The sequence below is a fragment of the Zingiber officinale genome, chromosome 1A, assembly GCF_018446385.1.
Source record: "Zingiber officinale cultivar Zhangliang chromosome 1A, Zo_v1.1, whole genome shotgun sequence".
Taxonomy (NCBI): Eukaryota; Viridiplantae; Streptophyta; class Magnoliopsida; order Zingiberales; family Zingiberaceae; genus Zingiber; species Zingiber officinale.
In genome coordinates this window covers 4,903,541-5,047,719 of record NC_055987.1, presented here as the reverse complement: position 1 = coordinate 5,047,719, position 144,179 = coordinate 4,903,541, and the positions used below count along the sequence as shown (strand labels likewise).

The 144,179-nt window shown below is 39.6% G+C and overlaps 6 protein-coding genes and 1 pseudogene across 11 annotated transcripts; 2 read left to right on the top strand and 5 right to left on the bottom strand.

Moving 5' to 3' along the window:
* Positions 1–21,594: 21,594 nt before the first annotated feature.
* On the bottom strand, positions 21,595–23,038 carry LOC122016284 (thioredoxin-like 1-2, chloroplastic). Its single transcript, XM_042573524.1, has 4 exons — positions 22,707–23,038; positions 22,397–22,573; positions 22,141–22,305; positions 21,595–22,033 (listed from the first exon to the last, which is right to left on the bottom strand). The coding sequence occupies exons 1-4, from the start codon at positions 22,908–22,910 to the stop codon at positions 21,791–21,793; spliced, it is 789 nt and encodes a 262-aa protein (XP_042429458.1). The 5' UTR covers positions 22,911–23,038; the 3' UTR covers positions 21,595–21,790.
* Positions 23,039–30,624: 7,586 nt separating this feature from the next.
* LOC122016273 (NAC domain-containing protein 67-like) lies at positions 30,625–31,950 on the bottom strand. The gene is made up of 3 exons (XM_042573513.1): positions 31,710–31,950; positions 31,344–31,630; positions 30,625–31,264 (listed from the first exon to the last, which is right to left on the bottom strand). The coding sequence occupies exons 1-3, from the start codon at positions 31,894–31,896 to the stop codon at positions 30,893–30,895; spliced, it is 846 nt and encodes a 281-aa protein (XP_042429447.1). The 5' UTR covers positions 31,897–31,950; the 3' UTR covers positions 30,625–30,892.
* A 1,944-nt stretch (positions 31,951–33,894) lies between these two features.
* Positions 33,895–35,853, top strand: LOC121999211 (L-ascorbate oxidase homolog). The gene is made up of 3 exons (XM_042553920.1): positions 33,895–34,154; positions 34,237–35,352; positions 35,444–35,853. Exons 1-3 carry the CDS (start codon positions 33,895–33,897, stop codon positions 35,739–35,741), a joined length of 1,674 nt encoding a protein of 557 aa, XP_042409854.1. The 3' UTR covers positions 35,742–35,853.
* A 191-nt stretch (positions 35,854–36,044) lies between these two features.
* On the bottom strand, positions 36,045–39,032 carry LOC122016257 (cytochrome P450 714B3-like). Of its 2 annotated transcripts, XM_042573503.1 has the most exons (6): positions 38,803–39,032; positions 38,285–38,695; positions 37,499–37,725; positions 37,173–37,420; positions 36,729–37,092; positions 36,045–36,668 (listed from the first exon to the last, which is right to left on the bottom strand). In XM_042573503.1, the coding sequence occupies exons 2-6, from the start codon at positions 38,586–38,588 to the stop codon at positions 36,204–36,206; spliced, it is 1,608 nt and encodes a 535-aa protein (XP_042429437.1). In that variant the 5' UTR covers positions 38,589–38,695; positions 38,803–39,032; the 3' UTR covers positions 36,045–36,203. The 2 variants fall into 2 exon arrangements, with proteins under 2 accessions (XP_042429437.1, XP_042429429.1); XM_042573495.1 differs by lacking the exon at positions 38,803–39,032 and having other exon boundaries at positions 38,285–38,796.
* Positions 39,033–49,706: 10,674 nt separating this feature from the next.
* LOC122016222 (probable LRR receptor-like serine/threonine-protein kinase At1g06840) lies at positions 49,707–90,726 on the bottom strand. Of its 5 annotated transcripts, none has more exons than XM_042573478.1 (21): positions 90,372–90,726; positions 89,577–89,763; positions 89,076–89,226; positions 83,053–83,124; positions 82,812–82,883; positions 81,862–82,005; positions 81,712–81,783; positions 81,506–81,577; positions 79,956–80,030; positions 77,655–77,723; positions 77,459–77,527; positions 77,274–77,345; positions 77,015–77,101; positions 76,825–76,893; positions 74,572–75,050; positions 61,338–61,493; positions 59,149–59,432; positions 58,260–58,311; positions 52,077–52,327; positions 51,132–51,266; positions 49,707–50,247 (listed from the first exon to the last, which is right to left on the bottom strand). In XM_042573478.1, the coding sequence occupies exons 2-21, from the start codon at positions 89,671–89,673 to the stop codon at positions 49,903–49,905; spliced, it is 2,823 nt and encodes a 940-aa protein (XP_042429412.1). In that variant the 5' UTR covers positions 89,674–89,763; positions 90,372–90,726; the 3' UTR covers positions 49,707–49,902. The 5 variants fall into 5 exon arrangements, with proteins under 5 accessions (XP_042429412.1, XP_042429406.1, XP_042429392.1 ...); XM_042573472.1 differs by having other exon boundaries at positions 89,577–89,781; positions 90,461–90,726; XM_042573458.1 differs by having other exon boundaries at positions 90,461–90,726.
* Positions 90,727–97,208: 6,482 nt separating this feature from the next.
* Positions 97,209–97,902, top strand: LOC121996084 (annotated as a pseudogene).
* Positions 97,903–127,395: 29,493 nt separating this feature from the next.
* LOC122016214 (trans-cinnamate 4-monooxygenase-like) lies at positions 127,396–129,351 on the bottom strand. Its single transcript, XM_042573449.1, has 4 exons — positions 128,892–129,351; positions 128,451–128,812; positions 128,233–128,363; positions 127,396–128,152 (listed from the first exon to the last, which is right to left on the bottom strand). The coding sequence occupies exons 1-4, from the start codon at positions 129,312–129,314 to the stop codon at positions 127,557–127,559; spliced, it is 1,512 nt and encodes a 503-aa protein (XP_042429383.1). The 5' UTR covers positions 129,315–129,351; the 3' UTR covers positions 127,396–127,556.
* Positions 129,352–144,179: the final 14,828 nt, after the last annotated feature.

Genomic DNA, 144,179 nt, shown 5'->3' with positions numbered 1-144,179 from the left:
TTGCATATCACGAGGATACTGTACACATCTTAAAAATATCATGATGCCTTGAGATGTAATCTGATCCGTTCGATTGGCAGGGGGCACGCGATAGAAAAATTTAGGGACAGAAGATTTGAACTACCGAAATAAGACCAACTCTAACGCATTTCTTTTTACACAATTTTAATATAAAAAGAATTCTAAATACTCTTCAAAGTAAAATTAAAATTTGCACCATTTTAATGCAAGTGAACAAATGGTGTTGCACTGTTCACTTGCACCAAAATGATGCAAGTGCCTTTTTTTTAATATAATATATTATAATATTAAATTTATATTTAAAATATTCTTAAATATTATAAATTAATATTATTTAATTTGAATTTATTATGTAAATTTTTTATATTATAAATTTATATTAGTTATTACTTAAATAAATAATATTTAAAAATTAATTATTATGTACCATAAAATTATTGATTTTAATAGTAATTATTATCATAATTAAAATATTTAATAAATTAATATGTATGTTGAATAATAAATTATAAGATGGAAAAATAGAATATTCTAAGGAATATTTCTTTTAGGGTAGGAAATAGTGTGTATTGGTTGGAGTTGGAAAATTATTTGGTGCTAAAGTGACACCAAATTGGTGTTGAAAATGACACCAAAATGGATTTTGTGGTTGGAGATGGTCTAATGCACTTTTAATTTCCCCAACATTTAATGATGGCAAGCATTAAACTTTGGATATACGATGCTAATGGTATTTTTAGGGATGACAATGGGTAGGATTTAGATAGAATTTTATATTTTTTATATCTATCTTTATTTATTATATTTATAATTATTTTCATACTTATTAGGTATTTAACTTTTATACCCATTTTCATATCATCGGAGTTTCGAGTATTTATATCCTACCCATCATTATATTACTCCTTACCATTCTCGTTTTTTTTTAAAAAAAATTATTTCAATGTACTTGTCGGTTCTTCCTCGTCTCACATTCATTCGAGTGAATATTTCTCATAAAAAAGAAAATGAGATACGTATAAATGATCGAATAAAGAGACAAATTAAGTTTTTTTTTTCTAACACGAAAATCGGGCTAAAGTTATTTATATATATACTTGTCATAGGTGAGGTATGCATGAGAAAGGTAGAAATTGAGCAATCACAATGTCGTGAGTCACTGGTTCAATTCTCGTCTGGTTCATGTACGGAGGGAAGAGGGAGAGTAAGCTTCCTCGCTTCCAAACTCAAATGAATATCTGAGCCAATCATCAGCAGCATGCCCCGTAGTGTAGTGAGCAGAAGTAGGTGCCTCGGAGTGAGCTTTCTTATCGGGTATCGGATATCGGATAGTATGTGGGTAGAATTTTATTATATTCATCTTCATATCTATATACTAATATCCAAATATCCATTTACTATAATCAAGTATAAAAATTTTCTCCATATCCTTCTCTCTTTAGGTCAGATATCAATTACCTATAGGATGAGAAATGATATTCTTAAGGAAAATTCTTAAAGATAGACACATAAATGATGAGATCCACAAAAAGTGAAATGATGGATCCTATCATTTATGTGTCTATTCTTAAGAATTTTCCTTAAGAATTTTCCTTATGGGTATCATAGCTCCCTATAGGATTAGGGTAAAATTATCATTCTTTTATATTCTAATTGGTCAGGTAGACAATTATTGAAGGATTTTTTTTCTCTATTTTTGGGGCATACAATCTGTAACAGGGAAAAATATATTTAATAAATTATGTTTTATGCTAATTCGTCTAAATCAATTCCCTGTTATCTTTTTTTTTTTAATAAAATCACGCCTCCGTCAGCATTTTGATTTCAATATCAGATAAATTTGAAACAATTTTTTTATTTCACACTTCATTTGTAAATCAGCTTTGAGCCAACGTTAAAGTATATATATTTTATTTAAAAATATACACTAAAAATCTATGGCAATTTATCAAATTACGTACCTAGACCTCTTAATTGATTAAAAAACGTATACTACTTTGGTATTTATCAAAAGACGTACTTTTTCAAATGCACTTCTCTTTTTATTCTTCTGACAAATCAAACTTTTTTTTATCGTTTTTCTTTTCTCCCTCTTCTCTTTCCTATCTCCTCTTTTATCAACGATATTTAAAATTTAGTTAATTTTTTTATAACATTTTAATACATTTAGAGAAGCTAAAATAAACTATTAGTTTCGGTCAAAACCCACTGATAGATCTAGAGAGCTTCGATTGCACCCATTTCAATTTTTATGGATTTCTGGTGTTGCAAGGAGTTCAAATATGTTATCCATTGTTTATTTTGACTTTTAGAAGGTGTTAAAATACAAGAAAAAAGAATCAACAAAAAAAATTTCATATCGGGCCCACATTGAGCCTGATATGAATCATATCAGGCACACGTTGGGCCTAATATGAATCATATCAGATTACACTCATTTCAGTTCCTGTGAATTCCTGATGTTGCAAGGAGTTCAAATATGTTATCCATTGTTTATTTTGACTTTTAGAATATGTTAAAATATAAGAAGAAAGAATCAGTAAAAAGACTCCACGTTAGGCCTGATATGAATCATATCAGGCTCACGTTGGGCCTGATATGATTCCATATCAGGCCCAATGTGGATCTCACTCTATTAGGAATGCTCAATTGTTTTAGAAACTCTTCATTTCCAATGTATCATTTTATTTTGACTTAAATCTCAGTTCATGATGTATATCTTTGTTGGGGGTTTGAAAAATTACGCACATTGGAAAAGCCTTAACTGCTGAATACCTCTTCAAATATGCTGGATTGGATATTGAAAAGTAATGATTTTTGTAATTCCTCTGCCTTTTGCTTGGTATCTTTTTCCATTTAAATAATTGACACACTTTTCTTTCAGTTTTCAGAATTTGGAGTGGTGTCTCTTTGTCCTTTTCCCTTATTTCTCGTAAGTGATCTCATTTTCTGGATTAATTTTCTTTTACAAAGAAAGAAGAAATAAGTGAGTCATGACTTATTTGCAGTTACATGCTAGTAGAAGAATTAGGTCTATCTGGTATTGTGTCAATTCTATTTATTGGAATTATACGTATCTTCTCTTTTTTCAATAACTATACTATGCTATTTGTTCTAAGTGTTTGCATATGTATTTCTTACATGTAATGAAGCATTATACATTCTCTAATTTATCAGAGAACTCTCAACGTTTTGCTACTGCCTTTTTCCCCTTGATTTCATCACTAGCTGAAACACTTATATAGGAGGATATGTATTGATGCCCTTATCTATTTTTCTACTTAGAGCAATCATAAACACATCCATTATGAAATGAAGAGTTTCTAAAACAGTTGAGCATTCCTAATAGAGTGAGATCCACATTGGGTCTGATATGGAATCATATCAGGCCCACGTTGGGCCTAATATGAATTATATCAGGCCTAACGTGGAGCCTTTTTGCTGATTCTTTCTTCTTATATTTTAACACCTTCTAAAAGTCAAAATAAATAATGGATAACAAATTTGAACTCCTTGTAACATCAGGAATCCACAGGAATTGAAATGGGTGTAATCTGAGGTCTCTAGGTCCATCAGTGGATTTCGATCAAAACCCACTGATGAACCTAGAGAGCTCCGATTGCACCCATTTCAGTTTCTATGGATTCCTGGTGGGCCTGATATGAAATTTTTTTGCTGATTCTTTTTTCTTATATTTTAACACCTTCTAAAAGTCAAAATAAATAATAGATAGCATATTTGAACTCCTTGCAACACCAGGAATCCATAGAAACTGAAATAGATGCAATCGGAGCTCTCTAGGTCCATTAGTGGATTTTGACCGAAATCCACTGATAGATCTAGAGATCTCAGATTATACCGATTTCAGTTCCTGTGGATTACTGATGTTGCAAGGAGTTTAAATTTATTATTCATAGTTTATTTTAGCTTCTCTAAATGTATTAAAATATTATCAAAAAATTAACTAAATTTTAAATGTCGTTGATAAAAGAGGAGATAGGAAAAAAAAGAGGGAGAAAAGAAAAACGACAAAAAAAAATGATTTGTCAGAAGGATAAAAAGGGAAGTGTACTTGAAAAAATATGTCCTTTGATAAATACCAAAGTAACATACGTCTTTTGATCAATTAAGATATATAGGTGCGTGATTTGATAAATTACTGAAAAATCTATATATTGGTAGTTCGTTACTTAATAAATACAACAACAATCAAGCCTTTTCCCACTAGGTGGGGTCGGCTGTATGAATCCTTTTACGCCATTGAGCTCTATCTCCTATTATATCATCATCTATATTTAAATAAATTTTATCTTGTTTTATTGTTGCTAACCAAGTCTTTTTTGGTCTTCCTCTTCCTCGTTTGATATGCATGTTTAACATAGTTTCACATCGCCTAACTGGAGCATTTATTGGTCGTCTAAGTACATGTCCGTACCATCTTAAACGTGTCTCTCAGAGTTTGTCCTCAATAGATGCAACTCCGACTTTCTCTCTAATGCTCTCATTCCTTATTTTGTCCATCTTCGTATGTCCACACATCCACCTTAACATCCTCATCTCTGCAACTCTCATCTTATGCTCATGTGCTCGAGTCATAACCCAACATTCAGCTCCATATAACATAGCAGGTCTAACAACGGTTTTATAGAACTTACCTTTAAGTTTAAGAGGTACTTTACGGTCACATAAAACACCCGACGCTCCCCTCCATTTCACCCATCCTGCTTGTATTCTATGTAAGACGTCTCTCTCAATTCCTCCATCATTTTGTAAAAATGATCCTAAATATTTAAATCTCTTGGTTCCGGGTAACTCGTCCTCTCCTACCTTAACAATTGTTTCATTACTTCTAATATTGCTAAATTTAAATTCCATATATTCTGTCTTTAATATACTAAGCATAAAACCTTTCTCTTCTAGTGTTTCCCTCCAAGATTCTAGCTTAGCATTTACTCCTTCACGTGTCTCATCTACCAAAATAATATCATCTGCAAACAACATACACCACGGTTGATCCTGTCCGAAAGCTGAATCAACGGACGCTGGGCACGTGGCGCTCTCCGAGTCGCTAACGTGGGTCTCCGACCGGTCGTACGGTCCTCCGGCGAACCTGCAAGGAAGTCGGGCCGGGAAGGGGTTCCCAGCGACGACCCTCCGACGCTCAAGTCAGGCAAAGCTCAACAAGAAAGTGGCTCCAAGAATCGTAGAATGCATCCCTCTGGCGAAAGATGAGGGCCTTTATATAGGGCTCTGGAGAAGCGGGTGCACACATACCAGGGTGTACACGTGTCCTCAGCCCATACCCCAGTAAAGGCCTGTCAGTGAGCTTAACTGACCCCATACTGCCACAGTCCAAGCACGTCTTCGATGGGACAGTGGAACCCCCTGTCGTAAGATTTGGAGTATGGCCTAAACGTAGAACATGTCGCTGTCAGAAAAAGATGTCCCTTGTCTTTTTCCCCTTGCTCCCGGCCGGGCGTCCGGCCGGCCAACCTCTACCTTACGTCCGGTCGGACACCTATAGCGGTCTACTTGGGAGATTCTCGGTAATGTGCTTTGTGGGGACTGTTAGCAGTATGCTACCTCATGTCTTCAGCCGAGCGTGCCCTCCGCTCAGCCCTACGATCCTGTACCATGAGCGTCGGGGCCCAGCTTCCTGCTGGGGCGCCTTTTGCCATCAGTTAGACATCGGTCGGCCGGTCGGGCGTTCGACCCACCCATCTCCGGTCGGCCACCTGGCCCTTTGACTTCCACGTGGCGTTGACTCCCCAGAACGGGGGTCCCCTGTTCTTACCACCGGATCACTTGTCTCCCCTTCAAGTCTAGTCGAAGGAGGCGATTAGTCCGACTGACTGGACTGCGAGTCTAGCCGGGCGGCGCCTTCGTGCCATTATCCTCCGCTCGGCCTACCGCAGGGATGGGCTTAAGGTTAGTCAACAGCCACATTCCTTGGACCTCCTCGTAATCTGCGCTAATCTTCGACATTAAGGCTGAGCATGCGCTTATTAAATGCTTCGAATGGCTGAATGCCACGTGGTGCACTGTCGTCATCGTACGGCGGCGGCGGCGTGGTGCTTTGATGGGATCGAAGCGGTTCGAAATGAACGGTGCGATGCGAGCTTTGATTCCCGTGACCTGGATCCAACGGTGGAGGCCGCCCGGCCTCCACCCTATAAAATCTTCGTTTTCTCCTCCGTCGCCTCACTCCTCTCTCGCGTGCCCCCGGTTATCCTTCGCGTTCTAGAGCTCCAGCGATCGTGTTCTCCTGCTTCCATCGATCCCTAGTGTTCTTCCTTCGATCCTCCTGTTTCTCGTAAGGTTCTCCTCCTTTCTTTCTTGTTTCCGGTGCTTTCTTTACATTTCCTTCCCCAGTTTTCACTTCCAGAGTACTCTTTTCTCTTGCTGTCGTCTTTATTCTGCCTTTTTGCCTTTTCGATTTCTTCTGCTCGGACCATGGCTAGTTCTTCTCATCCTGAAGACCAGTCGCTCGGCCCATGGTACACTACCATGCAATCACGATTCGATCAGCATGACTTTGATATTCTGACCGATAATTTTGAAATCCCCGATGATTTTGAACTTCTTTTAGTCGGTCTCTCCGCTCGGCCCCACAAGCCACCGCGCGGAGCTTTCTGTGTCTTCCGCGACCAGTTTACTGCCGATCTGCGTTTCCCTGTACATCCTTTCATTATAGATGTTTGTAACTTTTTCGATGTTCCGTTCGGCAGTTTGGTACCCAACACCTTTCGCCTTCTCTGTGGGGTTGTTGTTTTGTTCAAAATCCACAACATCCCCCTCCGACCGGACGTCTTTTTTTATTTCTATTATCCCAAGCAGTCCGAGCTGGGCACCTTCATGTTCCAAGCTCGACCCGGCCTAGTCTTCTTCAACAAACTGCCTTCTTCCAATAAACATTGGAAGGAGTATTTTTTCTATATTCGTATGCCCGATCAGGTCAATTTTCGGACCAAGTGGCAGGTCGACCTACCCCCCACTCCTGAGCTGAAGAAGTTCAAGACCCGACCAGACTACCTCCATGCTGCAAATATGCTAGCCGGTCTACGGCTCGACATCAATAAGCTTCTTCAGGAAGGAGTGATGTACATCTTCGGTCTGAGTCTCATATGGACTCCTCTTCCGAGCGGCTTCGGTAAGAATTTTACTTGGGCGTTTGGTTTGATTGCTAACTGATTTTTCTCCTTTCCTTTGCAGCGGACATCGTCATGGAGTCGGTAATGGCCGGCATTCTAAAGAGAAAGGCGGCGGCGCTCGAAGCCGCGGCAGCAAAGGAGATGGAGGCGCTAGGCATCCAGCCGGTCGGCTCGCATGAAGAAGAGAGCGAGACACATGCCGGGGAGTCGGCCGCTCAGGCTTCTCTCCCAGAGCCAGCGGCTGGGGCAACCCTCAACCAAGAGCCCTCTGCTCGGGGTGACGGCTCAGCTCCAGAAGAAGAGCAGCCTCACCCGAAAAGGCGCCGAGTGGAGACTCCCGTCCGCTCAGCCACGTCTGTTGTTCAACCCTCCGCCCGAACCACTGCAAGTGCTCGCAGAAAGGCTCCGGAGATCGAAGCCATTTCGTCCGATCGGACTCCTTCGGAATGGGACGAGCCGGCGGCCCCTATTGAAGCCGTGCCAGTCAGCTCCCTTCCGCCCGCTCCTCAACCAGCCCAGCGTTCGACCATTCGATCTCAGTTTTCGGCGTCGGCTTCTGATCCTCTTCCGACCGCCGGTCGGACGACCCCAGGTCATGGCCGCACGATACGAGTCACTCTTCATCTTCCGATTGAAGAGCTGCTACCAGAGGCCGACCAACCGACAGTGCCCGAGCATACCATCACTCTGAAGGGTCCATTAGCTGAGATGTGGGCCGATGCTCGGGCACGCGTCGCTCTGATCCCCCTCCGAAATTTGGCCAATAGCTATATGCAGCAGGCCACGGGGGTAAGTTTATTTTCTCCCAAGCTTTGTATGCATTCCTTCCGATCGTCCAATAACAGCCTCTTCTTTTGTCAGAGATGGGTGGAGGAGATTGCTGTCTCCAACCGCCTGGCCTTGGTAGATGAAGAACTAAGACAACTGAAGGCGGCAGTCGGTCCGTCCAGCTCTCAATGCCCTTCATATGCTGAGCTGCAAAAGGAGCTGAAGAAAGCTCAAGATCTGTTGGCGGCCGAGCAGAAGAAGACGGCCGATCAGGCCCACACCTTGGCCGAGTCCGAGCGACAGGTCAAGTCGCTAGACAAAAATAACCCTGGCCACCACTCGAAAAAACACGGCCATCTCCGATCTGGAGAAAAAGAATGTGGAGGCTCGGGGCTTAAAGCAGAAGGTAAAGGGGTTGATGGATCAGCTCGATGGCGAGAAAGCAGGCCGCTCGGCTGACGCACTGAAGCATATAGACGAGCTGAAAACTCTTCAGGAGTCCCTCGAAGCGTCTCAATTGGCCTTCAAAGAATACCAAGAGGCCGAGCCGAGTCGGGTAGCTGCCCTAAGACAAAGCTACATCCGCTCGCCCGAATTCTCGGAGAAAGTCTGCGAGCGGATGTACACAGCCTTCGACCTGGCTATGACCGCCACCACTACGTATCTGAAGTCTAAGGGTCTTCTTCCGGACTCTACTACTATTTCGGCCGGCGATCAAGTGGCGCTCCTGAACAACATTCCCAAAGACTTTTACGATTATATTGAGTAGGTGTTTTCATATGTAATTAGGCCGCTCGGCCAAAAATGATCCTTTTTTGTACTTAAGCCGCTCGGCTTAAAGTTTTATTTTTAATTCAATGCTTTCCTTTCGCGTACTTCGCCCCTTTGGCTAGCTAATATATGTGTTGTCCGCCCATCTATTATCACACCTCTAGCATCTGAAAGGGATTTTTACGAAGTATTTGGCGTGACCCTTCCGCTCGGCTAAATATGTAATATTCCGCTTTGATAGCAGAGATCGCTCGCTATATGCCGATGAAGTACCCTTGGGTTCTGAGCCGAGCGGAACGTAGAGACGATCGAATGATATTGACGGCGAGTTTCTTGGACACTCGCATCCTTTTTATTGGCCTTTTCCGCTCGGAGGGTTTATAGACACCGGCTCGTCTCTCGATATTTAACATCGGAGCTCGACGGTCTTCCGCTCGGAGGGTTTATAGACGTCGGCTCGTCTCTCGATATTTAACGTCGGAGCTCGACGGTCTTCCGCTCGGAGGGTTTATAGACGCCGGCTCGTCTCTCGATATTTAACGTCGGAGCTCGACAGTCTTCCGCTCGGAGGGTTTATAGACCCCAGCTCGTCTCTCGATATTTAACGTCGGAGCTCGACGGTCTTCCGCTCGGAGGGTTTATAGACCCCAGCTCGTCTCTCGATATTTAACGTCGGAGCTCGACGGTCTTCCGCTCGGAGGGTTTATATACGCCGGCTCGTCTCTCGATATTTAACGTCGGAGCTCGACGGTCTTCCGCCGGAAGGTTTGCCGGCTCGCCTCTCGATATTTAACGCCGGAGCTCGGCGGTCTTCCGCTCGGAGGTTTATAGACGCCGGCCCGTCTCTCGATATTTAACGCCGGAGCTCGGCGGTCTTCCGCTCGGAGGGTTTATAGACGCCGCTCGTCTCTCGATATTCAACGCCGGAGCTCGACGGTTTTCCGCTCGGAGGGTTTATAGACGCCCGGTCTCTCGATATTTAACGTCCGAGCTCGACGGTCTTCCGCTCGGAGGGTTTATAGACGCTGCCTCGTTTTTAACGTCGGAGCTCGACGGTCTTCCGCTCGGAGGGTTTATAGACGCCGGCTCGTCTCTCGATATTTAACGTCGGAGCTCGACGGTCTTCCGCTCGGAGGGTTTATAGACGCCGGCTCGTCTCTCGATATTTAACGTCTGAGCTCGACGGTCTTCCGCTCGGAGGGTTTATAGACGCCGGCTCGTCTCTCGATTTTTAACGTCGGAGCTCGACGGCCTTTAAGGCTAACTTGACACAGCCGTTCGGCGAAGCTATTGGCCATCCTTCAATTATTTTGGCTTCCTGCATTACAGGTACATGGGCAATCGAAACGTATACGAAATTACATCAGCGCACCTCTTACCCAGCTCAGTACGACTGCAGATGATTCGCGCTCCACGGCCGATCCAGCTGCCGCCCGTCTTCGTCTTCCAAATAATAAGCGCCCGAGCGGAGCTTTTCGATGATTTTGAAGGAGCCCGCCCAAGGAGCTTCTAGCTTGCCGACGTCGTCGACCGGCTTCACTTTCTTCCAGACAAGGTCGCCGACCTGGAATGATCTGGGGATGACGCGCTGGTTGTAGTTTTGCTTCATCTGTTGCCGGTACGCCATCAGCCAGACGGACGCCTTGGCTCGCTCCTCGTCAACCAAATCTAGCTCCATGTTCCTCCGCTCGGCGTTGCCATCATCATAATTCTGGATCCGGGCGGACTCGACGCCGACTTCAACAGGAATCACCGCTTCACCGCCGTACACTAGATGGAAAGGCGTGACGCCTGTTCCTTCCTTTGGGGTCGTTCGGATGGCCCACAGAACGCCCGACACTTCATCCACCCAACTTCCTCCCAGATGGTCGAGCCGAGCGTGCAAAATGCGAAGAATTTCCCGATTCGCTACTTCAGCTTGACAATTGCTTTGGGGGTACGCCACGGACGTGAAGTGCTGTTCGATGCCATAGCTTTTGCACCAGTCTTCGAGTAACTTTCCTGTGAATTGCCGCCCGTTGTCGGAAACAAGTCGGCGAGGGATGTCGAACCAGCAGATGATATGTTGCCAGATAAATTTCTTGACCATCTACTCGGTGATCTTGGCTAGCGGCTCGGCCTCCACCCACTTGGAAAAATAATCAACCACCACCAATAAAAATTTTCGCTGTCCGGTCACCATAGGAAACAGACCCACAATATCCATTCCCCATTGGTCGAACGGACAAGACACAGTAGCTGCCTTCATTTCTTCCGCCGGTCGGTGAGAGAAATTATGATACCTTTGACAAGAAAGGCACGTCGCGACGGTCTGAGCGGCGTCTGCTTGTAAAGTTGGTCAGAAGTATCCGGCCAGCAGGATTTTCTTAGCCAGTGATCGTCCGCCCGGATGCCCTCCGCAGGATCCCTAATGAACTTCTTGGAGGATGTACGCCGCGTCTTCCGAGCTCACGCATTTCAACAGTGGGCGAGAGAAAGCCTTCTTGTATAGTTGGTCTCCAATGAGCGTGAACCGATCGGCTCTCCTCCTTAGTAGCTGAGCCTCATCCCGATCGGACGGTGTAGCGCCCGAGCGGAGAAACTCCATGATGGGTGTCCGCCAGTCGCTCGGGAACGAGAAGCCTTCCATCCGGTAGACGTGCGCCATCAAAGCTACTTGTTCGACTTGCTGCTGGATGGCGACCGACGTTATTGAGCTTGCGAGTTTGGCTAACTCATCGGCCGCTTGGTTCTCCGCTCGGGGTATCTTCTGGATAATAACCTCTCTGAAGTCGGCCTTGAGTTTCTCGAAGGCTTGAGCGTAAAGCTTGAGCCGAGCGTTGTTGATTTCAAAGGAGCCTGAGAGTTGTTGGGCGACCAATTGGGAGTCTGAGTGTAGCGTCACCCGTCCAGCCCCTACATGCCGGGCAGCCTGTAAGCCGGCTATAAGGGCTTCATACTTTGCTTCATTATTCGTAGCTCTATAATCAAGCCGGACGGATAGATGCATCTTTTCTTCTTGGGGAGAAATCAACAATACACCAATACCGCTCCCGAGCCGAGTGGCCGATCCATCCACAAATATCTTCCACATGGCTTCGGGTTCTGGCCTTTGTACTTCGGTGACAAAATTCGCCAAGGACTGCGCCTTTATCGCCGACCGGGGTTGGTATTGGATGTCGAATTCGCTTAACTCCGTCGTCCATTTAATGAGCTATTTAATGCGCCATTTAATGCTTCGGGATTCAACATCACTCTTCCCAATGGGCTATTCGTCCGGACGATGATAGTATGAGCCAAGAAATAAGGACGGAGGCGCCGAGCGACGAGAACCAAAGCGAAAGCCAGTTTCTCGAGCCCAGTGTAGCGAGATTCAGCATTTTTTAAAATATGGCTCAGAAAATATACAGGCTCTTCTCCTCTCGCCCTTACTAGTGCCGAGCCGACGGCTTGCTCGGTTGAAGATAAGTAGATGCAAAGTGGCTCACCCATAGTTGGCTTGGCTAGTACCGGAAGAGAATTCAAATATGTCTTCAGATCTTCGAAAGCCTGATCGCATTCTTCGTCCCAGTGAAACTTGGTGGCTTTGCGCAAGATTTTGAAAAAAGGTAATGCCCGGTCGGCAGTCTTGGAGATGAATCTGGACAGAGCAGTTATCCGACCGGTCAAGCGCTGCACTTCCCTCAGATTTCTTGGGGGGTGGCATATCTTGTAGGGCTTTCACTTTGCTGGGATTTGCCTCGATGCCCCGCTCGGTCACTATGTAGCCCAAGAAACGCCCGCCCTTGGCTCCGAACAGACATTTCTGGGGGTTGAGCTTAACTCCATACCTCCTCAGCGTTCTGAAAGTCTCTTCCATGTCTCCAAAGAGATCGGCCGCTCGGACGGACTTGATGAGAATGTCGTCCACGTATACTTCCAAATTTCACCCGATCTGCTCTTTGAACACTTTGTTCATCAATCGCTGATAAGTGGCTCCCGCTTTCTTTAGTCCGAACGACATTACATTATAGCAATAGGTGTCGTTGGCCGTAACGAAGCTGACTTTTTCTGGGTCTTCTTGGGTGAGCGGCACTTGATGATAGCATTGATATGCGTCGAGCATGCATATCAACTCGCAGCCAGCTACGGAGTCCACCAGTTGATCGATCCGAGGCAGAGGATAAAAGTCTTTCGGGCAAGCTTTGTTGAGATCCCGAAAATCTATGCACACTCTCCACTTGTTGCCCGGCTTGGAGACTAATACTACGTTCGCCAGCCAGCTCGGGAACTGAACCTCGCGTATATGGCCGGCCTCCAAAAGCTTCTCAACTTCCGCCCGGATGATGGCATTCTGTTCAGCGCTGAAATCCCTTTTTCTCTGCTTTACCGGCCGAGCGTCCGGTCGGACATGTAGCTAGTGCTGCGCTGTGCTCGGTGAAATTCCGGGCAGCTCATGCGTCGACCAGACGAAGACATCACAGTTTCTCTGGAGGCATCTGATCACTTCCTGTTTCTGGCTTGCCTCCAGGTCGGACGCAACGAACGTTATGGCCTCCGATCGGGTCGGATGAATCTGCACTTCCTCTTTTTCTTCATAAACTAAAGAGGGAGATTTTTCAGTGATAGCGTTCACCTCGATCCGGGGCGTCTTCCGAGCGGCATTGTCTTCTGCTCGGACCATCTCGACGTAACATCGCCGAGCTGCCAGTTGATCTCCTCGTACTTCTCCCACTTTGTCCTCGACGGGGAACTTGATCTTCTGGTGGAAGGTAGAAACGACCGCTCGGAATTCACTGAGAGCTAGTCGCCCCAATATGACGTTGTATGCCGAAGGAGAGTCCGCCACGACGAAGTTTGCAGTACGCGTCCTTCTGAGCGGCTCCTCTTCCAGTGAAATAGCCAATCGGATTTGTCCGACCGGCTGAACTTCGTTGCCCGTAAACCCGTAAAGGGGGGTCGTCATGGGCAGCAGCTCGGCTCGATCAATTTGCAGTTGATCGAATGCCTTTTTGAATATGATATTAACCGAGCTTCCTGTGTCAATAAAAACGCGATGAATAGTATAATTAGCTATTACCGCTTTGATGAGAAGAGCGTCGTCGTGGGGGACTTCAACTCCTTCCAAGTCTCTGGGTCCGAAACTGATTTCGGGTCCGCTCGCCCGTTCCTGGCTGCAGCCGACCGCGTGGATCTGGAGCTGTCGAACGCTCGCCTTCCTTACTCAGTTAGAGTCGCCTCCGGTCGGCCCGCCAGCAATAATGTTGATCTCGCCTCAGGAAGTATTACTTATATTTTCTTCTTCCCGAGCGGACGGTCGGGGCCGCTCCCTAGACATCCGGAGATTCTCCCGCCTCGGAGATCGATGCCGCTCGGGAGTCTGTTGTTGTCGCCTATCAGCTACCATCCGATCGGCTTCATGAGGCCTCTGTCGCCTGTCAGCTGATGGCGATCGACGACCGCCACTCCTGGGAACGGGGTGGGCGATTAGAGGAAGATTCCGGCAATCCTTGGTGTTATGTTGTCCGTCCGGTGGAAGGAGCAGAACATTGGGGTCCATTTCTTCTTAGGCTTGGGTCGCGCGGCAGCTACCTCTTGCACGTGTGATGTAACGCCCACCCTTCTTACCCAACCAAAGGCGGCGCTACGATCTTATACTACTTACGTACATGCTTTAGTTATAACAGCGGAAGAATAAAAACTTTAAAGAATTTAATTTATTAAGCATAATATCACATATTCTGATTTATTCAAATGTGCATATATTGAACTTATAACTAAAAATATTAATTTGTCCGAATCGTTCTTGCCGAGCCACCACCACACACATCACTATCTGCTCCTCCTGCTGCTCCGTTGTACATCCATCTTTCTCTTTTATCTGCGGTACAAGGAAAGTAAACTATGAGCACTCATGGCTCAGTAAGTTCCTTTCCTACTCACTAAAACCGAGAATCATCGTATATCAAGAATGAATCAACATATCATCGTCTCAACTAATCATAACATAACATATCATTCTATTCAAACATATCATGCATATTTCTTATTCACATATCATTTCATAGAAGCATGAATATCATATCATAAAACAAATAAATCACAAGCATGAGACATACAAGGGCATCATATTCATATCATAATATCACATGACATTATATCATATCATCATATAATTCAAGCACATATGAATGTAGGCAATGCATCGTGAATTTGAAAACTTATACTTAATAGTACTTGAAATTAATATCATCATCATTTGGGATCCCGGTTTGTACCATATACTTAATGCGTAGGTCCAAGGTAGCAAGTCTTGAGCCCTACCATGCATACATACTAGGCCCGAGTCTTACTCCATCGACCTAGGGCACTCAAAGGCCCATTACTGACGAGGCCCGAGTCTTACTCCATCGACCCCGGCGCTTATGGAGCCCACCCTTGGTACAAACCATAAAAATAACTTATCATGCATAACTATCATATCATGTCCTTAACAATCTTTCATGCATTTATTCTTTTTCATTTCTTTTCATTATGTATAGCATTTTCTATGCTATCACATATCATAACATAACTTCATTTCTTTTCATTATGTATAGCATTTTCTATGCTATCACCTATCATAACATAACTTCATTTCTTTTCATTATGTATAACATTTTCTATGCTATAACACATCATGGCATATTTCATAATATAACTTCATTATGCATATCATTTCGTAACTAAAGCAATCATGCATTCTAACTTATTATCATATCATTTTCATACAGCATGGCATAGACATATTTAATTTTTGTTCTAGGGTTTCTAGGGCATCTATCCCTTCATGGCCGAACACATAATGATTCATTTAGGTCATACAAACATGTATCACATTCACACATTATCAAGTTTTCATAAGAAGTACTTTTAACCCCTTAGGTTTCATTTCCAAGGCCTCTAGGTCCTTTAAACCTTACTTGGCCGAAATTCATAGAATATAAACTTCCTTTAAGTGTCCTAAAGCATGGGAAACCTAAGTAATTTCATAGCAAGATTTACTAAGAACATCATACACAAGGTTGGATCATAAACAAGCTAGAACTCTTGTGATCTTACATGTCATAAATCATGTAACTAATTTTCTACATTCCAATTAAACATGAGAGCATTAATCATCTTTCATAACATAATATCACAGAGGTCATTGAGCATATTAGAATTTTGTTTAAGCTTCTCTAAACTATCACCTTACCTTGGCCGAAATATTAAGAGTAAGGTTCATGAGTTTCTTTCAACATACAAGTATACAACTCTTAAGAACTTTATATCATGTCATATAAGCATAGTTATTTTAAATTCAAGGTCCTCCTAACCCTAAATTCTTTCTTGGCCGAAACATGAGTGTGGGGTTCTTTTGGTTCCAATCAACTTCCAAGCAAGAAAACCATAGGAAGGTCCTTAGCATTTCATAGGGGAAAACTGGCACTAGTTTGGTTAGACAATAATTTTCCTAACCTATTTACAATATTTTTGATTGAAATTCTAGGGTTACATACACCTCTGATCATGCATCATATATGTATACAGACATAGGGGAAAACTTTCTTTCAAGGCATAGAAAAAGAATCCGAAAATCACATGAAAGCCTTGTACCGCAGGTGAGGGGAAGCTTACCTTCTTTGCTTAAGTTTCCTAGAGTTGAGAACTTGCTTGTGGACCTTTCTTCCTTGCTTGCTTTGCTCGGCACCAATGGAGGAAGAAGTGGCTAGGTCTTTTGGTGGAGAGGAGGAGGAAGAAGAGGAGGCTTCTTCCTCTTGTGTTGCTCGGCAACAAAAAGAAAGAAAGAAGGGGGAGAGTTGTTGCTCTCGGCAACAAGAGGAAAGAGGGAGGGAGAGTGCTCGGCACAAATGGAGGAGAGGAGGAGAGTGAGTTGAGGATGAAGCCCCCCCCTCCATGCCTATTTATACTAAAGTGAGGGGAGGAAAACTTGACTTGATTCATCCTCCTCATTTACTTCTCCTCTTAATGAGAAAGAATATGCTAGAGAAATGCTTCTTGAGTTTCTCTCTTTTCTTTCTCTTAATTTCTCTCCTTTCTTTTCTTTAATTATAATTCCCATCTCTCCTTTTACAATATTCACTCCTATCACACTTGGTTAACACATGCATGCATCCATAAGAGAACCAAGGATCAAATCCTTCTCCTAACATATTTTTGTACAAAATAATTCATGTATATGCATTATGCATAAATATTTCATACATGCATATATAATATCTCATATCGTTTTTGTTTACATTAATTCCTTGCATTATAAATCATGTATAGAACTTTATATTCTCAACTTTATCTTCTTTCATAAAGTTTTAATCATCTAAATCCTTCCCATCTTAATATTCAACTTTAGAATATTTACACCTTCTTTTCACTACCTTCAAACTCTCATTATCCTTACTTTCTTATCTAGGCTTTCTAGGGGTGTTACATGTGACCTAGCATGGGGGGAGCGGATTGCTTCGGCCCTCAGTCCTCTGGGTGGCTGATGAGCAGCGTGCGGCTTCCGCTCGGCAGGAGGAGTCCGCTCGGTTGGAGTTTCTTTTTTCCAAGCCGCTTGGGCTTCCTCCACATTAATGTATTCGTTGGCCCGGTGTAGCATGTGGTCGTAGTCCCGGGACGGCTTCCGAATGAGTGATCGGAAGAAATCCCCATCCACAAGGCCTTGTGTGAAGGCATTCATCATGGTCTCCAAGGTGGCCGTTGGAATATCCATGGTAACTCTGTTGAACCGCTGGATGTAGGCTCGGAGCGATTCGCGAGCTTCCTGTTTGATGGCAAACAGACTAACACTGATTTTTTGATAGCGCCGACTGCTTGCAAAATGGTGAAAGAAGGTCGTTCGGAAGTCTTTGAAACTTGAGATAGATCCGTCCGGCAGTCTCCGAAACCACCGTTGGGTCGATCCCGAGAGGATGGTAAGAAAAACCCGACACTTCACTACATCTGTATATTGGTGGAGAGTAGCCGTGTTATCGAACTTACCCAAATGATCATCCAGGTCGGTGGTTCCATTGTATTCACCGATCGCTGGGGGCACATAGTGCTTTGGCAGAGGGTCTTGTAGAATAGCCTCTGAGAATTGACGGTTGATCCGTTCGGGAGAGGCGTCCGCTCGGGGGGCTTTGCCTTTTCTACTGTCTCGTCTTGGTACTTCATCTGAGGATGATCCTCGATCACGATTAACTGCTGCGGCTTCAGGAGTGCGGAATAGAGCCCGATGGAATGGAACTGTGGCTGGGGGTGCTTCCGCTCGGCCACCAGATGTTAATGTTGCTTGCTGCTCAGGCCGCTCGGCTGGTGCCTTCTGTTTTTGTTCCACAAGCTTGGCGGCCCTCAACTCGATCAGAGCGTCGAGTTCCTCCGTGGAAAGCGTCACCGTGTGCTGTCGTCCAGCTTCGTCCATTGTTTTCGTTCGGATGTAGGAGCGTTCCCACAGACGACGCCAAATTGATCCTGTCCGAAAGCTGAATCAACGGACGCTGGGCACGTGGCGCTCTTCGAGTCGCTGATGTGGGTCTCCGACCGGTCGTACGGTCCTCCGACGAACCTGCAAGGAAGTCGGGCCGGGAAGGGGTTCCCGGCGACGACCCTCCGATGCTCAAGTCAGGCAAAGCTCAACAAGAAAGTGGCTCCAAGAATCGTAGAATGCATCCCTCTGGCGAAGGATGAGGGCCTTTATATAGGGCTCTGGAGAAGCGGGTGCACACATACCAGGGTGTACACGTGTCCTCAGCCCATACCCCAGTAAAGGCCTGTCAGTGAGCTTACCTAACCCCATACTGTCACAGTCCAAGCACGTCTTCGATGGGACAGTGGAACCCCCTGTCGTAAGATTTGGAGTATGGCCTAAACGTAGAACATGCCGCTGTCAAAAAAAGATGTCCCTTGTCTTTTTCCCCTTGCTCCCGGTCGGGCGTCAGGTCGGCTAGCCTCTACCTTACGTCCGGCCGGACACCTATAGCGGTCTACTTGGGAGATTCTCGATAATGTGCTTTGTGGGGACTGTTAGCAGTATGCTACCTCATGTCTTCGGCCGAGCGTGTCCTCCGCTTGGCCCTACGATCCTGTACTATGAGCGCCGGGGCCCAGCTTCCTGCTGGGGCACCTTTTGCCATCAGTTAGACATCGGTCGGCCGGTCGGGCGTTTGACCCACCCATCTCGGGTCGGTCACCTGGCCCTTTGACTTCCACGTGGCGTTGACTCCCCAGAATGGGGGTCCCCTGTTCTTACCGCCGGATCAACGGTACTGTGTCTTGAATGTGCGCAGTGAGTTCATCCATAATTAGTGTAAAAAGATAGGGACTTAGGGTTGATCCCTGATGTAACCCTATCTTTATTGGAAATGCTTCAATTACTCTGCCTGGAGTCTTTATTCTGGTCGTTACATCCTCATACATATCCTTAATTAGTTCAATATATGTTACGTTAACACCTCGCTTTTCTAAAATTCTCCATATAATTTCTCTTGGGACTCTTTCATAAATTTTTTCTAAGTCAATAAATACCATGTGTAGATCTTGTTTTTGCTCCCGATATTTTTTAATTAATTGTCTAAGGAGATGTATAGCTTCTATTGTCGACCTTCCAAGCATGAACCCAAATTGATTTTCTGTCGCTGTGGTCTCCTTCCTTAATCTTTTTTCTATTACTTTTTCCCAAAGTTTCATAGTATGACTTATTAGTTTAATACCCCTATAGTTTGCACAATTTTGTATGTCTCCCTTGTTCTTATATAAGGGAACTAGAGTACTTATCCTCCATTGATCAGACATTTTTTTCGTTTTCAATATCATGTTAAATAATTTTGTAAGTCATTCAATACCTTGTTTCCCTAAGCACTTCCATACCTCTATCGGAATATCATCTGGTCCAACGGCTTTTCCATTGTGCATCTCATTTAAAGTTTGCTTTACTTCTGAAGTTTGAATTCTACGATAAAAATTAAAATTTCTATGCTCATTTGACCTAATTAAATTACCTAAGTTAAGTTGATCACCTAAACCTTCATTAAAAAGTTGATGAAAATACCTCTTCCACCGCTCTTTTATTTCTCCATCATTTACTAATACCCTATTACATTCATCTTTAATACATTTTATTTGGCTAAGATCTCTTGTTTTCCTTTCTCTCACTTTAGCTATTCTATAAATATCTCTTTCCCCTTCTTTTGTATCCAATTTTTGATATAACCGTTCAAAAATTTTCATTTTTTGCTTCACTCACTATTTTCTTAGCTTCTTTCTTGGCTATTGTATATTTTTTTAAATTTTCCTCGTTCTTACAAATATATAATTTCTTATAAGCTATTCGTTTTTCCTTCACTTTCTCTTGTACTTTCTCATTCCACCACCAAGATTCTTTACTTAGTGGTGCATGTCTCTTTGACTCACCAAGTACACTCTTAGCTACTATTTTCAACTTAGATACCATCTTATCTCATGTTGTATTAGAGTCATCGTATATTTCACCTAATGTTTGTACTTCTACCTTCTCCTTAAATATATTTTGTTTCACATCCTTTAACTTCCACCACTTAATTCTAGGAATTGTATATATTTTCTTTCTATTAATACTATGTTTGAGGCGTATATCCAACACTACTACCCTATGTTGGGTAGTTAAGCTTTCTTCTGGGATGACTTTGCAATCTTTATAAATCTTTCTATCCTTCTTCCTAACCATAAGAAAGTCAATTTGCGATTTATTATTCCCACTTTTGAATGTGACTAAGTGTTCTGCTCTTTTCTTTAAAAATGTATTAGCTAATATGAGGTCATATGCTATCGCAAAATCTAATATAGTTTTCCCTTCCTCATTCCTCGTTCCAAACTCATAACTTCCATGTACTCTCTCATATTCCTCATTTTTCACTCCAACATGCTCATTTAGATCACCTCCTATTAAAATCATTTCATTTGGTGAAATATTTTGTAATATTTCATCTAAGTCCTCCCAAAACCTTGATTTGGTAGCTTTATCTAATCTCACTTGTGGTGCATATACGTTAATTATGTTCATAGTTTCTTTCGCCACTATTATCTTAAGGGTTATAATTCTATCCCCTTTTCTAACTACTCCTACAACTTCATCTTTCAACAAATTATCTACAATGATACCCACTCCATTTTTTGCTTTACTCTTTCCAGTGTACCATAACTTAAAACCGGAGTTCTTTATCATCTTTGCCTTCTCGCCTATCCATTTTGTCTCTTGTACACACAAAATATTAATTTTTCTCCTAATCATCATATCTACTACCTCCATTGATTTACCTGTGAGAGTTCCTATATTCCATGTTCCAAATCTTAGATTATTAATTTTCCTATCATATTTATTCTTATCTAACCTATGGTGTGAAAACTTTTACCTATTTAACACTACACACAAGTTCTCATGGAGATATAACGATCCTTACTGAGACGTTACAGTCGAACCCTGTAACACGAACTCTTGCATATTTATCACTACACCCTAGTTCTGGAGATGTAGCGATCCTTGCCAAGACGTTACAATTGGACCCTGCAACGCATTCCTTCCGGAGAACAACCTAACATTAGCATAATAATTTAATAAATTCATTCATTAAATATTTGTCATAATTTGACGCTGACTGACAACCTAACGCAATTTCTCTCCTTTATCCAAGCTTAAGACCGACCATGATCGATCATGATGGGCAGAGTTCGTTACTTAATAAATACGCGAAAAAAAAAAAATCCGACCATGACTGAGGTTAACCTTCACGTCCACCTACGCGTGGCGGTGACGCCTCTCTGGACGCATAGAGGAGTAGAGCTATGTTCGGCTGGATCTTATCCATAGCATTTGGATCTACAATTTCGTGGTATATAACATTTTGGCAATTGGCAGAAGATCACTGTAGACATTTGAAGGGCTCTCAACGGAGGAAGAATAGCCCTCCTTACGGATTACTCATCGTCGACACGATCGATACACACGTCTGCAGGCCTCTGAAACCAAAAAAAAAAACACCCAGCCTGCACAAATACCTAACTTTAAGAACACCATCTATTTACAAGGAGAGTGTAATGGATCATGAGATAGGCATACAACAGCCTCATCTCGCAGCCATAGCCAGAGTCTTGTTCTCAGTTTCCCGAGTGAGTAGAGGCACAGGGAGAGTTGTCGGAGCTATCTCTGCAATTTCTTTAGGGAGCAGAACAGGTTTCTTAGGGTAGTCAAAGGTGAGATCTCTGTTTGCCGCCAAAGCCAAGAGTTCTTCCTCCTCCAGCCCCCTGGCTGGCCCAAGGCTACACCTGTCTGTGGTGTGCTTGGACAAAGCATCTTTGAACTTCTTGATCTGTTTTAAACCAGGAAAAAAGGTGGTTTACAACATGCCATCGGACGCCATATTCATCCACAACAACAGGAAGGAAGGAAGGAAAGGTTTCATTGCTAGGCTCTTACAGTTGCATTGGTGCAGCTGAAGCTACAGAGGCGGCCTTGCGCTCCTCTGTAGAATCTAAAGAAGGGGAGTACATGGACGTGCAAACTGTAGCACATGGACTTGTGTTGCTCGTAGTTTATTTGGAAGAATAAGACATCAGGATTCAACTCGGCGATCTGACAAATCTGCAAACAAACAAGATGATCGATGAGAAATTCAAGTGAATGATTACTCTCTGGTAAAAATTTGGGAATTTCTTAAGATGAAATGGAATACCTTTGGATGGAGGGCTCTACAGCCTCCACAACCAGGAGAAAAGAAATCCACGACAACAAGCTGATCGCCGGCGTTCAGTAAAGAACAGGAGAGATCCTCGGCCGACTCGATCTCCTTCATGTTGGGTTGGAGCCCCTTCTCCCACCATTTCATGGCCTTCTTGAAAGAAAGAGTCATCTGCAACCCAGGAAAAAGACCCTCTTTTACTTCAGAAGGGGGAAACCAGAACAATCTCCACCAAAATCGCCAAAGGCGATAACTTTATGCAAGAAAAGCACAAAAAATGGAAGATTTGGCCGGATTGGATCACCTTTGCAGAGCCGCCAGAACCGAGGTGCCCCTTCAAGGGCATCCCTCTTGGCGACCCGGCGACCAGACTCCCTCTATGGAACACGCCGTCCAATCTAAGAGAAGAAGATCGGCGGCGCAGGCCCGCAGGCGGAAGTCGAGAAGAACGGATGCCGCAATGCGAAAGGAGGTCCCTTTGAACCGACGAAGCTGCCGCCGCCGCCATGGCACCAAAGATCGTATCTTTCCGCTTCCCCTTCGAGATCAAATCACTGCGGATCCGCCGACGGGAGGGATTGGATAAAGGAGGAGAGGAGAGAAGGAGAGATGAGAAACGAGGAGACACAAAAGCGCATCTTTATCACGCTCCGCTAGAAATAGGATAACAGTTCCACTCCGTTTTTTAACGGCCGTTTAGTTGACTTCAGAACCGTTTTAGATCTGGACCGTCCATCTCGTCGATATCTTATGCGGATCGCGCTCTGGTAGCCACGTGGTTGTTAAAGACTGAGGCACGCTTACACTCGGCGTCCACTAGATGTTTTGGATAAGAAGCAAACCGAGGAGAAGATTGGACTGCGTGAATTATCTACCCAACTTGAAACCAAGATTCTCATGGGTGGACGGCTGTACGCACTCAGACAGGGTGGACAATATGGGACTCATAGAATGGCCGCATATTTTTAAATATTTGATACGATAAGTATGTGACGGATAAATTCTTATCCAATAAATTTACTAAATATAAACATTATCCGTACGTGACACAACATTAATCCGAAGTTATTGACATGTTTTGACATAATTAATTTAATAAACAAAAACAAAATGACATGGATAATAGAAGTAGATAAGATAATAAATCATGATATATTTCGGTCAATGTTATTATTACAATCATGTCTTCGTAGGGTTAAAAAAAAATTGCCAACAATAAGTTAAGTGCACAAGCCACATTAACCCATGAAAGTTTTCGGTGAATGAATAACTTAACCAAATGATTAAAAATGAATTGCACGTTGGTATGTTTGGTTCCATCTTTAAACGATAGAACTATTGACAGAGCTGTGCCTGCGATCGACGGGGCTGAAATCGCATACTAAAAAATTAACTTTTTTACTAGGATAAATAATAGTAAAATTCAATTTACAAATAACATATATACTAAATATATAAATAAACTAAAAAAATATATATTACATCAACAAAAGTTAAAAAATATTTAAAATAATTATATAAACACTATTCGTCGAATTCTTTCTTTCTCAATCGATAACATTGACAGCTCATTTAGTGTATCCTATAACATTGAGACCAATGCGGTGGTCGCAGACAGTAGCAATGCGACAAGTAGTAATCACCATGCAATTAGGTCGCAATTCACACAAGCGACTAAGGTAGCGTGCGACAACCCTGTGCTATGCAATTTGGCCACGCGAGCAAAGGCCAACCGCCAGCCATCGTCGAGTGAGATAGCCACTGCGAGAATTGACGCAATTAGGTCGCATAAACGATCCTTGTTGCAAGATTAGGTTACAATTAGTTTCACGTGTCAGAGCCGTGAGAATAGGTTTAACGGTCATTTAGGGTCTATGCCTCTCATTTTTTTAGTATAATTAAAAAAATTGAGTTCTTCATTGGATTGGGCCCTGAGGCGATTGCCTCTTTGGCCCATGAAAATTACGGCTATGATTATTGATAACTGCTAAATGAATTGATTGATGAAGAATCTATAATAGTTTTGACTAAAATGATTACATTAACTTGAATTTTAAAAATGGTCTATCTTATGTCATCTAGAGTCGGGGTGGATTTATATTAGGACCGGAGAGGCACGGCCTCCCTTAATTTTTTTAATAATATTAATACCATCTATAGATATTTTTTTAAAAAAAATTTAAATATGTATATTGTTTGATACCTTCGAAAATAAATACGTATAGTTGGTTCGATCATACATGTTTTTAACACCCAACTCGAATAGAATCCTTTGGATAACTAAACTTTAACTTTTTTTTTTTCCCTTCTTTTATTACTCACGTTTCAGCTCAATTACATTATGCATTCAATATTACTCACGTTTCAGCTCAATTACATTATGCATCTTTGAAGGTTGGGAGGAGACTATTATTATATAGTATATTTAATAATTATTTTTATTATTTAATATGAGACTCTCAAACCTACCATCTTAGATTCGCCCCGTCAAAAGTGTTTGTAAGCCCTAATGAGGCCGGTTAAAGAGGAGTAAATAACTCTGCAAATCAGATTAACACTTTCTTTTACTTTCTTTCTTTAGCAAAAATGAACAAAAGTTAGTTGAACAATAAAAACATAAATTGAAAAAAAAAAGAAATAATAAAATTTACTTAGTTACAATCAAAGAGATTATTAATCCAAAGCAGATGAACACGCACTATCAAACTCATTTGTTGAAGGTGAAATAGCCTCTTACAACATTTAAGAATAGAAAAAAAAATACAAAGTGTTGAAATAAAAGTACAATGTTCGTGGTCGAGTCTTGTCTTGTATGAAGAGGATCATGGCTCTATTTATAGCTCACTAGTCAAAATATAGTCGTTGATGGCGTGGCGGGTTCCGGGCGCCTATACTAGGTCCAGGCGCCTCCATTGTGGCATATTATCCGCTCTGCAACGACTCCACAACGACTTCGTGATAAGTCTCTTATCTATGCCCAGGTGCCTGAACTGATCGAGGCACCTAGAGTATTGCTAATGTAGACTCAAATTATATCCCCGCTGTAATGTCTCCAAAAGGATGCCTTTGCTGGCCCAAGCTGGTCTAGGTGCCCAAACTGGTCCGAGCACCTGGAGTCCGGGCACCTAGAGTCTAGGTGTCTGGATAAGTCAACTTTGTGTTGACTTGTCCGGTCGTTTGGGTGATTCTCCGGCTGTCCAGAGTTGAGCTCACATGAATGCAACTCCTACCTTTTCCTCGAGCAGACTTGCTCCTCGGCTTCTCGCCCCTCGAAAGTGACGCGTGCTTCCTTCTAGTCCATCGATGTACTCTTTCGCAACTTCTCATCCCTCGGATGTATCGAGCCCGTCCACTCACTTCCCGTGTCATCCTTCTCGTCCACTGCATCTTCTACTCAACTTCTTGTATTCTTAAGTCCCTACACACTTAGACATAAAGCATCAAATGATGTAGATCCTAACTTGACTTGATTGATCACATCAAAATCAACCTGAGATACTTATAATTTTTTCCTTTTTGACATGTATCAACCCAAATTAAATTAGGGTTAAACTAAATAATAAAATAGATAATATTGCAATTAAATAAGTAAAGAATTAAATCAATTCAATAACTCCTTCTAAACTAAACTCTATTTTTCTCCCTTTTTGAAAAAGAGGTTAGGAAAAAATAAAAAAATAGTCAGAAAAAATATTTAAAAAAAATTCTAGGGGGTTTGAATAAAATTGTCAATAAACTACTTTTTATCAAAATTAATTTTATAAAAGGCACTAATTTTATCAATTAATTCTCTATTTTGACAAAAATAAATTAAAAATTATTTTTATATTTTAAAAAAGCCAAAAGATTTTTGTCAAAGTCAAACTGTAGTAGTTAGATCTGGATAAAAATTTTTACCTACAGAATATTTACAATATAATAATAAATATTTTTAAACCGATAGCATTATTTTTAAAATTAATTATTAAAAAGTTTTGAAGTCCTAAAAATGTTGCTGATTTTTCTCATCATACAAAATACAACAATAACTTTGATCCGGTGGTAAGACCGGAGGGCCCTCATAAGGGAAAATCCAGCGACACGTGGAGGACGGCAGTCAAAGGGGGGTCAACCCCATGGACTCGAAGAGCAGGCGGGACATGCCGATCACCAGGCAATGACCCCCTATCCGAAGGGGCAACCATCTGACCGGGAGCCCATATTTCCATATGGCCGAGCGGATAATTCGCCCGGCCGCGATACAACGCACGACTGAAGGCCGAGCCGTTTGCCTGCTTGACCAGGGTCTCAGGCGATACGAGCCGAGCGGGCGGACGACCCTCAACCTTCTCGGACGGACGACCACCTATGCCGGACCAGAGACGAATGCTCTGCCCGAGCGGCTTGATGGTCGATCCGAGAAGAAGAGGTCAAAGAGTAAAGGACAGTGTGAACGTCATCTCAGTAACCCCTGTTGCTGACAACAGGCATGTTCGAAGACCAGACCATACTCAGTATGGTGCGATCGAATGTTCTGCTGTCTCATCAAGGAGACGCTCAGACTGTAGCGGTATGGAGTCAGACATGCTCTTCTGACAAGCCCATGCTGCGGTATGGGATATGACACATGTACACCTCGGTTTGTGTGCACCAAGTTCCCGTGGCTCTATATAAAGGTCATTAGACTTCACCGGAGGTATGCAATCAAGGATCCCTGGAGCCACTTTCTTACTGTTCATCTTTCTGACTTGAGCGTCGGAGGGTCGCCGCCAGGAACCCCTTTCCCGGGTCGACTTTTTTGCAGGTTCACCGGAAGTTTCCACAAGCGATCTAAGATCTACGTCAGCAACCGGAGAGTGCTACGTGCCCAGCGTCCATTGATTCAGCTTTCGGACATGATCAATTTGGCGCCATCTGTGGGAACGCTCCTGCATCCGATCGGAAGCAATGGACGAAGCTGAACGACAGCACACGGTGACGCTTTCCATGGAGGAACTCGACGCTCTGATCGAGTCGAGGGCCGCTAAGTTTTTGGAACAAAAACAGAAGGCGCAAGTCGAGCGGCCTGAACAGCAGGCAACATCAGCATCTGGTGGCCGAGCGGAAGCACCACCAGCCACAGTTCGATTCCATCGGGCTCTATTCCGCACTCCTGAAGCCGCAACAGTTAATCGTGATCGAGGATCATCTTCAGATAAAGTACCAAGACGAGACAGTAGAAAAGGCAAAGCCCCCCGAGTGGACGCCTCGCCCGAACGGATCAACCGTCAATTCTCATAGGCTATTCTACAAGACCCTCTGCCGAAGCACTATGTGCCCCCGGCGATCGGTGAATACAATGAAACCACCGACCCGGATGATCATTTGGGTAAGTTCGATAACACGGCCACTCTTCACCAATATACAGATGGAGTGAAGTGTCGGGTTTTTCTTACCACCCTCTCGGGATCGGCCCAACGGTAGTTTCGGAGATTGCCGGACGGATCTATCTCAAGTTTCAAAGACTTCCGAACGGCTTTCCTCCACCACTTTACAAGCAGTCGGCGCTATCAGAAGACTAGTGTCAGTCTGTTTGCCATCAAGCAAGAAGCCCTCGAATCGCTCCGAGCTTATATCCAGCGGTTCAACAGGGTGGCTATGGACATTCCAACGACCACCTCGGAAACCATGATGAATGCCTTCACACAAGGCTTGGTGGATGGCGACTTCTTCGGATCGCTCATTCGGAAACCGCCCCAAGACTACGACCATATGCTACACCGGGCCAACGAATACATCAACGTGGAGGAAGCCCAAGCAGCCCGAAGGAAGGATACGCGAGGTCCAGTGCCCGAGCTGGTTGGCGAACGTAGTGCTAGTCTCCAAGCCAGACGTCTTATGGGCCATCCGAACGCCTCCAAAGGAAGGAACCGACGTCACGCCTTTCCATCTGGTGTATGGCGGCGAAGCGGTTATTCCTGTCAAAGTCGGCGTAGAGTCCGTCCGGATCCAGAATTATGATGATGATAACGCCGAGCGGAGAAACACGGAGCTGGATTTGATCGAGGAAGAGCGAGCCAAGGCGTCCGTCCGGCTGATGGCGTACCGACAACGGATGAAACAAAACTACAACCGGCGCGTAATCCCCAGAGCATTCCAAGTTGGCGACCTTGTCTGGAAGAAAGTAAAGACGGTCGGCGATGTCGGAAAGCTGGAGGCTCCCTGGGCGGGCCCCTTCAAGGTCATCGAAAAGCTCCGCTCGGGCGCTTATTATTTGGAGGATGAAGATGGACGGCAGCTGGATCGACCATGGAGCGCAAATCATCTCCAGCCGTACCGAGCTGCATAAGAGGTGCGATAATGAAATTTTACATATACTTGGGTCGCCTATGTACTAGTGATCAGTTCTTTGAGTCTGACGTGTAGCTGAGTAACTGTTTCCCCCTTTTCAAGTTGGAGGTCACTGAGTTGGTTTTGAAGCAGATCTCTTTTTGCGAGTTTGACCTCCGAGGTTCCTTCATGTAACTCCAGGAACTTCTTGTGGCGATAGTCCGTTCAGCAGATGGAACTGAGAAAGCACCCAATTATTATTACGGGCAAATTACTTAGCAAAAAATACACAACGGATTGAAGATTTGGGGAATGAAGATGGAGGAAAATATTTTTTTCGAATATTTGTATCTTATTTTAAGTTTCCTCGGAATGGTCTCATGGCTAGTGCATAAAGTATTGACAACTTGAAGTCATATGCTAGTTAGTATTCTAAGATATAATAGTCATTTGTGACTTACCTCCTCCGAGGATGAGCATAATCACCTTAATTTTGTCAATTAGACTCTCCTTATAAAATAATTTGCTATTTATTAATCCGTCCAACTCAAATGGCTGAATATTATATATCTTTTATTAATCATCCACTAAGAAAAATTATTTAAATAATAAAATATTAATTCATTCACTTGACTAAATTTTATCCCAGTTCAGTCAATAAATCATACTTTTCCTAACCAGTTCAGTCAAAGTATTTAACACACATAAATCATAATTCACGCACGAGTCAACTTGATGAGTAAATTTAATCTGGGAACTAAATTCGTACACAACAATCTCCTTCCTTCACCCTTCACATTTGTAACCATCTGTTTTTTGCCAAACCTTTTTTATATCTAAAGTTTAGTGACATTAAATTATTATTTTTTCCTTTAATTGTCTTTTTACTTAAATAAACTTTATTTAAGTATACGTATAGGCTGACAAAAAAACATTATCTTTTAGAAAATAAATACCTTTCTTATAAATATAAAAGCAAAGTATCATTTTTAAATAAATTGCCTTATTATTATTTATTATATATAAGTTATATAAATAGAGAAGAGTGTAAAAAATAAAGAGGTTTTATTATGAGTTTCATATTGAAAATTTTATGATATATTAATTGATTTATATGCATTGAAAATATGAATAAATATATGGAGAGAGATTTTTTTTCATGCGTGGGTACACAAATGAGTATAAATATAAGGTCCGAATTATATTGAACCATGTTAACTCGTGTGCGGACATGATTTATCCGTGTCGAATGCTGGACCGGTTGGGATAAAATTTATCCAAGTATAATAACCAATATTTTGTAATGTAAATCTTTTTGCTGCTTGTGTAACAGATGCATTAAAGTAAGATTAATGCAGAAGCAAAACGACTAAGTGAAACGCTAACATTGTCGTTGAGGTTGCGATCATAGGTTTACACACACAGAAAAGCACCATAAACTCTTCACCTGTATTCTCTCTTCATCTGTCGTGCAACTCTTGCTCGGCGAAGTGCCCGTGATAGCAGTTGGGCACTATTCAGTTCGTGTATCATGGGAAACAGACGACCCGAGTAAACTTCGAAGTACTACCAGAGATGGGGCGAATCCGTTTCAAGGAAACTATGTTAATCGCAAGCCTCGGTCAACTCGCCCGGTCTCTTCGTCTGCACGATCGACATATTCGTCTACCCGGTCGACCTCTTCGCTCGGTCAACACCAGCTCACTCGGCCTGCCTGTTCTCCCAACCGACCTCTCACGACCTGTCTATTAGCCCGACTGATCTCTCGCTCGACCTGTCTGCTCGCTTGACCAGCCTCTCGTTCGGTCGACTCTCTATCTGACCGAACTTACTCGACTTTATTGTCGATCAATCAATCTATTACTTATCCACCCGGCTATTAACTCCGCTCGAACTTTACTACTTAACTCGAAGCTCGATCTATAACTCAATAATTAATAAAAATTAATCTCTATTGATAGTTTGAAATTATCAATTCAGATCATATCAACATATAGGTGAATTTAATTCATTTGAATTAAATTCAGTTAATATCTTGTAAATTTTTTATCCAACATATTTTGGTCAATAAACTATATAAAAAATAAGTTAAAAAAAAATATTCCTTTCCCCAGTGAAATAATACTGAATTCGCCGAGAAAGGTTTCTTCAGGTCATCTAATCTATCAAAGAACAGAGGGCCACTCTGTTCTTCCGCCGATCTCAAAATGAAGGCATACTCGATTTAAAATATGGAGAAAACACCGACGGGAAGTAGTCATCTTGGCTCCACACATCGATTGATTCGATTTCGGCGAACGGACTCTGCAAATCGTCGAGGTTGAAGTCTGTGAACCAGTCGCTCTCTTCCTTGTGCTTCTCGTCGTTCATTGTCTGATTGGGATAGAATCCACCTCTTTGGATTAGCTCGTCGAAATCGGCAGGATATCCTTCGTGGTCAATGTCGGATTCCGGCGTACGTAAGCTGTCGGCGATGGTCTCCGGCGACTCCGCCGCCTCTGTTTTCACTGGCGTCTTCTTCTTCTCCCAGCTGTTCTTCTTGTTGTATAACCGGCACAGCACCCAGTCGTCCAACTGCAACCAATTTTCGATTTCTAAGCAAGAAATCGAATCAAAATCTGATTTTTAAAGACGAAATTGTCATCGAACTTACTCTCAGGGTGCCTTTCTTGTTCGTCGCAGAGCGATTTGGGTTCGCGAGCCGGTACTCGTGCATGATCCAATCTGTCTTGACGCCTCTCGGCGGCTTGCCGTGGTAGAACACCAGCGCCTTCTTGATCGCGGCCGGCCGGCCGGTGTCCGGCACGACCACCGGCTTATCGGCGCCAGTCGCTTTCCAGTACCCGCTCCCGGCCGCCCGATTCGGCCGCAACCCGTTAGGGTACTTTCGGTCCCTCGGCGTGAAGAAGTACCACTCCCGCTGCCCGAACAACGCCTTCTCTGCTCATCCAATCAACACCAACCAATTCGGCGATCCAAATCGAAGAATTCAGCATCAAAATCGAGTTTTTCCGATTACCTGGAAGGTCCCACGGGTCGTACTTGTAGAGGTCGACCTCGGCGATGATCGGAACCGGCAGGCGCTGGCACGCCGCCTTCCGGCAGAGGTAGTGCTCGACGAGCTCTTCGTCGGTGGGGTGGAAGCGGAACCCCGGCGGAAGGTTGAGCTCCGCCTCCGCGTCTCTCCTCCTCTCAGCAACTCCCATTTGATCGCTTGTAATCTCACACCTTCAACTGAAAGCAGCTGAGAAGAGGGCGAATATAAAGAAGCATCGGCGACGCGACAACTGGAATACGAACAAATCCAGTGGCGGCGTCTGGAACGTGGAAGTAGAGGTCCGACGACAGGACACGCGGTGGGGCGTCACTCGTCAGGAAGCTTCGACGAGGAAGGTGAAAGCGGAGGGAGGTGGTCGCTAGACCGGTCTCCTTGGAGACCGCGGTCGGATTCTGTGGACGTGTCACTGTCGGATGACGTCACTGAGTACATAATCCTGGATGGTCCAATCGCAACACGTGGGCATCTGTCATCCGGAAGATTCCCGTCGTCCTGGCTCTCTAGAAGCCTCTCGGGGCGAACGCAGGCTCATTTGGCTTGGTCTATGTCGACCTGTTCTATATAAATTACTTGGGAAAATTTTAAAAATATTTAAATTTGATAAAATTATCAAATCAATTACGTCGTTTCATTTTTACCCCTCCGAATGCGAACATCTTTGGGAACAACTTTAATAACTTTAATCGGTTGTTATATTATATAATTAATTATATTTTTTTTTTTGAAAAATAATTTTAAAAAAAGTTTATGATAAAAAATTTATTACTCTAAATATAGTATATCAAAATAACATTTAAAGTCATGAATATAATAAAGAAATAGATGAATACTATGTTCCATATTATTATAACAACTCTAAATCTATCAATCGATTTATATAAAAATTAACTAATTGATATATAGAATTTGGAATAACATAAAATAAAATCGTTTAATTTTCTTGATTATATTCATATCAATCTGATAGTATTATGAATCATAAATTTTTAACATGAAATTAGTTAATTTTAATCAAATTTTAATGGTGACATGACCATAAACAATAATTTTAATGGACTAGCAATCGATTATATATATATATATATATATATATATATATATATATATATATATATATATATATATTCAGAATAACGAGACTGATATAGAAAATCTATTTTTGTCATTATGCTCTATTTTAATTAATTTTAACTGATAAAAATTGACTAATGAATTTAAAAATTTTAGAATGTCCTATATATTTGTTTATTTTTTTTAATTATATTTATATTTTTAAAATTATTTTCCTACATCATATTTAGACAATTTTATAAATATAAATTAAATTTTTTTTAGATATATTCATATTCAAAAAAATCATTACTCTTATAATATGTTAAATTGATATTTGACAGTATGGATATAATTAAAAGTACTAGATGAACACATGGGATTTGATTTCATGTCATTCCGAGCTTTCTAATTCATTAATCGATTTTGATCAAAATCAACTGATTGATCTAGAAAGGTTAAAATAATATGAAATTAGGTCATATATATTTTTCTCATTGTCCTAATTATATCTATACCTTTAAACATTAATTTAATATACTATATTGAGAGAAATACTTTTTAAAAATATAAATTAAATTTTATAATCAATTGCTATGGGTAGCAATCAATTGATTCCTCAAATTGATTCTCAGTGTAGCAATCGATTCTTAGGGGTAAAAAGGAGCGGGGTAAGTGATTGATAATTTTTAAATCAGGATACATCACGATATTTAGGAAACTTTGTTCAGTAATTTGCTAAACATATTTTCCATTAAGAAATTAAATCTACATTTCGGATCAAACATGAAACGGATCATTGATCTGACGGCTGAAATTGCCACAATCAATCGTAAGCGAGAAGAGGTCAACTCTGCCTATTACATTTCTATATTTAAACAATTTCAGATCAAGCACCGGAAGACGATAACGAGTCCGAGCGCGAAGCTCGGAAAAACGAGCGTACCGGAGCTCTCCTTTGAACGCCAACGGTCGCTCTTCCTCGTCGTCCTCCAAATTCGCTTCTTCCCTACCCCTCGCTTCACCTATAAACACATCCCTTCCTTCTTGTTCTCTTCGAACAGCACAGCGCGCTCACAGTACAACAAACATGAAGATGTCGTCGCCGGCGGCCACCGCACTCCTAGTCGCTTGTATTTGTCTTCTCGGCCTCTTCTCCCCGGCGGTGCGCGCCGAGGACCCTTATCTATTCTTCACATGGAAGGTCAGTTACGGCACCATGTCTCCCCTCGGCGTCCCACAGCAGGTCATCCTCATCAACGACCAGTTCCCAGGCCCCAACATCAATTCGACCACCAACAACAACATCGTCATCAACGTCTTCAATAACCTCGACGAGCCCCTCCTCTTCACATGGTCGATTTGAAAGTTTAACTGTGTTTCTAATTCATTATGATCGATCGATGTATTCATTAGTTTGTTTTGTTCGATGGATCAGGAATGGCATCCAGCACAGGAAGAATTCATGGCAAGATGGCATGCCGGGCACCAACTGTCCCATCCTTCCCGGCACAAACTACACCTATCACTATCAGATGAAGGACCAAATCGGGAGCTTCTTCTACTTTCCGTCCACCGGCATGCAGCGTGCCGTCGGCGGCTTCGGCGGCATCCGCGTCAACAGCCGCCTTCTCATCCCCGTACCCTTCGATGACCCCGCCGACGACTACACCGTCCTCATCGGCGACTGGTACACCAAGAGCCACAAGGCGCTGGCCAACACCCTCGACGCCGGCCAGAACATCGGCAACCCCAACGGCGTCCTCATCAACGGTAAGACCGGAAAGGACTCCTCCGGCAAGGATGACCCACCGCTGTTCATCATGGAGGCCGGCAAGACGTACCGGTACCGCATGTGCAACGTCGGTCTCAAGCTGGCGCTCAACTTCCGGATCCAGGGCCATGTCATGAAGCTGGTGGAGATGGACGGGTCGCACACGGTGCAGAACGTGTACGAGTCCCTCGACATTCACGTCGGCCAGTGCCTCTCTGTTCTCGTCACCGCCGATCAGCCCCCTCGCGACTACTACATGGCCACCTCCGCCCGCTTCACCAAGTACTCCAGAAACGCCACCGGAATCATCCGTTACGCCGGCTCCTCCACCCCACCGTCACAGGATCTGCCGCCGGCACCCGTCGGATGGGCCTGGTCTCTCAATCAGTGGCGCTCCTTCCGGTGGAACCTCACCGCCAGCGCCGCCCGCCCCAACCCCCAGGGCTCCTACCACTACGGCGGCATCAACATCACGCGCACCATCAAGCTCCTCAGCAACGTCGGGCTCGTCGACGGCAAGCGCCGCTACGCCCTCAACGGCGTGTCGCACGAGAACCCCGCCACTCCCCTCAAGCTCGCCCAGTACTTCGGCATCGCCGATAAGGTGTTCCAGTACAACATCATCTCCGACGATCCGGCGCCGGAGACGACCAACTCCATCAAGGTCGCGCCCAACGTCGTCAATTGCACTTTCAGAGACTACATCGAGATCATCCTCGAGAATCCGGAGAGGAGCATTCAGTGCTACCATTTGGACGGCTACTCCTTCTTCCCCCTCGGGTAATTGACTAAATCATCAATAAATCTCTGCAAAATTTGATTTTTTTTTCCAGTTCTAATTACTCTGTTTTCTTTTGGTGCTCTGCCACAGGATGGGACACGGGAAGTGGTCGCCGTCGAGCCGGGATACATACAACCTTCTTGACACGGTGAGCCGGCACACCATTCAGGTGTACCCGAGGTCATGGACGGCGATCGGCCTCACGTTCGACAACTCCGGGATGTGGAACATTCGGTCAGAAATGTGGGAGAGGCACTACCTCGGCCAGCAGCTCTACTTCAGCGTGCTGTGTTCGGCGAGGTCGCTGAGGGATGAGTACAGCCTGCCGGCAACCCAGATGCTCTGCGGTGAAGTGGTCGGCTTGCCCACGCCGCCACCTTATACCTAATCGCGACGTCACTAAAGTGCGGCGCGCATGCATGATTGATAAAATATGGAAGACGAAGCAAGGGATTCAAAAGGGAGACCAGAGTGTAGGATACTTGCCGTGAACCATGATGCATGCCACCATGATGATTTTCATTTCTTTTCAATTTGCTTTTAATATAATTAATTATTCTTTGTTTTTGAGTCAGTTGTTTCATGTAATTCTTTGATGCAATATTTGAACATTTAATGTGGAAATAAAACTTGATCCAAGCATATATATATATATATACATGATCAATTAATTCATCATTCAGTATGTTATTAGAACTAATTATAATATTTAATTTATTAATAATAAACATATATGAGTAAAGGATGCTCAAAAGCATAATTAAGTATTTTCACCAAAGTAAAAAATATAATAATTATGACACTAATCATTATTGCTAATCCAGGGTTTGTACCTTAATTCATATTCAAATTAGCTGGTAATCGAGTCGGCTTGCACTTGCTTGACCAGCAGCTTCACTCCGTGCTCCGGCTCCACGATCAGCCTCATGCAAGGCGAATGGCAGTACGCCGGCGAGAGATCGAAGTCGAACCGGAGCAGGAGAAGCGAGAGGACGACCTTGAGCTCGGCCATGGCGAAGTTTTGACCGAGGCAGGTGCGCGGCCCAGCGCCGAAGGGAAGGTAGGTGTGCGGGGGGCGGCAGCCGGCGGCGGCAGTGATGGAGGAGGAGGAGCCGCGGGCGAAGCGGTCGGGGTCGAAACGGTGGGGGTCGGGGCCCCAGATGGAGGCGTCATGGTGGAGAACGGTGACGGGCACGTAGATGTTGACGCCGGCCGGAATGCGGAGGCCGGCGAGGTCCACGTCCCTGAGCGCCTCCCGGGCCACGAACGCGCCGGGAGGGTACAGTCTCAGCGACTCCTGGATCACCATCGTCAACTGCAATTCAATTAATTTAATGTCAAACAGTGATTTGTCTAGTAATATTAATTTACTTACGATCTTCATCTTCTGAAGCGCATTCGAGTCCGGCGATCGGCCGCCGCAGACCTCCACTGCCTCGGCGCGAGCCCGAGCCTGCCACTCCGGGTGCAGCGCCAGAAGCATCAGACACCAACTGGCCGCCACCGCGGTCGTCTCGTGCCCGGCGAAGTATATGTTCTTGCAGTTGTCCACCACGAACCTATCGGAGCACTCCAGGCTCCCGCTCGCACTGCGCAGGATGGCCTGAAGAAGGTTCCTCTGAGTCGGCTGTTCTCCGCCGCTCTCCTCCTTGTCCTCCTCCTTCGCCGCTCTCAAGATCAGAGCGTTCACCTCCCTGTTCAGCCTCTGCACCTCACGCGCTCGCTTCGTCGGAATGCATCTGTCAGATTAATACTCTCTCACATCGCTCCACCGATATCGGAATCAAGTAACCTCGAAATCTAAAGATCAAACAGACACCTTAAGCCAGTGATTTCGGCAAAGAAATTCGGTCTCGCGACGGCGTTTTGCAGGGCTCTTAGTTTCTCAAAGATCTCCTTCCCTTTCGCGTAATTGCTCCCAAAACATGTCCTTGAGATCGCATCTGCAGAGTAGCGTCTCAAATGCTCGTCGATCTTTATTTCTGCGGTTCCTCCTGCGAGCTCGACTGTCTCTCTCCATGACGTCAGCAATGGAGTTGCAGAGTCCACCATCAAATCCACCATCCCCTGTTGTGGCCAGACAATATAAATGAATACATCATGAACGAGGAAAGAACTGATTCAGAAATAGATATATATATATACCTTGACTTTGTCAGAGAAGAACTCCGGAGCAATGATCTTTCTTTGGTGAGACCAAGACTCGCCATTGGATTTGAGAATGCCTTGGCCGAACAGAGGCTCGTGGGTCTTCTTCAAGTAACTGGCCTTTCCCAAATCTGAGGAAGAACAGAGGCTGATCTCCTTCACCACGTCAGGGTGACTCACATGTAACGCGACCACATTGCCCATCGAATATAAAAACACCGGGCCTGCATGGTTATTCAACTTCACATCAATAGTTTTGTTGTTTTCTTGAATTAAATACCTACATATCCTTTTCAATGTATCCCAAGAATCTCTCCCTTCTTCCTTCCTTCCTCATCCCTTTTCTACAAATAAAATCACATGGTTGTCAGGACATCCTTGTATACCTTACTTTATCCATCCCTTATCGGCTACCGTGATTTACTTTCCTCATGATAACTTAGAAGTGCTGGGAGATTTCGACTTTTGCAGCCTTTGTGCAAACAAACTCCTCCAATCACGTATTGCTCGACTCCAAAGACAGAAAGAAATTAAGGCAGCTAAGCCATCATGTGTGGTCCTATTTTTGAACTACGTACGATCGGCTTCTTCCACAAAGAAGAAACCTAATTGGATATGAGAATCTAACAAAATGCCTCTCTCACTATTTGTATGATCTTTTCTCTCTCTCTCCACATCATCGGCTTCTCTCTAGCTCCGTTCTTGGCCAAACACGCTATGCATGCACAAACAGTACTCTGCAGTTGGAGAAGAGAATGACAGAATAAAGTAATCACTTCATACCGTAAATTTTCCTCCAGTGTTCGAAGTAAGGAAACACCAGAGGAGTATAGTCATGCTCGATTTCAGTAGTTTCTTCCCCTCCTCGGCCTCTCCTCCGTTTCATCTCCGCGACGAGCCTCTTCATCTCGAGCGAGTTCCCGAAGGGGAACGAAGGAGGCGGCCCAGCCACGCCCTGCTGCCTCAGCCTCCGGCGGACGGTCTGCGGTCGGAACCAGGACCTGTAGTAGAAGTAGAAGGCTAAGCTGCAAGCTCCGGCCATGCACAGGGCGAGCAAGAACTGCAGTACTGGATCGCTGATCTCCATGATCTTAATTGCCGCCTGATATTTTCTTCTTCACTCAACGGGATGATGAAGATGAAGATGAAGATGATGATAATGATAAGATGGACTATGTATAGAGATAGCAATTTCTGCATGAGAACAGGAAAAGGAGGAGTCCGTCCATGTTAGATCATAGGACAAGGGGCTTATGAACGTCCCTTACAATATGAACGTCGATTAATGGAAAAGGTCCGACCTTAAAAACATGGATTCGGATAATAATTGTAAAGCAATATTGTAGCTGTTCCACTTTTTGTCATCTCTTCCGGCACTTGGTGGCGATGGACCACAGCGGCAGGACCATTGCTCTAGTACCATACGCGCGAGGACTCCTGCAGTGGGAGGCCTTTGTCTGCCCATTTGGTCAGAATGAGCAGACTAAGCTCTGATTAAGACTCGTTTTGTCAGGACGCAGGGGGGAATCTCGTGGGGGATCATGCTGTACCCATTAGCCATCTAATGAGACGAGCAAGTAGCACTTGGAGAGCAGAGAGACATAAATGGAGAGGAGCAGTACAGTGGAAGGGCTCTTCCATCAAACACTTGGTCTGCATTACAGATCACTCATTGTCCAACACTCGGGCACATGCGTTATTTACCTTCCTCAGCCATTGCTTTGCAGCTTGGAGTTGTCAGTGTCACAAACAGTTCGCGTTTAACCTTGCTCTCGACCAGAGTACACAAATTTTTCTTGTTGCTTTTGGTTCTCTGCCAAAAAAAAGCTGACTTGGGTGTTCGAATACGCCAAGCTTGGTTCGAGCTCTTGCTACTCCAACATGTGCCCTGCATTTACTTTTAACTTGGCTTGTATGAGTGTTTGATGATCGATGATACCACATTGATTGAAGTATCACAGATTGTGTTTGGAGATTACTAGTCTAATCTTTTCAACTAAGTCCCTTGATTTAAACAACAACAACAACAACAAATCAATTACAATTCAAAATTTATTTTAATATTCCTTAAACTTTTAAAGTGGTCTCTGATGCTTTCTATCTATTTCTCATGTCATTTCACTCAAATGAAAAGATCTTTTGTTTAAAATTTTATGTTCTGAATCATTTTAAAAGGAACCTTTCCTATCCTAGCACAATTGCTGCTCCTGTGGCATCCTTTCGGTGGATTGTATCATTGTTTTTCTTTTGTCATTGGCTTTGTGATTCTGATAGCAAGTCAACCATAGATGACTATTACAAACAGTGGTTCTACAACCGTAGCTGCCGTCGTGTGATAATTACACAGCATTTTGTTATAATGCTCCAAGTTATATCTAGCGGTGAATAAAAATTCGATAAAATCAAATTAATCAAATCGAACCGGCCGAATTTAAGAATTCGGTTCGATTAATTCAGTTTTCAATTTTTTTAAAAAATTCGGTTCGATTTTCGATGAATTCGATTTGATTTCAATTTTAAATTTTGTAATTCGACTAAATCGAATAAATTGATTAAACGGAAGAAAAATATTTATTAATTTATTTTTATTTAAAAATATAATAATAAAATAAAATCTCTTTTTTTTTATAATTAAAATCAAATAAAGTTTTAAAATTCGATTAATTCGGTAAAAACTGAATTAACCGATCTTTTATTGGTTTGGTCTGTTCGATTTTTGTAGAGAATTCGATCGGTTCGATTGGTTGAAAAAAATCGATTTATTCGATTTTCTATCTATTCGATTCGATTTTAACCGAATGCTCTGCCCTGACTCATATCCTTCAAAAATTGCACCTCCTTCGAAAATATTTTAGCTATTTTAATCCTGAAAAAAGGCTATTATCTCTATTCATTGATCCTACGATATTAGATCATTTATTCCCCATTTAAAATAATTAGCTATTTCCTGTAAAGAGCGAGCTATTCTGCCTATTTTGTTTATCATAAAGTGTGAATTAAATGCCCTCATTTCATTTATATGGAAAACAATTTATCCTTCATTCTTGTTATGGTCAAGACTTAAATACATGAATCAGAAATATTAATGATGTATTATACATCCAGTAAGCTAAGTGGCTATGCACATATATTTCTATACCAAGTTTCAAGAACATCTATTAACTACATCTCATATACTCACCAATTTGCCATCCTTTCCTTGTCAATGCACATCTTCTGGAGACCTTGTACAAATTCCTTTAATTGCTCATAATAAAGAGCTAGACAATACTATAAATATATAAGTAGGATCAATTCCCAAACCTGTAGAACATTGGAAGATGGTGTCTGTAAGGTAAGTTATACCTGAAACAATAACTTGTAGCTTAATCCTATCTCATGTTTTCCAGTATCCTTGTCTTGTAGCTTAATCTTCATCTAAATATTCATAATTTATGATGATTGGATTTCATTTTGATTGAAGGAGAAGGAAGCATGCTTTGGCTATTGAATCAGGGCAGAGAAGAAGTGCAAGGTTGATGGCCCTTGAAGAGCAAAAGAATGAAAAGATGGTGCATGCAATGGCATCAATGGATGCATTTTTACATCCTCCCTTTGATGAACATAATTCAAGAAAGAGAGGAAGAAAGAAGAATGACACAGAAGAAGATTATGAGGTTTTTTTTTCCTATTAGTTTATCCTGAAAAGAATAACAATTTTCTTATCCACATCTTGGCAACTTTTGAAAAAGAAGGAAAAAAAAAACAAGCATGTAAATGAAGTGGCTTTCATTTTGCAGGAAAAATTTGCACAAGAAGCTGATTTAAGCAACAATGGTAATTCCTTAAGCAGCGCATCTGCGATCCAAAGGCAGAATGACCAAATTATCGAGTACATTCTCGACATGCTGGAATTGTGAGTCAAACTAACACAAGATTATATTCTGATGAACATCTCGGCACTGTTAGCACTTTTTTAGGTTTGCATTCATTTACTGATAATTTGGTTTTGCTATCTATTTTTTTTTTCTGCAGAAAAGATAGGAAAGAATTGTTCTCCATGCCTGATGAGTTCCAGGTCTTTCATCTCTGAATTTAACTCCATTTATTTGGTTGTCGATTAATAGGGTTCTCTGTGCAGACTACTGATTACTCAGAGAGGGTGAGCAAGCCTGGTGATTTTGCAACACTTAGGCAAAAACACAGAGATGGGATGTACATGACTTTGGAGCAATTTGAGGTTGGTCTTGGAAACTTTTAATTCATTGTCTCCTACCAGACTGAGCATTCAGTTAAAATCGAATCGACCGAACCGAATAAATAAAAAATCGAATAAATTGATTTTTTTTTAACCAATCGAACCGATTGAATTCTCTATAAAAATCGAACCGACCAAACCGATAAAAGATCGGTTAATTCGGAATTAACCGAATTTTAAAACTTTATTTGATTTTAATTAAAAAAAAAAAAGATTTTATTTTATTTATTATATTTTTAAATAAAAATAAATTAATAAATATTTTTATTCGGTTTAATCGGTTTAATCGAATTATAAAATTTAAAATCGAAACCGAACCGAATTCATCAAAAACCGAACCGAATTTTAAAAAAAAAATTGAAAACCGAATTAACCGAACCAAATTCTTAAATTCGGTCGGTTCGATTTGGTTAATTTGGTTTTATCGAATTTTTACTCACCCTTAGTCTCCTAGCAATCCATCCAAGATTTTATGAGTCTACTTGAGTTCAATTCAACTGAATAATATTTCCATTTTTTGTTGATTAATCCACTGCAGACTGATGTCTATGTAGTATTCAACAAGGCAATCACTTCAAACTCGCCAGATTCTATACCGTATAGAGAGGTAACAAAACCTATATTATCTTTCTTCATACATGTCCGACAACAACAACAATCACCACCAAAAAGGGTGGGTCAGATTGTCTCGTGAAATAATTAATACCGGTATTGGTTATCCAGGCAATGTGCTTGCAAGAGCATGCAAAGCAGGTGTTCCAATCTCTCAGAAACAATCGCACATACGCTGAACTGGAACTTTCAACCTGGCACCAAAAATACTTCCCAAGCAAGAGGAGGGCCACGAGAAACGAACGCAACATTATTTCAAACCCAGGTTCTGATCCACAATCACGATCCAGCTCTGTTGCTGTCATCAAACCAACTGATTCTGCTGCATCCAATACCGCATCAGATAGCAGAAAACAAATTATGAATTGTAAGCAAGGGGTTTCAATCTGTCCTCAATCAAGACCTACTCCAAGAACTAGCAACAAAAAAGGTACAATTTAGTTTTTACACTTTTACAGAAATTGGAGAAATATTACTAGTAAATCTAAGCATTTACTGCTTTAACTAATCCATATATACCTGCCACCAAATATTCTAAACAGAGTCCCCATATTGTTCTAAGTCAAACACGGAGCAAAAAAGAAGCACATTTAAACGTCCCGGGCATGCTTCAGGTGAATCAACAGTTTCAATAGCCTTTGAGCAGCCAAAACAGCTTGCTTATGTAAGTCTCCACATCCACCAACAAATTTATTATTATTTTTCCTCATGCTTCATGAAGTATCTGTCTCATGGCACAAAAAATTGCAGACCAAAGTTTCACCAAGTTACCGAGAGAGCTTGCTCCACTACTTGAGCAACACGAGCCCAGAAGGAAAGATGATGGCTGCAAAACTGAAATTGTTGAGTTATATTAAGCATGTCAACACACAGTCATTGGCTTCAAGCTCCACCAACTGCAATTTCAATGGTGGATTCGCTGGGAATTCCAGTGCACCAAGTTTCAGCAAGAATGCAACAGAAGTTCCAAGTTTAGCTGGCATGGATTCGTCTTCTTCCTGCCATGGTGGTGCTGCTGCTGATGGTGAAGTACTGAAAAACCTTTCCTGTGAATTACAGACTGATGAGCTTCTCAGGGTGTTTTCTGAGATAGGTAAACCACAGTTCCTGGAAAGAGATAAAAATACTGAACCAAATAGCAAGGAAAAAGAAGGCTTTACCTTACCTTCAAAGGTAGGAGAGGTACAAAGTAAACCTGCTGCCACAAGTGACCCTAGTAGCAGTAGAAGAGTAAGCTTGTTGGCCGGCATAGCTCAGCAGCAGTTCTCAGAGCAGGAGCAGCACAAATGCTCTAATCCCCATTATGGCTTGTCTTTCTGGAAGTCAAAGCTTAATGAGTCAAATCAGGAAGCCTGTCCAAGATCATTGAGTAAATCTGGATCAACTTCTGGAGCTATGGGATTTAGTCAGTATGCAAACTCTGGCAGCAATCCATTCAAGCCAAACAATCCGAGCTTGTTTAGCAGAAGAAAGAACAACTGATCAATTGATCATATCGATGATACAAAAGCAGAAAGCGTGCAACGAGTGATAACATTTGAACTTGTGAACAAAAGAACAGTTAAAAGATCTGCTTTACCTAAAGTTGATATGTCATTCGCTAAAATACATCTATGAGGATTTTGCAGTTGTGAATGACTATAATCTAGAATATCATGCACAAACACCTTATAACGAATATTGTCATGTATGCATATAAATTAAAGACTTCATGCAAGCCTGCAACTAATTACAACCCTCTTTACCAAATATTTGAGGTAATGTTGTTAATGGGCATACCTGGCAAATACAGCTATGTGGCCGATCCAGCATCCGAAATCTGCTCAGTGCGAGCAGCAGCCGATACCTTGCTTCGGTGGGTACGCCACCATCAGAAACCAAATCAAAGCCAGAAAATTGCCAGGAAGATACTCGAGGAATACATGAAAAACAGTTTTACATGTGTTGACGGTTGGCTCACATCTAAACGAAGGTCAATATGAGGGACGTCATGATAGAAAAATCTAATAAGATTTTTCGTAATATAATTCTATTACAATTTTTCATAATATAATTTAGTTATAATTTTTCATAACATAATTCTATTATTGTTTTACTGGATCTAGGATTTAGGCACTATTTATAGGGATTATTGTAAACCTATTATATCATAAGAATGATTGAATGTGATTCTCTTATGTAAAGAAAATTTTAATAAAGCTTCAGCCATTTTATAGAATAGGCACACCGCTGAACCACGGTAACTCTTCTTCTTCCTCCTCCTCTTCTTCTTCCTCGTGTTTGCTCTTTCTTATGTGTCTTTGTCTCGTTACTCCGCTCGATCTCTTTCTCTCTTCCTTTTCTTCCGCATTAAAGGTTGAGAGATGTTGCCCCCCCTCTAAGCGCGACAATTGGTATCAGAGCTACAGGTTTTGATGGATTTCTTTAACATGTTGGAGACGTCTTTTGCGAAGTTTGATATGATGAAATTTGACGAAAGTGGGAATTTCATATTATGGTAGAGAAGGGTCAAGGATTTGTTGGTGCAACAAGGCATGATGAAGATGCTAGGAGAAAGGAAACCATAAAGCATGGAAAGATCGGATGAGACAAACTTTAGGCAAAGGCAGTGGCAACAATCAGACTTTATCTTACGGATGTTGTGATGTACCATGTCATGGACGAGAAGTCACCAGTGATAATTTAGCAAAAGCTAGAAAGTCGGTACATGTCAAAGTAATTAACAAATAAGTTATATCTTAAATAGAAATTATTCAAGCTGAAGATGATAGAGGGAATCGATCTGAGCCAATATATCAACGTATTCAACCAAATTGTGAGCGATTTGAAGCGAATTGATGTGAAGATTGAAGACAAAGACAAGACGTTGATGTTGCTAAATTCTCTACCTTCATCTCCTACGTACGAGAATTTGGTTACTACTTTAATATGGAGTAAAGAAACTATTAAATTGGAGGAGATAACAGGTGCATTGTTAGGTTTTCATCAAAGAAAGAAAACAAGCGATGAAGTTTCTCAGGGAAAAGAACTTGTGGTGAATAGTAACCAAGAGCGTGGTAGGAGCAAAACTCGGTATAGATTGGGCAACAACAACAAGTCTCGTTTTAAATTGAGAAGAAAGAAGGTGATCATGTGCTACAAGTGTGAAGGCAAAGGTCATATGAAGGGAGATTGTCCATAAATAAAAAAACTGTAGGATCGATGGCATGTGAAAGAGGGTGAATCATGTGTATTTAAAAACTTTTCTTTTGTTTTGAAATCGAGTACGAAGTGGAATTAAAAATAAACTAAGATGAGAAAAAAAAGGCATGATCGGTTTACTTGATTTGGAGCTTTCGGCGACTCCTACTCCAAGATCCAGATTCCTCGGACATATCAATGGATAATCCACTAAATTCTCTACCAATAAACTCCCGGTAGAGTAATCGAATACAAGAGTAGAGAAATAGAAAAGTGTAACAACCCTACACTTTTCTTTTGCAAGTATAAGAGATATGCAATAAATGAAATCATTACCAACACTTAGAAGAATGGAATTTGATTGAGCTCGTGTGTTAGTGTTGGTCTACCGACAGCAGTTGGACATCGTAGATTTATAGCACGACAGTAGCACAATGAAGTTGGAGTAACATAACAATCGTATGAGCTTGTATATAAGTTGTCTATAAGTGGTTGACCGAACTCTACTTTTAAAGAGTGTTGAGAGCGCCTCTAACCTCATCCAAGGTGTCGTCAACCTTATTTGAGGCACCTCTAACCTCAAATATGATCTCGTAAAGTTTAGCTTCTTATCGGCTCCGAAGTCCTAGGTCTTTATTTGCATGAGGGCGCCTCTGAGCGCTCCGAGGCGGCTCTAATGCTCTCTGAGGCACCTCTAATAGTCTCCGAGGCACCTTCAATGCACTTCAAGGCACCTTCCAACAACAAACCTCTATTCTCAAAGTTTCTCTGGGCACCTCCGCCCTATCCAGGGCGCCTTCATTCGAGCTCCAAAGCACCTCCCCGCAGCTTCGAGGCATCTCAAACACTGTTCATCCGAGGCTGATTTTTGCACTTTAACCTTGTAAAAAGGCATTAATACACAAAATAGAATATAAACTGCAAAACTGAGTTAGCATAGTTAAATAAAATAATTATTAATTAAATCTTGTCTTCCCAATATCATGATCTAGTCAAGATCTCAGTTTAGACGTCCAAAATGACTCTAAGCTGGATTACGCCTATAGTCCCACCGAGACTCGTCCTCACTAGATCACTCTCCTCCAATAACTCACCTTCACTTACCATTTGCAGTCACTTGACTTGCCAGATATCGAGTCACAACTTGTCTTATCTGGACTTTATGCTAGTTATCAGATCCTTAAACCTAATTAAGCTTCAGCCTAGTGTCAAGTCCTCTAGATCCGTCAATTCCTGCACACTTAGTAAAAATATTAAATCACACAGAATCTAACCTTACAAAAAGGCGTTAATACACAAAACAAAATATAACTTGCAAAACAGAGTTAACATAGTTAAATAAAATGATTATTAATTAAATCTTGTCTTCCCAAGACCATAATATAGTCAATATCTCAATTTAGACATCGAAAATGGCTCTAAGCCGGACCACGCCTATAGTCCTACCGAGACTTGTTCTCACTAGACCACTCTCCTCCAATAACTCACCTTCACTTACCATTTGCAGTCACTTGATTTGCCAGATATTGAGTCACAACTTGGCATATCTGGACTTTATGCAAATTATCAGGTCCTTAAACCTAATTAGGCTTCAGCCCGGTATCAACTCCTCTAGATTCGTCAATTCCTGTACACTTGGTAAAAATATCAAATCACACAGAATCTATCTTTAACCATTTATCGTTCATCAAAACCAAAGTTCAATTATTAGTGTCAACTGCACTAACAAAAACATATTGCAGAAAAAAAAGACAGTTTGGTAAAATCTGCAAAGTTAATTGAAAAAGAAAATTCAGAGAGCGATGATGCAGATATGTTATCAGTTATGCCGAGCTAATAGATGCATGGATCTTAGACTGCATGTTCATATCGCATGACTCCAAATAAGGAGTGATTTGATACCCATTGGGCAGTGAATTTTGGTTCAATGTTAATGGGAAATGATTTGTCCTACAAAGTCATCGGTATAGGGAACATCAGAAGCTAGAGACTAATGGCTTTGATGATTTTAGGTCAGAGCACATAGAACACAGCACTATAGCTGGTGACAGAATGAGACGTGTCATAAAAGTCACCCACCATATACAGATTCGAAGACTTGGTATTTTATGCACTTATCCGCTATCCTATATCTTTTCAAGGGGTAGTACATAGCTCTGAGAATGACAAGTGGATGGGTGCTATGACAAAGAAGATGGAGTTGCTGCATAAGAACCAAACGTGGGATCTAGTTGAACTTCTTAAGGAAAACGAACTATAGAGTGCAAGTGGGTTGTTGCGAAGAAGATGAGAGTGTTGACAAATTGAAAAGGCTATTGGTAAGGAATTTGACATGAAAGATTTGGGAGAGGTCAAAAAGATTCTTGGGATGAAAATTCACCGGGATAGAACTATAAGGAGATTATGATTTTCTCAATGTAACTATGTAGAGAAGGTGTTATATAGGTTCAACATAAAGAATGCATAGTCAATAAGCACACCCCCTGATGTATCATTTCAAGTTATCCAATACACAGTGCCCAAAGACGGATTAGGAGATCCAAGAGATATCAAAGGTTCCTTATGCTAGTGCAGTTGATTGTCTGATGTATGTCATGGTTTGCACGAGACCAAATTTGGCATAAGCAGTTATTATGGTGAGCAAGTTTCTCTCAAATCCTAGTTGACCACGTTGGAATGCAATAAAGTGGATTTTTATATACTTGAGAAATGCAACTGATTATGATATCATATTCAATAGATAACCGACAGATTCTTTAGTTGTTGGGTGCATAGATGTAGACTATGCAGGAGATTTAGATGACAAGAGATCTACTACAAGATATGGCAGAAGGATCTATTTGTTGGAAGTCTATGATACAATCTATCGTTGCATTGTCTACTACGTAGTCGGAGTATATGACAACAATTGAAACAGCGAAGAAAGCTTTATGACTTACAAGATTAGTCTGAAAACTGAACGTTCAACAAGGTAGAGTCAAGTTGTTATATGATAGTCAAAGTGTTATCTATTTCGCGAAGAATCATGTGTATCATACAAGAACCAAGCACATTAATGTGAGGTTTCATAAGATTAGAGGGTTGATTGCTTCCGAGGAAATTCAACTTAAAAAAGTTCACACTATAAATAATGCTACAGACATATTGATAAAGTCAATGACCGCAAAAAAGTTCAAGCATTGCTTGAACTTGATTCATATCTTTAGATGCTAAAGGAAGGAATCACAGACCTAGAGATTAAGTGAAATTTTGCTCAGATACTTGTGTTCTTCGAACGGGTAAATATTCGTCAAAATAGAAATTGTTGACAGGTGACTTATATCTAAATGAAGGTCAATGCAAGGGACGTCATGGAAAAAAATCTATTAAAATTTTTTCGTAATAAAATTCTATTATAATTTTTTATAACAGAATTCAGTATGATTTTTTTATAACATAATTTTGTTACGATTTTACCGAATTTAAAATTTAGACACTATTTATAAGGATCATTGTAAACTTATTGTATCATGAGAATCATTAGATGTGATTCTCTTATGTAAAGAGAATTATAATAAATCTTCAATCATTTTGTGGAGTAAGCACGCTCTTTTTTCTCTTCCTCATGTTTCTTGTGCATCTTTGTCTTGTTACATCGGACAATATCTTTCTCTCTTCCTCTCCTTCCACACAATGAAATTAAATTTTCTTAATTAGGTATAAATAGATACATTAACTTTATTTTCCTATTATATTAGCATTCATTTTACTTTTAATTTTATCTAAATAGATAAATAATACAAACCCTTTTGTGCTTATTTTAAATCAACCTGACACTTCATGAGTTTTCAATATACGAGGAATCATGAGTTACATATTAATTTCATAGTTTGATGGTGACAAAATGTAAATACGCTCACCCCCAACGGTCCCGTCAATTTATCTCAAAACTAACATGAATAGATAAATCACATGCGGCTACTAGTCTTTGGAATAGTGACCAATACATAAGAGAAATATTTACCTCGACTTTGCTGAGAATCGAACCCCGGATCTCATGGTGACAACACCTCATGCGCTAGCCACTAGATCCATCCGAAGGGACCACAGTTTGATTGTTTATGCAATTATATGAGGACATTATCATGAGTTACATTTTACATTTGCGACAGTCAAACTCCTATAGTCAAGCAAGCACAAGTCACAAGCCACAAAAATATACAGATGAAATCTACAGGTAATTCAAGCTAGCACAAGTCACAAAAATATACAGAGAATTTAGTTTGAAGAAGAAACTGTGGTTTCTTTACGAACAAACACTCTTGCAGACCAAAGGCACAATGACAATCTACACAAAATAGGGCATAGAACATAGACAACACAATGATACATATCAGCGAGGAGCAATGGTGGGGATGGCACCACTGATAAGGTTGCTTCCTGAGACATCAGATGACAGATAAGAATTCCTAGTATCCAAGGACGATGATGGTGGTACCGACTGCCCGATGGACTCTGTAGCAATTGATTCTGGCATTGTCGTATCAGCTTCAGGTGTCAGTCGCCATATTGCCTCGAGCTCCATCATCACCTCAGCCATGGAAGGCCTTGCATCTGTCTCATCTAGGACGCATCTGAGTGCCAATGATGCAAACTTTTCAATGCAATCAGATGGGCACGAACCCATTCGAGGGTCGACCATTTTAAAAATCATGCCAGATTGATGTGCCACTGTCACCTGGTTAAGGAACACAGAGAAAACACTGTAAGAAGAAAAAAAGCTGGTTTAACATTGCAACAAAGAAAATGGAACGTTGGTTTTCCAAATAGAAATTAACAAGTATTTGAAATAAAAGTGAATAAACGAGGATTGACATTTTTCACATACTTATACATATAATTTGATAGAAAAATAAATTAAGGGTGTAATTAGGAGGGAATTTAAACATAATACCCTAATTCAATTTTACTCAAATCCAGCATGACACTAAAGTTACGTTCATAAATTTAAGTCATGCTGGTGTGAGAGAACGTGTTGAGGGTGTTGAAGCAAGGTATCATAATTTCATGTTAAGTGAGGTGGTCCATAATGTGTTTAGATTTAACTAATATCCTCCAAAGTGGCTACATATTATGGGACAGAACTCCTTTTGCTTCAACAGTGTCATTGTCTAAATGATTCCTAATGTTTTTGTATCATTTGATGATGTCATTGTCAAAATGATTCCCAGTGTTTTTGTATCATTTGATGATTTAATAGTGTGACAATTTATTCTAACAAATTTAGTATTTTGAGAAGGTTTTAAACTATAGATTTATGCTTTAACAGTCTCCTCAATCCTCATGGTAAGTTATTCAAAGCTTCAATCCAACAAAACAGTAAGTTAAAGCCGAAGACACAAGGCCATTGCTTAAAAAGGCCCATGATGATAGACCAAAAAGGTAATAGGTGAGAATAGCTTTGGATTCAAGACTGGGGCGGGTTTAACATAAAATTCTAACATGATGCTTTCTCCGGATGTAATCAGTAAATTTAGCATACCATCATGAATAATGATAAGAAACAAACAAAGACATTTGAGAGAAAAAAAAAAAAAATCATGCGAGATAGTAAGCTATTACCTCTCGGACTATGTTTTTGCCATGAGAAATTGGTTGCAACCCTGTCAATATCTCTAAGAACACTACTCCAAGACTGTATACATCGCTTTTATCGGTCAACTTATGGGTCAGAAAATATTCTGGGTCAAGATAACCCTACAAGGAGATTTTGGGTCAAGAAAATTTCTACAAGAAAAACATATGATGTAATATCAGTTACCACGCAGCTAACAACGTCAACGTACACAATATCCAAGGTGAAAAACAATTACTGCATTATGCATTTATTCCAAATTAAATCAAATAGTTTTTGCTTTACATAGAGGCACTTCTAGCAGCACTATAGCTTGATGCACTGTCACTCTTTTTCCTGACCTTGAGTTGAAAAACCTTATTTGAGGATCTGCCGAAAGTAATTTTCAAATTTAAACTTTAATACTACAATTTTTTGCTTCAGTTACTAATATCAGCTCCTAACTGTAGTAAGAAAGGAAGATCATGATAGTTCTTTTTTCTGTTAGCACGGGTTTATAATACTAAGGTCCCTTCTGATATCAACAAAACATATTGCATCAACTAGGTAGACAATTATGTAAACATGAATATATCAAAATCTATGCCAGTAATAAAACACCAAAAAAAATGTTTTTATCTGACAAATAATGCTCACAATCTCAGAATTGGATCCTCAAAAAGATTAATCTATCTTTTGCAATGTGTTATATGCATCTTTTACATGTACCTAAGCAGAACAACCTTAAAAAATGGTTATAATTTAGCCGTGACTTCTATGAATTTTATCTAAAAATGTGCTGATTTGCTAAATTGATTCATAAAAATCATCATATACTTCTGGATTTGAAGTGTATTCGACAACTTTCCTACAGGGATAGAAAGTAATATCAATGTTCCAAGAAAATATATACAAAAAACGAAAAGAAGTTGAAAAAATTACACTATACTCACCGGTGTGCCCTTCACCACAGTGGACACGTGACCAGGTGCAGTACCTTCAGTCTCTGGGATTGGTGCAAGCCGTGATAATCCAAAATCAGCAACTTTTGCAGTAAACCTGGAGTCCAACAGGATGTTGCTGGCTTTTATATCTCGATGAAAGATAGGAGGATCAGCTTCAGTATGCAGATACAGTATGCCCCTTGCGGCACCCAATGCAATGCGTAACCTCATAAGAAAGCTTAAAGGCTCTTTAGATTTAGCTGTTACATAATACCAGTAAACAATTACGTTTTAGAAAATCCTGTTGACATAGAACTATGTTAAATTACTAAATAAAAGGAAACTTGCATTGTGTAGTACACATTATAAGTTAGAATATAGATTCTCCCTTAGTATGCAAAATTGCAAAGTGAAAGTTATCTGCTAGAACTTTCAAGAATGATGCCACAAGGTTCAGTAAATCTATAGGTATTGACAAATAACACAATAAACAAACACAAATAGTGAAGGAATTCCTAAATTTAACATAACATTATTTAGAACTACCACGATGTGACATTAGTTCACATTGTGCTTCATTATAACACCAAAAAATCCACAAATACATGGTAAATACTGTTGGTGCAATCGACCTAGGTTTGATTGGTACGATCATGGTTTTGATGTGTGTGTCAAAGAGTTTAAGTTAGACTTTCATATGTATTTGATGTGTATTTGAGTCATGCAAGACTTGGTAAAACACATGAGGAACTTGGTGCGGCCAAATTTGGGAAGCTCATCCAAGGGCTCGGATCTTGAGTCGGTGAAGGAGGGTGTGGAAGACATCCGAGAGACCATCGGACGAGGAGCGGAGTGAAGCCGAAGGAAACGGACTTCAAGACAACGTAAAGGATGACACGGAGAGGAGTCGTGGGCTTGGGTGCATCTGAGGGACGAAGACCGAGGAAGAGGGCTTCAAGGGCGACTCTGGAGAGGATGAGTATGAGTGTGTAGCGGGGACCAATCGACTGATGGAAGTTGATGGAATTTGCAGTCGACTATGTAGTCGACTGGAGCGCGCTCAGCCAGCATTGACCAATCGACTGGTACTTTTACCAGTCGACTGATAAGTGACCGTTTGGCAGAAACCCTGATTCTGTCAAGTAGCCCTCGTGTGTGTCCAATGGTTGCACCAGTCGACTAATGCCGAGATGAGTTGATATGATGATCAACTCTCTCCTCTTATTTATAGGTAGCTTTGGGGCATGAAGGAGGTGACTGATGCTTGTTGAACAACTCCTTAGTCATTGCTCAAAGCTTCCAAAGCCTATTCTCTTCCTCCCAAACCTAAACTTCATCTTGTAAAGAGGAAGAGATCTTTTGTGAGAGGTTTGCTCCACTGAGAAGGAGAAAGCTCTAGTCGGAGATTGCCGGGGACTGATCCACCGAAGGATCAAGGGTTTGTCCACCTCAAGGACACGCCGTGGAGATGGAGCAAGCAATCTCCGAACTACGTAAAGGAATCGTGTTAGCGTTTGTGTTCTTACGTATTGCTTTCATTGTTTTAGTTTCATTTCGTCTTGCGCAAACTAACCGTGTAGAGAAGAAAGTGAATTGGGGGTGACCTAGCTATTCAACCCCCCCCCCCCTTCTAGCCGGCCACTGATCCCCTACAAGTGGTATTAGAGCGAGGACGCCTTCAACGGACTAATCGCTGAGAAGAGAACTTTATCAAAATGGCCAGTTTAAGAATCCATCTACCCAAATTCGAAGGAGACTTCTCTTGGTGGAAGAAGAGAATGGAGGTATTCTTCGAAACCGATTATAATATTATGCTAATCATAGAAAATGGTTTTGAGATGCCTAGGGATCAAAATAATGAGTCAATCGAGAAAGTAAGATGGAGCAAGAAGCAAAGGGAAGAGCACGTAGCAAACTCAAGAGCAATGCACCATCTCTTAAATGTTCTTCCTCAACAAGAAGTAACTTGGATTGGGAACTACACAAGTGCCAAGGATTTGTGGGAAAAGCTCATAGAGCTTCATGAAGGCACATCGGAGGCAAAGTTAGCAAGAAGAGACCTTCTCCGAACTCAACTCAACAACATCAAACTTGAAAAAGGAGAAAAGGTATCTTCACTTCATGCTAAAATTAAAAAAAAATTAAGCGGACTAACAAGTGTATGTGAGAAACTCTCCAACCGGGACATTATGATGAAAGCTATCAATGCTTTCCCAAGAACCTCGACATGGAGCTCAATTGTAGACTCGTTCTACATTTCAAAGGATCTAGAGAAATCTTCTCTAGATGAATTCTTCTCAACAATGGAGCTCTATGAAACTCGGATTGAAGGATTAGATGGAGAAGCCAATAGATCAAAAGGAGTAGCCTTGTGGCAAACAAGGGAAAGGGGAAGAAGAAGAAATCTCCATCTCCACCATCATCCGACTCCGAAGAATCAAGCGCCTCGATGGATAGCGATCAAGGCATATATGGTAAGGAAGATGAGAAAAGCTTTTAAAACTTTTTCTACTAACAAGTCCCATGCTAGGAAAATTCAAGAAGCAAGAGTAGAACTAGGAAGGTCATTTGCTACAATTGCTAAGGAGGACACATGAGAGATGAATGCCCCCTCTTAAAGAAGAAAGAAGAAAAGAAGAAGGAAGAGAAGAAGTCAAAAGAAAAAGGGAAGAAGGTCAAAAACCTAAAAGCAACATGAGATGACCCATCTTCATCGGAGGAAGAAGAACACCATGTGTCCAATTTTGCTCTAATGGGAATTGATGATGTAGCCTCCACCTCATCCGAAAATGAAGAAGGAAAGAGCTCAAGTGAAGATGAAGAAGGGAGCTCAAGTGAAGAGGGAGGTCAAACTTCGGATTCGGACTTCTCGGTAAGTGAGGTACATAATCTTCCTCCCCATGTTTTAATTAAAATTATTTCAAGCACTAATGATGATTTGTTTAAGACAAAAAGAAAGAATAAATCTTTGAAAAATGATATTTGCATGCTTAAGGAAAAATTAGAATCCATGTCTATTAAGGATAATGATATGCATGTTTCTTCTACAAATTCAAATGATTCATGTTTAGAAGAAGAAAATAAGGTCTTAAGGGAAAAGGTAAAACACCTCACCAAAGCCCTTAGAAAATTTGAAATTGACTCAAATACCCTAAACATGATTATTCGGAGCCAAAGGGCAAGTTTCAACAAAAAGGGTTTAAGCTATAAGGAATCTAACAATGAAAAATCCTACCATTGTTTACTTGCTAGGGGACAATCCAAAACAAAGACCATAGATAGGAAATGGATCCCCAAGGAGTATTTGGTCAACCCAATTAAGAAGAACCTTTATTGGATACCAAAATCAATTCTCAAGGGTTAGAGGATTTTAGGTCAAGTTAACCATGGAAGTCATAGTTCCAAATGTCTTATGGTTGACTTGAAACCTTAAGGGGGAGCACTTAGCCTTGATAGAAATTCATGATAAAGAGGGCTAAGTAGAGGTTACCTTTATTTCGTCTCACAATGACTTGCATTATTTTCTAAACATAAATGTGAGATGATAGAATGATACTCATAATTCACTTATGCTTCTGGCATTTGATGAGTTATGAAATGTATCAAATTTTTAATAATCATAGATCAACTATGGGGAAAGCAAATGTTTAATTAATGGACATTTTACCCATAGATCATAGTTGGACATTTCAAATATTTTGAAAATAATTCTATGTTTTATTTACAGTAAATAGTTATTTTAAAACATATGAATTCAAAACTAGGGTTTAATTTGATACAAACTTGCATGTTTTCGAGATTTTTGAGATTTGGTCAAAATTTCAAAAACACTTTGACTTTTCATGAAAGCATATTTTTCCTAGTTAAAGGACATTAAAAGAAATATGTTTTCAAAATTTCATGATTTTTTGAATTTTCTAGAATTTTTTATACATTTCTAAAGTTGGCTTCAGAAGGCTAAAATTCATATTAGCTTCATGCCAGTCGACTGCAACAGTTATCAGTCGACTAGTAGCTGTTTTCCAACACTTTCAGAAGTCGATTTTGGATATTTTAAAGTTAACATTGATACCATAGTGTACTTGGAAGTTAGGTGCAATCTTTTTGATGGTGTCAAAGGGGGAGAAATGGGAAGGTTTAAGTTAGAAACCTTTATTTCTCTAAACTTGAAAATTGGGTGATAAAGCATATGTTAAGGGAGAGCTTGGTTTTATGCTTCATGTTTATACTATGCTTGTAATTTTCAAGTTGTTATTTGTGTCTAACTTAAACATATTGTCACACATAAAAAAGGAGGAGATTGTTGGTGCAATCGACCTAGGTTTGATCGGTACGATCATGGTTTTGATGTTTATGTCAAAGAGTTTAAGTTAGGCTTTCATATGTATTTAATGTGTGTTTGAGTCATGTAGGACTTAGTGAAACACATAAGGAACTTAGAGCGGCCAAGTTTGGGAAGCTCATCCAAGGGCTCGAATCCTTGAGTCGGTGAATGATGGTGTGGAAGACATCCGAGAGATCGCCAGACGAGGAGCAACGGAGTGAACCGAAAGAAGTGGACTTCAAGGCAATGTGAAGGATGACACGGAGAGGAGCCGTGGGCTCGAGTGTATCTGAGGGACGAAGGCCAAGGAAGAGGGCTTCAAGGGTGACTCCGAAGAGGATGAGTGTGAGTGTGTAACGGGACCAGTCGACTGATGAAAGTTGCAGTCAACTGGTCCAGTCGACTATACAATCGACTGGAAGAAAACAGAAGCATTTTGTTCGCTCAGCCAGCAGCAACCAGTCGACTGATATTTTTACCAATCGACTGGTAAGTAACCGTTGGCGACCGTTGGCGACCGTTGGCAGAAACCATGATTCTGCCAAGTAGCCGTTGGGTGTGTGTTGCATCAGTCGACTGATGAAAGTGCCAATCGATTGCTGCCGAGATGGAGTTGATATAATGATCAACTCTCTCCTCTTATTTATAGGTAGCTTTAGGGCATGAAGGAGGTAACTGATACTTGTTGAACAACTCCTTAGTCATTGCTCAAAAATTCCAAAGCCTATTCTCTTCCTCCCAAACTTAAACTTCATCTTGTAAAAAGGAAGAGATCTTTTGGGAGAGGTTTGCTCCATCGAGAAGGAGAAAGCTCTAGCCGGAGATTGCCGGGGACTGATCCACCGAAGGATCAAGGGTTCACCCATCTCAAGGACACGCCATGGAGTAGGAGCAAGCAATTTCCGAACCACGTAAAGGAATCGTGTTAGTGTTTGTGTTCTTACTTATTACTTTCATTGTTTTAGTTTCATTTCGTCTTGCGCAAACTAACCGTGTAGAGAAGAAAGTGAATGGGGGGTGACCTAGCTATCCACCCCCCCCCCCCCCCCCCCTCTAGCCGGCCACCGATCAAATACAACTCCTATTCTAGCAAAACACTTTATGATAAAGTGGTATGTGGAACCTTCCGTGCTGCTGATGAATGCTATCTTATATAAGAACTTTTCACATGATTTGGTGTGCCAACTGCCAAGTGAACAAAATGACAAGAGGTTTACTAGGGAAATCTACAATCATAATCTGGACCTAGGAAAGATCTGTCTTATCGTGTGTGAGGACAAATTGCCAAATTCACAATAAAGATGCACATGTCATTCATTGCCTATCCATTTTTGGAGGCTGGTATAGAATCACGGATGAACACTAAATATAGGGGAACAAAAAAGGTTAGTGAATTAAATATGCTAAAAGAGCAACTAGGCCCAATATTATCAAATTTCTAATAGAAAATTTGTTTAAAGCATTCTGACAGGCAAGCTGCTTAAAAAGAAACCATAAGAACAAGTGGGGAACTTTTGTCCACGGGCTAGTGACTTAACACCTGAGGTACTGCTTAGAGCAGAAGGAGACTAAATATTGAGTACTACTCTATAAGAAGGATTCACTTTTGAGCCCTAATAACTTTGTTCAAAAAGGCTAGCTACAGTCCATTTTTTTACAAAGAAAAAGTGGAGCACAGAATTCTGTGAAATCTCGTCCATCAGTATAGTAAGGTTGAATGAGGTACACAAATAGGTTGAATGAGGTACACATATTTGTGACCTACAAGATGGTCTGGACTAGTTTCTTAAATGGTAAAGAATAAACATGTTTGAATCGAAATTACTGCAAAAGCTGAGTAGCACCATTCCAGACAGATATTTACTTACCAGAGAGGTGATCGCGTAGAGTACCATTGGGCATGAACTCATACACTAGCATCTGCATGACAAAGACATACTAAATTAATGTTTTCAACAAATTATTAACACAACATGCAAATACTCAACAAGACCTGTGTACTTGGAATTCATATGAGAATCACATAACTTTGCAAATATTAATATTGCTCTACAAGATGAACCCTGTCATTGATTACTGGTTCATCTAAAACCATCCCAAGTACACTAGAATTTCAAAGTATGGTCCCAGACATGGACCATTGTCAAATAATTCGTACTAGTAAAAGGGATGGTGAAATTCAAGATTTTAAAGTTCAAACGTCTTGCATTTGGCTGACCATGAAAGCAGTTTCATTTATGAAAGCAGCGAAGGGCAAAGAACCCACCGAATCTTATTGATATACACAAAATCGATGTTAAATTTTGCAAAGATTTTGAATAGCAGTGAAGGAGAATTCCATCATGATTACTTCTAATCATATTTTACAAAGTTCAAGAAGAAGAAGAATGAATGGAATTTAAACCATGATAATAAGAACTGTGTGCATGATTCTTCTTTAATGCCATTGATATTTTAAAATAATTAATGAAGATGAAACAAACCATACTTGTCCACTTAACCTAAATGCCAAAGCTACTATCCTACTTAAGAAGTGTATGACTATCTTCCCCGTTTATGAGATTTATTATTAAGTTCTAGGTAGCTAGCTTCTGATTAATGGCAATCAGAAACGAAAGATTTGTACAGGAAGTGCATCAAATGTATGTAATATAACCATAGGGTTCATTAACTGAAATATTAACAATATCAACAAGTTCATGATGTAATGCCTTTTAGGAACAAACAAATTAAAGTACTTTATCTACAAAATCAAACCTGTTCATCTTCTTCGTCACAATAACCAATCAAAGATACCAAGTTTCTGTGATGCAATCTTGAGAGTAACTCTATCTCTGTGAAGAATTCTTTTGAACCCTGTAGAGAATCTTGTTGTGCGCGTTTTATGGCTACAACAGTTCCATCAACTAAAATGCCTTTGTAGACTTTTCCATATCCACCTTGTCCAACTTGAGTTGAAATATCAAATTTGTTTGTAGCTAGTTCCATTTCCTCAAAGCTAAAACCTTTTACTCCGGTTACCTTTATTGGAAGCCTTGACACTGTTGAAACAATGAAGTTAGGACATCAACATAATAAACATTGCTGCAAGTCGGTATTGGTCCTATCCTAATACACATGACATAAGTAAAAATGATTTGATGAGGAATTGTACAAGACGCAATTGGGGATATATCACCTTAAGTACAAAAACCAAACAAAAGGCATAGAAACTTGCAGAAACTATAAAATCTCTTTCTCAACACAAATCATAAATCAAACGTCATGAAACATGCTAGGCATATATATTCAAATTCATGGCGCTTCTATGAAGTGTTAAAGTTGAGTGTCTAACCAATGTTGAGCTATTAGGACAGATACTAATACTAACTTATATAATACTCTCCCTGATGTGTAACAGTGTAAGAAAGCAGACTGAACTGGACCAAATCCAATATATGGATTAATTCAACTCACAGATATGTTTATTTTTTAATGCAAACATAGATGTGATTTGTAGACAAGTCATGCTCTAATATCATGTCAAAGTTGGCAAGTGACCACTCTAGACTTTTGTACTTTGGACATGAAGTAATAATTGGAATTTGAAACAATATGTATAAATATCCATTTGCAACAAACCCGACTTCACCTAGTGAGATAAGGCTTGGTTTTGTTGGTTGTTGTATCCATTTGCAACAAACCAAGTTCAAGTTTGTTCTTGTCTTGAATTTTATGCGCATGCATAATGTATTCGCACAAATGTGCAAACTAGTAACCCGTCAAAGGAGAATAAAACTTGGCTTCTTCCATAATTATAGCCTCTTAAAGGAAAAGAAATCACGTATCAATTTCCCAAATGGTAACTTCCAAAGAAATCCATAATTCTACTTATGTGGCTGATACATCTGTAGCAAAATACATATTTTCCCAAAATAATAAAATTATTTGATTTCCCCTCTAAAGTATCCTGCTTTGCTAAAATCACAGTCCACTCTATAAAACCTAAATTATTTTCCAAATTAACTTGTCATGACTAGACAGTACCGATGATATACCATAGCCTAGCAATCAGGGACTGAGTATGATGAATAAGTTGAATGCCTAAGATATTATCAAACACTAATAAATTGAATCTATTACAACCAACAAGGAAACTGAAGTTAACTTTGCGCTCCAAATAAGTTGACTTTAGTGCAAGTGTGTTTTGAAGAGCGTCAGATTGTTTGACACTCTAGGAGGGAGATATATAATTTCACATTTCAAGGGTGATTATCCAAAAACATAAGGAAAGTGAAAAAGTTTTGATCAGTCTTTTGCATGGCTTCTTAGTTCTATACTCATTTGTAGCCTAGCTCAATTCAGCATTGATTGACCAATTTGTCAATAATACTGGATCTGATATGATTAATGTATTGCTTTAAAAAGAAAATTATTAAAAAGAAAATTACCAACACTTTCAGTTGTAATCATTGTTCTTGACATATATCTAAAACTAATATTGGAATTGCCATATCATGAGGCTTCAAACGAAATAATATCTTCATTTATAAAAAAGAATGAAAAAATCATACTAGTGAAACATTGCAACAATATTAAATTTTGCAATTTTGTTATGAAAATATAAATTCATTGTAGGCAAAGATTATTAAGCAACTACTATTACATTTAGAGCAGCAAGGAAAAGTTAATCAGATGGTAAGTGTCATCTCCATAGGAGTTCTTTAAATTCAAGAGCTCAAACAAACATAAGCAGTAGATAAATATCACATATGCTTCATAAAGATATTTCAATAAATTCAATCAACTGATTTTGTAGGAAAATAATTTGGTTCTTTTTATATATCTTTCTAATTTAAGAACTGTTCATGAAGCATACTTATCCACCAAAATTCATCTGATCACTAAATTCAATAGTGAATGGGAAGGCAACCGTAATACACTTCCAAATGTGTTTAAGAACTTACAAGACCGTTTCTTGGCAGTTCTCTGATATTTTGAGTGCCTTCTCATTATGAGAATTGTAATAATGGCAGAGAGAATAGATGCACCAGCAACTGCCCCTAATACAATGCCAACCACTGCACCTGTGCTTAAACTAGATGCTGAAGGCGTTGGTATAGCTACAGCAGATGAGACAAGTAACAATCTTTAGCTTCTATTCAAACACAAATGATTGATACAATATTAGAACAATAATGAAAGAAAAAACAAAATTATTGGCTTTGATTACAAATGGAAAACTATCTACAGTGCATGAACTGTCTATTTAAGCTAAGATATATAAGCATGCAACCCTTGTGAGTGTGGGGGTACTTGATATACCCCTTTCAACTCCAAATCTCCACTGTAGTTCCTAATTCAAAATACATGGCAATTAAGTCCATTGTGTTAAATTTTTTCCTTTATCAAAACAAAGAATTTTTTTTCATTTAATTTTGTTTCACTGATATAACATCATCACCTGGGATTATTAGGACTAAAGTGGATATATTGGGGTTACATGGCAATATTGTGATTTACCCTTCTATTTAACACAATAAGCAAGCAACGTTTATACTTCAAACTTCTACATGGTGACTAAATGATCGGCAATCAACTAGATAATTGCAGAAGGATTTCATTCACTAGAAAAAATTTCCCCCAACTTTTACAAAACAAGAATGCACAAACAATGTTAAACTAGAAGGCAATTTGTCCTTCAATTAACTTGTGGATTAACCATCAAGAGTGGTTTTCAGTAATGATGAGAACTGTTGCATGAGTAATGTAAAAAAGTGAGTACACAAATGAAATCACTTCTCTGCCTCTCCTCTACAATTTTTTTCAGTTTCTACATATTTATATATTGCTAATGGAATTGACCCCTCTGATTTCTACTTTTAAAAGCACAAAATTAAAGTGTTGAGAAGTTAGTGATGAGAAACAAAATTTAGCCTAATGATAGGCTTCAAGGAATCATAAGTGTGAATTTATTCACTATTATTATCTGTAATTATAGTTTCCTAAGATAAATTCTTAATTTGTATATAAATATGTCTAACTCTTCAATAAAGATTATCAATTCTTTTTATCTCAAATAACATAGTATCAAAGCAACTTTGAAATTAGGGATTCGAAATTGGGGTTCCATCTCCGCCTCTTCTACCTCTCACATACTTTCATCTCCGCGTTGCATCATTGCCTCACCGTCGCCCATGCGCACGCGCCTCCATCGACTAGCCACGACCTCACTGGCACTCTTTCCTTCTCTCCTCTGCCCACACACGAAGTCAACTGTTGCTCGTCACCACACCAATAGCTGCTACGCCTCCCCTTCCCCGAGGCACAACGCACGGGGCTGCTCCGACTCACCGCCGCACCCTACACCGGCTCTCCTTCCACGATATCATTGATTCAAATTCTGGCCATCGAGCAACCACCGCATCAGCCCTATCCCAGACAACCGCCACCACTCTCCCGATACGCATCATCAAAAGCATCACCGGCATCGCCCAATCTCGACCACCAACAATCCTTGCCACTAGTGATCCTCAATGCGAGTAACACCTAAGTGCATGTGGGTTTGTCTAGACTTGTTGGTTTGGATTCTTCTCTTATTTGACTTCCTTTGGGATTAAGTCTTATGGTTGAAAATAAGTCTTCTATTATGGCGGATGTGGTGCCTATGATGTCTAAAATCAAGGACTATAAGCTAAATGGTTAGAATTATTTGGATTGGAATAAGATTGTTCATCGTTATCTATGAAGTATTGACAAAGATGGTTATTCGACTGATAATCCTCCTTAGGATGATTCGAAGCAAACATGGCTTAGAGAGGATGCTCACTTGTTCCTTCAGATTCTAAATTGTATTTATAGTGAGGTAATTGGTTTAATTAATCACTATGAATTTGTTACAGAACTAATGGATTACTTGGAATTTTTGTACTATGGAAAAAAAATCTCTCCCGCATGTATGAGGTTTGCAAAGCCCTTTACTGTGTGGAAAAAAAGATAAGTCTCTGATCAATTATTTTATGACATTAAAGAAGACATATGAGGAGCTTAATATGTTATTGCCTTTTAGCCCTGATGTGAAGGTTCAACAACGCCAACGAGAGTAAATGGCTATCATGAGCTTCCTCGTTGGCCTATCTCCTAACTAAGTCTACTAAGTCAGGAGTTCTCTCTGGTTCTAAGGTCTCCTCTTTATAAGATGTATTTAGTCATGTTCTTCGTACAGAAAATGCTGCACCAGTTCCGCTTAGTGGTATTTTGGAGAGCCGCAATACTAATTATGTGCCTGGAAGATCAACTAGTCACAGTGGAAACAAAGGAGTTAGCTCACAAGACTTTAAAACTCGAACACCGAATTCGGGTGATATTATGTGCAATTACTGTCATAAGCTAGTCATACGAAGTTTGAGTGTAGAAAGTTTCAATATAAAAATCAGCAAAAAGACTTAGCCCATATTGCATCCACTAATGATGCCTCTGATAAATCGATTCTTATCTCTGCAAACGAATTTGCCAAGTTCTCAAAATATCAGGAATCACTCATGTTCTCAAAACACATGTCTTTTGTTCCTCATCCTCCAAATGGGTCATTGATTCTGGTGTGATAGATCATATGATAGGTAATTAATTCTATACTCTTTTCTACTTTTTCAATCCAAAGCTAACACTCCTATTGTTACTTTAGCTGATGGATCTCCATTTTGTGTTCGTGGGTCTGGCACTATCAATCCTACCCCTTTGCTTCCTTTGTCCTTTGTCTTATAGTTACCAAATTTATCCTTTAATTTGCTCTCTCTCAGTCAATTAACTTATAATCTTAACTATTGCATCTCATTTTTAACTGATCATTGCTTATTTCAGGATCTTTTAACGAAAAAGAATATTAGTAAAGAGTCTAGAGGCCTCTATATTCTTAACATACCGCTCCTAGATTGTTTTGCTTACTCGAGTCACTTCTCCTTTCGAGGCTCATTGTAGGTTAAGACATCCATCTCTCCCTTTGCTCAAAAAGCTTTGTCCACAATATAGTAAGGTGTCTTCATTAGATTGTAAGTCGTGTCAGTTTGCAAAATTACACCATCTTAATTAGAGTCTTACAGTAAATAAATGTGTCACTATTCCTTTTGAATTAGTTCATTATGATATTTGGGGTCCTTGTTCTATTTTGTCTAAACTTGGTTTTAAGCATTTTGTTACTTTTGTGAATGATTATTCTTGTGTAACTTGGTTATATTTTATGAAAAATTGTTCTGAGTTATTTTCTCTGTTTTATGCTTTTTGTGATGAGATTAAAACTCAGTTCAATGCGTCCATCCGTACTTTGAAAAGTGATAATGCCAAGAAATATACGTACAGTTTATTCCAATCTTTTATAAATCAAAATGGTCTGCTTCATGAAACCTCTTGTATTGATAATCCACCCCAAAATGGTGTGGCTAAACCTAAAAACATACATCTTCTTGAAACTGCAGGGGCACTTTTATTTCAAATGAATGTTCCCAAACCTTTATGTGCTGATGTAATGAGCATGTTTTCTCATTAACCGCATGTCATCCTCTGGTCTTTATGGTGATATCCTTATAAAATCTTTTTTTCTCAATAAGTCATTTCCTGTTAACCCTAGGATATTTAGTAGCATTTATTTTGTTCAGGATGTTCGTCTGGATGTTACTAAATTATTATATTTGATAGGTGTCCCAAAGTTGTTGTCATGTGACCAAAAAGATCATGGGTTCGAATCCTGGAAGCAGCCTCTTGCAAAAAGTAGGGTAAGACTGCGTAAAATGGATCCTTCCCTGAGACCCCGGATGGCGAAAGCTTCGTGCACCAAGCTGCCCTTGTTTTTTTAGTGTCCCAAAGGCAATCACCTTAGACGTTGTATTATTTATTTTATAAATAAAATTCACTATTTAAGTGTGCATTCTATATGTATATGATTCGATCTTAAACTTAATTAATGAAGTCCACTATATAATGCATAGCATGAGAGAATTTGTGATTGGATCACAATTAGGAGGTATCTCATCATGTGTAATTATGTACATATTGAAATCTTCCCTATTCGATGAATTGATAAACTGGACATCGTCAATTTTGTGAGACTAGCATATGTTATACTCCTTGATATAATCAAGCCGTTGATCACTCACTAGCCGAAAACAATGGGACGTTGAGAGTTAATATGTGGATGTTAATTATGATAACTAGTTCATTGGATATGACCTACTATGAGATTTCATATGGTTCTTTATATGCTAATGAAGATCTCATTACAGCTTGAGGTATTCAAGTCATCTTAGTATGAAGGCTTATACTTTGACATCTTAGCAAAACATCTCCTAGGAGGCTTAGGTCTGGGATGAATGGGTATAAGTTAATATGCTTGAAGATGTTTGAATAGCCTATAAAGGATCACCACTCTTATAAGGAGACGTATACCGTATAGCCTTTTGTCAAGATTGTTACTCATAAGTATTTGGCCAAAACAAACACGTCAAGAAGATGGTCTTCTTGGACATATGTTTTTAAGTAACTAGAATCCATAGGACAAGGAAATACTACTTGAGCTAGATATGGCGTAGTCAACATAGTAGAGAATGACACATAGACCATGTCCCGAACCAAGTGGGTATAAGATGCGTGAAAGGAACAGACGCACTGATAATTATAGTTGTTGAAGGGTTCAAAATTTGTTCTGGGATCAACTATGATTTTTCGGTCAATTGGGAGTCATGATATACTACTAGGTGTCATTCATGATCTATTCGTAATTAATAGTTAATTATGAATGACCAACATAACCATGAACCTATTGGATCACACGCACTACGAGTACATCCGAAAGACGTAAAACAAGTTTGAGAATAGGATTCTCAGATTGAGAGAGATTAAGTCTAGTAAGACCATACGAAGGGCAAATATGAAAACTATTTGTCGGGCAGGAAGCATGAGTGGGCCACGCCTCTTGTGGGCAAGTTGAATCCATTATGGTTAGTTATGAACCAAAATTGGTTTGGTTTTGAACCAAGCTTATTGCTAATATATCGGGTTGGCTTATAAGGTACGAGTTTGATCTTGCTTATCAAACCCTTATGGAGGTGTATAAAAACTCATCCATAGGAAAAAAATAATAAGAGTTGTTTTTAGGTTTTTATTTTTCCTCTCCCTCTCTTATTGTTATTGCCGACCAAAAGGGTGTCGCCGCCCCCTATTTGTGTCACCACCGCTGCCTCCTCCAACCCCTTCCAGCCATCTGCCGCCATAACTGCCGGCAATACCTTCTCAATCACCAAACCGTAGCCTAGGGACTATTGCATCTTCTTTTTGGTGCCGCCAGGTTGCAATTGTTGTCGGGCACCAAATCGACCCATGGGTTTTTCTCTCAGATAGTGTTGTCTCCTTCCTTTGGCTAGTACCAAAGTGGAGACACGACTTGTGGCTTACAAAGTCGTCTCGAAGGTATCTCGACATGGATATGAATAAAGACAAGTATTATGATGCTTGCTAGTTTGTGTCATTTTTGTTAAACATCATCCGAAGGGTATAATTCCTAAATGAAGTTTGTATCTACGGTCATGTCTTGCACATGTGCTCTTATGAATGTGTGATGTGTGTTGTAATAATTTAGAAATTTGTTTCGCTTCCGCTGTATGTTTTTTGAAAACATGTTTTGCACATGCATAAATTTGCACAAGAATCCCAACATAAATTAATTTCAAATCTTTAAAGTGTATTTTCCTTGGTTATTCTTGTCTTCAAAGGTTATAGGTGTTATTGTCCCAGTATTAGCAAATATCTTATCTCAATTGATGTTATCTTCATGGAAGACACCTTATTTTCCATCATCACCTATTCTGACTCATCAAAGGGAGGATGATGATTTATTGGTGTATTCTATCACATCCTTTGCACCCATCCCGAAACCGACTCATGTGAACCCTCTTATTATTCGAAGTCTACTCCAGGTGTCAACCTCTTAATTCATGTTCTGCACCTACTACTTCGTCATTAGATCCCACACTTAACAATGACTTTATTGTGTTACGCAAAGTAAATGTCAGTGTACTTATCCTACTTCTTCTTTTGTTTCTTATAACGGCTTGTCGTATTCCTCTTATTCTTTTATTGCTACACTTGACTCTATCGTCATTCCTAAAACTGTCTGTTAGACCATATTTTTTAAATAATAGAGGAGATGAATACTTTAGATGACAATGGCACTTGGGACTTGGTCAATCTACCTTCAGGAAAATGAGCTATTGGATGTAAATGGATATTCACAGTTAAAGTCAATGACCTATCGCCAAATTAAAAGTTGTCGCTAAAGGCTATGCTCAGACCTATGGTGCTATTGCAAAGTTGATATATATTCAATTGTTTATTTCAATGATCATTACTCATCATTGATCTTTACATCAACTTGATATTAAAAATGTTTTTCTTTATGGTGATCTTCAAGAGGAGGTGTATATGGAGTAACCTACTAGTTTTGTTGCTTGGGGGAGTCAGGGTGAGTTTGTTATCTTCGAAAATCTTTGTATGGTTTGAAACAGAGTCCTCATGCTTGGTTTGGAAAATTTAATCAGGTTATTGAAAATTTTGATATGATGAAAAGCAAGTCTATCAGACAGAAGATGGTATCATTCTGTTAGTTGTGTATGTGAATGATATTGTTATCAGTGGAAGTGATACTACGGGAATCTCTTCTCTTAAATCTTTTATTCATACTCAGTTTCATACGAAAGACTTGGGGTGCTATAGTATTTCTTTTGAAATTACGAGTAAAAAAGGTATATTTCTATCTCAGAGAAAATATGTCATCGACCTATTAACCAAGACAGGAAAATTGGGGACAAAGTCTTGTAGTGTGCTCGAATGACTCAAACCATGTACCTCACAAGAGATGGGGAACTATTTGAACATCCTAAGAGATATTGAAGATTGATTGGAAAGTTGAATTACTTTACTGTGACTCATCTAAATATTGCATATTCGGTTAGTGTTGTCAATCAATTTATGACATCTCCAACCATTCATCATTAGGTAGCGTTAGAACAAATTTTGTATTACTTGAAGGAAGCACTCGGACAAGGTATAGTATATGCAAATCATGGACACACTCATATTGAATGTTTTTCAATTGCAGATTAGGCAAGTTCCAAAATAGATAGAAGATCTACTTCAAATTATTGCTTCTTTCTTGGAGGAAAGTTAATCTCATGAAAAAGTAAGAAGCAAAGTCTTGTGTCACGATCGAGTGTAGTCAGAATATAGGGCTATGGCATAATCTGTGTATGAGATAATATGGATATATCAACTCTTGACTGAAGTAGGACTTAAAATTTCAGTACCCACAAAACTGTGGTGTGATCAGTGTTGTTAGAGGCGTGAAGCGCACCGAGGCGCAAAGGGCTCCTAGAGCCCTAGGCGCGCGCCTCTTGAACATGAGGTTGATTACTAAACTACTAAGTCACTCATATAATATGTCAAATAACTATTAATATTTCCATACATAAAAATATCAAATCACTAACCATAAGACTCATAATATGACAAGCAAAACAACACCACGATAAAATTAATAAAAGTTTCAAACTTTCAAGTTTCAACTTTCTAATCTAAACTAACAAAGTTGATCAAAACAAGCGTAATAAGTCAAATTAATCATCAAACTCAAGATCATCCTCGTTGTATTCTTCTTCTTCTTTATTTTCATCTTCATCTTCTTCAAATTCTTCTTCTTCTTCTTCTTCATCTATAAATCTTAAAGATCAGTGTCTCATGGAAGAAGATGTATTTCCCTTCTCGACTTGTTTTGGCCTAACACTTGAACTAGAGGCTATGGATACAATGTTTTTATTTAGGCTCTTCAGCTCCACTACTCCTAGCAACGACATCCCATGTCAAGTCATCACCTTCAAAAATCAACTCATCTTCATTATCACTTGCTCCATCCATTCTACCAATCAACCATTCCTTACTATCATCAATATTTGTCAAAGAGATGGGATCAATCTGATCACGTACATCATACTGAAGTTTTAAGGCACGATTGTATTTCACAAATACCAAATCATTTAAGCGCTGCTGAGCTAGACTATTCCTTTTTTTTTTATTGTGAATCTGCAAAATGTCAAAAATCACAAAAAGTATAATAAAATAGCAAATAATATTTTCTATTTATAAAAGTAACATGCTAATAGTATTATACATTTATATTTATTACATACCTGCTCAAATACACTCCAATTGCACTGACAACCGGAAGCACTACAAATAAGGCTAAGCACTTTAATAGCAAACTTTTGCAATTCTGGTGTATTTGCTTTGTAGTATTCCCATCATTCTATGGGAGATAATGTTCTTCTATGTCTAATTGTCACATCCCTCCCAAATAGCCCTTCTGTCTTTCAATATCTTTCAATATATAGAGAACCGGGTAGTGATTTTATCTTGCTCGGTAATGCTTGAAACCAATCTCTCCATAGTTCCAAACAAATCATTCACCACTTCTCCATATATATTTGAATCCGTATATGAATAAAAGTATTTTAGATTCAAATAATGTCCTGCAGCATACAAAGACCGATGAAGTTGGCATTCGTATCTCTTATCAATGATCTCAAACACTTCTTTGTATTTCTCTTCTTTCTCCTCAAAGGCCTTTATAATTATTTTTTTACCCTATCCATAGCCTCATAAATATAACTCATTGCAGGTTTTCTTTCGCCATCAACCAATCTCAAAACACGGACTAAAGGGTCATATATCATTAAAATATGCACAACACTACTCTAAAATCTAGGTGTCATGATGATTTTAGCTACCTTCTTCCCCACAGCTTCTTTTGCCCATTTAGGTGGCGTTTAGCTAAATGACTAGAATGACTATGGGTATGAGTTTGATAGTAAGGTGCAATGAGAATGAGAATAGAAATGAAATCCACCTAGTTATATGGGCTTAACTGATTCTGGAAATCATTCCCAAATTGTCATTCCCAAACCCACAATCCAAACACTATCTTTTACTATCATTCCATTCTCTCATTTCCAAACCCACCAACCAAACGCCACCTTACTCTCTGTCTAATCCTTTGAAATGAACATTCTTCTTAAATTTTGCTTATGTAAGTGCATCCTTTCAAGAGTGAGAAAAGCAGTAGCACATCTTGTGACACCCGCCTGACAAAGCTCTTTTTGTCTTGCAAATCGCCTCGACATATTTATCATGCCTAGGCAAACATAAATGTAGGCATTCACACTCATTGTCTCTTCAATGTTGTTTTAAAATTAGGCAATTTCCCAATATCTTCTAAGATCAAATCGACACAGGTTGCAGCACAAAGAGTCCAATATAAGTGTGGCCTTTTTGCTTCTAATAATTTTCCTACAAAAGAAGTTAGAAAACTAGATAAGTTTAACATATATAAGAAAAATCATAAGAAAGAATTAAATAGATTCTTACCGGCAAGCACATTGTTACTTGCACTATATGTAACAACTTAAACAACATTTGCTTCTCCTACACGCTCCACAAATCGATCAAGCAACTGAGATACTCCAGTCTTTGCATAATTAGAAGCATCAACTGATTCGATGAAAACTGAACCTTTAGGAGAATTCACTAAAAATTAATCAATGTCCTCTGCCTTTTGTCCGTCCACCCATCTGCCATCAAACTACAACCATATTTAACCCATTCTTTCACACGACTTAATGTAATCATTTGTCACACTAACAGTCTTTTTTAGAAAAGGAACTCACACCTCATGATAACTAGGTCCTTTTAAACCTACACCATATTGGTCAACCAAATTCAACATCCTTTTGAAGCTTGAATAGTTAACGGCATTAAAAGGAATTGCTGCATCATGCATCCACTCAATTATGGTCATACAAGTTTTTTCCCTCAATTCTTTCTTGTATACCTCATTTGTCGTAGTTTGCCTCTCTTTACCCTTTCTACTTTCAACATTTTTTTGCACATTAGGAGCAAAATACGTATCCATTGGACCTATTTGTCTGGCCTTTTCACATATTCACTGATCTAGAAATTGTAGGTGGTATAGCTTTAGCTCCAATATCATCCATATCAATATCATCACCAAGAGGGTCTACATCCTCAAAGTCCAATGTCACAAGTTTAGAAAGATTAATTTTCTCCATCTTTTTCTTCATAAAATTTTTAATTTCTCCACATACATGAGGCGGACACTTTTGCAAGTCGTAGTATTTCGAAACCCCCAAACAAAATGTTTTGCAAGATAGATACCCCATTTTGTAACTTTCTTGACAAAAATTACAAATCAAATCATTTTTGTTATCCAGATTAACTCTTTAAAAATAATTACATATCGGATCTTTTGATGCATATGTTGGAGCATCACTACTACCTTCCATGATAATTGAACAAGAAAATAGCCTGAAAATAAAAAATATGACAAAATCAACACTGTACAAGACAAAAAAATAGAAAAACAAAGGGAAAATGGAAAAACATGAAAAAAATATATATATTCGATCCCGCAGCGATCCAAGTAGAAACCTGGATCGATCTGGGTCCTGCCTGGATCGATCCAGGTAGAAATAGGCAGGAAACTTAGATCGATCCAAGTCTCGATCCTGCCTGGATCGATCCAAATGATCTAGACAGGCAAGAAACTTGGATCGATCCAATTCGATCCAGGCAGGACCTGGATCGATCCAGGACAAGCGCTAATCAACGAACGCTTTCCAGCATTCGCTGACAGCAGCAAGAGCACGTAAGAAGAAAAAGAAGAAGAAGAAAAGAAGAAGAGAAGAAGAAGAACAAAAGAGAAGATAAAGAAGAGAAGAAGAACATAAAAACAAAAAAAAAGAGGAAGAAACACATACCTGGGTACGGGTGTGACTCAGGCAACGATGGCGGTGGATGGAAATGCTCCGGGTAGGCTAGGGTTTAGGTGGCCGCGACTTCTTCTTGCATTCTTTTCTTCTTCCTTTACTTCGTGCCCTAATTCCAACCCGGGCTAAAGATTTTTTGGCAAAAGGTTAATAACGCGTTTTAAAAAACACTCGGGCTCCAAAGGCGTGCCTAAGCGCTCCCAGGTGCGCGCTTAAAGAACAGCGCCCGCCTCTTGGCGGAAAAGGCGTTTTTGGAATCGCCTCGCGCCTCAGGCATGCCTTTCACAACACAGGGTGTGATAACCAAGCTGGTCTTCATATTGCATTAAATCCTGTGTTTCATAAGCGAACTAAGCACACTGAAATTGATTGTCATTTTGTTTGTGAGAAAATTCAACAAAACTTGATTTCTACATGATATATGAAGTCTGTGGAATAATTAGGGGACATCTTCACGAAAGCTTTAAATGGGGTTTGGGTTGATTATCTTTGTAACAAGTCAGGTATGATTAATATCTATGTTCCAACTTAAGGGAAGTATTACTTGTATATATTAGTTACCATAATATCTGCATATATTAGTTACCATATTATCTGCATATATTAATTAATATATCTGTCAGTTAGTCTAATTATAATTTCCTAAGATAGATTCCTAGTTTGCATATAAATGTCTCCCTCTTCAATAAAAATTATCAATTCATTTTATCTAAAATAACAACTATCAAACTATTTGGTGCATCTTTCATCTAAATATTATGTGAATTTACAGGTACAAGGAAAAAAGATTTTTTTATTTCATCACTCTTACCGGTTATTAGGCACAAACATTAAGTTTCAATATGTACTAAATCATCTAAAAGTACCAACATAATGCCTGATAGGAGATTGGAACAACTGTTGTTTGTGATAAACAAGAATGTCTATGATGTGATCGTCAACTCCTTTTCAACAACAAAAATTACATGGGGAGATAAAATGGGTTGTTACTAAAGACAGTTACCTATAAAGAACTGGCAACTTCCTACGTCCAAGTATTATTGGGTGAATGTCTGTATTCTCGTTTTTCACCTTTTCCAAAAATAAAGAATAAGAAACAGATGACTTCATATTGTATGTCCTGTACTTAGTTTCCTAAGAATTGTCATACACGAGGCAGAAAACTTTGTTGTATTTTATTTGTTAAATTTGTTTTGATGATCACTTGGACCAAAAGTTTAGGCTATTAGCTCTCCAGTGTGTGCAGGGATCCAGGACAAACTATATTTCGTGCTAGGTGATTTTAAATGTTGTGAATTGTCACATTTCCAATGCAATAACTTTCAGAGTATGAAAAGAGAGAAGTATATCAGACATCAATCTAAAACTTCTATAGCTAAAATATTCTAAGACTAGGTCTACACTGAATCTGCAAATTCTGAAACTTGCTAACCCACATCACTCCCCAATGGTAAACTGATTTCAGTTCCAATTTACCAGGAGATATCTAGTAGGATTTGCTTATTTTGTTCTTTTTTTTAGACATCCACATCTGTCCTCTGGGAAGCCATCTGATCTTGTTAACTTTTTGTATGACCCTTCCACGTAAGGTATATTTTCACCATCAATCATCAAGCCATGTTTGTCTCAAATATTAGAGTTGGTTACATGAATCTTATCCCCATTGAACTTTATTCAAGGCTATAAGAGTAAAATTGAAATTAATTAAACCATTTTTCAATACACTGACTAAAATTTTCTAGAGTCTCCCTCTACCACCTCTTATACCCTTTTGAATATGTCCGCTCCATCTCAACTTATTTTATCTCATTTTATCATATATTAGAGTAACACCTAGTTGCTCTCCAATATCAATATTTTTATTTTAGCCTTTGCATTATAGTGAATCAACATATCTTAAAATTCCATCTCTCTACTACATGCTTTTTGAATTAGGTATATGATATAGCTAACTAAGATGTTTGAGAATGGTCAATTGCCCACTCCACAACTTCCCTCCTAAAGAAAAATCTGGTACACTAAACAACTTTTGGATTAAGAATGGCATCATGATGCAAGTGAAAACCAAAATTCTGAAAAACCAACCCAAACATTGATGGGTACTGCTCCAAAATTCTAATTTGAATATATCCTAGCTTCACTTTTATGCAACAATTTGTAAATTATAAGTTACTTTCTGGTGAAATAGAACATTACAACTTGCTACTTTGCTTCCAATCAAGAATATGAATTTACTTAAGTTAGAAGCGTATAGTTAGAATATGAATTATTTATTTAATAAAACCAACAATACAGTAAAATGTGTCTGCTCATGATATACCAGATCCATAGTATCCCATGTTGAAGTTAAGTAGTTCATATGGTCCAAAAAGATCAGAATCTGGAATAAGCCACCCGGTAAACATGCTTCTGATTCGCAGAACCTCACTTATGTTAAAGATAGAAATACTGTCAGGAAATAACGTCAATTGCATCCTGAATCTTGGACCTTCTTCCCGAACAACAGAGTCAATGTGAAGTTGATATATGGATAAGACTAGACCATTAGTTAAGTAGTCCTCAAAATCAACATAGTATGGTTGGAAATTTGAGAATCCTGGACTCTTGAGTCGATATTCAACATGAAGTGGGATAGCACAAAAACATGGATGACGAGCTGATGGATTATATTCATAATCCTCAGGACATGAATTACAACTCAGTGCCACAATTGAACTTTCATTGATCGGTATACTTTGAAGCTGACAGAATCGTCCTATCTGGAGTTGATTTTCATTGCATACAGGATTTCCATGTAACCTGAATAAAATAAGAGATTAAACATTAGCATTCTAGCAACTAATAAAAAAAGCTTAATAATAACTTTCACACTAAATAACCCATCAACTTACATATCAAAGCAAAATTAAAGTGTGAATTTTATATCTAAAGCTCCAATTCCTTGCAAATCTATAAAATTTAAACTTTGGAAAAGAAAAACTACATATTCGAACACTAAATTTGGGATCAATAATGACAGCTATGTTGGATTTGCATTTTTTTTTCAAATTCATTTTTTTTCAAAAACTATGAAAATCGATGCATCATAAAGGCATGAATGTGGCACCAAGATTACAATGTTAGAATAAAATTCTAGCTATATTTGGGTGCCGAAAATTGCATTCATGTAAAAAAATCTAACATGCAAAGCATGAATATCATTGTTACATATGGACTCTAGTTTAGTTATATTTACGCAAGAAACACCCTCCACCACTCAGAGTCACTTTCTTCTTTAGGGTGAGATTAGGAATTCCTTTCTTTTGCTACTTTAACCCTCTGCTTCTCTCTTTTTTTGCAATTTTCTTTTCTCTGATTTTTTTATGGCTACTTAAGAGTCATCAACTTCCTCTAGATTATATCTCATGTGGCTTCATCAACTCTCATTGTATCTGATCCTACAAACCCAAAACCTTCCGATACTCATAATGCTACATCTTTATTTTATCCTAATGTTTCAGCATGATGCTAATGGTGGTCATAGTTTTTTCCTCGTGGCATTCATTTTGGTCACATGAACCATCCTCCTAGGCTCTTTTGTGAGATTTAGAAAATCTCCACTGCTCAACTGCTCACCTTTTGTGTCAACCCTACTACAACTATCTTTCTAGTCATTTCTGCAGCAAAATATTAATTTTTATTTAGTCCAGAACAAGCTAGTGTTGTTAGCCCTATTGACACCATCGACAGTAGGTGCTAACTGGGAAGATTTTCCCATCCATGCACATGAAGTTTAGGTATACTATTAATCATGCCCCCTACTTTCCAAATAACAAAATCATGTACTTTTATGTCTCTCTCTCCACGCCCAAATACCCTTGGTTTGCTATTTTACCTCAAAAATGAGCCTTGGGTTTTTGCACTAAATTCTAGAATATAGAGAAATCAATGTATAAATTGAACTGAATGAATGGAGGTATAAACACTTTGTGATATGCAATAATAATTAAGGGTATAGTGTAGAGCAAAATGAGTTGCGGACCTATAAAATTACAATTTGGAATGAATTAAGGGAGTCTCACATGGAAATGGAGGAACAGTTGTATCATCTTTCTCCACTGGGACAACCGTAAACAGATTCTATGCACTTTTATGTATACTAACAAGGTTGTTTGTATGTGGCCAAGCATAGTTCAAGTAGAAAGAACTAAGGTTTCATTCCGTATCACCTGAACTATTGTCATTCAGCCAACACAGAGTTGTATCAAAAGAAGATCTGCTTCTTCTTTCACTTCCTCCTCCAACTAATCGGTGACAACTGGCACCGACCCATACAGATACATTGATCAATAAAGGAACTACTACAAAAACCTCAGTTAAGAATGATTATAAACCTTCAATAGTACTATTTGTTCTCCCAATGTCTTTTTGTTCATTCTATACTATGATATGATATGGCATACAATGATGCAATGAAAAGTATTATTAAACTCTAAAATACTCATGTGTTTATCATTGAACAATTTTGAACCATCCAAATTATTGGTAAATGGTATTACAATGACCAAAGTAGATAAAACCAGAAAAAACTTACAAAATTGTTACATTTGCAGGAGGGCGAAGAGTATCTGAAATGTTCGTGAGATTATTAAACTGAAAATCCCTGCAAAATAAGACAGGAAGGATCAGCCAAAGATAAAAACTTTTAACCTATTATAGTAATCAAATCATTGAATTCCAAAAAAGAGACCTAGAACGGTTAACAAAGATAAACCAGATCTTACAAAATTAGACTTCTATTTCCAGTAAGATTTATATTCTGCCAAATGGTGGATGGAACAGAACCACTCAGAGAATTATTCTCAAGAAGCCTGCAAAATAAGATCAAGCAAATAATATAATGTCTGCCACCACGCCACCACAACCATAAAGTAGTGAATATTGATGAATTAAAAATATGCCACTAAGCCAAAATCATATGAACAAAATTCACTAACCAAACTCTTTTTGACATGGAATAAAAATATAAAATCTCAATCTTACAGTCTTTGAAGATTAGGAAGACCTGAGAAGCTTGATGGAATTGATCCACTAAGATGATTGTATGACAGGTCACTGTATCAGAAACACAACAGTATGACTGTGTCATAGACACTAAAGAGTTGAAAACAAACTAACTTCAATTGATCAAAATTGAGATCAATAATTAAACTAAGAATTCTCCATACATGGTGGTTATATTGCCAGAAAGTCTATTAGTTGGAATAGTTCCATTGAGGTTGTTCCAGCTAAGATCTCTGAGAAATAAACAGCACAAATTTGTATGATTAATTAGCAAATAAATGTACAAAAAGCTTCTTAGAATTCAGAGATGACAATGTTTCAGGCCATTAGCAAGTGACAAAGGCAGATATAAAAACTTACAGATAACCAAGTCTCGGTATTGTGCTGAAATCAGGTACAGGTCCTTGCAAGCTACAATTCCTAAGACTCCTAATTTCCATTGTGAAATGAAACAAAGCTAAAATGTTAGATGAAGTGAAAATGTTAAACAGACAATGAGTAGTTATATTTCCAAATTTTTTTAATATTAATATACAAAAACAACTGGTGTGGGCTGTATGCTACTGTGCATCAAGAGTTTTTTCTGGAAGAACTAAAAAATTTGCAGCCCGGTACACAAAACTCCCGCCCATGTGGTATCGCAAGAAAGGGTCTATTGTACACGACCTTACCTACTTTGCAAGAGGCTCTTTTAGAAACTCGAACCCGTGACCTCCAAGTCACACGATAGCAACTTTACGGTTGCATCAAGGCTCCCCTTCAGTTTTTTCTATAAGGACTAAGGACTAAGGACTAAGGACTAAGACTAAAAATGACAATGGCAAGTTATATATCACAATCTCAACAAAAAATGCCATAGACTAAACTATAGGTTCAAAACTAGATAGGCAGATAGATTCGATAGCCAAATAGAGAGACACACACACTTGCTGATGAAAAATCAAGTTTAGCACACGTCTCTACAGATGTATTTGTCCTTGTAAAAGTTGAAAGCTTTGAAGTAAGTTATTCTAGTTAATACAATCCACTATCAGCATAAATTTTTTATTTGTCACCCATATTATTGCAAGTAAACATAAGACAGCTTTGATTTTCATAATAATGGGTATTTTATGTATCTAACATATTTAAATTATTTATAAAGATGAATTTATGATAATTGATAGCAATAGTAACCCAAACTTGAAATAGGCACCAAACTATCTTTTTGGCAAATTTTCACTAGAGTTCCACATACTTTCATCCATTTTCAACAGTGACAATCAAAGAAGTACCAACTGAAGTGCCCACATCATCTCCAGCCTCCACCATATCAATGTAATCATCCTAATCGACAACCATATTAGCAGCTTTGTTTATAATTTAAGTTAATGTGGATATGATATAGATAATAAGCAAGGAAACTAATACTCGCTGATGAGAAAATATAATGGATGAACCAAAATTGGAGTATAGTGATTTATTTGAAACCTAGCCATGATAGTTTAATTCGCACATGTAAATTACACCAATATTTACTCTCAGCATCAACTCCAAGTAACCTTTTCTGTACGCATGAAGGTATTTTATGTACTAGCAAACTGTAAATATATGAAGCATTAGTAAACTGAGTTAAATGGAAAAGATGTAAATATATTAAATTATATATGTTACAGTTTAATGGAAAATAAAAAATTGCCAAATTATAGTCGGACATATTTTGATGGTCCTTTGTTACTCCAATTAAGAAATTCTAAATTGGAGTAGCTTTTAAGTTTTTTAGTCACATCAGAAAAACTGCTAGCGGATGGGAATTGATTTTTACCAAAAAGGGAAACAAGCAACGAATGAAGCTTGTCAAACTGGAGTTCCTGTTGACATGACTGAGGATAAAGATTTTCTATTGCCAATGTAAATGATTCCAAATGGACTCTCTTTGTGAAAAAAAATGATATGATAAACTTGAAGGTCTATTGAATGTCTGAAATGTGAGGCACACAGTATTATTGAGCATAAACATAGAGCTTCTTCACATGTCAAAAGAATATTTTCTGGTGATTCTAGAGTCATTTTAATTTTTAGGGAGAAAAGAATATTTCTGATTCACTTGAATTTCGCATAGAGAATTTCTCTTAAAAATGAACCTCAAAAAAAATACCTCGGAGATGTATGTTGTCATTCTTAGTTTCAGCTAGCAGGTTACAAGTTTCCCTTTTAGGCTCAGCCCCTTTATTTACGAAGGCCACCAAGATTAGTAAACAAACAGACTATAGCTTGTTTAGTTTAGGTCTAGTCAGGCAATTGGTTTCTTGAAATTATGGTTATGTAGGTAAGCCTTCACCTTCAGAAAGGTTAAAAACCCAAGCGAGCTTATTTGTAAAGTTTATAGGTTCTACCTAGTCTCTGGTGTTTGATAGATTTCCAGAAATTTTCTTAATTTTATAAGGATTGTGAAGAACAAGAGAAGAAATATATGTAAATTTACTACATCAAATACAAAAACTTCTAAATTTTTCAGGAGACTCTTAGAAATGTATCCCATTAAATGATTCTCTCAACAGAAAAAAGAGCTTACTGAATTAAGGGCCAAATTCCCTTCTCACAAAATAATGCAGATTGTTAAATAAAATCTTAAATATGCTTTCAGACTTGCAATAAAAAGAAAGGGGGAAAAACACTTACAACTTTAAGAGCTTAGACATGTTGGTGTAAGAAGCTGGAATTGATGTCCCGTTGAAGTTATTATTATCCAGCTGACTGAGTCAAAAGAAAACAAATAAAGAGATTGCTTAAGAGATACTCAAATATTGTGTTATATAGTATTGAAAATCAAAACGAAGAAAGGTGTAAAATGTAAATAAGAATGTTGCTTGGTGTTGTTTGATACTTGTGTGCAAATCGATGATAAAAGACTTGTAAAAAGCAACATACTGGCATAGAAAAATTTATCAAATGGAATGCAATAAAGGCAGGTACAAGTTCTAAGAGTGTTCTCAAAATACTGTTTCCAAAAGGATTGATCTCTTTAAAGTATTTCATTGTACACATACAAGCACAGAAATTGAGTAAAATAAACAGAATCAACTAGTAGTGGATAAGAAAATACAGATCTACAGATAGAAAATACAAATTCAACTAGTATGGATAAGAGCTTATCAAATAGCGAAAAAATAATTCTCTGTCATTGGATTTATTGCCTCAGGAGCCCCATTTGGAAGGAACTTTTTCTGGGTTTGGGTTATATGATGTAATTATACTGTATAGTTAATCATATGTAATTAAATTGCGCAAAGAGACTAACCCTATTAACAGACTAGTTGAGAGCAGTACTACATTCTCATTTGACTTCTCTTCTGCTTATAGATGGCTACCTACATATGGAAGTAAGATAAAGCTAGCAAAAAATAGAAAGAATTGTTGGCCCTTAGCTCAAAGATACTCATCTTTCCAGTCTAGCTCAAGCTCTTTAGATGTTCAGTACTTTAGGAAAGCTCTCTCTTGTGAAAGAAGAATTAGTAGCATGTTATCAAACAGAATATTCAGCAGAAGCACCACCAAAAAGCATGTTCTCTCTTTTTTCTCTTTTGAATTAGTGAATGATTCTTCAATTCATATTCTAGGATGGAGCTATATGACACAAGAGTCCACCTCTGGATTTGCTAATGCATCATGTTGAAGATAGTGCAACACCTAATAAAGAAGTAAAATTCATCATGTAAGCTAGGTTCCATTCAGTTCTCACTCTTTCATGTCTACAGTTGAACGCTCGCTATAGTCAGTAAAGTGACGTAAACGGGAATCCCTACGACACAGCAGTAAGTCAACAAGAAAGACATAGCAATCACAAGCATTTCACGTTCTATGTGAAGAGGAAGTAAAGAGTAGCAAACTTCCTGAATGTGAAAGATCAGGATTGATTGGCATAAATTGAAGATTGGCATTTGTATTATACTTCCATTGTAATTTGTAATCTTTCAAATTACATTTTTCTTTTCACAGACCAGGGAAAAGGGGTGACAACTGTCAATAGCAATCACTACAAGAGAATTTTTCTAATTCAAGTCTAGGTGGTTTACATGTACATTTTACTGAAACCCACTATACTTCCATCTGCTGAAGTACAACAAGATTCAGTTTGTGGAGTGCAATTGCATAGAGAGAAAGATTAAGAAATGGCTAAAAAGCAAGCAAACTATGTCATTGTCCATTAATGCAAGTGAAATACTACTTACAGGATAAGCAGATTAGGGAGCCTAGAAAACTCTGGAGGAAGATGTCCTGTGAGATTGTTGTTGTCCAGCAAACTGCAATAAACTTCATTAGTGATGAGATGGAACATAGAAAACTACGAAAAAGGCATACGCTCACGTAAATATGCCAAATTGGAAATTATTGTAAAAATTTGAACTAATAATAGACAGCATTTACTGGAACTTACAAATGTACGAGGTTTGGTAAAATTGCCAATTCTGCAGGAATTTGTCCGCTTATTGAGTTGTTGTTCATATGGCTGAGGGAGATTAATCCGACATTAAGTGAAAGTACATTGCTAATGCAAATCAAATGGATAACATAATTTCCAACTCACAAATGTTTTGTTTTATTCAAGTTTGCAAATGATCTTGGTATTTCTCCTGATATAAAATTCTGATCTATTTGTATCCTATCTAGATTCAGCAGGTGACCAATCGTTTCAGGTAATGAACCAGATAATCTGTTACCATTCAAGAGCCTGCAGGAACAGAATAAATATGATATAAGATATCTTTAAATAATAAATATCATATTAAAAATGTCAAGCCAGGGCAGGTAAGATAAAATTTGGTCATAATAAAGATTATTAAAAAAAATAAGAAAACCAAAAAAGCTACCTCACCTTGACATATATCCACAAATAAGTGACTTTAGTTGTTAATTATGCCAAGATCTCGGAAAATGCAAATTTTATTGAAAGACCGTCAGCATAAGTCATTTTACTTTATGTGAATGCATACACAATCAAGATAATGCCAATATAAAATCAGTATCAACTTTGAACTGGTGAGACTGCACTTCAGTAAAATTGATTTTCATAAAAAACAAAAGGTACAGCTCTAGTAACACCGCCTTCATCCAACACACAAATTGAGTTAATTACCCAAGTAAATCCAACCCAATAAGTAATCAGATTAAAACACAAACAAATGCAGTTATGCCCTATGTCTACTCCTTACTTTGGTCATTAATATACTTCAGTAACTCTGATAGATATTCTCTTTCACTAGAAAACTTCCCAATAGTATTGAGTGTACATATATATCATGTAATTAAATTGATCCTATGAAAATGGGACTAAAAATATATACATCACCATCTGTAATCCCATATATTAATAACAAGCAATGAGAAGTAATTCTCACAGACCCAATGAAACAAGTCAAAAGAAAATTACAAAGATTAAATTAGAAATTCCTGGAAGCATCCTTTTGGAGAAGAAAACAAATTAGAACTCAGAAACATAACATAGTTATAATGTGTTTTGCTAGCTACTTGACTTACAGAAGTCTCAATGAAGTGATATTGCCAACTTCCGTAGGAATACTGCCACTTATGTTGTTCCACATAAAATCCCTATACAGATAAGTAGAAGATTTAGCAAGACCACACTGTACAGCTTTCTTCAAGATAAAAACATTTTGGCAATCCAGCATGAGTGCATGCAAATTATTCACCGCATATTTGGAGGCTAGAAGAACAATAAATATCTCTTTCTTAACATATAAGTTTAGTGTTGACTCACAATATTTCCATACGTGACAGAGCTCCAAGCTCAGGAGATAAGGTTCCAGACAGATTCATTCTAAGAAGCTGCCTGTAAGAGAAACAATTCAGTTAGAAAAGGCAAGTGATCACCTACAGGATATTAGTAAATATGTGTTACAAGTATCAGAGTAATAATTATAATACATTGTGTCTCTCTTAAATTGGTATTTAGGCAGCTACAATTAGTGTTAATTTCTTTTTCAATCCCCTTAAGAGAGACCACAAGATTGGTGTGACGGGGTTGCCTTCCCTTCCCAATCCAAATTCACACTTCTCCCTTCACCGTTCTTTTTCTCATGTGTTTTCTTCCAACAACAAGCTTAGACACCATGTTACAATTTATTAGCTAATCACTTATGTCAAACCCTCGAGTTGCTGGAAAAGGGACCAATTTATATTCATAAATTGGACCATTGCACTTGTCCATATTAAACTAATTGGTGTGGAGCATCCTAGCTTCAATAGAGATCAAGCCATTACACATTTTGGAAGATAGAAGGACAAGCACAAGGTACACTATTTAATACTTTTACTTGCTCCTCTCCTAGAAGCCCTTTTATAGCATGGCATCCTTCTCTCTACAATCACCATCGCCAGTCTCAAAGACATTGACATTGAAAAGTGCTACCTACATTATCACCCTTCTCCAACCTTCATATTGCAATCAACAGACAGCAAAAGCCTTCTACATCAGCTTTTCATTGATGCACCTGAAACAAAGCCTAACACAATTGTCGGGTCATTCATGAGTGTCATGATCAATTAAACTTCAATATCGACCTACACACATGAACCACAAATTCACATGTCACCCAGTTGCATGAGTTTCTACAAGAGACAATGAATTTGGATAATTCAAATAGATTAAAAAAAAAGTTGGATCATTCTAAAAAAAATCCTAGGTTTTGAACCAACACAAGTCCAAGTGGGGCTTTTGTCCAACAAACATTGATTAAAATTGTTGAAGCTAAGAGGCTCCTCACTCATTACTCTCACATAGACAAGTGAGGTAGTCAATTAGATTGATCTCTTTCTTGCTAAATGCTTAGCCAATAAACTTTATCAGAACAAAGAGGTCTAGAGTATGGATCCTAAAGCTTGAGCTTTTAGGGTAAGTGGTAAGTCAATCACCTTTGACAATGATAAAGGAGATCTGGGGTTCAAATCCTACATGTGTCAAATAGAAAAAAAAAAAAAAAACTTTGTATCTCTAAGTCATGAGGCATGAGGGGGCATATTCAAACTAATGGCTTGTTTACTCCGAAGGATGGATGGCAACAAATTGCATGGACTAAACGCAAACTTACCCAAGCCACCGCAAGCTCGTGGCTAAACTGTCATGAGTTATGGCCAAGCTACCAAAAGGTAACCCCCCAACCCCCCAACCCCCCCCCCCCTCATTTCCCTTTCTTTCCTTTCCTTCTCTATGAGCTTCCCTTTTTCTCAATCTTTCCTTTATTTTCCATTGTAGATTTTTTCCCTAAGGGTGATCAATCCATCTTCTATTAATCCTCTGGCGTAAACAAACCCTAAGAGGCTCCGCACCCATTGACCATTGATCGCACATAAACAAGTGTGATGGTCCGTTAGACAAAATTGGTTTCTTTCCTAAGAGCTCAAGCTTTTAGCATAAGTGCTTAGCCACCCTCTTGTTTCCCTTTTTTCTCCTTTACCTTCTCCATGAGTTTCCCTTTTTCCTAGGTCTTTCCTTTCTTTTCCACAGTACATTTTTTTCCCTATGGGTAATCAATTCATCTTCTATTCATCCTCCAAGGTAAATAGACAAACTCCACGACTATTAACATTCGATCTTGCATAAACAAGTGTAATGGGCCATTAGACAAAATGTTAGTACCTCAAGGTAGTTTTGATGTAATCAACCAAGTCAAATTAGGTCTTGTTGGTTTTTAACCCTGTGCCTAAGTGTGCAAGAACTTAGGAGCACAGAAAGTCGAGCAAAAAGCGCAGCTAGCGAGAAGGACAGCACAGGAGAGAGCCAACGGGCTTGGTGCATCCAAGGGATGAGGTGCTGCGGAAGAGTATACGGACGGACGAGAAGGAGGCGCGCGCGTTTCTAAGGGACGAGAAACCGGAGCGGAAGAATGCTCGAAGGGCAAAAGTTGGATTTGCGTAAGCCCTATTCCGGATGGCCGAGATCGCCCAAGCGAACAGAGGCGGAGCGGAAGATCCTGACCGATGCGAGCGGGACCAGAGCTGAAGACCCGAACCAAGGCGAGCGGAAACGGAATGGAAGACCGGGACCGAAAAATCAACAAAAGTTGATTTTTCGGTCCGGGGCGCCCCGAGCTAATCCGAGGCGCCTAGACTTGTCCGGAGGGCCCGGACCTGATCCGGGCGCCCGGACTTCGAACACCCGGAGCAGAAAATTAACCGGAACATGACGTGGCACGTTCCCTTGCGACAGAGATAAAAGTTTATCCCCTCCCAGGCGCCTGGAACCCTTCCAGGAGCCTCGACCAGGTATAGCCCTGGTCCAAATGGTTGAACAACACTTGAGAACACATGTAAACGATTTTTTTTGTCTAGCTCTATATTTTGAGTACTTCAACTACTGTAAGAGGCTTCTCTGCTTGAATGAGACATTAGTACGTTTTCAATTTCCTTGGATTAACAACCTTCCCGATTGTAACCAAGTAAACCTCGGCCTCTTCCTTCTTAATCAGTTTTCTTTATTCCTTTATATGCAAGTGTTAATGTTAATTAAGTTATAAGTCGAGAATGGTTTTTTTGTTTTTCATTGCATGGCTATAACAACTACTTGGTTCCCGATTGTAACCAAGTAAACCTCGCCTGGAATGGGTCTAAGCGCCTAGAGTTGACTTTATTCGATCCAAGCCCTCTGCTCCGGTGATGCTCGCCTCGGTCCACGTCTTCCGCTCCAGCTCCACTCGCTTGGGTGATTTCGATCATCCGGAATAGGGCTCACCCGAACCCAACTTCCTACCTTCTCGAGCAAGCTTCCGTTCCGGCTTCACGTCCCTCGGAATCACCGCGTGCTTCCTTCTTGTCCGCCAACGTACTCTTCCGCAGCTCTCCGTCCCTCGGACGCACTGAGCCCATCGGCTCTCTCCCGTGCCGACCTTCTCGCTAGCTGCATCTTTTGCTCCTCGAGCAAATCTTCCGCTCTGGCTTCTCGTCCCTCGGAAACACTACACGCTCCCTTCTCGTCCGTCGATGTACTCTTCCACTCGTCCCAGACACACCGAACCCGTTGGCTCTCTCCCGTGTCGTCCTTCTCGCTAGTTGCGTCTTTTGTTCGACATCCTGTGCTCCTAAGTTCCTGCACACTTAGACACAGGGTCAAGCACAACAGGACCTAACTTAACTTGTTTGATCACATCAAAACAACCTTGGGGTACCAACAGTAGGAACTTGTACTCGTTCCAAAATCATATTTAGGACTGTATTTCTGAACTTAGTGCTTTTAGAAAGAAAATTAAATATTTAAACTCTTTAAGAAGCTTTGTCTAGAAGTGGTTGATGCTCCAATAACCAAGAAGGCCTAGTACCTCACCACAGACTGGAAGTCAATTATTGAATTGAATGTTTAATTATGAAGCATTTAACTAATGCTTTAAAGTTTTGTTAGAAAAATTTATTCTAATCATTAAATTTTGTTTAAGTTTTTTTTAAAAAAAGGTTAATCTAAACAATCTTTTGAAATTTTCATGAACTAGTGAACAAAATGCAAATTTTTTAAAATTTTAAAGTTTTCATGAACTTTTTGTGAAATTTTTTTTTTCAACCCTTGCTAAAGTTTTTATTATTAAAGTTTTTTTAATCAAAATTTTTAGAACTTAACTTTTCTTTTTTTGTTTTGTTTTTCCCTTAGACTTTTTAGATCTTCTAAGTAATATGTCTAACATACTCCACTTTTAATGTGATCAAAAGGGGAAGTAGTAAAGATTAAGCCTAGGGGGAGGGTAGTACAATTTTAATTTTTAATTTTTGTACTTAATTTTTGTACTTACAAATTTTTTGCAAAAATTATAACTGTTATTTGTTTATGGTTTACCTTAACTTAACTTGGGTTTGAACATATCAAAAAAGGGGAGATTGTTAGTACCCCAAGGTAGTTTTGATGTGATCAACCAAGTCAGGTTAGGTTCTGTTGGTTTTTAACCCCGAGCAAAAGACGCAGCTAGCGAGGACGGCACGGGAGAGAGCCGACAGCCTCAGTGCGTCCGCAGGACGAAATGCTGTGGAAGAGTATTCGGGCGGACGAGAAGGAGGCGGGCGGCATTTTCAAGGGACGAGAAGCCGAAGCGGAAGAATGCTCGAAGGCCGGAAGTTGGTTTCGGGTGAGCCCTATTCTGAATGGCCGAGATCACCCAAGCGAGCGGAGCCAGAGCGGAAGATCCTGACCAATGCGAGCAGGACCGGAGCGGAAGACCCGGACCAAGGCGAGCGGAAAAGGAGCGCAAGACAGGGACCGAAAAATCAACAAAAGCTGATTTTTCGGTTCGGGGCGCCCCGAGCTGATTCGAGGCGCCCAAACCTGGTCCAAGCACCCGGAACCCTTCCGAGCGCCCGAAGCATAAAATTATCCGGAGCGCGACGTGGCGCATTCCGTTGCGACGAGGATAAAAGTTTATCCCCTCCTAGGCGTAGGCGTTTGGAACTCTTCCAGGCGCCTCGACCAGGGCTATAAATACAGCCCTGGTCCAAATGGTTGAACAACATTTGAGAACACTTGTAAACGATTTCTTTTGTCTAGCTTTGTATTTTGAGTACTTCAATTATGCCGCCCGAAGGAGACATTAGTGTGCTTTCAACTTTATTAGATTAACAGCCTTTCTGGTTGTAACCAAGTAAACCTCGGCCTCTTCCTTCTTAATCAGTTTTCTTTATTCCTTTATACGCAAGTGTTAATGTTAATTAAGTTATAAGTCGAGAAAGGTTTTTTTGTTTTTCATTGCAGGGCTATTCACCCCCTTTAGCCGGCCGCCACCGGTCCTAACACAATTGGTTGCCTATCTTATAGCTCGAGTTTTTAGTATAAGTGGTTGGCCAATCAATGCACTTCATCTTCTTCTCTCCGCTCTTTTGACCTAAAGTTGCAATGATGCAAGATTTTCTAATTCACAATTCAATTTATTGTGCATATGATCAAAGATAAGCAATTTTTCTCTCTTCCAATATCTCTTATCTTAGAGTCCATGTCAAACTTTTACTCCATTTTTGTTGACATCTTCTACCTCTCTTGGAGAAAATGATCAAGAACTTAATCTCTAGTAAAAATTGAGCCCTAATTTAGTTTTGTCTATAGATAGTTCTACCAATTTCCATAAAGTTTTACAAGATATGTTAGGTTCATGTCTTCTTCTCAAGTAGATGCCAAAACATCCCTCAATGTAGCGCATGATATTTTCTCCTTGTCTGTAACGTAATTTTAGATATTGAATCTCTCTTCTAATTAATTGCTTGTCAAAATGTGAATATTGGAATCCAATTCTATCCATTTTCTCAATTTGTCCAGTTTGAAAGAGAATTAAGGATGAAGATATTAATCAAGAGGAATGTCATCCTTTGAAGAACAAACCAACTTGAATCTTCATCAAATGTAGTTGTCTATTCTTTTGAAGATCGATACAGAAGAGGTAACATTATCAAGGTCTCTCGAGTTACAATTTGTCTTCATTTTTATTGAATGTGTTATTAGTTTTACATTTTGTTTTTCTATTTATGGCCTTTTCTAGTATGTGTAACAAATTGAAAATAATTTGTGCTCCAAATCAAGAGGGGATATTAGAGTTAGATATATGAATGATAGTAAGTTAGTATATACAGATTTTTACTCTCACAATAGATATTTAGTCGGTAAGAATTATGTTCACAGCAATATATGACTAGTGTCATAATGGTTCTTTCAATACAGTACAGTTACATCCATTGTTAATTCAGACTACCGAAAATGTAATTTAACTATAATAGTCTAAAAAGGAAGGATTTTAACAAAGAGAAAATCTGCAATCATACAGTTCTAGGACGTGTAGATATTCATCATCTAATGTAGAATTATGGCATATGACCCCTGTCCAATTTGATATGCATGGATCTCCATCATTCCAATTGTCAAGATGTCCCAGAGGATCAATCAAATTGCTCTTGATAGCTCCCAAAGCACTAACTGTGATAAAAATAAATAAGAAAAAAATATGAAAATCATATAAGGACTGGAGAATAATTTCATTGCCAAGAACAAATAACACATCATAGAATGGAGCATCTTAAATGGAAGAATAAAAGCTAATTATAACCAGAATTGTTTTGATTGCTAGTCCAGTTTCTCTCTCGCGTTCATAAGTAAGGAATACTTTCAGGTTAAACAAAAAAATGTATCCACTATAGTATCTTACACAGCAGTTCACCATATCCATATTATGGTACTACAAGCTAAAATCACTGAGGTACCGAAATAGACTCTATTTACTTAAGGAAATGAGAGTAAAGATGCAGAAAGCCAAGAGATGGATTTACCTTCTGATGGATCTGTTGTCTGTGCTTCTGCATACTGCATGTACTTAAAATACAGAGTAGACAATATAATCCCGTAAAAGAGAAGTTTAGCTGACATCTCAATGGCAATTCTTTATAGAATCTTCGAATTCCCAAGACGTCAGTTATTTTTTGCTAATCTCGCACCAAAAGGGCATCGTATATAATTCTGGCAGATAACAAGCAGCTGTTATTTGCATAGTCAAGTCAGTAAGAAACAATATTCAGACCAAGAAAAAGATAAAAACTTTATTATCATTAAAAAAATCTATTATTTAACATTAGTTTGCTGCTTGCATAAGAAAAACTGTTGTGCCTCAGATTCTGAACATAGAACTTAAAGATTGGTTAAAGCGATGAAAAAATTATAAGGAGTTTTAGCATCACAAACAACGTGTGAATGGATTATCTTCACAATCCACCCCCAAATAGACTGAGTATCAAGAATCACTTGATGTTTGGTTGGCTCACGCCTTAACTACCATCACTTGAACAATCATAACAGAAACGGAAATGAAATGAAAATAATAAAAAAAAAAATTCATGAAGAGCTGAGAAATCATGGTTAGTTGTCTTGAGAGATAGAGAGAAGCCTATAAACGCTCAAAATAAAACAGATGGCAATAATAATAATAATTAACGGAGATACATTTACAAATTCAGACACTTCCAGACATCCACAGAAAACAATGATGCTCAAATCGGCATACATACAAAGAAAAAAGAAAAAAAAACAAACAAACAAAAGGAAACTCGAGAACACGCAGTCAGAACAACCTTGGACATGTTATAACGGACCACTGTTTCCCGAGTAACATCTCAAAACCGAGAAGGAAGAAACGAACAAGAGATGGCTCAAAAATTACCAAACCGCACCACAAATAGGAGGAGGAACGGAGATCGCGCGGAGGCGAAAGCAGTAGGAAAGAAGGCGGAGAGTGTGCGCGATACGCCGTCGGACCAGGTCGAAGAGGGCAGCGAGAAAGTGGTTGTGCGGCAACATCTTCCTTCCTCCATCGTATTAAATTTCTTCCTATCACAACGCCGCTCGCTGTCGATCGAGAGATCGAGGTTGACTTCCCTGGCAGAGGGGGGTGAAAAGTGGGGGAAAGAAGATACCGAAGATGATGGCAGCGAGAATAAAATAAAATAAATCCAGTGGGTTTTTAAAAAATAAATAAGCAGGGATTTAGATTGCGAAATTACCAAAAAGGGTTCGGCCGTCGTGTAATCCTGACCGTCCAGGGAACGGGTGGGTATGATAATTAAGAGCAAGTTTGAATTAATAAAGGAATTAAACAAAGATATGCATTCCGAGTATTATTTGTTAAATGGGCGGTTATAACTTTCAAAAATAATTAAAATAATTATAATTATAATTTTATTAGATATAATTTTTTTAAAATTGACTTTAATAACCATCAAATTTTTATAAAATTCCAACTTAAAATAATGAAAAGGGCATTCTTGCTATTTCAGCGCTTTAAAATTTTGGGTGTTGACTGCGTTTTAGTATTCCGAAATCGCTTGGCCAGAAATTTGACTTGGACATTGCAACGTGGTTTTGACTTTGTTCTTCCTTGTGCTCATAAAATACCTATTTATAAGGTCATTTATATCACATCGATCAAGGGAAAATCCATAGAGAAAATTGAAATTAATTTTGTAGATTTTATATTGAAACTACTTTTCTACTAAACACAAGTGAGAAGTGATTCGGAAGGTTAAGAGCATTGGGAAGATATATTTAGATGCGTTGAATTTTGATTTGATTCCTAAATTAATATGGAGAAGAAAAAGAATATAGAGAAAGATATATTTGGACACATCAAATTTTGACCCTGATATTATGTGACAATACCTTATACCTTAATCACTTACTGTTTCAAAGAAATTTCTATTATTACATATAATAAAATCAATTATCAATAAACTGTTACACTAATTGAAAATGCTGAATAATTTTTGAAAAAAAATGATATTTATACCAAATTAGTCTCACTTGAATCTACACAACATGTATATCTCTTTTGTATAGTATAATTAACTTATTTGTTCATGATTAAGAGCATCCGTTTATAATATCTTTAAATTTTAAAATAAGTTATCCATTTTATTAAATTTAAATAATTATTTTTTACAATCTACTCTATTAAGTGGGGCGATGTGGATGCTCAAAGATAATTAAGTGGGGCCTTAATTTTGATTGCCCATTAACTCAGGTAGAGAAAAATAGGTGGGGTGGCTATTGATTAAGTACATGACAAGGAAAATCACATTAATTAATGTCGCATTAAACACAGATTATAATTAGATCAATAATTTAATTAGCAGCAGCCATGCTGAGATGTTGATCGATGAACAGTCGTGAGCTATTAATCATAAGCTCATAATTCAACCATAAAGTACTTAGTATGTCTATCAAATGTGAAATTATTTAATAAAGTCAAATTTCCATCAAATATGAGAAATATTTATGTTTATGGATGATTTAGGTAAGAGGCGTTAGCAAGAATGGGTCAATTCAACAGTAGGCTCTCAATTCAACAGTAGGTGAGAAACGTTTTGTGTTTTTCCCCTTTTTCCTATCCAAAAATTAAGGAGGTGTTTGGTTTAGGGGAATAGGAGTGGAGAATGAGAATGAGAATCATTGATTGTCATTGTTAATGTTTGGATTATAGGAATAGGAATGCAAATAAAGGAATGAATCTTTGAAATTGGGTAATAACTCATTCTCATGTACCTCCCCTTCAATGAGTCATTACCCTATTTTCATCAATCAAAATATTTTTTTATTCTAAAAATACCCTTGGCCTAAAACTAAAATTTTCTCCCTTAATACGAAATATCAAAATATATTTATTTATTTTTTCTTTCATATCACTTCTCTCTCCTTGTTCTCTCTTATCATATTTTCTCTCTCATCATTTTATCACACACTTTCTCTCTCCTTAATCTTTCCTATCACACTCTCTTTCCTCTTTTTTCTCATTACATTTTCTCTCTCATCATACTTTCTCTCTCCTCAATCTCTTCCATCGCACTCTCTTCCTTCTTTTTCTCTCATCATATTTTCTCTCTCATCATACTTTCTCTCTCCTCAATCTCCCTCATCACACTATCTTTTTTTTTTCTTATCACACTTTCGCTCTCATTACATTTTATCTTTCCTCAATCTCTCTTGTCACACTCCTTTTTTTTTCCTCAACGCACTTTCTCTCTCATCATACTTTTTCTCTCCTCAATCTCTCCCATCACACTCACTGCTCTCTTTTTTCCTCATCACACTTTATCTCTCATCATACTTTCTCTCTCCTCAATCTCTCTCATCACACTCTCTCCCCTCATTTTTCTCATTACATTTTCTCTCTTCATCCTCTTCCATCATACTTTCTCTCACATCATATTTTCTCTCTCATCTTCTCTCATCATGATCTCTCCTATCACACTCTCTTTTCTCATTTTCTCTCATCACACTTTCTCTCTCTTTATTCTTTCTCATCAGACTTTCTCCTTCATCATTCTCTTTCATCATATTTTTCTCTCACATTCATCTTTCTCACATCTAATTTTTCTCTTATTTTCCTTTAAGCGTAAAAAGGAAAATTTTGATTTATTCCGATAGAAAATATGTAACTAACTAAACATTGCTTTTAAGAGTGATATTCATGCTCATATTCATTCTCATTCCACAATACAATGATTCTCATTCCGATTCCTATTTCTAGGAAAGAATCAAACGGCTCCTATGGCTCCGGCTCACTTTTCAATGACCCGAACCGGCTCAAAGATTGGAATAGTCCAACGACAAAGATTAACTCCATTAACAAAGTTTCCCGACGCTCAGGTAAATCTTTGACGGATTGAATAAAATATATTAAAAAGGCGAAAGTATCTACGCGACGCAGCAGATGCCCAAAGATTCTTCGCAAATCTTCCCCATCAGATCTCAGCTATGCCATGTAGAAAGGTCAGCAGCTTGATCGACACAGATCTCCTTTTTTTTGTTTTTTCTTCGTTGACTTTCACCTCGTGCTTTCTACTTTTGACTATTTTCCGCTCCGTAATTCTCGTTCTCTTACGTCCAACTCCACAAATAATAAAAATATATTTTCCTTGACACTCAAGTAATCTTTGTTCGATTCAAAAAAATATATTAGAAAAAAAAACAAAAGAAAGAGTATTAACGTGATGCAGCAGATGATCAAAGATTGATCGCCAAGTCTCCCACGTCAGAAATCAGCTTTTCCAGCTGATGCAGACGCCACCACTGTCAGTGGCGTGGCCAGTATTATAGGAAGGACGATTGTTGATCCGGAGAAATGATTTTAAAAACTTTCAAATATCACAATTTAAAAAACTAAAAATTAAATTTAAATTAGAAAATTTTGAACGTAGCCATTGACTCTGATTTAACGATATGTCCATCTTTAAAATTTATCTATAACTAAAATCAAAAAATCATATATAATTTTACTTATAAATTATAAGTATTCCAATATACGATATCTTCATTCAAATCTAAATAATCATCTAATTATAAGGAAAAAGGAGAGAAAAAAATAAAAAAGAAAGATGAGCGAAAGGATGACGTGTCATATGGCATGACGAGGTTGTACATCATTAGAGAGAGCTTAAAAATATCCTAATTTGTTTTAAATCGATTGAATCAGTTTAAATCTTAAACTTAGTTCGATCATAATTTAACCAAATTAACGTTAAATCAATTCCAATTTAAACCAATATAATTTTTATCTCTGCACCTACCCATTGGATTTATTTAGAACTCGATCCAATTTTAATTTAACGACCTCACTTTATGTTCTACCATTTAATTCATACATTTATTATTAGAATTTTATTTTTAAAAATCAATACTTAACATTTCAAGTCACAATGTTTACTCGTAAAAGTGGTACCAATAGATAGCTAGATCATGAATTTTCTAAATATACAATCAATTTTAATTTTCTAACAACTAATAGTGATGAATGGACCGGTCAAATAACTAAGATAACATCTTAGTTTTTTTTTAATGTTAGGGGTGCAGTCGCACCCCAAGCTACTCCCATGGCTACGTCACCAACGACGGTCATTATCAAATCATTTTATCAATAGCTTGAGCAACACAAACACCTCTAATACGACAATTTATTTTAGCCCTGCCCTACGGGATAATGATTATAGTGAGTTATCAATCAAAGTTAAAATAGATCAAGCATGATCCAAAAATAATATAATATAGTTTAGATAAGACTCAAGTTCAATCAAATCGACTCAAATATCGGCATCTATCCTAGCTTAGCCCCAGGTCCCAATATCATCTCTTAGTCTCAGCTTCCAATCTCAACATCTACCCTTATTTAGCCCTAGATCCTAGCACTATCTTTCAGCCTCGGCTCTCAGTCCCAACATTAGCTTGAAGTCCTAGTACCTTCTCTCAGTCTTAGCTCCTAAGGCCGACTTATCTATCTCAGTCCTAGTCACCGACACCCTTTCTCAGCATCGGATCTTGTCATCTTCTCAGTCTCGGCCCCAGTCACCTATACTCTCTCTTAGCATTGAATCTCGACATCTTCTCAATCTTGGTCTTAGATCCTAACTTTATCTATTCTCAAAGTCACGCTCAAGATGGACTCTACATGAGCTCGCTGACAATGATTATGAACATGGAATCCTAAGAATTGGGAAGCGATTACTAGTTTATCAGATCTAGTATTCTAGATGTCCCCTACTGACACATGGCGCTGGATGAACAAGGAGACAATCTAATGCGCTATTGGATCTGATCTCCTTATCAACTTGTATGATGATAATATTTTGATTGACGTGAATATGTTTTAATTTTCTGACAACTATACATACACTTATGAATACTCGAGTTGGGTGTCCCCTCGGGGCGGTGCGATGGTTAAAACATGGGGTGTTGCCACATGAGGTCTTGGGGTCGAAACTCGGCGTGACCGAGCATGACCTCCTTCATGTCTTGGCCATTTGCACTAAAGGCTAGTAGCCACCCGTGATTTACCTCCTCCGTGTTGGCCTAGGGACGAGTTGGCGGGGGCGCTGGGGGCGAGCGAATCACCTTTTGTCACATGAATACTCGAGTTGGGAGCTTCCTTAATATTATCATCAGCCACGAATGAATACTCGAGTTGGGTTGGTAGTCCTCAGGGCATAGCATAGCTGGGGGCGCATAGTTTCGTGGTCGAGAGATCCAGGGTTCGATTCTTGGGGTGTCATTACTTGGGATTAGCATCCCGGCCATGCGCTTTCAATTGTGTACCTGCATTTGCTCCCTTCATATCCATCTGACCAACTTTAGGGGGTCGCTGATATAGCGGTTCCACATTTTTTTTTATGAATAGTCGAGTTGGGGGTCCCCAGGGCATAACACAGATAGGGGCACATGGTTTTGTGGCCGATAGGTCCAGGGTTTGATCCTTGGGGTGACATTACTTGAGGTTAACGCCCTAGTCATGCGCTTTCAACTGTGTATATGCATTTATCTCCCTCCATATCCATGTGACCGACTCCAGGGGGTCGTTGATGTGACGGTTCCATATTTTTTTTATGAATAGTCGAGTTGGGGGTCCCCAGGGCGTAACACAGCTGGGGCACATGGTTTCGTGGTCGAGAGGTTCAGGGTTTGATTTTCGGAGTGTCATTATCTGGGGTTAGCATCCCGACCATGCGCTTTCAGCTATGTACTTGCATTTACCTCCCTCCATATCCGTGGGACCGGCTCTAGAGGGATCGCTGATGTGACGGTTCCACATATTTTTATGAATAGTCGAGTTGGGCATATTATTGAGCATTTTTCTCCTTAATGAATAGCAGACCTAAGAATGTATTGGTTATCAAGATGGACCTTCATGTGCATTTTTCTAATTTACTTAAGGGGCCGGTGGTAAATTTTCGTGGGGCCAGGTCAGTCATTTCGGGTTCAACGTTATCTCACCAGATTAATCATTTTTTTCGGAGGTGTTGAGACAAATGAATCACCTTTTATCACCCCAAATAGTTGAGTTGGTTATCATAGGATAGATTTGTCAATAAATAAGAATTGATTCCAGAAGTCCGTGAAAACATCCTATTATATGATGACTTGTTTGATTTTCTAATTGATCTCTTATAGATGACTATAAGACCGACCATACGAGGCATCTGAGGTCAACGCATGGTCTGTTTAGAAAAAAAAACAAATGGAATGAAAAGTGATTCCCTCTTCTCTATTTTTGTTTTTTGTTTTTGTTTTTTTATTTTTAATATCACTTTGAGTAAATTCTAACTTGTGCCAGTGATCTAGGATTCATCTCTTGGCCCGTCTAATCCTATTTTGGAGCGTCCTTTCAAGACCTTCATCATTTGCATCAACGATCTCCGATCTCGTGTTGCCCATTCATGTTAATTGGCCATTTGGCCGGATTTTTTTTTTCTTTCTTCGTTGACTTTTCATCTCGCATTTTCTGCTTTTGAGTATTTTGTAAACTGCATCTCGATTCTTTTCTGTTGCTTTTACAGAAATTTCTAATCCGTAATAGTATTTAATTAGTCGAATTTGGAGTGTCGATGCGTCGAATATGAAAATTTTCGTCTAATTTCTTCGTGTTAATGACACCACGGAGCGCTTTCAGGCGCCTTGCGGCGCCGGCCACTGGCGTTCGCCGGACGAAGGTCGTGCGCGTCCATTGCATCGACGCCGACGCCACCGACTCGTCCTCCAGCGACGAGGAAGGCAGAGGCGCCCGACCCCTGGCTAAGCGGCACGTCCAGGAAATTCGCGTCGAGGTCGCCCGGCGGAGGAGCGGCCACGCTCGCCGGGGTCGGTTCCGAGGCGTTCGGCGGCAGCCCTAGGGGCGGCGGGCAGCGGAGATCCGCGATCCAGCACAGGGGAAGTGGCTCTGGCTGGGGACCTTCGACGCGGCCGAGGAGGCGGCCGTGGTCTACGACGCCGCCGCAATCCGCATGAAGGGCGCCGGAGCAGTGACCAACTTCCCCACGTCTGACAAGGCGGCGGCAGGTAACGATTGCAAACACGAGTCGGCCACTGGGGACGGCAACAGATACGGATATGACTGTAATTCATTCGTCTCCCTGAACCCCGTCCACGGATCGAGACGAAGTAGGGCGGACTCCGTTTGATTTCTTCGGCGACGCCGACGTCTTCGGGCTCAGCATCGAGCGTTTGCACTACGCGACTGAGTTATACTCGCCGAGTCTGCTGCGCAGGGAGGGGGACATCACCGAGTTGGCCGGGTCTGAGGCTGACGATTACCTGGTGGAACTCGGAGCCGTCAGCTTCTAGGATGAAATGTCGATATCCTGTCCCCGACGCAGCAAAAATTTTACAGATTCATTAAGAATTAATACAAAGGATGTCCACGTAAAAGAACAGGTGCTAAACCACGTATAAATATAGTGATATTAATATTTTTGGGTTTGCGAAATTCCCCCTTGTTTTTTTGTTTTTTCTTCGTTGACTTTTCATTCGTGATTTCTACTTTGACTATTTCTGCTCCGTAATTCTTGTTCTTCTACGTCCAACTCCATAAATAATAAAAATATATATTATCCTGGACACTCAAGTAAATCTTTGTTCGATTGAAAAAAAAATATCTAAAAAAAAAAGAAAATATCAATGTGATGCAGCAGATGACCAAAGATTGATCGCCAAATCTTCCTCAACAGGTATCCATCTGGTGCAGGCATCAACAGCTTGATCGACACAAATACTCAAGGTATGGCAGTTTCCTTCAGCCCCATATTTAGTGTAGCTCAATGTGGAGATCAATTATTGGGTAAAATTAATTTGGATTATATATGACCCATAGATGATCGAATATAACCCCAATGAGATTGGGGTCCGATCGGATCTGATCGAATTGAATGTTAACATCTATTCTCGCTTAGTCTCAAGTCTCGACATCATCTCTCAATCTCGACTCTCAATCCTAATATCTATCTTGGCTTAACTTTAGCTCCGAGCAATATATCTCAATCTTGGTTTTTAATCCTGACATCTATCGTGACTTAGTCCTAGGTTCTGACATCATCTCTCAGTTTCAGCTCTGGACATCGATATCATCTCTGTCTCGACTTCAATTATTGACACCCTCTCTCAACATTGGATTTTGACATTTTCTCAATCTCTATCTCAAATATGGACTTTATATATTCCACTTTTTTCACCCTCAAGACAGGTATATACCTTACATAGGCTCATTGATAATGACTATGAATATTCCAAAATACATGACATCCTAAGAATGAGAGAGCAGTTACAAGATTGGTCTCTTAAATGCCCATATTGGCACATGGCGCTAGATAAATGGGGAGACAACCAACGACTCTCGGATTTGGTTCTCTCATCGGCTCCTACAATGATGATATATCGGTCAACATGAAGATGCTCTCCTGACAACTATATGTAAGTACCATGAGTTAGTTTTGATGTGGTCAACCAAGTCAAGTTAGATCCTGTATGATTTTGATATCTTGTGTCTTAGTGTACAGAAAATTAAGAACACGAGAAGTCGAGCGAAAGACGTAGCAGACGAGAAGGATGGCATAGGAAGCTAGTCGACGAACTCGGTGCATCAAAGGACGAGATATTGTGGAAGAGCACACCAGTGAACGAGAAGGACGTGGACGACGTTTGAGGGATGAGAAGCCAGGGAGAAAGCTTGTTCGAGGAGAAGGTCAAAGTTGGGTTTGGGTGAGCTCAACTCCAGACAGCGGAAGTATCACCCAAAGAAGAGCGAAAAAGAATTAACCAACTTTGAAGGTTAACTAGTTGAGCCAGCTGGTGCCTAGTGGAAGGCGCCCTCAAGGTGATGAAAGGCGCCCTCGCGTCTTTTCATAGAAGACACCCTCAATCTTGTTGGAAGCACCTTCAGTAACCGTTAACCTCCCATTGGAAAGGATAAAACTGTCACATCCCGGGGGAGTCTCTGTCGAAAAAATTTTGGCAGCATCTCCCTTGTACCGGTGACAAACTGAAACATTACTACAAAGCCCTCGGAGCTACACAAACCTCGGCCAACACGACCGGAACAATAACAATAAAAATAACTAATAATCCACGCAGTTTATATTAACTCAGCCTCTAGTAGACACAACCACGCAGTTTATTTAAATAAAATCTACTCCACTAATATGACGAAAAACTTAAACCCACAACAAAATCCAACGCAGCGAAAAACAAAGACAGTAGACCAAATCTCGATATAAAAATTCTTGAGTACAACCACATATCATAAGTATGTAGGAACATAACAAGGAAACCAAAAGTCCAAAGATAGAAAATTGTCGCGACTCAGGGTGGGGATTAGCGACTGGAACCTCCTGATGGCTTCAACCTGAAATAGAAAATATATCAACGGGGTGAGTCCAACACTTAGTAGATACCAAGCTGACATGCATAGTAAGAAATAACCAATACTTACAATTATGCGTACAGTCTCCTGGAATAATAATAGAAAGTGCAAAATTGAAAGAAATGGAAGAAGTTGTACTCACTAGAACCTCCTATCAGAATAATAAGTTCGTCAGACCAAAAATATCATATCTCCTGTATGCATGTCAATCATATGCATCTACCAAATATGCAGCAAATAAAGTGTAGCAAACACGAGCAATAAATGCAATCCATGTATATGATGTAAATGACATGGTCACCCCTGCCGTTAGTGTTGGTGCGGGAAGCATCCGACGATCGAACCCAAGTTTTGATAATGGCAAAGGGATTCAAAGTTAAGATTACTTGTTTTCTAACATGCTTGAATGAGGTTTCAGGAAAGTCCTAACTGCGGTTAGGCAAATGGAAAATCCTAAGGGGTGGTAACCTTAGGTCCTAGGGGCGACAATCCTAGGAGGAGGAAAATCCTAAGGGGGGGTAATCTTAGGTCTTAGGGGGTAGTAACCCTAGGTGGAGGAAAACCCTAAGGGGCGGCAACCTTAGGTCCTAGGGGGTGGTAACCCTAGGTGGAGGAAAATCTTAAGGGGAGGCAACCTTAGGTCCTAGGGGGTGGTAACCCTATGTGGAGAAAAACCCTAGGGGACGGTAACCCTAGGTCCTAGGGGTGGTAACCCTAGGCAGAAAGTCCAGTCGGTCTGGAGGACCGGACTGACATCAAGTAACTCTGCTGAGTGGAGTAGGTGAGGGTGCGTTACCCGTAAAGGGTGTTGGAGCAATCCCAATTGTCCGCGGGACCATGTATTTTGGTGTTTGGGCAAAGGGTTTAAGTTAGGTTCACCCTTGTATTTGATATGTGTATTTGAGTTGTGCAGGTTTGCAGGATATACATGTGACTCAGGTTGATGGCTTTGGTTCCGGTGAAGGATGGAGCATCCGAGGGACCGTGGACAAGGCAGCGAGGACAAGGGCCGAGGGAAGCGACTTCGAGGCATACGCGAAGGATGACATTGGAGACGAGCCGCGGGCTTGAATGCATCCGAGGGACGAGAGCCAAAGGAAGTAGGATTGAAGGCAAGAGGTCAAAGCTGCAAATGAAGCGTCAAATGAGTCATAAGGGTGAGGGTACGAGTGCACGAGAGATTGTACTCGGAGTAAAATACTAGTTTTAGGGTTTTACTGTAGCAGTACTGTAGTGCTACTATAGCAGTACTGTAGCAGTCGACTGCATATTTTAGCAGTCGACTAGTGCAGTCGACTGAGGCAGTCGACTGGTGTAGTCGACAGAGGCAGTCGACTGGTGCAGTCGACTGAGGCAGTCGACTGGCAGCGAACAGAATGTCTCTGTTCGCTCGGTTAGTGTGAAATCGAGCCGTTGGGATGTAACGGTCGAATTTCCACAGAGGGCAGTCGACTGCATGTTTTAGCAGTCGACTGGTAGGCGGGGTTTTCCAATTCGTGGCCTATATAACCAAGCCTTGGAAGCTTGGTTGAGGTTGACGAAATAGAGGTGGTTAACCCCTATTAGTAGTCTACCAGTGCCCTACCTTCTCAAGAGTCCTTGGTAAGAGTTGTGGTGAGGTTTCTCCACCCACAAGGAGCTACGTGAGCTAGCCGGAGGTCTTCCGGGGAGTAATCCACCGACGGATAGGGATCATCCACCTTACGGACAACCGTGGAGTAGGAGCCTTATCTCCGAACCACGTAAATGATCGTGTAGCTTGGTTTGCATTCTTTCCTTTAGTATTTAGCTTTCTACTTGCTTTGTTTGCATTTTCGCTTGCGCACTAACGTTGTAGAAAGAAGCGAGTATTTGGGGGCGCCGTCTATCCAACCTCCCTTCAAGCCGACCACCGATCCCCCAACAAGTGGTATCAGAGCGAGGCCGCTCTCCATTGGACTAACCGCCAAGGAAGCAAAGATGACCGACTTAATTGAACCGGCAAAGCTTGAAGGTAGAGGCTTGTGGGACATCACGTATTGGATGATGAAGATGTTGGTTGCTACTTGGAAAACCTAGAGGTTCCACTGTACAAAAATTTTGTACAAAGGTCTGAACCTTTTCCTAGCTACCATGTGTTCTTTTAAATTAAATTTTGGATTGCCTGCGGAACTTAACACGTTTGATCCAAAACTTAATCTATTTGTTCTTTTAGGTTTTGACTTGGATCTCCTGCGGAACTTAACACGTTTGATCCAAATCACCTAAGTTATTAATTCTATTAAATATTAATTTCCAAAATTAGTTCCCAGTACTGACGTGGCGAGGCACATGACCTTCTTGGATATGGGAGCAACCACCACCGACTAGACAAACCTTTTAAGGAAAGCTAATATTTAATTTCCTAAAATAACTTTAGGTCAACCGAAAAGAACAATCAAATCACAAGGAAAAGAAAAACAAAAGAACACTATATCGAAAAACATATTCGAAATACTAGAATCGCATGCCTCTTGTATTTGGTATTATTTCCAAAAATAACTAGTATGATGCGGAAAGAAAAATTACTAGTTATACCTTTTAGAAAGACCTCTTGATCTTCTACCGTATTCCTCTTCTAACCTCGGACGTTGTGTGGGCAACGATCTTCCGAGATGAGAACCACCTAGCACCTTCTTCTTCCTTACAAGTTTCGGCCATCAAAACTTCTCCTAGGATGAAGAGGTTCGGCCACCACCACCATGCTCCAAGGGATGCTAGAAAAGAGGCTTCTTTTCTCTCCTTCTTAGTTCCGGCCACCAAAGTTATCTCCACCATGAGAAGGTTTCGGCCACACAAAGGAGAGGAGAGGAAAGAAAGGGCCAGCCACACCCAAGGAAGAAAAGAGAGAGAAAAATAATAGAGTTGTTCTCCTTGAAGCCTCCTCTACCCCCTCTTTTATAATCCTTGGTCTTGACAAATAAGGAAAATTTAATAAAAACTTTCTTAATTCTTTTGCCATTGAAAAGGAAAATTTATTTAATTAAAAACAATTTTTCTTTTCAATTTTGCAATGGTCGGCCACACCAAGAAATCTCCAAGCAAATAAAATTTTAAACACCAATTAAAACTTCCTTATTTGCTTCCGGAAATTTATAAAAATTTCTCAATAATTTTTATCCCTTCATGATTGGTTTATAAAAAGGAATTTTAATAAATTAAAATCTTTCTTTTAAACATATAGATAAAAAGAAAGTTATCTCTATAAATTAAAATCTCTTTTAATCTACAAATAAGGAAAGATATCAAATCTTTTCTTAATCTTTTATAGAAACTTATAAAAGAGAATATTTAATTTTAAACTCTCTTTTAAATCATGAACATGATTAAAAAGGAAAGTTTTCTTAAAATTTAAAATCCTCCTTTAATCAACAAATAAGGAAAGATTTCAAATTTTAAACTCTCTTTTAAACATGTAGATGATTTACAAATAAGGAAAGTTTTTACCAAAAATTAAAACCATCCTTTTAAACTACAAATAAGGAAAGAGATTAATCTCTTCTCTTAATCTTTTGTAGAAAGTTATAAAAGGAAATTTTTAATTTTTAAACTCTCTTTTAAAATTATGATATCCACATAAGAAATAATTTTAATAAAAATCCTTTTTAATATTCTAGTGGTCGGCCACCTAAGCTTGAGACCCAAGCTTTGGCCGGCCACCTACATGACTCATCCACTTGATCTTGGCCGATCCTAGCTTGGGTTCCAAGCTAGCTTGGCCGGCTCCATTGGATGGGTAAGAAGGTGGGTATGCGGTGGGTATAAATCTCTATATACTAGAGGCTACGATAGGGACCGAGAGGAGGAATTGGTTTTGGTCTCCCGATGAAATTAAGCATCCCGTGTTCGCCCCGAAGACACAACTTAATTTCATCAATAATAATTAATTCCACTAAAGAACTATTATTGAACTACCGCACCAATCCCAAATTACATTTTGGGCTCCTTCTTATTATGAGTGTGTTAGTCTCCCTGTGTTTAAGATAACAAATGTCCACTAATTAAGTAAGTTACTGACAACTCACTTAATTAATATCTAGCTCCAAGAGTAGTACCACTCAACTTCATCGTCATGTCGGACTAAGTCCACTTGCAGGGTTTAACATGACAATCCTTATAAGCTCCTCTTGGGGACATTCTCAACCTAGATTACTAGGACACAGTTTCCTTCTATAATCAACAACACACACTATAAGTGATATCATTTCCCAACTTATCGGGCTTATTGATTCATCGAACTAAATCTCACCCATTGATAAATTAAAGAAATAAATATCAAATATATGTGTTTGTTATTATATTAGGATTAAGAGCACACACTTCCATAATAACTGAGGTCTTTGTCCCTTTATAAAGTCAGTATAAAAGAAACGACCTCTAATGGTCCTACTCAATACACTCTTAGTGTACTAGTGTAATTATATAGTTAAGATAAACTAACACCTAATTACACTACGACCTTCCAATGGTTTGTTCCTTTCCATCATGGTCGTGAGCTACTGTTTATAATTTATAAGGTACTGATAACATGATCTTCTGTGTGTGACACCACACACCATGTTATCTACAATATAAATTAATTGAATAACTACATTTATCATAAATGTAGACATTTGACCAATGTGATTCTTATTTCTAGATAAATGTTTATACCAAAAGCTAGGCTTTTAGTATACACTCTAACAGAAGATGAAGGTCTTCTTCAGCACGGATTGGGACACCATGATGGTGGTCAAAGAGCCATTTGAAGTCCCTAAAGACAAGAAAGGGAAGAAGCTTCGATCACGACATTGGACGAAGGAGCAAACTACACTATCAAAGGTAAATGATAAGGTAATATCCATTTTGATTGATATTGTGCCTAATGACGTGATGAGCTGTGTAGGAAAATACGAGAATGCTCACGATTTGTGGAGCAAGATAAAGAAGGTTCAATGGGAAGAACCTTTGCCTACACAAGAAGAAGAAAAATTCGAAGAAACGGATGAAGAAGCTCGAGTAGAGAAGGAGCAACCGGAAGGTGACGAGCACTCAACATCCGAGGAGAAGAAGGATGAAGAAAGGACATCCACAAGTGTGGATGAGGAAGATGAGTCATCATCAACATCCTCAAGAATTGAAGAAGAATCCAAGACAAGTGAAGAGGATGAAGAAGAGGTCTTGGAAGTGGTCAACCTAGCAAGCACCTCCACCGAAGTGAAGTCAAAGGACCATATCACTTGCTTCGGGTGCAATGAGAAGGGGCACTACAAGAGTAAATGTCCTATGGGTAAGAAAAAGGTAGCTCCTAAAATCAATTCAATTCATTTTGAATCTAATTTGAGTTGTAGGAAGTGTAGGACCGTGATCGTTCGATAGAGGGGGGGTGAATATCGATTCGAAAACTCGAGTCTAAAAGTACGCAGTGGAAAAGTAAATGAACACAGTTGATTTTACTTCGTTCGGAGCCTGTGACGACTCCTACTCGAAGGCCCGTGGTCCTTGACCACTTTCGTTGGGCAATCACTAGCAATTCGAATATAATTACAAAAAGAGTACAAGAAATGCTAATGAAACAAAGTGATACCGACAAGGAAATTAACCAAAGAAGAAGGAGCACTTTGTCGGAGCTTTGTTAGCGTCATAGGAGCGTAGAGCAGCAGGGCAAGCAGTCGAAGAGTTCTCAGTTATATTTGAAGCTCCACCCCTTGGGCTTCTTTTATATGCTGCTCCAGGCGCCTGGATCCCTTCCGGGCGCCCTGGTGCGACGTGGCAAGTCCAGTCAGGATGCTCCACGTAGTGAGGTGACGTAGAGGATAAAAGTTGCCTCCGGGCGCCCGGATCCCCTCCGGGCGCCTGGACCACCTTTTTCCAAAGATTCCTTCTCCTGCAAAACAAGGTTAGTCCGAGGCAAAATATACCCTGCAACACAGATTGTTAGCACAATTTATAAAGTATGAATTAACAGAAAAAGTATGACTTAGATTCCGTCTTTCCGAGACCGGAATCTAGTCACGATCTCGACTTAGATTTCCGAAATGGATCTAAGTCGGATCGACGCCTAATGTTCCCTTCCCGGGAACGCGTCGTCACACCCTCGTGACTTACCTCACTTACTGCCGACGTCCGGCCGCCCTTCGACCTCTCGACCTTTCGCCACCATCCGGCCACCGTCGACCTAGCCGGACTTCTAAGCGTCCGGCCACCGTCGACCATTGACTTCTCGCCACCATCCGGCCACCGTCGACCTAGTCGACTTCTTACCGACATCCGGCCACCACGACTGCGGACTTCTCCTGCACACTCAATCAAAGTGTCAGACAACAACAAAACTAACTTAACCTATTTGTCATTCATCAAAACCTAGGTTAGACCGTTAGTGCTACCCGCACCAACAATCTCCCCCTTTTTGATGGAATGACAACCTGGTTAAGTTAGTGAAAAGACGCAAAAAATAGATAAAACAGGTACATGGTTTTTAAAGTTAGTTTTAGTGTTTTCAATTTGGTTTAGCCAATTTGGTTTAGCTAACTTAAGCATCTAACCCTCCCCCTTTGGCATTCAGTAAAAATAGGCAAGGGTAAACAAGCATAGTGTAGAGTTACTGTTAAGAAACAACTAATTTTGGAAAATATTTAAGTTTGATTCAAAATTCAAAGATACTAATAAAAGTACAATTTTAAAACCAAGTTAAAAAGATAGTCAAGTTGACTTGGGGGATTTAAGTTGAATTGAAAAAAGTATACGTTTAAAGTTAATCAAGTTTAAAGTTAATCTAGTTTTCAAATTTGATTTTTCAAAACAAAGCAAAAAAATTTTAATTTTTCAAAAACAAGTAAAGTTTTAGCCAAAATAAATTTGTTAAGGCTAATTTGATAAAAGCTAAGTTTTGGAAAGTTTAATTTTCAAGCATATGTTACAAAACTGAATAAGTTTAAGTTTGTAATGATTTTCAATTTTAAAATCAAGTTTAAAATTTTGGTGAGATTTTTAAACTTCTAATTTTTCAAACACTCAGTTAATTTTAACTTTTTGAAAACTAGTGTTCAAAAATAAGTTAGTTTTAAAATAGATGTACAAAAATATATAAAATTTTAATTAATTTCTCCCCCTGAACTTGACACTTTAAATTAAACAGCTGACTAACCAATTAGGTACTAACTAACTATCAGAAGATAGTAGCTTTCACTTGGTTAGTCAAATTAAGTTGACTATAAGCAGTCAGTGTTTGACTTGACTGATGAACTTAATCTGATTAATGTCTGATTTGTATTTAACGTCCAGACTTATGCCGATGCACTGAAATAAGCATCTTAAGTCCAGACAGTTGGCCTATGCATCTCACTCCTTTCTATGTTTGTCAAACACAAGCAAGGTAAACCTAAGGTGTTGGTGAGATGCTAAAAAACTAGTCCTATGGGTACATGCTTTCTAAGGATTCAAAACTAGTCTAAGGCCAAAACTGTTTTTGAAAATCTAAAAATGGAAAGTTTTGCAAACAAACAAGATTAACTTATAATTTGAAAATAATTATTTTTGAAAACAATTTTGAAAAATCCTAGTCTATTAAGCACATCCCTAATTTTCAACGTAAGTTGCTAAATTCACTTTCAGGGAGTGGTTTTGTGAAAATGTCAGCTAAATTTGATTTGGACTCAATGTATTTGAGTTCAATATCACCTTTAGTAACATGATCTCTGATAAAGTGGTGTCTAATTTCAATATGTTTGGTTCTTGAATGATGCACAGGGTTTTTGGTTAAGTTAATTGAACTTATATTGTCAATTAATACTTTTACATTTGTGATATTTAAGTTGAAATCTTTTAGAGTATGCATCATCCATAATAATTGTGCAACACATTCGCCTATAGCTATGTATTCTGACTCAGTTGTAGATAGAGCAACACAATGTTGCTTTCTACTAAACCAGCTAACAAGTGATGAGCCTAATAATTGGCATCCACCACTTGTGCTTTTGCGATCTAATTTACATCCAGCATAATCTGAGTCAGAATACCCTATTAGTTCAAAATTATTTGTCCTAGGATACCAAATTCCTACATTTGTTGTTCCCTTAAGATATCTAAAAATTATTTTAACTTGTGTCAAATGGGATTCCTTAGCACAAGTTTGGTATCTAGCACACATACTAACTGCAAATAAAATATCAGGTCGGCTTGCAGTTAAGTACAATAGGCTACCTATTGCACTCCTATAATATTTTAAATCAACTGGTTTTCCATTTGGGTCATTATCTAAGATTGTGTTTACTGCCATAGGTGTTTTTATTTCTTTTGTATTTTCCATTCCGAATTTTTTAAGTAATTCTTTAGTATATTTGTGTTGATAAATACAATTTCCTTCATTTGTTTGTTTGATTTGTAATCCTAAGAAATAAGTTAATTTTCCTACTAAGCTCATTTCAAATTCTTTTTCCATTAGATTAATAAATTCTTCTAAAAAAATCTGAATTTGTTGAACCAAATATTATATCATCTACATATATTTGTGCAATAAATATGTCTGTATTTAATGATTTAACAAACAAGGTTGGGTCAATTTGACCTTGGTTGAATCCTTTAGATATTAAGTAAGATGTTAGCCTTTCATACCATGCCCTGGGTGCTTGTTTAAGTCCATATAATGCTTTCTTTAACTTAAAAACATAATCAGGGTGTTCTAGACTTTCAAACCCAGGAGGCTGACCTACATAAACTTCTTCTTTAATTAGTCTATTAAGAAATGCAGACTTATCATCCATTTGGTATAGTTTGAATCCCTTATGGGCTGCATAACTTAGTAACATTCTAATGGATTCTAATCTAGCTACTGGGGCATAAGTCTCATCATAGTCAAGTCCTTCAACCTGACTAAACCCTTTGGCAACTAGCCTAGCCTTATTTCTAGTAATTTTCCCAGTTTCACTTAATTTGTTTCTGAATACCCATTTTGTTTCTATTATTTTCTTATTCTTAGGTGGTTGTACTAGGTCCCAAACTTCATTACGCTCAAATTGGGCTAGTTCTTCTTGCATAGCTATAATCCAGTCTGGTCTAGTAGGGATTCATCCACAGTTTTGGGTTCAATTTTTGAAATTAGAGAAATTTGACTTAGGTTTCTAAAGGATGATCTGGTTTGAACTCTCAAGTCTGGGTCACCAATTATTTGATCAGTTGGGTGATTTGGGTTAACTCTTATTGTTCTAGGGGGTTGACTCTCTTGATGTTGTTCCTCTTCTTCATAGTCTAGGGTTTGATTGGTTTCTTCAGAATTATTAATTTCAGTAGGTTGAAGTTGAGTTTGTCCTTGGGTTTCTTCAAATTTTACATTTGTGGTTTCCTCGATTTTTAGCGTAATTTTATTATATATTCTGTAACCCCTACTGTTTAGAGAATATCCTACAAAAATTCCATCTTCTATCTTAGAGGCGAATTTTCCTAAATGTTCTCTAGTATTTAGGATGAAGGCTGGACACCCAAATACTTTAAAATATTTTATGTTAGGTTGTTTGTTATAAAATATTTCAAAGAATGTTTTATTATGTCTTTTATTTAATGTTGTTCTATTTTGCACATAGCAGGCTGTGCTAACAGCTTCTGCCCAGAAATATTTAGGTAGGTTATATTCATTTAACATAGTTCTAGAGGCTTCTAGTAAGGTTCTATTTTTTCTTTCTACAATTCCATTTTGTTGGGGGGTTTTAGGACATGAGAATTCGTGATGGTAGCCATTTTCAAGACAGAATTTGTTAAAATTATGATTTTTAAATTCTCCTCCATTGTCACTCCTAATTCTTTTAATTTTAAGACCTTTTTCATTTTCAATTTGTTTGCAAAAGTTTGTAAAGATTTCAAAAGTTTCATCTTTATGTTTTAAGAATTTTACCCAAGTAAACCTAGAATAATCATCTATTATGACTAAACAGTATAAGTTTCCATTTATGGATTTGACTCCATGGGAGTCAAAAAGATCTAAGTGTAGAAGTTCTAATATTGAGTTGGTTTGTGGCTGATTTATTGGTTTGTGAGTGGATTTAGTTTGTTTACCTTGTTGACAAGCATTACATATGGTTGAATCTATGTTAGGTAATTTTGGTAAGCCTCTCACTATTCCATTTAATTTGCTTATATTTCTAAAGTTGGTGTGAGACATTCTTCTATGTCATAACCATGTTTCTTCTTTTTGTGTTAAATAACACTTAATGGAAGAAGTGGTTAAGTTGATGGCATAGATGTTGTCTTTTCTAAAACCTTTTAGGCTTATGGTAGGATTATCTAGATGTTTAATTAAACACTCTGTGGATAGAAATTTGACCTTATACCTAGTATCACATAATTGACTTATACTCAGAAGATTATATTTAAAATTTTCAACAAGTAAAACATTTGTAATTATAAAGTCTATTTTTAATTCAATATTACCTATACCAATTACCTTGAGTTTGTCGTTGTTTCCAAAGGCAACTGTTCCTAAGCTTTTGTAAGTGAGTTGAGTGAACTTTGTGTGATCTCCAGTCATATGTTTGGAGCAACCACTGTCCAAAATCCACTTGGTTTAAAATTTGAAGTTAATTTAAAGTTTTTATTTTTGAAATTATTTTAAGTTTAGTTTTAAGTTTTAAAATTAAAGTTTTGACATTAATTTTAAGTTTGAAATTAATTTTAAGTTTAAAATTTTGAAATTAATTTTAAGTTTAAAATTTTGAAATTAATTTTAAGTTTGAAATTAAAATTTTGAAATTTAATTTTTAAGTTTGAAATTAATTTTTAGGTTTTAAAATTTTGAAATTAATTTTAAGTTTAAAATTAAAATTTTGAAATTAATTTTAAGTTTAAAATTAAAATTTTGAAATTAATTTTTAAGTTTGAAATTAAAATTTTGAAATTAATTTTTAAGTTTAAAATTAAAATTTTGAAATTAATTTTTAAGTTTAAAATTAAAATTTTGAAATTAATTTTTAAGTTTGAAATTAAAATTTTGAAATTAATTTTTAAGTTTAAAATTAAAATTTTGAAATTAATTTTTAAGTTTGAAATTAATTTTTAAGTTTAAAATTTTGAAATTAATTTTTAAGGTTAAAATTAAAATTTAAGCCTTATTCATCTCACCCGATCTATATTATCAATCAGGGAATCCTATGATTTTGTGAGATGAAATTGGATTTTTAATTATGGAGTTTTGGTTTAACTTGTGTTAGATTCAGCTTTAGCTTTGGTTTCCACAAATAGGCAATCTTCGGATAAACTTCTAAGCTTGGTGAGTCACATGGACGTCATTAGAAGTAACCAACCTTTCGAGATTTTCCGAATAGTCCTATCAACGGAGCTTAGTACTAAATCTTGGTCTAACTGTTAGGATTCATTTAAGGGTAGCTTCGGTCAGTTCCACTTGGCCAAATGCACCAGATTGAAACCATATCTTTCTAGACATGCGATGCCCAAGTTTCCCTAACGTACTATCATCCAAAAACTTCACCAGTACCATGATTCAAGTTAAACTTGGTCTCTAATCCTAATTACCCTACCGGGTTAGTTTGTTTTAGGTTACCCTGTCGGGTAAGTTAGTTTTGGAGGTGTCAGCTATTCTGGAGCCTCCCCCTGAATTATTGGCCATTGATTTAAATTTTGGTTTTAGGTTTGTGTCGATTCCTTTTATAGTTATGGTTAACTTGGTGATAATTTTGTTGATTTTTAAAGTGTTTAGATTTTGAATTTGATTTAGGTTTGTATTTTGGATTTTGGTTTGGTTTATTCGATTTTATATAATGTATTTTTTCTTTAGGTATATAATATTGATTAAGTCCTATTTGCGTGGTTAAGCACGCTTTCGGAACCCAAGCTAGATTGGTTGATTTGTATTGGGTTATTAATGATTTGAAGGTTTTATTTGAATTCGACTTATATCCTAGTCCGGTTTTATTATAGCATGCTTTTTGATTATTTAGGATTAAGTCTAGATTTTTTGATCTTGTTGTGAATTTTTCTAACATTTCTTTTAAATTGTTAATCTCATTTTTTAATGATAAATTCTCCTTCTCAAGTGTTAGATCTTGAGTTGGATTTGAATTTTTGATTTGTTCCTTGAGGTTTTGATTTCCTCAAGAAGTGATTTGTTTTCATTTTCTATTTTAATTAATTTACTATTTAAACAGGAAATAATTCTAAAAAAAAATTGTTTAAATTAAAATATACCTCATTCGGGCCTTCGGAAACGAGTACGGACTCGTGGCTTGTTTCGGGTTCAGACCCGTCTTCATCTTCCGACTCGTCTTCTGTTTCAGCTTCGTGGGCCATCAGATGTTTCCGCTCTTCTTCCTCCGATTCGTCCGAGGAGTCATCCCACGTTGCTTTGAGTGCCTTCTTTTTGGTTGGCTTCGGTTTGTCGAACTTCAGTTTTGGGCATTCGTTCTTGTAGTGTCCCTTTTTATTGCAGCCGAAGCAAGTCACGTTCCTTTGTTCTGAGGGAGAACTGATCTTTTGAAGGTCCTTTTTGCTGAAGCTTCTTTTTCTCCTGGTGAACATTTTTCTTACCAAGTTCACCAGGTGTTCTTTGTCTTCGGAGTCTTAGTCGGAATCTTCTTCAAATTCAAGCTTGATTTTCTTTTCTTTGGAGGAACCTGCAAATAAAGTTATACCTTTCTCGGCTCCAGCATTAGTTTGTTCATGTAATTCTAATTCACAGAAAAGCTCGTCTAATTTTAACTTAGAAAGATTTTTAGAAATTTTGTAGGCATCTACGATTGATGCCCACAAACTATTACGTGGAAAAACATTTAATGCGTACCTTATTAAGTCTCTATTTTCCATTTGGTGGCCTATCACATGAAGCCCGTTGAGGATGTCCTTGATCCTCGCGTGGAGCTGATTCGTCGTTTCACCTTCCTGCATTTTTATATTAAGAATTTTATTCAAAAGCAGGTCTCGTTTTGTTACCTTGGCGTCGCTCGTTCCCTCGTGCAGCTCGATCAATTTGTCCCACAGCTCTTTAGCGTTTTTGTGTGGACCGACTCTGTTCAGTTCTTCTCTTGTTAATCCGCACTGTAGAGTGTTGATCACTTTATTTTCTGTTGACGCCTTTTTCTTCAAATCTGCTGTCCAGTTTTCAGGATCCAGTATATTCCCGGAGTTGTCCGCTGGAATTTTATAGGGTCTCGTAACGCTCATCCACTGGTCGAAGTCTGTTTTGAGGTAGACCTCCATGCGCTTCTTCCAGTACGGAAAATCGTCCCCGTTGAAGAGTGGAGGTCGTACTGTGCTGAATCCTTCTGTCTGAGACATTTTAGTCCTGCGCACAGAAGAAAGAAAAGAAAAACAAAAATCCCAAGACTTGGTCTTGGATTAGTAGTGCGGAAGAAAAAAAAATTATAGAAGTATCTAAATTGGTGTTGCACCAATTTAGATTTAATTGCAACGGGAAAAAATTCGTAAAACTGAAAACCGAAAAAAACTAATTTTTCACCCCTGTCTGATTGGTGGTTGCACCAAATCAGAGCGGTACCTGCTCTGATACCACTTATAGGACCGTGATCGTTCGATAGAGGGGGGGTGAATATCGATTCGAAAACTCGAGTGTAAAAGTACGCAGCGGAAAAGTAAATGAACACAGTTGATTTTACTTCGTTCGGAGCCTGTGATGACTCCTACTCGAAGACCCGTGGTCCTTGATCATTTTCGTTGGGCAATCACTAGCAATTCGAATATGATTACAAAAAGAGTACAAGAAATGCTAATGAAACAAAGTGATACCGATAAGGAAATTAACCAAAGAAGAAGGAGCACTTTGTCGGAGCTTTGTTAGCGTCGTAGGAGCGTAGAGCAGCAGGGTAAGCAGTCGAAGAGTTCTCAGTTATATTTGAAGCTCCACCCCTGGGGCTTCTTTTATATGCTGCTCCAGGCGCCTGGATCCCTTCCGGGCGCCCTGGTGCGACGTGGCAAGTCCAGTCAGGATGCTCCACGTAATGAGGCGACGCAGAGGATAAAAGTTGCCTCCGGGCGCCCGGACCACCTTTTTCCAGAGATTCCTTCTCCTGCAAAAAAAGGTTAGTCCGAGGCAAAATATACCCTGCAACACAGATTGTTAGCACAATTTATAAAGTATGAATTAACAGACCGGAATCTAGTCACGATCTCGACTTAGATTTCCGAAATGGATCTAAGCCGGATCGACGCCTAATGTTCCCTTCCCGGGAACGCGTCCTCGCAGTCACTCCCCTCCAGTGACTTACCTCACTTACCTGCCAGACGTCCGGTCAGCCCTTCGACCCGTCTGGACCTTTCGCCAGCTATCCAGTCAGCCCGTCGACCTAGCTGGACTTCTTGCCAAGCGTCCGGTCAGCCCGTCGACCCACTTGGACTTCTCGTCGACCTAGCTGGACTTCGTGCCAGACATCCGGTCAGCCCGTCGATCTGTCTGGACTTCTCCTGCACACTCGATCAAAGTGTCAGACAACAACAAAACTAACTTAACCGATTTGTCATTCATCAAAACCTAGGTTAGACCGTTAGTGCTACCCGCACCAACAGGAAGAAGAAGGAGAAAAAGCACATAGTGTGCTTCACGTGTGGTGAGCGGGGTCATTACCACACCAAATGCCCAAAGAAGAAAGAGATCAAAAAGTTGGCACATTTGAAGAAGGAGGAGAAGAAGTGGAGGAAGAATGGAGGCTCATGTCAAGGGGGAGCTCCAAAGGTAAAGGGTAAGGTAAACCCAAATTTAAATTTGAAATCAAATTTAAATTCCTTCATGCATGCTAGGAATAATTGTTATTATTTACCCATGCAAAATTTAGGATTTAGATATCATGATAAGAATAGGGTTAATGTAGATCAAAACCTTAGGAAATCAATGCATGATAAACAAAGAAATAGTAGATCTAAGGAGACTCAAGGCATTAATCCCAAGAAGGGGAGACACGTGTTTAGAAAGGGTAGGTCTAGGAATGTCCATGGTGGACATGTTGACTCTAGGTTTAGGAACTTAGAGAGGGAAAATCAAGCTTTGAAGGCAAAGCTTGATAAATTGGAGAAAACCCTAGAAAGATTCAATGTTGGATCTAAGGGTTCAGGTATGGTGTTGGGTAGCCAAAGACCCAACAATGATAGATCGGGTTTGGGATACCGATCTAGTGGCTCCAATGCTAAGGGAAAGTCTTATGCTAGGGTGGCATATGACTATGGCAAGGAGAAACCAATAAATGGCAAGGGAAAGCCATTTAAAGGTAAGGATAAATTAACCAAGGACAAAGTGTCAAGGTTAAGAAAGTTAGGTTTGTAGGTCAAGTGTCACCGGAGGTGAACCAATGTGACCTAGTCATTGTGGATGAGTCACCTAGGGAGGTGACTAAGGTTAAGGGCTCTGGGGGGAGTTCTAAGAGTCAAATTGGGACCCATGGCCAATGGATCTCAGGTGGGTTGTACTTGGGAGTCTAGAGGGGTCATGGGATGTGCCAAGTGGTTTGGAGACGGACTTGAGTCTCAAACCTAGGGTTTTGGCACAATTTAGTTTTGTTTCATGCTTAGAAATATGACATTGGGGTCATATAGCATGATAATTGATTTTGAATATATAGATGCCATATAAACCAATGCTAGAGATGCATTGTGGGTTAGTATGGGCAAATACATCAAGAGGAAGCCAAAACTAGGAATTTAGGTTAAGGTTAAATTGAACCATTTAGCTAGTTTTGAGTTTTGTGTCAATCTTGAAATTGGTGATAGATACATTTTTTAATGTATTTTTCTCAAGTATACATAGGTAAAATAGACCTCTCCACAAAATTTGAAAATTTTTGGATGTCTGTGGAATTATTGGTACATTTCTGAAATTGGGTCAGAAATGTTGAAAAAGGCTGAAAAACTGTGCCAGTCGACTGCTAGTTTTAGCAGTCGACTGCTAGAAGTTGCAGTCGACTGGCAGCGAATAAAAGCATTCTGTTCGCTCAGCTAGTGGTGACCAGTCGACTGGTACTTCTTACAGTCGACTGATATCAGTCTGAAATTGTTTTCAGCACTGAATTTTGACCAAGTCAACTCATACAAGTGTATGAAATCCATGGGGGATAAACGCACGAGTTTAGGGTCAATTGGAATGACAAGTTTTCAACAATTGGGATATTGTTGGAGGACTTTTTGGATGTTAGGCAAAGGGGGAGAAGTAAGGTTTAGTTGGGAAAACCTGAAAGTGCCTTTGCGTAGGGGGAGCCTTGGGATAGGTTCTTAAAAAACCCGTTGTAAAAATCCTAGCTCATTGGGGAACGTAGGTGTAGGGGAGCCTTGGGATAGGTTCTTAAAAAGCCTGTTGTGAAAATCCTAGCTCATTGGGGAGCATAGGTGTAGGGAGATCCTTGGGATAGGTTCAAATGCATGTTGCATTGTTTTTTTTCATTCGGCAGTGTAAGTCCAAGTGTGTAGCCTTGGCATCGTAAGTCCATTCGGCAGTGTAAGTCCAAGTGTGTAGCCTTGGCAACGTAAGTTCATTCGGCGGTGTAAGTCCAAGTGTGTAGCCTTGGCAACGTAAGTCCATTTGTTTTAGCATGTTTATTTGCTATATGTTTTCCCTAACTTAAACGTATTGCCAAACACCAAAAAAAGGGGAGATTGTTGGAGCAATCCCAATGGTCCGCGGGACCATGTATTTTGGTGTTTGGGCAAAGGGTTTAAGTTAGGTTCACCCTTGTATTTGATATGTGTATTTGAGTTGTGCAGGTTTGCAGGATACACATGTGACTCAGGTTGATGGTTTCGGTTCCGGTGAAGGATGGAGCATCCGAGGGACTGTGGACAAGGCAGCGAGGACAAGGGAAGAGGGAAGCGACTTCGAGGCATACGTGAAGGATGACATTGGAGACGAGCCGCGGGCTTGAATGCATCCGAGGGACGAGAGCCAAAGGAAGTAGGATTGAAGGCAAGAGGTCAAAGCTGCAAATGAAGCGTCAAATGAGTCATAAGGGTGAGGGTACGAGTGCACGAGAGATTGTACTCGGAGTAAAATCCTAATTTTAGGGTTTTACTGTAGCAGTCGAATGCATGTTTTAGCAATCGACTGGCAGCGAACAGAATGTCTCTGTTCGCTCGATTAGTGTGAAATCGAGCCGTTGGGATGTAACGGTCGAATTTCCACAGAGGGCAGTCGACTGGTAGGCGGGGTTTTCCATCTCGTGGCCTATATAACCAAGTCTTGGAAGCTTGGTTGAGGTTGACGAAATAGAGGTGGTTAACCCCTATTAGTAGTCTACCAGTGCCCTAGCTTCTCAAGAGTCCTTGGTAAGAGTTGTGGTGAGGTTTCTCCACCCACAAGGAGCTACGTGAGCTAGTCGGAGGTCTTCCGGGGAGTAATTCACCGACGGATAGGGATCGTCCACCTTACGGACAACCGTGGAGTAGGAGCCTTATCTCCGAACCACGTAAATGATCGTTGATCCGGCAGTGAGGAGGGGAGAAGCCTGAGCGGCCGACTCCCCAGCATTTGAGCCAGCCACTGGCTCTAGGAGAGAAGGAAGGCCTGAGGAGTTGACCCGGACGGAAGGCTCTCGACTAGCAGTTGCGCCAGCCACTGGCTCTGGGAGAGAAGCCTGAGCGGCCGACTCCCCAGCATTTGTCTCGCTCTCCCCCTCATTAGAGCCGACCGGCTGGATGCCGAGCGTCTCCATTTCTTTGGCCGCCGCGGCTTCGAGCGTCACCGCCTTCCTTTTCAAAATGCCAGTCATCACCGACTCCATGACAATGTTTGCTGCAAAGGAAAACAGAGAAAATCAGTTAGCAATTAAAACGAATTCACAAAGTAAAATTCTTACCGAAGCCGCTCGGAAGGGGGTCCTGATCCAACTCAGACCGAATATATACATCGCCCCTTCAGGAAGGAATTTGTTGATATCAAACCTCAGACCGGCCAGCATGTTGGCGGCATGAAGATAGTCCGGTCGGGTTTTGAACCTTTTGAGCTCTGGTGAGGTTGGTGGTCCGATCTGCCACTTCGTTAGGTAGGGGGCCCGCTCGGGCATACGAAGGTAGAAGTAGAATTCTTTCCAATGCTTATTGGAAGAAGGAAGTTTATTGAAGAAAACTAAACCGGGGCGAGCCTGAAACATATATGTGCCCAGCTCGGACTGTTTAGGGTAATAAAAATAATAGAAAACCTCCGGTCGGAGGGGGATGTGGTGGATTTTGAACAAGACAACGACGCCGCATAAAAGGCGGAAAGTATTGGGGACTAGGCTTCCGAGCGGAATGCCGAAAAAATTACAGACTTCAACGATGAAGGGATGAATGGGAAATCGCAGACCGGCTGTGAACTGGTCGCGGAGTGCCGAGGGATTGGTCTAGAGGTTGGGAGGAGCTAGCCATTGGCCGAGCGGACAAAATCAAAAAAAAGGCAAAGAAAGGTAGAGGATAGGAGAAAGAAGACAGCAAACGAAAAGAGGCCCCGAGGATCGAAACTCGGAAAAGAAATGCAAAGAATACACAAGAACCAAAGAGAGAAAGAAGGAGAACCTTAAACGAAGAGGAGGATCGAGGGAAGCGCACCGGGGATCGACGAAAACAGGAGCAAGATCGTCGAAAATCTGGAACGCGAGAAGCAGCGGTAAGCACGCGACAGCAGAAGTGAGGCGAAGGAGAGAAGAGAAACCTTTATAGGGTGGAACCCGAGCGACCTTCACCGTCGGATTCAGGTCGCGAGAACCGGAGCACGCATCGCACCGTTCATTTCGAACCACCTCGATCACGTCAAAACACCACGTCGCCGTCGTACGATGACGGCAGCCTCGACACGTGGCATTCGGCCACTGGAACACATTTAATGAGCGCGTGCTCGACCTTAATGATGGAGATTGGCGAAAACTTCGAAAAGATACCGAGGAATGTTGGCGTTGACAGGCGTTTTAGTTGCCCCCTTTATGTCCGAGCGGAGGGTAGTTGCATATGGACGCCGCTCGGCGTGACTGACGGTCCAGTCAGTCGGACTAATCGCCTCCTTCGACTAGACTTGAAGGGGAGGCCAGTGATCCGGCAGTGAGGAGAGGGACCCCCCTTTTAAGCAGAGTCAACGCCACGTGGAGGTTGAAAGGTAAAAGGTCAATCTGGGGTTTGGCCGAGCGGATAAAGATGGGGGCGACCGGACGAACGTTCTGAACGGAAGCAAAAACACCCCGGCGGGGAGTCGGGGTTCTGACGCTCATGTTGAACAGGGTTGTATGGACGAGTGGGTAGCTCGCTCGGCCGAAGGCATAAAGTAGTAATACTGCGAACAGTCTCCACAGAGCACACGACCGGGAATCTCCCGAGCGGACCACAGAGCACACGACCGAGAATCTCCTGAGCGGACCAGCACATACGACCGGCCGGACGTGAGGGGACGGCCGACCGGCCGGACGCTCGGCATGTGGTAAGAAGAGACAAAAGGACAAGGGAACATCTTCTGACAGCGGGTATGTTCGACGACTAGGCCATACGCAGGATCTTACGACAGAGGGTTCCGCTGTCCCATCAGAGATGTGCTCGGACTGTAGCAGTATGGTGTCAGGTAAGCTCTTCTGACAAGCCCATACTGAGGTATGGTTAGAGGACACGTATTCACCTCGGTATGTGTGCGTAAGCCTCTTCACAGCTCTATATAAGGGGCCTCACACTTCGCCGAAGGTACGCATTCTCCCGTATTCGAAGCCACTTTCTCGTCTTCCTCTTGCCTGACTTGAGCGTCGGAGGGTCGTCGCTGGGAACCCCCTCCCGGCCCAACTTCCTTGCAGGTTCGCCGGAGGTCCACACGACCGGTCGAAGATCTACGTCAGCAGTTTGGAGAGCGCCACGTGCCCAGCGTCCGTTGATTCATCGTTCGGACAAGATCAATCGTGTAGCTTGGTTTGCATTCTTTCCTTTAGTATTTAGCTTTCTACTTGCTTTGTTTGCATTTTCGCTTGCGCACTAACGTTGTAGATAGAAGCGAGTATTTAGGGGCGCCGTCTATCCAACCCCCCTTCAAGCCGGCCACCGATCCCCCAACAGAGGGATAGTAGGCGTCGGGTCGATCTAGGGTTTCCGGTCAGAAATCTGAAGTCAGACCCGGACAGTCCGATGGTTGTCAATTACTTGATTTATCATATTTATATCTGTTCTAACTTTATCTTACAGGGTATGTTGTTGTTTTGGGACTAACGTGTCTTGCATGTACGAAAGGAACAAGCTAAGCCTCAGATGAATAGTGTCCGAGGCGCCTCCATGGAGCTTGGAGGTGCCTTGGGTGCAAGCGGGAGCTGGCTGCGAAGCAGTGCTGGAGGCGCCTTGGACCAAGGCTTGAAGGCACCTTGAAGAGGCTTGGAGGCGCCTTAAAGCAAATAAGTGTGACCAATTCTGTGCTGATCCACGTGTGCGACTTGGGCCGCCCGGAGACGCCTTGGACGTGCTTGGAGGCGCCTTCAGTAGTGTATAAAAGGGGTTGTCGAGGCAGCACTCAGACAATCAATCCCCTAGAGCTCTTTCTCCTGTGTGATGCTAACAAGACGATCCGGCTAAGCTACGGCAAGACCCCAACGACTCGAAGCTTCAAGATAATGATTTTCATCGTCGATATAACTTGTATTCCAGTTTTAATATTGTACTTCAAAGTTGTACTCTCGTTTACGATATTATAATTGTTGCCCACCGAAAGCAATCAATGATCGCGGGCCTTGGAGTAGGAGTAGCCACAGGCTCCGAACCAAGTAAATAATCTGTGTCTTTGTGTGTTGTTCCTTTTATTTCCGCTGCGTTTAACACTCGAGTTTTACAAATCGAACGAAATAGCCACGAGCGCTATTCACCCCCCCTCTAGCGCTTCTCAATCCAACAGTCAGTCAGCCATCTCACACACAATGGTGAGACCGAGTGGGTAGGGCTATGATAATTATGCACTATGCCATCACTGCTCCTGATGAGTGACCGAGTTGATAGGATGTTTGTTGTCAGATTACACCTATCCTCCTATCACAAATCATAAGTGGGGAAGCTCAATGCTCTCATCTCCCTGAGACAATCCAGAGGAGGGACCCCTGTTATTCTACCACGCTGTGTCACGCTTGTTGGTTGGTACTCGGCAAACCTAATGGTTCCACTGTACAAAAATTTTGTACAAAGGTCCGAACCTTTTCCTAGCTACCATGTGCTTTTTTAAATTAAACTTGGATCGCCTACAGAACTTAACACGTTTGATCCAAAGTTTAATCTATTTGTTCTTTTAGGTTTAGACTTGGATCTCCTACGGAACTTAACACGTTTGATCCAAATCACCTAAGTTATTAATTCCATTAAATATTAATTTCCAAAATTGGCTTCCAGGACTGCATGGCAAGGCACATGGTCTTCTTGGATATGGGAACAACCACCACCGCCTAGACAAAGCCTTTTAAGGAAAGCTAATATTTAATTTCCTTAAATAACTTTAGGTCAACCAAAAGGAACAATCAAATCACAAGGAAAAGAAAAAACAAAAGAACACAACATCGAAAACAAATTCGAAATACTAGAATCGCATGCCTCTTGTATTTGGTATTTTTACAAAGAAGTAAAACTAGTATGATGTGGAAATTAAATACTAGTATACCTTTTCTTTTGCAAGCAAAAACCTCTAGGTCTTCTACCGTATTCCTCTTCTAACCTCGGACGTTGTGTGGGCAACGATCTTCCGAGATGAGAAACCACCAAAGCACCTTCTTCTCCTTTCTTCAAGTTTCGGCCAAGCACAATGCTTCCAAAAGATGAAGATCTTTTTCCACCAACCAAGCTCCAAGGGATGTAAGCTTTCTCTCCTTCTTCTCCAAGCAAGAATCCGGCCATCACTTGATCTCCAAAGAAGATGTGAGGTTCGGCCACAAAGGATGGAGAGAAGAGAAGAAGAGGAAGAGGCTGACCACACCAAAGAAGAAAAGAGGGAGAAAATAATAGAGGTTGTTCACCATAAAGCCTCCTCTACCCCCTCTTTTATAATCCTTGATCTTGGCAAATAAGGAAATTTAAATAAAAACTTCCTTAATTCTTTTGCCATGAAAAGGAAAAATTTATTTAATTAAAAATAATTTTTCTTTTCATTATAACATGGCCGACCACTTATTTCCCCAAATCAAGGAAAGTTTTAATTAAACAAGAATTAAAACTTCCTAATTTGTTTTCGGAAATTTATAAAAATTTCTCCAATAATTTTTATCCCTTCATGATTGGTTTATAAAAAGGAAATTTAATCAATTAAAATCTTTCTTTTAAATATGTGGACAAAAAGAAAGTTATCTCTAAAAATTAAAATATCTTTTAATCTACAAATAAGGAAAGATATCAAATCTTTTCTTAATCTCTTGTAGAAACTTATAAAAGAGAATATTTAATTTTTAAACTCTCTTTTAAATCATGAACATGGTTAAAAAGGAAAGTTTTCTTAAAATTTAAAATCCACCTTTTAATCAACAAATAAGGAAAGATTTCAAATTTTAAACTCTCATTTAAACATGTAGATGATTTACAAATAAAGAAAGTTTTTACCAAAAAATTAAAACCATCCTTTTAATCTACAAATAAGGAAAGAGATTAATCTCTTCTCTTAATCTTTTGTAGAAAGCTATAAAAAGAAATTTTTAATTTTTAAACTCTCTTTTAAAACCATGATATCCACATAAGAAATAATTTTAATAAAAATCCTTTTTAATATTCTAGTGGCCGGCCACCTAAGCTTGGGACCCAAGCTTTGGCCGACCACCAACTTGGCTCATCCATTTGGTCTTGGCCGGCCCTAGCTCGGGTTCCAAGCTAGCTTGGTCGGCCCCATTGGATGGGTAAGAAGGTGGGTATGCGATGGGTATAAATCTCTATATACAAGAGGCTACGATAGGGACCGAGAGGAGGAATTGGTTTTGGTCTCCCGATAAAATTAAGCATCCCGTGTTCGCCCCGAACACACAGCTTAATTTTATCAATAATAATTCATTCCACTAGAGAACTATTATTGAACTACCGCACCAATTCCAAATTACATTTTGGCTCCTTCTTATTATGAGTGTGTTAGTCTCCCTGTATTTAAGATGTCGAATGTCCACTAATTAAGTGAGTTACTGACAACTGATTTAATTAATATCTTAGTCTAAGAGTAGTACCACTCAACCTTATCGTCATGTCGGACTAAGTCCACCTGCAGGGTTTAACATGACAATCCTTATGAGTTCCTCTTAGGGACATTCTCAACCTAGATTACTAGGACACAGTTTCTTTCTATAATCAACAACACACACTATAAGTGATATCATTTCCCAACTTATCGGGCTTATTGATTTATCGAACTAAATCTCACCCATTGATAAATTAAAGAAATAAATATCAAATATATGTGCTTGTTATTATATTAGGATTAAAAGCACACACTTCCATAATAACTGAGGTCTTTGTTCCTTTATAAAGTCAGTATAAAAGAAATGACCTCTAATGGTCCTACTCAATACACTCTAAGTGTACTAGTGTAATTATATAATTAAGATAAACTAATACCTAATTACACTGCGACCTTCTAATGATTTGTTCCTTTCCATCTTGGTCGTGAGCTACTGTTTATAATTTATAAGGTACTGATAACATGATCCTCTGTGTGTGACACCACACACCATGTTATCTACATTATAAATTAATTGAACAACTACATTTATCATAAATGTAGACATTTGACCAATGTGATTCTTATTTCTAGATAAATGTTTATACCAAAAGCTAGACTTTTAGTATACATCATAACAACGCTACCCATGAGTAGACCAGCAGAGCACTGACAGAGCAAACTGCCACACACCTTACCTGATATACCACTAATTTATGAGTGGTTGTGTGTGTAAATCCATGTAACTGGTGATGAACTCAACAATAATGGGGCTACCAATCGCTCATCATGCAATCATGCAAGATGGTACATGACGCTAAGCATGTAAATCCTGACCATATCTACCTCCATAAAACATGTACAAAAAATAAATGGCTCAAATGAGAAGATCTAGGTACACCTATCATATATGGTAAATGTCTAGTCCGGTATATCATAGGGCATGGTATGTCACTACTTCCATGAGTATAAATCATCAAAAGGGTAATGGATATAAAATAGGTAATAAATAAGCATGTTGAAGAAATCGAGCAATGACATACCGATACAGATATAACATAATTATTACTACTCATTAAAATTTACTATGCATATCAAATGACAATATCTAAAGATAAGTCAAGGTACTCGCCTCCAATATAGATCGAGCTAAACAATCGCTATGTCAAAATGCTCATCCCGAGTCAACGTCTTGTAATAAATTGTATAGTTTTAGCTAAGTTTCATTATAACAAAATAGTTAAACAAAATCCTAATCCAATTAGAAACTATGTATCTCGATTAGCTAATCCCTCTTGTTAACATCAATTCCTAACCACTTATCCAAATTCATCCATTAATCAGATCTAAACTGAAGCTTAGATTAGATTCATTATCTAATCCCTAACTAAATATAACTCACAAGTTAATTAGGATTAGTTTTCTTAACCCTAATTATTCCATTTAGATTTAAATCTATACCTAAAACAATTCTAGTGGAAATTCAGTCCTAACCTTTCCTAACTTCAAATTTGTGTGCGCTATAACAAAAGAAATAATTTCTCTATACCTTTCCTTAATTCAAACCTCCACTGCTAGCTCACGTCCGAAAATCGCCACTGCTGGAAATATCGGAAACACCGCAGCTGAGAAAACAAATCCAAGAGCTCACATCAATACCACATCCTATCACTCCTCCGCGGTCTCACAGTCCTTGGAGTTGCTGGTGAAACCAGGTGGAGTCACTAACCTAAGTGTGATCGCCGACAGTAAGCAAAGCTCCAACAGCGACCCAACGTCAAGGACGATAATCGCGATACAATTCCGGCAAACGAAAACCCTGCGGTGGAGATAAGGTATCCAAGGACTCATCACTCTGGAGGGTAGCTCAGCCCTTCCTACGTTGTTTCCCTTCTGGCACCGACGACACCTAGGAATCGACAGCTGCTGAGATCAAGAGACAAAAAAGGAAAACAAGAAGAAATAGCACCTTTTACCTCCTTTGTGGCCAAGAGGTGGAAACTGGCGACTATGCCTCAGATGTGCCAAGCGAATCAACGCTAGGGCAGTAGCGAAAACGACCAACAGTCGACACTAGGGCAAAAAGGGAAGGTGGATAGGAAGTTAGGGCACACGGCTGGAGGCTAGGGCACGTGGCTGAATGAAGGGTTGATTGCGTCACTGATCTAGTCTCCAGCGAAGGGGAAGGTCACCGTCAATTGGCGGCAGGCGCGGGCGACCGGCGATCGGCCATGAGATTGGCAGAGGCTGGAGTCGGGGAGATCGACAAGGGCTCGTCTAGGGCTTGACTCTTCCGTGTAGAGGGTGACTCCGAGAGAAGGAGACAAGAACTCGGCTGGCGGTGTTTTGGCACAGCGTCGACGTAGGGGAGATTGGGCGAAGAAGTGCCCTCCTTGACTACGACTTTTGTTTCACGAGGAGGAAGAGGAAGAGATGCGGCATCGTGTGGCAACACCGTCGATGGAGAAGACGTAGAGGAGAAGAGATGAGAGGAAGGGGGAAGGGCAAGGGTTCGGCGACGGGAGAAGAAAAGGAAAAAGAAAAATAAAAATAAAACTTTTCTTCATTTAAGTGGGTAACTTAAACATGTTTTCCCGTGGTCCATTAATTGATTCCCTTAAACTCGTCATACGAGCTCCGAAAAATTTTCAGAAAATTTTTAAAAATTTCTAAAAATACCCTTAAGGTTTTATGCTGTATTTTACATTCTCCCCCACTAATAAAAATTTGACCATAAAATTTTGTTATTTACCATCAGCAAGTACTAACAAAAACTAAACAGTATAAATGTTGAACGGAAGTTTAACCCATATACCTCAAGTGAAAATATGGAGGTATCAAGTTTGGATCATATCCATGAGTTCCTAAGTAGATTGCTCATCAGAATGATACTGTTATCCGACTCTGTAGAATCCCAACTCCTTAACAATATAAATGCTCGAAAGTTTAATACGATTCTATGTGAAATTACAATATATAAATTATCTTTAAAATAAATAAATTTAAATATAAATTGTGCAACCATATTTTTCACGTTACTAGTAAGTAATAAATTTGATGTGGTAGATAGTTGGCCTCAGTAGCACATTGAAATAAAAAATCGAGCTGTAAGTCAAAGGTAAGGTGGCACTCGATCAAGTTAGGCCCGAGTCTAAGTCAAGTGAGCTCAAAGTTCACCTAACTACATATAGATCTAGTTATCCCAAATTTGACTTAGCGTTGATCCTTCTACTCGGTAGTAAAAGCCTGACACTTGACTCTGTAGAACCTCAACTCGTTGACGCTCGACTCAATAGAACCCTGACTCTTTGACGTCCGACTCAGCAAAAGCTTGATTTTTCGATGCTTGACTCGGTGGTTTATGACCCACCTATACACGAATGCCTCAAGTATGGACAACATGTCTAGTGAAAGATAGAGAATATGGAATGATGTGACAATCCTCTTTACCAAAACGTGATTGATTAAATTAGGGCACGAACAGGGAATGATATGGCATTGTGAGTACCTTCTCAACCAGAAAATGACTAGCGACAAAACAAGGGACGACATAGTGTCTCCATCAACTAAAACTGGATTAGGAGGAATGTGAGGTGTTATTTCTCCCGCTAAGAAGGTTGTATAAAGAAGGGTTTGGTCTTGCAAATGAAGATATGCGCACATAAAATTACTTTTCTTCACCGGACATCTTCCTCTTCATTTACTCTTTAATTACTGAAATTTGATTCGAGTGTCGAAATGACTGCATTAAGATATATTTTGATTCCCATTTTAACCTTCTTTTATTATCTTAGAATATCCAAATCATTCATTTTATTAAATTTAAATAATTATTTTTCACTAAACACTACATTAGTTGTCATTATCTTTATTTTTTTTAATTTTTTTTCTCTTTTTTCATTTTTTTATTATTTTTTCTTTCTTGTATAGTTTTTCATTACCAATCCAATCCTTTAATTTTTTTTCTTTTAAAATTAAATAATATTTTAATATTTAGAAAATAAATTTTAATTTTTAAATTTTAAAAAAAAAATGATTGATGAAATCTAAATTTAAAAAATAGATAAAAATGACTGGTATAAAACTTTTTTATATAAAATATAAAATCTAAAGTATAATTTTATATTTAAAGAAACTTGTTCTTCTAGAATTCTAGACGTCCGTACATCCCAAATTTATTGGCCGAGAAAGTCAATTAAATTTTTATCCAGCCCGCCCGAAGTAAATGAGTCATCCAGATCAAAATTAATTAAAATTTCTTCATTTTTTTTTCTATTTCCTTCGATAGTACGACACTGTAGACACGACGCTGCAGTTTTTCAATCCGAAAATGGAAATAAATGCAATTACATGACTTCAATTAAAGCAACAGTCATTAAGGAGTATAAGGATACAGGCTTATTTAACGCACACTAATCACCATAACCTTAATCAACCTCCATCAAATAATTAACGCAAGCGTAAGTGCAAATTTGTAATCGAGTTCATTCACAGCTTCGTGGGCTTGCAGACGACGGTGGAGTGCGTCATGATCTGGAGGCTGAACTGGCCTGCCTTCTCCGCCATGTCCACCCTGTCCTTTCCTGGCGGTGGCAGTAGCTCGAAGTTGTGGACGAGACAGCCCAGGGAGATGCCGATGATGGGCAGGGCGAGGACGATTCCGGGACAGCTTCGCCGGCCAACTCCGAAGGGCAGGAAACGGAAGTCGTTGCCGTTGGCCTCCACGCCGGCCTCCTCCTGCAGGAACCGCTCCGGCCGGAACTGCTCGGGGTCCTTCCACAGGGCCGGGTTGTTGGCCAGCCACCAGGCGTTGACCAGGATCTTGCTCTCGGCGGGGACGTCGAAGCCGGCGAGCTTGGCGTCGTGCAGGTTCATGTGGGGGACCAGGAGAGGGATGGCCATCCGCAGCCGGAGGGTCTCCTTCACCACCGCGTTGAGGTAAGGGAGGCGGACGAGGTCGGGCTCCGTCAGCTGGGCCGACCCCAGGACGGCGTCGAGCTCTCGCCGGAGCTTGATCTGGATCGCCGGGTGGTTCACCAGCTCCGCGATGCCCCATTCGATCGACCACAGGGTAGTCTCCAACGCTGCAATTTGTTTAGATTCAACGGCGCTGTAAATATATAAACTTCATACGAAAAGAAGAAAACAGAGGAAAAGCAATGACCGGCGACGTTGATGTTCTCGACGATGTAAAGGACGTTGTCGTAGTTGATCTCGCCTCTCCTCTCCGCGTCCAATATGTGATCCATTGCGCATTTGAGCTCAAACTTCGATCCCTGCTCCTCCATCATCTTCCTGTTTACGGAAATGTTTAGTCCCCCCAAAAATACCCCCGCTAGAAATTCGGAAAAACAGAGCGATCGAAGCAAGCAAGCCACGCACTTCCTCTCGGCGACGAACTGCTCATGGAAGAGTCGCAACCGGCGTTCCTTCACCTCCCTGCACCTGTTGAGGTATCCCCTCAAGAAGGGCCTCAGCACTGGGATGAAGTCGCCGTAGTTAAACTCGAAGCTCTGAGACAGACGGCTCCGCTCGAAGTTGATCGCCTTCAGCTTGTTGAACAGGGGATTATCCTCGCTCTCGAACCGCCTGTCGAACATGATCCGGAACATGTTGTTGTACATCATCAGCTGGAGGCGTCGCCGGATCACCACCCCCTCTTTGGCCGCCTTCGGGTTTCTCCTCAGCTCCTCCACCAACAGCCGTATCTCCTCCTCCCACCCCTCTCTGTTCTGCTGCACCACCTGCTCCACAGAGACCCGTCAAAGTTCGAATTTTTACGCATGAAATCGGTAAAAGGAAGGGTTTTGAATCGATTCATACCTTGTTGGTGAAGAAGGGGACGGTCATGATGCGGCGCATCTTGCGCCAGTGGTCGCCGTAGACAGTGAAGACCATGTCCTGTCCCTTTCCGGTGAAGATATCGAGGACGACGTTGCGGGTGCGGGAGCCGAACTCGACGCCCTGTGCGTGGAGGACCTCGCGGGCGAGCTCGGGTGAGGAGACGACCACCAGATTGCGGACGCCCATGAGCAGGTGGAAGATGTCGCCGAAGCGTTTGGCCATGCCGGTGAGCATGCGATGGTTGAGGTCGTCGCCGACCTGGAGCCAATTCCCGAAGATTGGCACCGGGCGCGGCCCCGGCGGCAGCTTGAACCGCTTGCCGCACAGCTTCGACACCACGATCGCCAGCGTCACGGCCGCGAACAGCCCCAGAAGGGCCTTCTCCGCGAAGACCAAATCCATGGTGGTACTGCAGGGACGGAGAGTACTGCGCCGACTCGGTGTTTGACATCGGAACCGAAAGAGAAAATTATATAGACGGAAGCTCGACGGCGATCCCCGGTTACTTGACGGTGACGGAGTTGACCGATCTCTCGCTTAAATTTCAGACATTTCCGTTGACTTGGCGCCATGTAGTTGGCGCCTATTGTTCGATTACATTATACAAACACGAATTATTGAGTATAATATAAGAAAAAATTATTAAACTTTGGAGGTATTTGAAAAATTGCCTTATTTTTAATTAATTAATGTGTGAAACAGCTAAATATTTGTGATTTTGTGAATACAAGTTGCATAGTCTTGATCTCGTGCGTTGAAGAAACCAATATCATTCTTTAGAAGAAAAATAATGAAAAATAATGTGGTAGGTCATTCAAATGCGTTCATGGTGAGGCACTTGTGCATTTCATAGTTTGCAATTTTTAATTTTAGCTTTATATATGATAAGCATGATTAAGGGGAGGGCTAAAAAAAATTTAAAGGATAATTCATTAATTAAAATGAATTAAGACTCTGTTTAGATAAAATAAAACTAAAACAACCATCTAACATAATGAAGTTTTTTTTTTTTCTCTAGCTCTACATTTTCAAACTTCACTTAAAAAACTCAACCTCATTTAATTTTACTACGGCATTTCATCTTATTTTGAACTTTCATTCTCCTCTCGTACCAAACCATTTGACTTTCTCTATATGTTAAAGAAATGAAGAGTTGACTTTCTTTTAGGGATGCATGAGTTAACTCAATCAAACCCTTCTCTTGCAACATGAAGGACATGAAGGTGTGGGATAAATTATTGGAGCTCATCAATCAACTATATAACAAAATTTATGTAATACAATCTTACAAGCTTAATTAATTGTGGTTGGCCAATGAGCATGATTTCTTATAAAATTTATCAAAGGGCAAGTTGATCAAGTCAAAAAGCTGACCATGCTTTTTTTTGCCACTAGTTGTATATGAATAATATAATAAACTTTCTTTTTTATCTACCCTCGTAAATCGATTTTTAATAATATACTTTATGCCTCACAGGCTTTTTTTTAATTTTTTCCATCAACTGTAACATTTATCTATACTTATCCATTGTTTTTAGTCAGATATATATCGTCGTACCTAACTTATATATCAATATTAAAAAAATAAATAAATGATTCAAAATTTCTGTACGGTTCCGGTCCGAACACGAGGGATGTATCAATTCCCACGTAACTTTTTTTGTTTTTTTTTTGTGACTTTCCTCGAGTTTATCGGCTTGTTCAAATAAACTTTAGTAAGCTTTTTCTAGCTTTTTCTATGTGACGTACTCGAAAGGGATAATAATGGATCGGATTCGGATTGAATTTGAATTAAATTTTATATCTTTCGTCTTTATATCCATCGGGTATAGGATCTTTGATGGATATATCTATACTCATTAAATGATCGAATATTTTTTATAGTTATAATTTTTCTTCTTTCTTTCCAACTATTATCATTCAACAAAAATATATTAGAATTAACAACCTATTAAAATATATATATATAATTAAAAAAATAGATAGAAACATCAATATAGTCTCCTCCTAATATCAACAAAAATAATAAGTTGATTTTAGGAAAAGAAAATTTTCTTTAATATATGTATATATATTATTTAATCAGGTATTCGGATCGGGTATCGAGTAGTGATAGTCCTTCCATACCCTCCTCCATTCGAGTCGAATGTCTGATCCTACATCAAATTCGGATGAAATTGTCATCCCTAATGCTCGATTCCTACCAAGCACGTATTATATAGGCTCACGAAGAGTTATCCGATCAAGTCCTTCCAATATTTCAATTATGAGGGAGCTCCAAAATAATAAAAAAGAAATGAAAAAAATAGTAAAGAATATAAAATAATTGATTATCTTAAAAGGTTCCTCCTTGGTTACTTTATAGAAGTTCACAGGCACACCACATTAATACCTTATTTTAAAGGTGTTGTTTTAACTCTACCCATGATGGTGGATCATGATCGATCCCAAGTCCAAATAAAAAAGGAAGATTACATTAGATTATCAGTGAACATCAAAATTATGAAAAATATTTGATAAATGGATCCATTAAACTATTGTACTAATGCTAGGAAGGAACCTTATGATCCACTTGATAAATGGATCCATTTGATAAATGGTTCCCGGAAGGAACGCGCTGCAGAATCCGATTGTAACGTCTCGGCAATGACCGCTACATCTTCAGAACTCGGGTGTAGTGCTAAATATGTAAGAGTTCACGTTACAGGGTCCGATTGTAATGTCTCAGCAAGGACCGCTACATCTCCCTGAGAACTTAGGTGTAGTGTTAAATAGGCAAGAGTTTTCACACAATAGGTTGGATAAAAATAAATATGATAAGAAAACTAATAATTTAAGATTTGGAACATAGAATATAGGAACTCTCACTGGTAAATCAATAGAGATAGTAGATATGATGATTATGAGAATAATTAATATTTTGTGTGTACAAGAGACAAAATATACAGGCGAGAAGACAACGATGATAGAGAACTTGGGTTTTAAGTTATGGTACACTGGAAAGAGTAAAACAAGAAATGGAGTGGGTATTATTGTAGATGGTTTGTTAAAAGATGAAGTTGTAGGAGTAGTTAGAAAAGAGGATAGAATTATAGCCCTTAAGATAATAGTGGCGAAAGAAACTATGAACATAATTAGTATATATGCGCCACAGGTAGGATTAGATGAAGCTACCAAATTAAGATTTTGGGAGGACTTAGATGAAATATTACAAAATATTCCTCCAAATGAAATGATTTTAATAGGAGGTGATCTAAATGAGCATGTCGGAGTGAAAAATGAGAAATATGAGAGAGTACATGAGAGTTATGGGTTTGGAACGAGGAACGAAGAAGGGAAAACTATATTAGATTTTGCGATAGCATATGACCTTATGTTAACTAATACGTTTTTTAAGAAGAGAGAAGAACACTTAGTCACATTCTTAGATAATGTTGTTCTTGAGGTCCCTTGTTTTCCGATCGAACGCTTAACCCTCATACTATTGCTCGGCTCAAGTTGACATCATTATGGCGCCTCAAAAATAGGGTGCGTCACTCATCATTAATACTCAGTATGATGAGCACACCTTTTTATCATAAACCTGCTTATTACCTCCCATCCCTAATAAATGCGGCTTATATCTTGTTGCCACATGTCATATACATCAGAAAAAGAATATCTGATGCGACAGGTAACTATTGATATTCGATGTAACTCTTAGAGGTTTAAATTAAACGACCCAGATTAATCATCTCTCTTACGCCCCCATGATTGGACGACTATCAGGGGCCATTACTAGGTTTTTAAGGTTTCCTTTCTAACGTAACTTTATCATTTTTGTGCCGTCTTCATCTTCTTCATCTCCCTTCGTTGTCGTCGGTAATTGTTCTAGTCCTTTGTGTAAGTACCATGTGTTAGTTTTGATGTGGTCAATTAGATTAAGTTACGTCCTGTGATTTTGATACCTTATGTCTTAGTGTGTAGGGGCTTAGGAATATAAGAAGTCAAATAGAAGACACAGTAAGCAAGAAAGATGACACGTGAAGGGAGCCGACGAGCTTGGTGCATCCGAAGGACGAGAAACTATGAAAGAGTACATCGCTAGATGAGAAGGACGTGTGCGACGTTTGAGGGATGAGAAGTTGGGGAGGAAGCCTACTCAAGGAGAAGGTTAGAGATGAGTTCGGGTGAGTTCAACTCCGGACAATTGAAACATCACTCATGCGAAGACTAACCCTTGGAGTACTGTGAAGGCGCCTCCATGGGGTTTGGAGGCGCTTTCGAGGAGCACAAAGGCGCTCTCGCACCTCTTGTTAAAGGCGCTCTAACTCCTCTTGTTGCAGACGTTCTCGCGCCTCCCGTTGGAGGCGCTCTTGGGTGAGCTTAACTCCGAACGACCGAAGTATAACCCACGTGAAGACCAACCCTTAGAGTACTGTGAAGGCGCCTCCATGGGTTTTGGAGGCACCTTAGAGGAGCACAAAGGCGCTTAGTACCTCCTGTTGGAGGCGTCTTGATGAAACTGGAGGCGCCCTCAAATACAGAAAGTCTTTGGCTGATCGTTGGAGAGCAGATAAAGTTTTATTCACTTTGAGGTGCCCTGAAGTGCTTTGGAGGCGCCTCCAAGAAATGGTAACTGATCCCAGGAGGTTATTAAAAGCCCCATGGAACTAGAAATTAATCGACCATTTTTGTATTCAATTCCTACTTAATTTATAAACTGTCAAAGAGTGTAAAGGAGATTTTAAGAGCTTTTCACTTATCTTGAATTAACAACCACCTAGATTATAATTATGTAAATTCTATAGCCCCTTTCCTTTTATGTTGTTGTTTATTTTAATTATTTATGCTTAATTAATTATGCATCCTTGCTAAAGCAAAAACAAGAGATATTTTTCTAACTTTGATTTCAGGACTATTCACCCCCCTCCAACTAGCTTAATGTGGACTAACACTTTGTTCATTATAAGTTCATTTTCTTTTCTTCTTTCATTTACCTTTCTTCTTTCTCCATGTCTTCCGCCCCTCGTGTCACCATCCATAGGCTCTGGTACACCTCCACCGCCTCTGATTTCAATGGCGAGGAGGTGGACTATGTTAAATTTTAAGGGATGTCCTAAGACAATTGTCTTATACTATTTATTTGATAAATATAGATTCATTATTTGAGTATATATTATATGTTTGAATAGTCTTAAACTTATTTACTGAATGTTTGCAAAATAATTCATAACATGAGAGAATTTGTGATTAGATCACAACTTGTGAGTATCTCTACATGTGCAATTATGAACGTATTGAAATTTTCCTAGTCGTCGAATTGGTGCATTTAGACATTATCAATTCTGTATAAGTAGCACAAGTTATACTCCTTGGTTCAGTCAAGCAAATATTTCTTACTAGCTAGAGATATTGGAATGTCGAGAGTTAAACGTGGATGCTAGTTATGGTAAGTAGTTCATTGGAGTGACTTGCTATAAGATTTCATATGGTTTTCTACATATAAGGATATGCTTGTGAAGGCGCTACTGCATCTCGAGTGCAAGTTCCCTTAGATTTGAGGTATACAAGTCACCTTGGTCATGTAGGCTTATACTTTGACATCTTAAACAAGCATTTCCTTAGAGGTGTGGACTCGAGAAGATCGTGTATAAGTTAAAGTACGTGAAGTTATTTGGATAGCGCATAGAGGATTCACTACTCCTTGCGAGGAGACATATACCCTATGACCACTCGTTAGGATTATTACTCAAAATATTTAGGTAAACATCATATGTTAAGAGTATGAGACTCTTGTATATATGAATGAATAATTTTAATCCGTAGAACAAAAAAGTATTACTTGTACTAGGTGTGATGTAGTCAGCCTAGTAGGGGCAGACATATAGACTATGTCCTGAACCAAGTGGGTATAAAATGAGTGAACGAAACGAGACACGACTCACTGTAGCTACTGAAGGGTTCATAATTAGTTCTGAGATTAACTATAATTTTTTGATTAATTGGAGATCATGATGCACTACTAGGTGTCACTCATGATCATTCCATAATTAAGTAATTAATTATGGACGATCAAGATAAATCAAAAACATATTGGGTCACGTGTGTTGGATTGAGACATATGTGAAGGGGGGGGGGGGTGAATCACGTGGTTTTTCTTAAAAAAATTTATCTTTTCAATTTTGAAATCAAAAGTATACAGCAAAAAACTAAGTAAGAAAATGAAATTGAAAACTCGGTTGATTTTATTTGATTTGGAGCCTTTAGAGACTCCTACTCCAAGACCTAAGTCTCGCGGACCTATCAACAGGTAATCCCCTAAAAACCTCTTTTAGAACTGTCAGAAGAGGGAATTAAGTACAATAAAAAGATAGGAAAAGTGTAACAAACTACACTTTCCTTAATGCAGTAAATTAGTACACAAAGAAACTTCGTTACCTGACACTTATAGATTTAACAAATCAAGTTTGGTGTTGGACGGTTTCTCAGTAGTAGTCGGCGCAGAAGCTTCGTGGTAGAGCTGTAGCATGAAGTCAGAGTAGTTGGAATGTTGCACGATTGCTTAGAATCTTATAGAAGAGATGTACTTAAGTTGTGTTGAAACTTTGGGCAAGACCTTTTTTTATTGAGCGTTGAAGGTGTCTTCCATAGCATTGAATGCACCTTCCATAGGTAAGGTTTTATCTCGCAAAACCAGTGCCTTATCATTGCTAAGGTCTTCTATGTTATTCGACTGAAGGCGCCTTCCAAACTCTCGAAGGTGCCTTCTATGAACAGTACTCAAGACGCCTTCTGTCGCATGAAAGGCGCCTTGGGTACTGTTCACATAAGATAATTTGTGCTCCTTACGCTCTGTAAATAGTGTTAATCCAACAAAATAAAGTATATTTTCCAAGATAAAGTTAGTACAATACAAATAAGTAGTTTAGTAATTAGATATTGTCTCCCCGAGATCAGAATTTAGTTAAGGTCTTAATTTAGGTTTTTGAAATAGGCCTAAATTGGACCGACGCCTATTATTCCCTTAACTGGGAGGCATCCTCGTTGAGTCATTATTCTCTAGTGACTTACCTCCACTTACCAAGTGTCAAGTTACTTCTTTGACATCTAATCTGATATACCAGGTCTTCCTGTCAGAATTACACATTCGAACTTTGCCAATCAAGAATCAAACATCCTAACCTCCTCTCGGAATTGCACATCTAGACTTTAACCCATCGAAAATAGAACATCTCAACCTCCTACCAGAATCTCACATTTGGACTTTGTCAATCAGGAATCGCATATCCCGACTAGACTTTCTGCCTGGTGTTTGGTTCTCTTGATCCGTCAAGTTAGTCAACCCTGCACACTCGATAACAAGGTTAGATCACAATATATCTAACTTTAACCTATTTATCATTCATCAAAACTTAAATTTGATCATCGGTGCTAACTATATTAACAACACACATTATGAGTGTCTAAAAGAAGTAAAACAAGTTAAAGAATAGGGTTATCAGATTAAGAGATAAATGTGTGGTTGGACCATACATGAGATATATATAGAAATATTTGTCAAAACGGAAGCGCATATAAGTCACATCTCTTATGGAAGAGTTGGATCCTATTTGGTTTAATTATAAACCAACTTGATTTAGTTGTGAACCAAACCAAGGGTTAATGAGCTAATTTTTGATTAAGGTATAATGAGTTTGATTTAGGCATTCTAATCCAACTCATTAAAGAGAACTATATATTGATATGGTTAAGAGAGAATTAATACATAATTTATTATTGGTTTGTTTAGGTTTTGGAAATATAAACCCAATACTCTCTCTCTCTCTCTCTCTTACTGCCGACCACAATAAGAGGGTCTCCTCTTGTTGTCGCGAGCCACCCAAAGGTAGAAGATCTTCCTTTTGCATCTTCTTTCTCTTTGATACTTCTCCTTCGCTTGTGGTTAGTACCTTCCGAAGGTGAAGCTTGTTCTCTTAGAGTTGTCTTAAAGAGCTCGGCATGGATATTGATAGAGGCAAGGTTCGATAATGCCACAAAAGGTTGATATATATCCTTCTCGTTATAGGTCATCCATAATATATACCTAGAATAATTGTATTTAATTTAATTTTATTTTATGATCTTGTCAGGGTGATTGTATCTTGCATGCATGTAGTGTGTGAGATATAATAAATTAATTTATTTATCGTTAAGTCTTCCGTTGTGTATGTTTACGAAACGTGTTTTTAGCACATACTATATCGAACATATCCAATTAGGTTGTACTTCATTTCATGTGAATCCGTATAAAGGAGTCGTCATTGGCTGAAACTCGCTCTTCTCTATCTGCAGCTGCTCGAATGCCTATTTGAATATGATGGTGACAGAACTCTATGTGTCAACAAAAGTACAATGAATGTTATAATTAGTTATAACAATCTTAATGATTAGAGTGTCATCACGGGGGTATTTCCACCCCCTCTAGTCTTTAGGATCGGAGCTAATCTTGAGCTCTTGTGCTTTCTCCTAGCTGCATCCGACTGTGTGTATCTCTAGTCGGCGAGCGTGTGATTTTATGGCCCGGTTGGAAGCATTGTTGGTTGGGCCTCCCACGATCATGCCTATATTTTCCCGAGCGACATTATACCGTTTTCTTTTTCTTGGGTCGGTTGGCACAACGACTATGTAGGGACCTATGTCGGGGATTGGTTCGTGTGTTGTTGTGCTGCTAATTCCGATCAGCAAGACCAAGGCTCCTCCTTAGGTGTCCGCTTGGTCGACAATGACGTTGATGATGTGCAGAGAGCAAACATTAGTGAAACCCTTGGTTGGCCATCCGATGCTTCTCCTGATTGTACTGATAACAATCTTTTGTGTTGTGGGTTCTCGACTGATGGTAAGTGCAGAACGATGAGTTCCATCGGTGGGGCTCAAGGAATTACATTCGGTCAGCTTCCACATGTTGGACGATGTTCGACCTTTGATCGTGGTGATGTGAAGGATGGCTCGTCCAGGGCCCTTTATGTGGCAATGGAGGCAAAGGGACTCGGCGCTCGGGTGTAGAGATGAGAGTGGGTGCAACCCACCTTCTTCCAAGCAAACTGTGTTTCTTCTACATTGATGTACTTGGTTGTCCTCCCAAGCAGATGATCGAAGTCTCGAGGGGAATTCTTAATTAGGGACTAGAAGAAATTCTCATCAGTGAACCCTTGGGAGAAAACACTCATTAGAATATCTGGAGTCGCAGAGGAAACATTCATGGTCACTTGGTTGAATCTTTTAATATACACCATCAATGGCTCTTGAGGCTTTTGCTTAAGGGAAAATAGTTTAACGTGGTCTTGTGATAGTGACAGCTGTTGACAAAATGGTGGAGGAACGCAAATGGACTCAGCCGGGAGCCGATTGAACCATCTCTGTGCCAAGCCAGAAAGAGTAGTAAGGAACATTCTGCACTTGACTCCATCCGTGTATTGATGGAGGATAGCTATATTCTAAAATTTGAAGAGATGGTCCTTTGGGCCGGTTACTCATCCATACTCTCCGATTGTCAAGGGTCGGAAATGACTGGACAACTTGTCCTCTAATATTTCAGGATAATGACATGCTAACTCACTCAGGGGAACATCTAGCCATCAAAGCTTCCCCTTTTCGAATGTCCTAAGAGGGTGTGTTTTCATAAGAGGACCCTTGAGGCTTTTCCGCTCTGCCCATGTCATAGAGAGGCATGTGGAATAGCGCTCAGTGATACGCGATTGGGGATAGAGGCAAGGGCAAGAGGCTGGCCAACGATGTAGGTGCTTGCGTGAATCCAACCGGAGGAGGAGGAATCGTTGGGAACCCAGTCGGGCCTTCCACTCGGATCCCCTGCTTAGTATGAGGGTCTGTCATCAAGATAGCTGGGTCATTTGGTAATGGACACCCAACTGCTGCTTGTTGTTGTTGCAATAATTTCTACGCTCGGGTGGTTATTAGTAGCTCCAAGTTTTCGTGCGATAAAGTAACTGTAGTAAACCAACCAGTTTCGTCCATCTTCGCTCCTTAGATTTAGGTGAAGTTCCCATAGATAACACCAAATTTAATTCTATCAGAGATCGAGGAAGATGGCGTGCTGTGATGGATCGAAAGCGCTAGAGGGGGGGTGAATAGTGCTCGTGGCTATTTTAGCGATTTAAAACTAAGAGTAGAAACGCAACGGAAAGTAAATGCAAACACAAAAGACACAAGTGTTTTACTTCGTTCGGAGCCTATCTCGACTCCTACTCGAAGGCCCGCGGTCCTTAACCGCTTTCGGTGGGCAACAACTATAAATCCAGAATTATTATAAGCTAGAAGCAATTACAGTTAAGTACAAATAAGAAAGTTTTACCAACGAACAAGAAAATAGAAGAGCTTTGGAGTTTCAGTTCGTTGTAGCAGCAGAGCATTGTTGAAGCGTACGAAGCACACAAGAGCACAGAACTTCTGTTCGGAAATTGATGATTTGAGTTGCACCTCGAGGCCTCTTTTTATAGCTCTGCAAGGTCTGATCCAGATCCCCAAGTCTCAGGATCAGGTTTGACCCGAAGCGGATCGGTCAACTGATCCTCATGTTCGGTCGACCGATCAGATGATCTCCACCGCATCTGATCCGTCGATCCGTCGCTCCGCTTCAATCTGGTCAAACTCTATCCGTGGGTTCGGTAGACCGATCCCAGGGTCCGGTCGACCGATCAGTCTCCTCTGACCAGCACACTTTGGCTTGATCCAGTCGATACCTATCCCCGGTTCAGTCGACTGATCCCAAGGTCCGGTCGATCGATCCCTGGTCGAGCCCAGTCCAACTTCTGGAGATCTGATCTGGCAGCTTGGAGGTTCGGTCGACCGATCCCAAGGTTTGGTCAACCGATCCTGGTCAGTCCTAACCCTGCACAAAAAGATTAGTTTCCTGCAAAACAGAGTTAGAACACAAAAGATAATATATATAATTAAATTTGACAGTCATCGGACTGTCCGGGTTTGACTTCGGGTTTCCAACCGGAAACCCTAGGTCGACCCGACGCCTACTGTTCCCTCTACGGGGAACGCATCCTCACATACTCCACTCAGGAGATTTTACCTTTTGCCAGTGCGATCCTCCAGATCGACTGGACTTTTGCTCGGTGTTCGATGCCTCCGGACTTTCTGCTGGACGCCCGCTTCCCGACCCGTCCAGTCTTCCACCTGGTTCGCGACACCAGGATTTTCCACCTAGGGTTACCACCCCCTAGGACTTTTGCCTGAAGCACTTGACCTTACCAAGACTTTCCGCATAGAGTTACCACTCCCTATGACCTAGGGTTACCACCCCCTAGGGTTTCTACCTTACCTAACCACAGTTAGGACTTACCTGAAACATTCAATCAAGCACGTTAGTTCACAACACACCTTAACTTTGAATCCTTTGCCATTATCAAAACTCAGGTTCGATCGTCGGATGCTTCCCGCACCAACAATCTCCCCCTTTTTGATTATGGCAACCCAAATTCAAAGTTAAGTAACACAACTATATTAACAAATTTTACGTGAGCAAGCTTAAGTATAAAAGCATAACTTAAGCTAACACTTGAACTTTGTGAAGCTCCCCCTTAATACAGGACTTCCTTTTATTTTTTAATTTCTCCCCCTTGAAAATTTTTTTTTTAATTGAATTTTTACTTTTGAATTTCCTTTTTGAATTTCCTACTCTCCCCCTTTGCCATATATCAAAAATAAGCTAGTTGAAAGCAAATTTTAAGTTTTTTTTTTTTAGAAAAAGAACAGATTTAGACTTTGAAAGAACAGATGTCTGTGTAACACTTAGCTTATCATAGAACAGATTTATTCTTTTTACTTAGCAAAAAAATAAAAAATAAAAAGTTATGAGTTAAATTTTGCAAGTCAAGAGATATGTGTTTAATACCTTTAGCTAAGTATAGAATGCGTTTAACTTTGAAGGTTGCTATCTGTGCCACTTAGTTTGCAAACATTAAATGTAGTTTCAGTTTAAAAAGGTACTTAAAAAATAATTTTGAAGAAAATAGGAGTAAGAATTTATGAAATCTTAGGATGAAGAGGGAGTAACTAAAAATTTAATTTAGGTTATTTATACAGTTGGTCCTTAAGTCCAAGCATGAGTCACGTTAAATAGTTGTTAAATTATTTAAATTGTTTTGATCAGGTATCAGAGCCCTAAAGTATAAGCATGCTTAAGCTTAACATTTCCTTCACCAACTGTCTAACCGTTAGCTACTTGCTGATTGCCTAGATGGCAACATCTTTCACTTGGTTAGTCAAGTAAAGTCATTTAGTCCAGTTAGATTTGACTAAGGCTGGAAGACTTGACTTGATTACTGTTAATACAGTATTTAACGCTGAGACTCATAATGATGCACAGAAATAAGCATTCTTGAGTCTAGGCTGTACCCTATGCATCTCACACCATTCTATGTTTTGCAAACACAAGCAAGGTATACCTAGGTGTTTGTGAGATGCTCTGGCTAACAACTAGGGGAACAAGATTTCTAGGGTAGAGCCTAGGCTAAGTCATATTTTTGAAAATTCTAAGAAAATGGGATTTTAAAATCATTATTTTTCCTAGATTTTGAAAAGAATAATAAAAAAAAAGAGTTTTGAAGTAAGACAGTGAATTTTGAAAATTAATATCTATTCTACTCAACACATTCCAATTTGCCTTCTAAGTGCGCTGAACTCAAGTTCAGGTAAAGGTTTTGTGAAGATGTCAGCTAGGTTTGATTTTGACTCAACATAGTTGAGTTCAATATCACCCTTAGCTACGTGATCCCTTACAAAATGGTGCTTCACTTCTATATGTTTAGTCCTTGAGTGATGAATTGGGTTTTTTGTTAGATTTATTGAGCTTATATTATCAATTGAGATTTTAGTTTTATGATACTCTAGTTGATAGTCTTTAAGGGTATGCATCATCCACAGCAACTGAGATGTGCATTCACCTAAGGCTATATATTCAGCTTCAGTGGTAGATAAAGCAACACAGTGTTGCTTTCTACTTAACCAACTTACTAGGCATTGTCCTAGAAATTGACAGCTATCACTTGTGCTTTTTTTATCTAGCTTGCATCCGGCATAGTCTGAGTCAGAGTAGCCGGTTAGGTCAAGGGTGCCAGATCTAGGGTACCATAGTCCTACATTTAGGGTTCCCTTAACATACCTAAGGATTCTTTTGACAAGGGTTAAGTGAGACTCTTTTGCACAAGATTGGTATCGTGCACACATACCTAATGCAAAAATAATGTCTGGTCGACTCGCAGTTAGGTACAGTAGACTTCCTATTGCACTTCTATAGTATTTCAAGTCTACTGATTTACCTTCTAAGTCTGAGTCAATTTTAGCATTTGTAGCCATTGTTGTATTGATTATTTTTGAGTTTGTGGAACCAAAAATAATGTCATCAACGTAAATTTGGGCTATAAAAATGTCATTTTCTAAGGTTTTTACGAAAAGGGTTGGGTCTATTTGACCTTGGTTAAATCCTTTTGATATTAAGTAATTGGACAGACGTTCATACCAAGCCCTAGGTGCTTGTTTTAGTCCGTATAGGGCCTTTTTTAATTTGAAGACATAATTTGATTGTTCTAAGTCCTCAAATCCTGGGGGTTGACCTACATATACTTCTTTAATAAATCTGTTTAAAAATGCGGATTTTACGTCCATTTGAAATAGCTTGAATCCTTTGTGTGCTGCATAGGCCAGTAGCATCCTAATGGATTCAAGTCTTGCTACTGGGGCATAGGTCTCATCATAGTCTAACCCTTCTACTTGACTGAATCCGTTAGCTACTAACCTAGCTTTGTTTCTAACTATTTCACCTTGATCGTTTAATTTGTTTCTAAAAACCCATTTAGTCTCAATTATGGATTTATTAACGGGTTTAGGCACTAATTGCCAGACCTGATTTCTTTCAAATTGGGCCAATTCTTCTTGCATTGCTAGAGTCCAATCTGGGTCTGGTAGGGCTTCTTCTATGGTTTTGGGTTCGATTTTTGAAATCAAGGCTATTTGGCTCTGGTTTCTATAAGATGATCTAGTTCTGACTCCTACAGTTGGGTCACCCAAAATTTGGTTAGATGGGTGATTTGTGCTTGTTCTAGTTGGTCGTATACCATTTGAGTTAGTGATTTGTTCTTCAGATTCAATAGGTTCAGGTTGAATTTCATCATCTTCTCTGTTTATTGGGTTAATATTTTCTATATTTTCATTTTCATTTATTGTGTTGGGTAATTTATTTTCTTCATCAAATATTATATTTATTGTTTCTTCTACTTTTAGGGTATTTTTGTTATACACTCTGATCCTATCCGAACCAGGAGTCAATGGACGCTGGGGATGTGGCGCTCCCTGCTGGATCCTCGAGTGCTCCGGCGAACCTGCAACAAAACCGGGCCGGGAGGGGTGTCCCGGCGACGGCCCTCCGACGCCCAAGTCAGGCGAGGAATAACAAAGAGGTGGCTTCAGAGATTCAAACCAGCGTACCTCCGGTGAAGAAATGGAGACCTTATATAGACCTCTCGAAGGAGCCTGGGCGCGCCAATCAAAGCAATCACCTGCTTTCGACCATGCCCAGGTATGGGTCTGTCAGAAGGGCATCCATAAGGCCATACCGCTACTGTATCGACCTCTCCATGATGTGGCGGCAAGACCCTCTATCGTGAAATCTTGTGTACGGCATAATCATCAGACATGCCTTTGCTGACATCCCATATCCCGAGCCGAACGAATAGGTCGCTCGGCTAACCTTTGTATCCTCGCCCTTATCCTGGCCGAACGGACTACCCGCTCGGCCCTTCGGTTCCAGCCGGGCAGACACCCGCTCGGCCATTCAGTCCTCCCGCCTTGGCGTCGGAAACCCAAGCCTATGGCTAGGTTATCTCTGGCTCCGCTCGGACCTGCTCAACTGCTTGACGCGGCCATTACCCGCTTAATCATCCCTCCATCCGTCCTCAGGCTGGGACCCTTCAGGAAGTGGGTCCCCCATTCTTACCGCCGGATCACACTCTATATGCTCTACTGGTTGTTGAATACCCTAAAAATATTCCCGGGGTTATTTTTGATGTAAATTTCCCTAAGTAGTCTTAAGTGTTCAAAATGAAGACTTTACACCCAAATACTTTTAAATAGTTTAAGTTGGAAATTTTATTATAATAAATTTCATAGGGTGTTTTATTTTGAAATTTGTTAATTAAAATCCTATTTTGAATGTAACATGATGTACTAACTGCTTCAGCCCAGAATTGATTAGATAGTTTATATTCGTTTAACATGGTTCTA

Coding starts and splice junctions, on each gene's coding strand:
- LOC122016214 (XM_042573449.1), bottom strand. CDS start 129,314: ATGGATTTGGTCTTCGCGGAGAAGGCCCTTCTGGGGCTGTTCGCGGCC. Junction 128,813..128,891: donor TCCCCTTCTTCACCAACAAG/GTATGAATCGAT, acceptor TCTGTGGAGCAG/GTGGTGCAGCAGAACAGAGA. Junction 128,153..128,232: donor CGAGAACATCAACGTCGCCG/GTCATTGCTTTT, acceptor AACAAATTGCAG/CGTTGGAGACTACCCTGTGG.
- LOC122016273 (XM_042573513.1), bottom strand. CDS start 31,896: ATGGGAGTTGCTGAGAGGAGGAGAGACGCGGAGGCGGAGCTCAACCTT. Junction 31,631..31,709: donor CGACCCGTGGGACCTTCCAG/GTAATCGGAAAA, acceptor TTGGATGAGCAG/AGAAGGCGTTGTTCGGGCAG. Junction 31,265..31,343: donor ACAAGAAAGGCACCCTGAGA/GTAAGTTCGATG, acceptor AATTGGTTGCAG/TTGGACGACTGGGTGCTGTG.
- LOC122016284 (XM_042573524.1), bottom strand. CDS start 22,910: ATGGCGGCGGCGGCAGCTTCGTCGGTTCAAAGGGACCTCCTTTCGCAT. Junction 22,306..22,396: donor GTAGAGCCCTCCATCCAAAG/GTATTCCATTTC, acceptor GTTTGTTTGCAG/ATTTGTCAGATCGCCGAGTT. Junction 22,034..22,140: donor TCAGCTGCACCAATGCAACT/GTAAGAGCCTAG, acceptor GGTTTAAAACAG/ATCAAGAAGTTCAAAGATGC.
- LOC122016257 (XM_042573503.1), bottom strand. CDS start 38,588: ATGGAGATCAGCGATCCAGTACTGCAGTTCTTGCTCGCCCTGTGCATG. Junction 37,726..38,284: donor ACACTGGAGGAAAATTTACG/GTATGAAGTGAT, acceptor ATAACCATGCAG/GCCCGGTGTTTTTATATTCG. Junction 36,669..36,728: donor CGCTTCAGAAGATGAAGATC/GTAAGTAAATTA, acceptor ATTGAATTGCAG/TTGACGATGGTGATCCAGGA.
- LOC122016222 (XM_042573478.1), bottom strand. CDS start 89,673: ATGTCAGCTAAACTTCTCTTTTACGGGATTATATTGTCTACTCTGTAT. Junction 77,102..77,273: donor CTTCCTAATCTTCAAAGACT/GTAAGATTGAGA, acceptor CTTATTTTGCAG/GCTTCTTGAGAATAATTCTC. Junction 75,051..76,824: donor CCTGCAAATGTAACAATTTT/GTAAGTTTTTTC, acceptor TATTTTATTCAG/GTTACATGGAAATCCTGTAT.
- LOC121999211 (XM_042553920.1), top strand. CDS start 33,895: ATGTCGTCGCCGGCGGCCACCGCACTCCTAGTCGCTTGTATTTGTCTT. Junction 34,155..34,236: donor GAGCCCCTCCTCTTCACATG/GTCGATTTGAAA, acceptor TCGATGGATCAG/GAATGGCATCCAGCACAGGA. Junction 35,353..35,443: donor TACTCCTTCTTCCCCCTCGG/GTAATTGACTAA, acceptor GCTCTGCCACAG/GATGGGACACGGGAAGTGGT.